This window comes from Aotus nancymaae, unplaced genomic scaffold (genome assembly GCF_030222135.1).
Source record: "Aotus nancymaae isolate 86718 unplaced genomic scaffold, 86718_ANA_hifiasm-v0.15.2.pri h1tg000011l, whole genome shotgun sequence".
Classification (NCBI taxonomy): Eukaryota; Metazoa; Chordata; class Mammalia; order Primates; family Aotidae; genus Aotus; species Aotus nancymaae.
Genome location: NW_026988422.1, coordinates 66,578,714 through 66,722,892, shown reverse-complemented (window position 1 = coordinate 66,722,892; position 144,179 = coordinate 66,578,714). Strand labels below are relative to the sequence as shown.

The following is a 144,179-nucleotide window of genomic DNA, read 5'->3' as shown; positions in this document are numbered from 1 at the left end:
CATGTATCCATTATCATAGGAACAATTCAATTAGCAGTTCTTGGGGACCAGAATATAGCCCTATAATCTTCACCTTAATAGCATCTATTTATCATTGCAATCTAATCTCCAGGTTGAACTGAGGGGAAATGGCAGTTACCCATAAATTAAAAAAAAAAGTTTAAATAATACTATTTTAGTTCCATTCCCATTAGGCTCTCCTAGTATACATTTTAAATGTTTTCCTTTAATTCACACTCTGAGTTCTGTAAATTTAATATTACTACTTTGATTTGACTTAGTCTTTTTAATTTTCAGATAAATCAGTAGGATGAAAGAGAATTGTTTGCTAGTTGGAGCCTATTTACATTATCTTCATAAATTCTTCAACAGTATTGTCCCCTCTAGTGTTCAGAATATCAGCCATGCTTTTCTCCCTCTCCATCTGGTCTTTCCCCTTCCTTACTGCTGCAGCTGAGTGGAGCACAGAATGCTGAGACCCTGCAGAGGAAGGGGTCTATTTTTTGGAGGATAGGATTATAGGAAGGGAGGGCCTATGTTTATGAGTGCATTAAAAAAATACAGTCTTTACAACTACATTGATCTGCTCTCTCCTGACTTGATGTTTGGAGCACAGAGGGAATGAAAGGGAGGAAGAGTTCCCACTGCCAGAGGAAGTTAACATGAAATGATCTTTCCTATTACTGCTTCCTTACCATTGCAACATTGGGCAAGTTGCTCCTCCTAGTCTGATTTATTTCATTCACCAAAAACACAAAATCTGGTATATGTCTGAGATGGAAAAAGTAACTGCAAATAGGACGATGCTCATGTGTGAAATAATTGCCAACCATGTGATATCCGTCCTGGCTTGGTGCTCACAAAGCTGAAAGAAAGAACTTGGTTTAATGAAGGAGCTGAAGAACAGGAAGTTATACTATCTATATAAGGGCATTCCTTATGGCCACTGCATGATTGCATGATCTTATTTCCCCTGACATCACCCTTACTGTAGCCCTTACCATTTTGGATTTGAACAAATGACTTGTTCCCAGCCACTGACCTATTCGTGCATATTCCTCCAAGACATCCCACTCTGCTAGATTAATCTTTCTGCAGGAGAGCTTTGCAGATGTCTTCCCTCTACTTTATGCTTGCAGTGGAACCCTCTGTTGCTCCCTGGATGATAAAGTTCACACTATTTAATCATAGTATTGAAGACACCATGATCTTTTCTTTTCTTACTATGCTAAGTAAGGCCTCCGTTCAAATCTTGCTTACTCGGCCACTTGTTTTTCCTCCAGAAATCTTATTCTTATACTGTGTGGGAAAACCTGTATGTCTTTTCTTGATGTTATACCTCCTTCAAAGCTCAGCTTATGCTCTTCCTAGCCCTTCAAGACATGCGCCCTTGGAAAAGTAACCTTTTCCACCTTATTTTTCCACCGCTTTCTTTTTCCACACAGTCTGATATGATGACCACATGGCTTCTTTAAGATTTGACTATGCTAGGCTTACCTGTGTCTTGGGCGATGCTGTGACAACTACTTGTTACATTGCAGATAACAATATCACCTTCCCTTTTCCTATTATTCTTTGTCCCTTTTCAGTCTATTGAACTCTTACATATCAGCTCAACCCATTTATTTACTTTTTAATCAGATTTTTCTGGCAAAAAACTTAGGATGAATTTGCTGCTCTCTCATCTGCATTCCCATTGATTTTTATCTATACACTTTTCTATCACATGCATATTTTTTGAGTTAGTGTTTACATGCTTATCTCTTCTACTTCTTAACCTAACCTGTAATTCTTTGAGGATAATAGAGGAGATCTATTTATTTGCACTCCCTCAAACCTTAGCAAAGTAATTTTGAAACATATTTAGTACTCTGTAAAGGTTTATTATTAATAACAATTTACCACAGCTTCCTTTGTTATATAATTGAAGTAAAAGAATATTTCTCTCTTCAAGTTATCATGATCTTTTAATCAATTTCACCAAAGACAATAGTCTTGATAAATGCTGTTCTTAAGGCAATGAGCATCTTTTTTCCTTAGGATCTTTACACACTGGATAGCTGGTAATTAAAGAGGTTACCCCACCAAGAAGAACTGAAAAATGTGCAGAGCTCTCTTAAAGCAATTCAATAGACAGAAAGAAAAATCTCTTTCTGATTTTTAATAAAGAACAAGTTGAGGTTACTGAACAGTGACAGATTGTGATATTGACCTCTCAACAATCATCCCAGAAAATCAACACATTGTCGTAAAAAAACTAGCATTTAAAAAAATTCAAAATAAGTTTGATAACAATAGCTGTAACTATGGGAACCCTTTACTCCTCTAGGTTTGAATTTTTAAAAAAATCTCAGAGGGAATTGGTTTATCATTCCTAACTAAAGGTACTACTTAGAAAGAAGAAATGACAGCTCGTCAATTATGAGACATGCATCCGATGCGGGCTTGACAGTTAGTTGTCCCCTCCATCAAGAAGACAAATGAGTAATAAAATTCTGGGTCCAGTGAGTAAATTCAGGAAATGGAAACTCAAACAGCCCTTTCTGTGGCTCTGCTCTTTTGACCTGATCTGCTTAAAGTCCACTTCATCCCAAACACTGGAAAAAAGTTAACAAATATTGATGACACATATTCCTATTTCTGCAGTTCAGAAGTGGAAAAGTTGGCATATCGTTAAAGATGCTGTTCTGCAATAATTTGCATTCTAAATGGGAGCAGAAAGTTATGGGGAATTATATCCCTTTAGGCATGTTTTCAAGCTAAATTTGGGAGACCAGAAAAATCTAAATAAATTATCAAGTCTATGCCAAACATCTTAGAAAGTGATTTAAACTAAACCCAACTTATAAGAATGTTTCTATTTGACACTTTCACTTTTGCGTGTTAAAAGCAGTCAGTACTGTTCTTTTTAATTACCAAATTTATGTACCTCAAAGTTAGATAATAAATACTTTTTCAATAAAAAAGAAATAAACCAAAAGATTGAGTCAAAACAGGGAATCTCAAAATCCATCAGTTATGGAGCAATTTTGAACAATTCGACTTTAGGACAGCTCATCATTCTCTTGTTCTCTCTCTTTCTCACTTTCTCTTCTTTTCCTGAAAACAGGGACTTGAAAGTATTTATATTCTTAATATTCCAGAAATAGTGACTGAAATCTTTACTTTTTATTCTCAATTTTCTGAACATCTTTTTATACAAACTACTTTGAGTGAAAGAGTAAAGAAGAAGTAAAAGAAAAATGAAGAGGCAGAGAAAGAGAAGGAGGAAATAGAGGGGAAGGAAAAATAGCGCAAGCTGGGCATTCTGGTAGATCCAGGAATAATGACAGAGAGCAAGATGAGTAAATCCTGTGCTACTGTGGAGCATAGTTAAGTATTTAAAATATGCTCAAAGTGGCTTGCTTATTCAGTAAAATTATTACTCCAGGGCAATGAGCCTGATTTATCCTGGGGTTTCAAATTCCTCATGACAATCTCACCCCTCTTCAGTTTGAAAAGCAATTTCACATGGAAGATTTGTAGCCTAGGCCTGGATCTCAACCACTCCTCTGTCACCCCTCTCTCCTCCTTTTCCCTCCATGTTGATCAACTGCTTTGCATCTTAATTTTAAAGCAAGAATGGTAGGTGTGAATTGTGAACTCCCACATAGCAAAAGGAACTTGTGTGTACATTGTGTTAGGAGACGTAGCTACTTTAGCCTGGCTTCTGCCTGCACTAGACCCTACCACTAAAGGTGACCACAGCCCCAAGTATTAAAATGTTTGTTTAAAATATTGCAATACTGCCAAAAAACGAAATGTACCTTGTCCCAACCCACATGTTCTACCCAACCACTGTCTGTAATTTTCTACTCACTTCTACTCGCTATGATTTTTTATTTCCCTATAGATTCCTTTTTGTTTCTCCATTGCTCTCCCTGCTTCTTTTTGTGCCAGCTTTTTTACTTCCTCATGGCCCCTTTTTATTTCCTCTCTATTGTTCTTTTAAAACCTCAGTCACCTTTGCCTTGGTTGGAGTTGAGCTTGGTTTACAGTGGGATCTTTTTCTCTTATTGCAGTAGTTGGAATAAAATCTGTCTTGCCAAGTTTAACAAGTGTCTAGTGCTATTTCTCTTTGACATAGGTCATAGTGGCTATGTAGGGAGCAGTCAATTAATAAAGCTTATAAAGAAAGCGAATGTTATTCCATACAGAGTGTAATTGGCAAATGGGAGAGAAGGTACTCCCCTGAAGAGACAGCAGCAACTCAGCTTCTGCTTGCTATCTTTATACTCAATCCATTGTTCTCAAATATTTTATTTTTTTTCCAGCAAAATCACAGAGCAGTATTTTTAAGTAAAATTTTCATACTCTTAAAATGATTACTTAAATTACCAAACACTGTAATTACTAAGTGAATAAACACTGTTGACGCACACACACACACACACACACACATACACCAATAATTTGCTTACTTATTTTGGCATGTTGTGAATGAGAATGTGTGTGTATATGGTGTATATGTGTATTTCAGAGTCTTTTTAGATTATAAAAGCCACAATAAAAAAAACTATTTTCTTTCATTTAATGTAAATTGCTAAACTCACTGTTGCATCCTCTGTTTGAGACAATATTATAGTCAGGATAACACATATGAGATACTGGTCCTGTTAACTAATGAAGGGATTCTCTCTATGGGACTGTCAATTACCTTCAGTCCTGCTAAATTTATGTGAAAACCAGTCTATTTCCCAGGCATAAATTATTTGTCTAAATGAATGAAAACATTATGCTCAACAGACATGGTTCTGATTGTGGATGTCACCTTGTAGTCACTGCTATACAATGAAGCCACAGATTTTGAGTTAGTTTTGTTACATTTGACAATATCTAGTTTCCTCTGTGTTAAATATTTTACATCACATTTCATCACCAAATAAAGGAAAAAGCATTCAAGTAGATATCACAAGAAAATTGTAACCAAAGTAAGATTTGTCATATTTTTTCATCTTCTGCAGAGATTTGCGTCTCCTTTCTTGTTGTCCCCCTCACCACCTATGGTACTTCTCATTCCTATCTTCTTCCTCTTCCTGTTATTTTCTTTTTTTTAAAAAAAAAGTCCATGCTTGTAGCCTTCCTTCCATTTGTATTGGCTATTACTACACTGTAAAAATAATTATTAACACAATAATGTTTATGGAACAAGTCTTGTCCATTTTATATTCTGTCATCATTATACATATGACTTCCAGGAAATACATTTAATAGCACATACAAAATATTGCGAATGAACTATACTCCACGTTAAACACTGTAGCTGGCTGTACAGTATGAATCCTGCATGTCCTCACTGGTTTGTGTAAATGAGGATTCCATCACTAGATATTAGTCCATTCTTAAATTGCTAATAAAGAAAGGCCCAAGACTGGGTAATTTATAAGGAAAGAGGTTAAATTGATTCACAGTTTGTGTGACTGTCAAGGCCTCAGGAAACTTATAACCATGGTAAAAGGGGGAGCAAATATGTCTTTCTTCACATGATGTCAGAAAAGAAGTTCAGAGCAAAATCGGGGAAAGCCCATTATAAAACCATCAGATCTCATGGGAATTCACTCACTAGCATGGAGATAACCATTCCCATAATTAAATTACTTCTCACCAGGCCCTTCCCATGTGGGGATTATGGGAACTAAAAGTCAAGATGAGATTTGTTTGGGGACAGAACTAAACCAAATTGACCAGTTTGATAGGAAAGTCTTGAGTACTTTTAATCAATTTGGACATTGGTTCTCAAGCATTGTCTTAAGATAGAGCTGAGAGTGTAGAGGTGTGCATCTTTTGACATAAGAAAAGCCAGCTGGATAAAAAGTAGACATATAGAGTAAGAGTTAAAGGAATCACAGAGAAATAAAGCTATATCCCTGAAGATACCATAATCCTCAGGAATAGACTCTTACCTGGAACTTGCCCTACCCCTATACTGTATTTTTTATATAAGACAATAAATAGCTTTTATTATGTTAGCCAAAGGAATTGAGTTGGGTATAATTTGCAGGGGAAAAAAAAGTATTAACTTGATAGACACTTAATGGAAAATCATTTAAAAATGTCTCCCAGGCCTGCAAAGCCTGACTATGGCCTGATTGAATATTATCAATTCTGGCATTTGGTAACCAGAATTAGCTGAATTAATCAGAGGCTTTAATTAAGGCTTTCATTGTAAGTTTTAACCAAGTTACTTATAATCTCTTTTTTCCTTCTGTAAAATGGGTTTTATAATAGCTATTTTACCAATGTTCCAGGACTATTTGAAAAAAATATGTAAATACTTAAAAGACTATATGAAATACTTGGTAAGAGATGGCAGCAATAAAGAATGAATGTGGCTCTGCTAGTCATGAAAAGCAAAATAATACAAACATTGCCAAATCTCCTCCAAATTCTGGCCAATAGACAGGAATCTTTGCCAATTGACCACTAGCAATTCTATTCCATTAGCAAGGGCATCTGGAAGTCATTCATTCAACAAGTCTATTGCACATTTACTATATGCTGCCCATCATCCTAGATGTTAGAGCAGTGAATGCAATAGACAATGTTTTCTGATTTCATGACTCGTGTCTTCTAATGGTAATAGAAATTAAACAAAATGCACATAAAGTGTACCATCTGCTACATGGTAGTGAATACTATGGAGAAAAAATAAAGCAGGAAAAATGAATGAATGGGTAATTTCAAAGAAGAGAAAGTTTTATCCTAACCAGAGAAAAGTTTGCTGAAAATGGGCACTATGTCCAAGGTCTCAAGTGGGTGAGAGAGTGAGCCCTGCAAATAACTGAATGAAGAGCATTCAAGCTAAGAGTGCGATGTTCAGAAAGCACCTGGGGCTGGAGCATTCACCGTAAGCTCAAGAAATTAAAGGAGATAGTGGATGAGCAGGCATGAGATGAAGTTCCAAAGGTAATAATGACAGTAGGCAAAATAGACATTAACACGTTGCTAATGTTGTTAAATGCATGACATAGCTAACTCTCTTCATTTTGGTTCGATTATCTTCCATTTTTCTTTGCTGTTAAAAATGTTCAATTTTTTCTGTTATTTTGAAAATTGTCAAATAAAATTTAAAAAACAGAATAGCTTTCCCTACTGTCATCCTCTCTAATCTCCATTCCCAGAAGACTCTCCCCTCAACTCTTAACTGTTTCTTCAGGCAATTATCACCATATTACTAAGTACTATTATTTTATTTTATTTCATTTTTTATTGTACTTTAGGTTCTGGGGTATGTGAGTAGAGCATTCAGGATTGTTGCATAGGTACATACATGGCAATGTGGTTTGCTGCCTCCATCCCCCCCATCACTTATATCTGGCATTTCTCTCCATGTTATCCCTCCCCAACCTCCTTCTCCCTGTTGTCCCTCCTCTAGTCCCCCCACCAACAGACTCCAGTCTGTGATGCTCCCCTCCCTGTGTCCATGTGTTCTCTTTGTTCAACATCCACCTGTGAGTGAGAACATGCAGTGTTTGATTTTCTGTTCTTGTGTCAATTTGCTGAGAATTATGGTTTTCAGATTCATCCATGTCCCTACAAAGGACACAAACTCATTGTTTGTTATGGCTGCATAATATTCCATGGTGTATATGTGCCACATTTCCCTTGTCCAGTCTATCGTCGATGGGCATTTGGGTTGGTTCCAGGTGTTTGCTATTGTAAACCGTGCTGCAATGAACATTCGTGTGCATGTGTCCTTATAGTAGAACGATTTATAATCCTTTGGATATATACCCAGTAATGGGATTGCTGAGTCAAATGGAATTTCTATTTCTAGGTCCTTGAGGAATCGCCACACTATCTTCCACAATGGTTGAACTAGTTAACACTCCCACAAACGTGTAAAAGTGTTCCTATTTCTCCACATCCTCTCCAGCATCTGTTGTCTCCAGATTTTTTAATGATCGCCATTCTAACTGGCATGAGATGGTATCTCAATGTGGTTTTGATTTGCATTTCTCTAATGACCAGTGATGATGAGCATTTTTTCATATGTTTGTTGGCCTCATATATGTCTTCTTTTGAAAAGTGTCTGTTCATATCCTTTGCCCACTTATGAGTGGGTTTGTTTCTTGTAAATCTGTTTTAGTTCTTTGTAGATTCTGGATATTAGCCCTTTGTCAAATGGGTAGATTGCAAAATTTTTTTCCCATTCTGTTGGTTGCCGGTTCACTCTAATGATTGTTTCTTTTGCTCTGCAGAAGTTCTGGAGTTGAATTAGATTCCATTTGTCTATTTGGCTTTTGTTGCCAATGCTTTTGGTGTTTTGGTCATGAAGTCCTTGCATACGCCTATGTCCTGAATGGTTTTGCCTAGATTTTCTTCTAGGGTTTTTATGGTGTTAGGTCTTATATTTAAGTCTTTAATCCATCTGGAGTTAATTTTAGTGTAAGGTGTCAGGAAGGAGTCCAGTTTCTGTTTTCTGCACATGGCTGACCAGTTATACCAACACCATTTATTAAACAGGGAATCCTTTCCCCATTGCTTGTTTTTGTCAGGTTTGTCAAAGATCAGATGGTTGTAGAGGTGTGGTGTTGCTTCCAAGGGCTCTGTTCTGTTCTATTGGTCTATATCTCTGTTTTGGTACCAGTACCATGCTGTTTTGATTACTGTAGCCTTGTAGTATTGTTTGAAGTCAGGTAGTGTGATGCCTCTAGCTTTGTTCTTTTTGCTTAGGATTGTCTTGGCTATGTGGGCTCTCTTTTGGTTCCATATGAAGTTTAAGGTGTTTTTTTCCAGTTCTGTGATGATGGTGATAGGTAGTTTGATGGGGATAGCATTGAATCTATAAATTACTTTGGGCAGTATGGCCATTTTCACAATATTAATTCTTCCTAATCATGAGCATGGAATGTTTTTTCCATCTGTTTGTGTCCTCTCTTATTTCCTTGAGCAGTGGTTTGTAGTTCTCCTTGCAGCATCTTTTACCTCCTTTGTTAGTTGTATTCCTAGGTATTTTATTCTCTTTGTAGCAATTGTAAATGGGAGTTTGCTCATGATTTGGCTCTCTGTTTGTCTGTTATGGGTCTATAGGAATGCTTGTGATTTTTGCACATTGATTTTGTATCCTGAGATTTTGCCAAAGTTGCTTATCAGCTTAAGAAGGTTTTGATTTGAGACAATGGAGTCTTCTAAATATACGATCATGTTGTCTGCAAATAGGGACAATTTGACTTCTTCTTTTCCTAATTGAATGCCCTTTATTTCTTTTTCTTGCCTAATTGGTCTGGCTATAACTTCCAATACTGTATTGAATAGGAGTGGTGAGAGAGGGCCTCCTTGTCTAGTGCCAGTTTTTTTTTTGTTTTTTTTTTTTTTTGAGATGGAGTTTCACTCTTGTTACCTAGGCTGGAGTGCAATGGTGCAATCTCGGCTCACCGCAACCCCCGCCTCCTGGGTTCAGGCAATTCTCCTGCCTCAGCCTCCTGAATAGCTGGGATTACAGGCACGCACCACCATGCCCAGCTAAGTGCCAGTTTTTAAAATTAATGCTTCTAATTTTTGCCCATTCAGTATGATATTGGCTGTGGGTTTGTCATAAATAGCTTTTATTGTTTTGAGATATGCTCCATCGATACCTAGTTTATTGAGAGTTTTTAGCATAAAGGGCTGTTGAATTTTATTGAAGGCCTTCTCTGCATCTATTGAGATAATCATATGGTTTTTGTCTTTGGTTCTGTTTATGTGGTAAATTATGTTTACAGATTTGCATATGTTGAACCAGCCTTGCATCCCCGGGATGAAGCCTACTTGTTCATGGTGGATAAGCTTTTTGATGTGCGGTTGGATTTAGTTTGCTAGTATTTTATTGAATATTTTTGCATCAATGTTCATTATGGGTATGGGCCTGTAGTTTTCTTTTGCAGTTGTATCTCTGCTAGATTTTGGTATCGGGATGATGTTGGTCTCATAGCAAAAGTTAGGGAGGATTCTCTCTTTTTGTATTGTTTGGAATAGTTTCAACAGGAATGGTATCAGCTCCTCTTTGTATGTCTGGTAGAATTCAGCAGTGAACCAGTCTGGACCTGGACTTTTTTTTGTCAATAGGCTGTTAATTGCTGCCTCAACTGTTATTCGTCTATTCAGGGTTTCAACTTCTTCCTGGCTTAGTCTTGAGAGTGTGCAAGTATCCAGGAATTTTTCCATTTCTTCCTGTTTTACTGGTTTATGTGCATAGAGTTGTTTATAGTAATGTCTGATGGTAGTTTGTATCTCTGAGGATTCAGTGGTGATCTCCTGTTTATTGTTTTTTAATTGCATCTATTAAATTCTCCTCTCTTTTCTTTTTTATTAGTCTAGCTAACAGTCTGTCCATTTGTTGATCTTTTCAAAAAACCAGCTCCTGGATTTATTGATTTTTTTTGAAGGGTTTCTTGTGTCTCTGTCTCCTTCAGTTCTGCTCTGATCTTAGTTATTTTTTGTCTTCTGCTTTCTTTTGAGTTTTTTTTATCTTGCTACTCTAACTCTTTCAATTTTGATGATAGGGTGTCTATTTTAGATCTTTCCTTGTTTCTCATGTGGGCCTTTATTGCTATAAAATTCCCTCTAGATACTGCTTTAACTGTGTCCCATAGGATCTGGTACGTTGTATCTTCATTCTCATTGTTTTCAAAGAACATTTTTATTTCTGCCTTCATTTCATTGTTTATCCATTCATCATTCAGGAGCAAGTTGTTCAGTTTCCATGTGATTGTGCTGTTTTGAGTGCTTTTCTTAATGCTGAGTTCTAATTTGATTGCACTGTGGCCTGAGAGACTATTTGTTATGATTTCCCTTCTTTTGCATTTGCTGAGGAGTGATTTACTTCCAATTATGTGGTCAATTTTGGAGTAAGTGCAATGTGGTGCTGAGAAGAATGTGTATTCTATGGATTTGGGGTGGAGTGTCCTGTAAAGGGCTATTAGGTCTGCTTGGTCCAAATCTGCATTCAAGTCCTGGATATCCTTGTTGACTTTCTGTCTCATTGATCTGTCCAATATTGTCAGTGGAGTGTTAAAGTCTCCCACCATTATTGTGAGGGAGTCTAAGTCTCTTTGTAGGTCTTTAAGAACTTGCTTTATGTATCTGGGTGCTCCTGCATTGGGTGCATAAAATTTAGGATAGTTAGCTCTTCTTGTTGCATTGATCCTTTTACTATTATATAATGCCCTTCTTTGTCTCTTTTGATCTTTGTTGATTTAAAGTCCATTTTATCAGAGACTAGGATTGCTACCCCTGCTTTTTTTTTTTTTTTGCTCTCCATTTGCATGATAAGTCTTCTTCCATCCCTTTATTTTGAGTCTATGTGAGTCTTTGCATGTGAGATGGGTCACCTGAATACAGCACACCAATGGGTCTTGACTTTTTATCAAGCTTGCCAGTCTGTGTCTTTGATTGGGGCGTTTAGGCCATTTACATTCAATGTTAATATTGTTATGTTTGAATTTGATCCTGCCATTTTGTTACTGACTGGTTGTTTTGCCGTTAATTGATGTGGCTCCTTCATTAGGTCGTTATTCTTTACCATTTGGTAAGTTTTTGCAGTACTTCCTTCAGTAGCTCCTGTAAGGCAGCTCTTGTAGCAATGAAATCTCTCAGCAGTTGCTTGTCCGTAAAGGATTTTATTTTTCCTTCCCTTATGAAGTTTAGTTTGGTCAGATATGAAATTCTGGGTTGAAAGTTCTTTTCTTTAAGGAAGTTGAATACTGGCCCCCACGCCCTTCTAGCTTGCAGGGTTTCTGCTGAGAGATCTGCTGTGAGTCTGATGTTTTTTCCTTTGTGGGTGACTTGACCTTTCTCTCTGGCTGCCCTTAGGATTTTTTCCTTCATTTCAACCCTGGTGAATCTGACAACTGTGTGCCTTGGGGTTGCTCTTCTTGAGGAATATCTTTGTGGTGCTCTCTGTATTTCCTGGATTTGAATGTTGGCCTGCCTTGTAAGGTTGGGAAAGTTCTCTTGGGTAATATCTTGAAGAGTGTTTTCCAACTTGGATTCATTCTCCCCATCACATTCAGGTATGACGATCAAGCATAGATTAGGTTTTTTTCACATAATCCCATAGTTCTTGTAGGCTTTATTCATTTTTTTCACTCTTTTTTCTCTAATCTTGCCTTCTCATTTTGTTTCATTGATTTGATCTTCTATCTCTGATATCCTTTCTTCTGCTTGATCAATTTGGCTGTTGAAACTTGTGCATGCCTTGCGAAGTTCTCGTGCTGTGTTTTTCAGCTCCGTCAAGTTGTTTATGTTCTTCTCTAAGCTGGTTATTCTAGTTAGCATTTCGTCTAACCTTTTTTCAAGATTCTTAGTTCCTTTGCATTGGGTTAGAACATGGTCTTTTAACTCAGAGAAGTTATTATTACCCACCTTCTGAAGCCTGCTTCTGTCAATTTGTCAGATTCATTTTCTGTCCTTTTTTGTTCCCTTGATGGTGAGGAGTTCTGATCCCTGGGATGAGAAGAGGTGTTCTCTTCTTTGACAGTTTAATCCTTTTTGCACTGTTTTTTTCCCATCTTCATGGATTTGTCTCCCTTTAACCTTTGAAGTTGGTGATTTCAGGAGGAGTGGACTTTTTTTCTGTTGAGGTTGGAACTGTATCTTTTTTGGGCTGTAGAGGGCATTGCTGGGCTCTCTTGGGTTCAGTCAGGTTGCTGGGTGGGTGGTCCTTCCCTGGAGTTTATTTACAGGTGAGATTGGCCCCACCTTCCCAATGGTGTCTCTCCTTCCCCAGCTGGATCTTCCTGGTTGGGTCAAGCTGGTGTATTTGATGCCAAGCTCTCTAGCAAGGGTTTCAGTTTGAATTCTGTGGAGGTGGGACCTGCCAGGTCATATGGTCTGTTTCCCTGCTTTCAACTCTGCTTCCCTCTGTGTGAGGGTCTGTCCTGCTGACGTTAGTCCTGCCCAGGTCCCTGTGACAACTTGGCCAGCTGGATGCTATGCACTGCTCAGATTTGCATAGACTACCCACTGCGCCCCACCGTCTGGCAGGGCTCTTGTGGACCGTGGGTTGCAGGAGGAATGAGGTAAGCACAGGATCCAAAACAGAGCACCAAGGGACTTAAGTCCCCTGACACTCTGAGCTGGCTGCATGTTTCAGGTGTGCCCCTGCCCCCACGCACTTGATTTCCTCCCCTGGGCAGCTCTCGCCCTGAGGCTCCTTCATTGGGCATAATTTCAGTGCCCTGTCAGTCCCACAGACACAAACCCAGCACCTCGTTTGGAATTATGGAGTCCTCTAGCCCTCTGCATCTCATTATCTGGGAGTTGCATTCCGGTGCTGGCTTTACTTGGCCATCGTGGTCAGCAGTCTCTGGAATAACTTTTAAAAAGTTTTTTAAACGTTAATTTTCCATGAATTAAAAAAATTGTTCTATTACAATCATGCAATGTATAAAGATATTTTGGTCGATGACAGAATGCATATATGTTGGTGGCCTCAAAGACCATATTTTTATTGTACCTTTTCTATGTTTATATATGTTTCAATATACAGATACTTAATTTTGTTCTAGTTGTCCAATGTATTCCATACAGTAACATTTTGCACAGATTTGTAGCCTAAGAGCAATAGGCTCTTAGGCTACAAATAGCCTAGGTGTGTAGTAGACTATTCCTTCCAGGTATTTGTAAGTACACTCCTATATCCACACAACAAATGACAAAATTGCCTAGAAACATTTCTTAGAACTGATTTAATGTCATGACAATGCACTAAGAATATTTAATCTGATGGCGGGTGTGGTGGCTCACACCTGTAATCCCAGCACTTTGGGAGGCCAAAGTGGGTAGATCATCTAAGGTCAGGAGTTCGAGACCAGCCTGGCCAACATGATAAAACTCCATCTCTACTAAAAATACAAAAATTAGCCAGGCATGGTGATTCATGCCTGTAGTCCCAGTTACTTGGGAGGCTGAGGTGGGAAAATCACTTGAAACTGGGAGGCAGAGGTTGCATTGAGCCAAGATTGAGCCATTGCAGTCCAACTTGGGCAAAAGAAGTGAAACTCTGTCTCAAAAAAACAAAACAATATTTAGTCTGAGTGTATTATATTTTACAAATCAGATGATAAAAATAAAAATGATGTTTAGATATTAGTTATTTGTTATTTATTTGTCTTTTTAGTCTTATAAATGTTTCAAAAATATACTTATTAGAAAATATTGGCCAGGCGCGGTGGCTCACACCTGTAATCCCAGCACTTTGGGAGGCTGAGGCGGGCCAATCATGAAGTCAGGAGATCAAGACCATCCCGGCCATGGTGAAACCCCGTCTCTACTAAAATACAAAAAATTAGCTGGTGGCATGTGCCTGTATTCCCAGCTACTCAGGAGGCTGAGGCAGGGGAATTGCTTAGACAGAGGTTGCAGTGAGCCAAGATCGTGCCACTGCCCTCCAGCCTGGCAAAAGAACAAGACTCCATCTCAAAAAAAAAAAGAAAGAAAATATTGTATGTAATTTACGTTAGCTTAGAGCATCTTTTCACTCTAAAGTATTCAGATTTGAATAGTAAATTATATGGTCACTTCATTTGTAAGTGAATTCCTTGAGTTTATGTTAGAGGCGGGGTTGGCAAACTAAGGCCCACCTTTTGTTTCTTTCGGGGGTTTTGTACACAAACTAAGAATCATTGTTACCTTTTGAAATAATTGGAAAAAAGAACCCCCACAATTATTGCATTCTGTAACACATGAAAATCATACAAAATTCAAATTTTTTTCATAAATAAAGTTTATTTGGAACATAGCCTTGATCATTGGTTTATGTATTATAAATGGCTGTGTTCCTATTTACAAAAGCAGAGTTGACTAGGTGCAACAGATGATGTAGCCTGCAAAGCCTAAAATGTTTATTATCTATGTGACCTTTTACAGAAAAGTTTGCCAGCCTCTGAACTAGAGTATTCTGATTCCAGTAACAATGATTTATCTACACATTAATGAAATTACCATATTGTTCCTGTGATATTGGTTAATAGGATATTTCTCTGTCTGACAAACATGGATCCTAAAATATAAATTACTGAGATAGCAAATATGAGGGCAGGTATCTAATTCTTGGAAGATTTACTAATGTAATGACTATCATATGCTAAGGCTTCTTGGAATATTGGATGGTAGACTTTTCCTGCGACATCCAATAATGTCTCATTTTTAAATTTTTTAAAAATTTTTTCCATTGCACTACTTATAAAGATATTCCAATACTCGTTATCTATTTGAAAACTCAGAGATATGAAATTACTTATGACAATAGGCATGCTATATTACTAAGTCTGTGAACAGGTGTTGTGTATTGTGCTGCAAGCTTGCCTAAACCCCATTGTTCATGCACTATTTAAAATGTAGGTAGATCAACAAGGTCTGCTAGGCATTTCATGGAGAAATTTATATATTAATTTTCAGGAGTAGAGGGAAAAAAAGGATAGACTTTTTGTTTAATGGCCTTCAACATTTGGGACAGTGTGAGTTTAATATTATAAATTTTCCATCTGTTCGGTTGCCAACCCAGTCACTTTATGTTTAGCTAATTAAAATTGAGTGTGAAGTTGTGCTGCTATTGTGTAGCTGTCGTGCCATTCAAACAATTGATTTAGATAATTAAGGAAACCAAATTTAGTGTAGAAACTCATTCTGAGACTAAATGCATACAGGAAAACGGAAATATACCCACTTTAATCACCCATTCTAACATAAGTTCAGCTGTCAACATATTCTATTGTTAATAGTAGTTGTAGGGTAAACGGAAGCCTATGGTAGAGTTTTCTAGTATATTTAACCATAATGTACAAGAATAAAAGAGGTTACATTGATTGCAGTATTTCAGGCCATTAGATCACATTGAATAATCTGCCCATGATAATTTTAAACACATCTTAAATAGGTTTGGTACTTTCTTACAATATTCATAGCTTCTATTTATTCAGTGTCTATTACATATGCAGTAATTATAAATATAAGCTCTGATCTGAATTGCTTGGATTTGTTCTCCTTTTTTTTTTTTTTCTGTTTTTGAGATAGTCTCACTCTGTTTCGCAGGCTGGAGTGCAGTGGCATGATCTTGGCTCACTGTAATCCCTGCCTCCTGGTTTCAAGTGATTCTCCTGCCTCAGCCTCTTGAGTAGCTGGGGCTACAGGTGTGTGTCACCATGCCCAACTAATTTTTGTATTTTTAGAAGAGACGGGGTTTCCCATGTTGGCCAGGCTAGTCTTGAACTCCTGACTTCAAGTAATCTGTCCGCCTGGGCCTCCCAAAGTGCTGGCATTACAGGCATGAGCCACTGTGCCCAGTCAAATTTGTTCTTTATCCTAATTCTTAACATCTGTGAAGACTAGAGTCAAATTATTTATTTTTTCTGTAATGCTATTTCTTGTACACAGTAATAGTTTATGACAATAAAATTAGATAATACAGGCTAAAGCTCAGAAAATAAAATGTAGCAGTCATTATCATTACTTTACTTTTAATTTGCATAACCACCCTTCAAGGTAGGAATATCATTCTTTTCTCAGTAAAGGAACGTTGGTATTAGAAAAGTGAAGAATCTGTAGAAATACAGTTGATAAGAGGCACATTGAGAATCAAAGACCGGACTCACTCTTGGGAAAACTCCCATTGGTTCTTCCTGTTTCAGCCCATTGACTCTTACAGATTCATCTGTTTATTGAAGCAGCAATGTCTGTGGCCCACACATCTAAGATTTACAATACCTAACCTAGTTTCCAACTCCCCACAAAGTTGATTCATTTAAATTGTGATTTTTAACAGCTTACCTGATAAATTTGATATTAACAGGAAGTTTTGAATTTTAAACTTGTATTTTTTAATTCTCAAAGGAATGAGATACTATCGAATTGTATACAAATGGAGTTATTTTTGGTCAGGGAAGATCCCAACACACTGCAAGCCAAAAAAAAATATCATATATATATATATCTCTCTGTTAGAGGAAGAAACAAAACGAACATTAAAATAAGTTCTTAGGAATATCTCAACTGAAGACTTACTTGGAATTCAAGAAGCAAGTGAAAAGCATTTGGACGCATTTTAAGAGATAATTGCTACCAAATAATTTATAGGTGCAGAGCAATACCCAAAGAGAAAATACCACTAGTTATAAACTAGTAAATTAAAACCAAACAGTCTCCATGCCTGGTATTGTGTTTAAGATTAATTGGATCATAGCAGAAAGTGCATATTATGATGATCAAATACTAGGAGAAAAGTCATAAAGTTTGAAAACATATCAGCTATTTTCATCCCTGCAGATGCCTTTTATTTATTGCCAATGTAAACAGATGTTAATGACATTGTAAGAGCTTTTAAGAGAGAGAGAGGGAGAGAGAGAGGGGATGAAAAAGAAGAGAGAGAATATTTCCCAGCAGATAAAGGAGGAGAAAAATGAATAATAAGAAACATCTTATAGCCTTATAGATTGGATTGGCAAAAAACATACTTTCCAGTCTAAAATAGAAATTATTTTCTCTGCATTAGGTCTAAAAACTAATTCCACATTCTGAGAACAAAGGCATGGAATGGCATGGGGAGGGGAGAGGTGGAGAGGTAGGGAAGGGAGGGGAGGTGGTTTGGATTATTGCAACTATTTATTAGCTAACAATGTTATATTTAGTTGGCCAAAGAGTATAATTTTCTTTGAATTATGCTATTTTGAATAAAGCACCATTGTGTTAATGAGATTTTACTATAAATATTGATGCAAATAGTGAATAAAATACTGTTTAACTCTTATTTAGGACTCTTGAATATTTCTTCCTTTATTTTTTTAATAGGTATTGTATCCTACTTCCATTGCAGCTTTCATCATTCTTAATCCCACTGAATTATTGAGAGGGTCGATCTCCTCCCCCACAATAAGCTCTGTGAGAGTGAGAACCATGCATACATCTTCCTATGTGCGGTATATCATTAACATTCCATTTATATTTGAGGAATATAAACTTGCAGGATGTGTGAGAATGTCCATGGTTGGCCTAGAGCAGGGTTGCTCAATCTTGATACCATTGATATTTTGAGTGAAATAAGCCTTTGTAGTGGGGACTGTTCTGTGCTTCATAATGTTTAGCAACATTCTTTATTTCTACTCACCAGAAGCCAGTAGCACCCTTCCAGTCATGAATGTAAAAAGCATCTCCAAATATTGCTCAAAATCCTCTAGGGGTAAAATCATCCTCAGCTGAGAACTTGTAATTTAAAAATAATATTTTATTTTAATATACTAGATTTGGTCGTATGTTCAACTTATTTCTGCTGCTGCTATCCATTTCTCATCAACTCTTTTTTTCTCTCTGTCTGTCTCTCTCTCTCTCTCTCTCTCTCTCTCTCTCACACACACACACACACACACACACACATACACACACACTCTTCACTGAATTTCATATAGCATAACATGATTCCCTGGCAGGGTAGGAGATGAAGTCAGATATACTTGGCAGTTTGAGTTAAGTAACCTCTTTCTTTTCCTCAGGGGACTTTCAGTGATACACAAACACTAATATGGCCATGCAGACACCTTAGAAAGATCTTGCACAGCATACATACTTGGTACAAAAATAGGAGTCTGTTTGATAAATAGGAAGATGTATGCACAAAAGAAGATGTATGCATGGTTTCCACTCTCACAGAGCTTATTGTCTGGGATAAGATAGACTGTCTCAATAACTGCATGGGTGGAATTGAGTGACAGAAACAAATCACAAATAGACCGAGCAAAGGGAGCTCTCCATGAATCAGACTACATGATAGCATCTGATAGTTCAAGGAAACAACTTGTCCCACTCATTACCCAGAAAGCCTAGAGAGTTTTATATGTAAGGAAGAATGTATATAAGCACTAAAAGACCTTTAATTCTTAAGCACACAATATTTTATTAATATTTTTATTTTTGGTGAAATTTTATCAAAAGACTAAAATACAGAGAAGGAGAAGCTGCTTCTCTACCACCAGAAAAACTGACACCTTCTTTCAGAGGGCTAGTATCATCATTTGGAGGCTGGGCGCATTTTAACTGGCCCAGAAGGAGCATAAGGACAGTAGTGAACATGAGGAACTTCATGTTGAAAGGAGCCTTGAGGGGTCTGGGATCAAGGAATAGAGGGATAGGAAGCCATGAGCATAAAGGCAGCAGGACAATAGGAAGCTAAAGTAGTACTTACAGTCTACAAATGCTGAATGGGTCAGAAATCTCACAAAAGATTTCAGTGGTGGGGGCCAGGCGCAGTGGCTCACACCTATAATCCCAGCACTTTGGGAGGCTGAGGTGTGCGGGACACCAGGTCAAGAGATGGAAACCATCCTGGCCAATGTGGTGAAACTCAATCTCTACTAAAAATACAAAAACTAAGCTGGGTATGGTGGTGTGTGCCTGTAGTCCCAGCTACTTGGGAAGCTGAGGCAGGAGGATCCGTTGAACCTGGGAGGCGGAGGTTGCAGTGAGCTGAGATCGCGCCACTGCACTCCAACCTGGGTGACAGAGCGAGACTCCATGTCAAAAAAACAACACAAAACAAAACATAACAAAAAAAATAAAAAAATAATAATTTCAGTTATGGGATTTGCACCAGAAAAGAAGCCATGATGCAGATGCAGGTAAAGGCTCTGGAGACTCCACAGAAATTCTTAGACACCTCTTGAAGCTCTTCCAAAAGGACAGAAGGGGGAAAGAAAACTTGAAAAGGGGTGGTGCTAATTGTTAATTCCCAGTGATTTATAACAGGTTGAGATAAAGCAGAATATGGCTGAATTTCACATAAAATTTATCCCAATAATGCAAAGTCTGTTTACTGTTAGGTTATATATTAATGTATTTAATGGTATTAACACATTAAAGAAGAAAGTTCTGCCATCTGAAGAGCTATAGATTTTTGTTTTGTGATTTAACAATCATTCAGGATTGAAACAATTCTTTTTTATTTTTAAGTTATTACAAAAAGGCAATTTTAAAAACATGGGCAAGGTCTATCTTTCTTTTTCTCGTTCTTGTTCTGTTATCCAGGCTCACTGCAGTTTTGACCTCTAAGTCTCAAGCAATCCTCCTTTGGCTTCCTGAGTAGCTGGGACTACACGGATATACCACCACTTCTGGCTGTTTTTTGTATCTTTGTTTTGATCGGTTTTGTTTATTTGTTTTTTTTGTTTTGTTTTGTTTTGTTTTGTTATTATGCTTTAAGTTCTGGGGTACATGTGCAGGTTTGTCACATAGGTATATACGTGCCACGGTGGTTTGCTGCACTTATCAACCCATCATCTACATTAGGTATGTCTCCTAATGCTATCCTTCCCGTCTCCCCCAACCCCTGACAGGCCCCAGTGTGTGATGCTCCCCTCCCTGTGTCCATGGGTTCTCATTGTTCAACTCCCTCTTATGAGTGAGAACATACGTTTGGTTTTCTATTCTTGTGTTAGTTTGCTGAGAATGATGGTTTTCAACTTTATCCATGTCCCTGCAAAGGACATGAACACATCCCTTTTTTATGGCTGCATAGTATTCCATGGCATATATGTGCCAAATGGTGTACATATGCTACATTTTCTTTATCCAGTCTATCATTGGTAACATTTGGGATAGTTGCAAATCTTTCTGCATATGGTTAACCAGTTTTCCTCATTCCATTTATTAAATAGGGAATCCTTTCCTTATTGCTTGTTTTTATCAGGTTTGTCAAAGAGCAGACGGTTTTAGATGTGTGGTGTTATTTCTGAGGCCTCTGTTCTGTTCCATTGGTCTATATATCTGTTTTGGGACCAGTACCATGCTGCTTTTGTTACTGTAGCCTTGAAGTATAGTTTGAAATCAGGTAGCATGATGCTTCCAGCTTTGTTCTTTTTGGTTAGAATTATATGATTATGTGGGCTCTTTTTTGGTTCCATATGAAATTTAAAGTAGTTTTTTCCAATTCTGTGAAGGAAGTCATTGGTAGCTTGATGGGGATAGCATTGAATCTAAAAATTACTTTGGGCAGTATGGCCATTTTCATGATATTGATTCTTCCTAACCATAAGCATGGAATGTTTTTCCATTTATTTGTGTCCTCTCTTATTTCCTTGAGCAGTGGTTTATAGTTATCCCTGAAGAGGTCATTCACATCCCTTGTAAGTTGTATTCCTTGATATTTTATTCTTTTTGTAGCAATTGTGAATGGAAATTCACTCATGATATGGCTCTCTGTCTATTATTGGTGTATAGGAATGGCTGTGATTATTGGTGATTATTGTATATTGATTCTTTTTTTGTTTGTTTGCGATGGGGTCTCACTCTTGTTGCCCAGGCTGGAGTGCAATGGCATGATCTCAGCTCACTGCAACCTCCACCTCGAGGGTTTAAGCAATTCTCCTGCCTCAGCCTCCTGAGTAGCTGGGATTATAGGCATGTGTCACCATGACCAGCTAATTTTTTGTATTTTTAGTAGAGATGGGGTTTCACTATATTGGCCAGGCTGGTCTCTAACTCCTGACTTCAGGTGATCCACCCACCTTGGTCCCCTAAAGTGCTGGGATTACAGAAGTGAGCCACCACACCTGGCCTGTATATTGATTTTTTTATCCTGAGACTTTGCTGAAGTTGCCTATCAGCTTAAGGAGATTTTGGGCTGAGATGATGGGGTTTTCTAAATATAAAATCATGTTATCTGCATAGACAATGTTACTTTCTCTTTTCCTAATTGAATACCCATTATTTCTTTCTCTTGCTTGATTGCCCTGGCCAGAACTTCCAATATTATGTAGAATAGGAGTGTGAGAGAGAACATTCTTGTCTTGTGCTGTTTTTTTTTTAATTGCATTTTAGGTTTTGGGGTACATGTGAAGAACATGCAAGATTGTTGTATAGGTACACACAGGGCAGTGTGATTTGCTGCCTTCCTTCCCATCACCTATATCTGGCATTTCTCTCCAAGCTATCTCTCCCCAACTCCCCACCCCCCCGCTGTCCCTCACCTATTTCTCCCTGACAGACCCCAGTGTGTGATGCTCCCCCCTCTGTGTCCATGTGTTCCCATTGTTCAACATCCACCTATGAGTGAGAACATGCGGTGTTTGATTTTCTGTTCTTGTGTCCGATTGCTGAGAATGATGGTTTCCAGGTTCATCCATGTCCCTACAAAGGACACAAACTCATCGTTTTTGATGGCTGCATAATATTCCATGGTGTATATGTGCCACATTTTCCCTGTCCAGTCTATCATCGATGGGCATTTGGGTTGGTTCCAGATCTTTGCTATTGTAAACAGTGCTGCAATGAACATTTGTGTGCATGTGTCCTTATAGTAGAACGATTTATAATCCTTTGGATATATATCCAGTAATGGGATTGCTGGGTCAAATGGAATTTCTATTTCTAGGTCCTTGAGGAATCGCCACACTGTCTTCCACAATGGTTGAACTAATTTACACTCCCACCAACAGTGTAAACGTGTTCCTATTTCTCCACATCCTCTCCAGCATCTGTTGTCTCCAGATTTTTTAATGATTGCCATTCTAACTAGCGTGAGATGGTATCTCAATGTGGTTTTGATTTGCATTTCTCTAATGACCAGTGATGATGAGCATTTTTTCATATGTTTGTTGGCCTCATATATGTCTTCTTTTGAAAAGTGTCTGTTCATATCCTTTGCCCACTTTTGAATGGGCTTCTTTGTTTTTTTCTTGTAAATCTGTTTTTGTTCTTTGTAGATTCTGGATATCAGCCCTTTGTCAGATGGGTAAACTGCAAATATTTTTTCACATTCTGTTGGTTGCTGATTCACTCTAATGACTGTTTCTTTTGCTGTGCAGAAGCTGTGGAGTTTGATTAGGTCCCATTTGTCTATTTTGGCTTTTGTTGCCAATGCTTTTGGTGTTTTGGTCATGAAGTCCTTGCATACGCCTATGTCCTGAATGGTTTTGCCTAGATTTTCTTCTAGGGTTTTTATGGTGTTAGGTCTTATATTTAAGTCTTTAATCCATCTGGAGTTAATTTTAGTGTAAGGTGTCAGGAAGGAGCCCAGTTTCTGCTTTCTGCACATGGCTAGCCAGTTTTCCCAACACCACTTATTAAACAGGGAATCCTTTCCCCATTGCTTGTTTCTGTCAGGTTTGTCAAAGATCAGATGGTTGTAGATGTGTTGTGTTGCCTCTGAAGTCTCTGTTCTGTTCCATTGGTCTATATCTCTGTTTTGGTACCAGTACCATGTTGTTTTGATTACTGTAGCCTTGTAGTATAGTTTGAAGTCTGATAGTGTGATACCTCCCACTTTGTTCTTTTTGCTTAGAATTGACTTGGCTATGCAGGCTCTCTTTTGCTTCCATATGAAGTTTAAGGTGGTTTTTTTCTAGTTCTGTGAAGAAGATCATTGGTAGTTTGATGGGAATAGCATTGAATCTATAAATTACTTTGGGTAGTATGGCCATTTTCACGATATTGATTCTTCCTAACCATGAGCATGAAATGTTTCTCCATCTGTTTGTGTCCTCTCTTATTTCATTGAGCAGTGGTTTGTAGTTCTCCTTGAAGAGGTCCTTTACATTCCTTATTAGTTGTATTCCTAGGTATTTTATTCTCTTTGTAGCAATTGTGAATGGCAGTTCATTCTTTTTTTTTTTTTTTTTTTTGAGACGGAGTCTCGCTCTTGTTACCCAGGCTGGAGTGCAATGGCGCGATCTCGGCTCACCGCAACCTCCGCCTCCTGGGTTCAGGCAATTCTCCTGCCTCAGCCTCCTGAGTAGCTGGGATTACAGGCACGCGCCACCGTGCCCAGCTAATTTTTTTGTATTAATAGAGACGGGGTTTCACAATGTTGACCAGGATGGTCTCGATCTCTCGACCTCGTGATCCACCCGCCTCGGCCTCCCAAAGTGCTGGGATTACAGGCTTGAGCCACCGCGCCCGGCCTTGGCAGTTCATTCTTGATTTGGCTTTCTTTAAGTCTGTTATTCGTGTATAGGAATGCTTGTGATTTTTGCACATTGATTTTGTATCCTGAGACTTTGCTGAAGTTGCTTATCAGTTTCAGGAGATTTTGTGCTGAGACGATGGGGTCTTCTAGATATACAATCATGTCATCTGCAAATAGAGACAATTTGACTTCCGCCTTTCCTAATTGAATACCCTTTATTTCTTTTTCTTGCCTGATTTATCTGACTAGAACTTCCAATACTATATTGAATAGGAGTGGTGAGAGAGGGCATCCTTGTCTAGTGCCAGATTTCAAAGGGAATGCTTCCAGTTTTTGCCCATCCAGTATGATGTTGGCTATTGGTTTGTCATAAATAGCTTGTATTATTTTGAGATACTTTCCATCAATACCTAGTTTATTGAGGGTTTTTAGCATAAAGGGCTGTTGAATTCTGTCAAAGGCCTTCTCTGCATCAATTGAGATAATCATGTGATTTTTGTCTTTGGTTCTGTTTATGTAGTGAATTACGTTTATAGACTTGCATATGTTGAACCAGCCTTGCAACCCCGGGATGAATCCTACTTGATCGTGATGGATAAGCTTTTTGATGTGCTGTTACAATCACTTTGCCAGTATTTTATTGAAGATTTTTGCATCTATGTTCATCATGGATATTGGCCTGAAGTTTTCTTTTCTTGCTGATTCTCTGCCGGGTTTTGGTATCAGGATGATGTTGGTCTCATAAAATGATCTGGGAAGCATTCCCTCTTTTTGGATTGTTTGGAATAGTTTCAGAAGGAATGGTACCAATTCCTCTTCATATGTGTGGTAGAATTCGGCTGTGAACCCATCTGGACCTGGGCTTTTTTTGGGTGGTAGGCTATTAATTGCTGCCTCAACTTCAGACCTTGTTATTGGTCTATTCAGGGTTTCGACTTCTTCCTGGTTTAGGCTTGGGAGGAGGCAACTGTCCAGGAATTTATCCATTTCTTCCAGGTTTTCTAGTTTATGTGCATAGAGTTGTTTGTAATAATCTCTGATGATGGTTTGAATTTCTGTGGAATCTGTGGTGATATCCCCTTTATTGTTTTTTATTGCATCTATTTGGTTATTCTCTCTTTTCTTTTTTATTAATCTGGCTAGTGGTCTGTCTATTTTGTTGATCTTTTCAAAAAACCAGCTCCTCGTTTTATTGATTTTTTGAAGAGTTTTTCATGTCTCTATCTCCTTCAGTTCTGCTCTGATCTTAATTATTTCTTGTCTTCTGCTAGGTTTTCAGTTTTTTTGATCTTGCTCCTCTAGCTCTTTCAATTTTGATGATAGGGTGTCAATTTTAGATCTATCCTTGCTTCTCATGTGGGCACTTATTGCTATATATTTTCCTCTAGAGACTACTTTAAATGTGTCCCTGAGATTCTGGTATGTGGTGTCTTCGTTCTCGTTGGTTTTGAAGAACATCTTTATTTCTGCCTTCATTTCATTGTTTATCCAGTCAACATTCAAGAGAAAGTTGTTCAGTTTCCATGCAGCTGTGTGGTTCTGAGTTAGTTTCTGAATTCTGAGTTCTAACTTGATTGCACTGTGGTCTGAGTCACTGTTTGTTATGATTTCCGTTCTTTTGCATTTGCTGAGGAGTGATTTACTTCCATTTATGTGGTCAACCTTATAGTAGGTGTGATGTGGTGCTGAGAAGAATGTATATTCTGTGGATTTGGGGTGGATAGTTCTGTAAATATCTATTAGGTTTGCTTGGTCCAGGTCTGAGTTCAAGTCCTGGATATCCTTGTTAATTTTCTGTCTCGTTGATCTGTCTAATATTGACAAAGGGGTGTTAACGTCTCCCACTATTATTGTGTGGGAGTCTAAGTCTCTTTGTAAGTCATTAAGAACTTGCCTTATGTATCTGGGTTCTCCTGTATTGGGTGCATATATATTTAGGATCACTAGCTCTTCTTGTTGCATTGATCCTTTTACCATTATGTAATGTCCTTCTTTGTCTCCTTTGATCTTTGTTGCTTTAAAGTCTATTTTATCAGAGATGAGAATTGCAACTCCTGCTTTTTTTTGCTTTCCATTTGCTTGGTAAATCTTCCTCCATCCCTTTACTTTGAGCCTTTGTGTATCCTTGCATGTGAGATGGGTTTCCTGGATACAGAACACTGATGGGTTTTGGCTTTTTATCCAGTTTGCCAGTCTGTGTCTTTTGATTGGGGCATTTAGCCCATTTACATTTAGGGTTAATATTGTTATGTGTGAATTTGATTCTGCCATTTTGATGCTACCTGGCTGTTTTGCCTGTTATTTGATGCAGTTTCTTCATTGTGTTGATGCTCTTTACCATTTGGTATGTTTTTGGAGTGGCTGGTACTGGTTGTTCCTTTCTATGTTTAATGCCTCTTTCAGAAGCTCTTATAAAGCAGGCTTGGTGATGAAATCTCTGAGTACTTGCTTGTTCGCAAAGGATTTTATTTTTCCTTTACTTACGAAGCTTAGTTTGGCTGGATATGAAATTCTGGGTTGAAAGTTCTTTTCTTTAAGGATGTTGAATATCGGCCCCCACTCTCTTCTGGCTTGTAGGGTTTCTGCTGAGAGATCTGCTATGAGTCTGATGGGCTTCCCTTTGTGGGTAACCCAACCTTTCTCTCTGGCTGCCCTTAGCATTTTCTCCTTCATTTCAACCCTGGTGAATCTGACGATTATGTGCCTTGGGGTTGCTCTTGTTCAGGAATGTCTTTGTGGTGTTCTCTGTATTTCCTGGACTTGAATATTGGCCTGCCTTGCTAGGTTTGTTGAAGTTTTCCTGGATAATATCTTGTAGAGCATTTTCCAGCTTGGTTTCATTCTCTCCGTCACATTGAGGTACACCCATCAAACGTAGATTAGGTCTTTTCACATAGTCCCATATTTCTTGGAGACTTTGTTCATTCCTTTTTACCCTTTTTTCTCTAATCTTGCCTTATCGTTTTATTTCATTGAGTTGATCTTCGACCTCTGATATCCTTTCTTCTGCTTGGTCAATTCAGCTGTTGAAACTTGTGTATGCTTCGTGAAGTTCTCGTGTTGTGTTTTTCAGCTCTATCAGTTCACTTATATTCCTCTCTAAGTTGTTTATTCTCATTTGCATTTCGTCAAATCTTTTTTCAAGGTTCTTAGTTTCTTTGCATTGGGTTAGAACATGTTCTTTTAGCTCACAGAAGTTTCTTATTACCCACCTTTTGAAGCCTGATTCTGTCAATTCATCACATTCATTCTCCATCCAGCCCTGTTCCCTTGCTGGTGAGGAGTTATGATCCCTTGTAGGAGGAAAGGCATTCTGGTTTCAGGTGTTTTCATCATTTTTGCACTGGTTTCTTCCCATCTTTGTGGATTTATCCACCTGTTGTCTCTGTAGTTGTTGGCTTTCAGATTGAGTCTCTGAGTGGATGTCCAGTTTGTTGATGATGAAGTTATTTCTTTCTGTTTCTTAGTTTTCCTTCTAATAGTCTGGCCTCTCTGCTGTAGGACTGCTGAGGTCTACACCAGACCCTGCTTGCCTGAGGATCACCTGCAGTGGCTCCAGAACAGTAAGGGTTGCTGCCAGTTTCTTCTTCTGCTATCTTTGTCCCAGAAGGATACCCGCCAGATGTCAGTCTGAGCTCTCCTTTATGAGGTGACTCTTTGGATATACGGGGGTCAGGGAGCTGCTTGAGGAGACAGTCTGACCTTTATAGGAGCTTAAGTGCTGAGTTGTGAGCTCTGTTGTTCATTCAGAGCTGCTCGGCAGGTACGTTTAAGTCTGCTGTAGCAGAACTCATAAACTGCCCCCCCTTTTTTTTTCCTTATGTGCTCTGTCTCAGTGAGTTAGGGCTTTATTCATGATTTTCTGTTGTGCTGCTGCCTTTTTACAGGGCTGCCCTGCCCAGCGAGGAGGCAGCCTAGTCACTGTCTGCAGAGGCTTTGCTGAGCCACTGTGGGCTCCGCCCAGCTGTCATGTGAACTTCCCTGCAGTCCTGTTTATATGAGTGTAGTTAGAACTGCCTTAGCAATGGTGGCCCACCTCCCTAATAGTGGACTCTCTCTGTAATGGTGGGCTGCCTCGGCAATGGCAGGCGGTCTCAGCAATGGCAAACTACCTCCGTAGTGGTGGACTGCCTTGGTAATGGCAGATGCCACTGCCCCACAGAGCTGGACCTTCCTGGGTTCAGCTGTGCTTGCTGTCAAACTCTCAATCCAGAGCGTTTCTGATTAATGCTTTTTGTGGGGGTGGGAGCAGTCGAGCCCGATCACCTGGCTCACTGCCTCAAAGCCTTTTTTTTTTTTTTAGTTGAATGATTGACTGTCTCCCAGATGTTCCAGTCTCCTGTTGAAAAGGTGCTGGGATCTGTGTGATTTCCTGTGTGGCAACCCACTGCACCAGCTGAAACAGCTGCACTGAGATTCATGGTGCTTTTTTGCCTGGGAATCTCCTGGCCTGGCTCCCTGTTTCAGTTCCCTTTTTAGTCAGATGAATGGGTGACTCTGCCTTCCAGGAGCTCCAATTGCCAGCTGAAAGAGCTCCCAGACCCATGTATTTTGTTTGGGGAACTGCTGCACCATGGCACCGGCAAAACAGCCATGCCGGCCAAAACAGCCATGCCGCTGAAAACAGCCACACCCAAACCAGCCGCGCTGGCCAAACCAGCCGTGCTGGCGACCCGTGGGGCTCCTCCGCCTGGGAATCTCCTGGTCCATGGGCAATAAAAATCTGTCTGGAAATGCGGCATCCATTCACCCTCTGCGCTTTCACTGGGAGCTGCAATCCTGAGCTGCTCCTAATCGGCCATCTTGGATCCCTCTATTGTACTGGCTTAAAGGGAATGCTTCCAGTATTTCCCCATTGAATATGGTATTGGCTGTGAGTCTGTCATAAATAGCTCTTATTTTTTTGAGATACATTCCATCAGAACCTAGTGTATTGAGAGTTTTTAGCATGAAGGGCTGTTGAGTTTTTTTAAAGGCCTTGTCTTCATCTATAGATATAATCCTGTGGTTATTGTCTTTGGTTTTGTTTATGTGATGGATTACATTTATTGATTTCCATATGTTGAAGCAGCCTTGAATCCCAAGGATGAAGCTGGCTTGATCATGGTGGATAAGCTTTTTGATGTGCTGCTGGATTCTGTTTGCCAGTATTTTATTGAGGATTTTCTCATTGATGTTCATCAGGGATATTGGCCTGAAATTTTCTTTTTTTGTTGTGTCTCTGCCAGGTTTTGGTATTGGGATTATGCTGGCCTCATAAAATGAGTTAGGAAGGAATCCTTCCTTTTCTATTGTTTGGACTAGTTTCAGAAGGAATGGTACCAGCTCCTCTTTATACCTCTGGTAGAATTCAGCTGTGAACCCATCTGCTCCTGGACTTTTTTTGGTTGGTATGTTATTAATTACTGCCTCAATTTCAGAACTTGTTATTGGTCTATTCAGGGATTTGACTTCTTCCTGGTTCAATCTTGGGAGGGTGTTTGTGTCCAGAAATTTATGCATTTCTTCTAAATTTTCTAGTTTATTTGCGTAGAGGTGTTTATACTATTCTCTGATGGTAATTTGTATTTCTGTGGGATTGGTGGTGATATCCCCTTTATCATTTTTTTATTGCATCTATTTGATTCTTCTCCTATTTTTCTTTATTAGTTTGGCTAGCGGTCTATCTATTTTGTTGACCTTTTCAAAAAAACAGCATTTAGATTCATTGATTTTTTTGAAGGGTTTTTCATGTCTCCATTTCTTTCATTTCTGCTCTGATCTTAGTTATTTCTTGTCTTCTTCTAGTTTTTGAATTTGTTTGCTCTTGCTTCTCTAGTTTGTTAAATTGTGAAGTTAGGGTGTCAATTTTAGATCTTTCCTCATTTCTCTTATGGGCATTTAGTGCTATAAATTTCCTTCTACATACTGCTTTAAATGTGTCCCAGAGATTCTGGTACATTGTGCCTTTGTTCTCATTGGTTTCAAAGAATATCTTTATTTCTGCCTTCATTTCATTGTTTACCCAGTAGTCATTTAGGAGCAGGTTGCTCAGTTTCCAAGTAGTTGTGTGGTTTTGAGTGAGTTTCTTAATCCTGAGTTCTAATTTGATTGCACTGTGGTCTGAGAGACTGGTTGTTATTGTTTCTGTTCTTTTGCATTTGTTGAGGAGTTTTTTACTTCCAATTATGTGGTCAATTTTAGAATAAGTGCATTGTGGTTCTGAGAAGATTGTATATTCTGTTGATTTGGGGTGGAGAATTCTGTAGATGTCTATTATGTCCTCTTGGTCCAGATCTGAGTTCAAGTCCTGGATATCCTTGTTAATTTTCTGTCTCATTGGTTTGTCTAATATTGACAGTGGGGTGTTAAAGTCTCCCACTATTATTGCGTGGGAGTCTAAGTCTCTTTATATGTCTCTAAAAACTTGCTTAATGAATCTGGGTGCTTCTGTATTAGGTGCATATATATTTAGGACACTTAGCTCTTCTTGTTGTATTGATCCCTTTACTGTTATGTAATGCTTTTCTTTGTGTCTTTTGATCTTTGTTGGTTTAATGTCTGTTTTATCAGAAACTATGATTGCAATCCCTGTTTTATTTTTGCTTTCCATTTGCTTTGTGAATATTCCTCCATCCCTTTATTTTGAGACTATGTGTGTCTTTGCAGGTGAGATGGGTCTCCTGAATACAGCACACTCATGGGTCTTGACTATCCAATTTGTCAATCTATGTCTTTTAATTGGGGCATTTAGCCCATTTAAATTTAAGGTTAATATTCTTATGTGTGAATTTGGTCCTGTCATTATGATATTAGCTGGTTATTTTCCCTGTTAGTTGATGCAGTTTCTTCGTAGTGCTGATGGTCTTTACAATTTGGTATGTTTTTGCAGTGGCTGGTACCAGCTGTTCCTTTCCATGTTCAGTGCTTCCTTCAGGAGCTCTTGTAAGGCAGATCTGGTGGTGACAGAATCTCTCAGAATTTGCTTGTCTGTAAAGGATTTTATTTCTCCTTCACTTATGAAGCGTAGTTTGGCTGGATATGAAATTCTGGATTGAAAATTCTTTTCTTTAAGCATGTTGAATACTGGACCTGACTCTCCTCTGGCTTGTAGGGTTTCTGCTGAGAGATCCACTGTTAGTCTGATGGGCTTCCCTTTGTGGGTAACCCAAGCTTTTTCTCTGGCTACTCTTAACATTTTTTCCCTCATTTCAAACTTGGTGAATCTGACAATTATGTGTCTTGGGGTTCTTCCTGAGGAATATCTTCATGGTATTCTCTGTATTTCCTGAATTTGAATGTTGGTATGCTGGGGAAGTTCTTCTGGATAATATCCTGAAGTGTGTTTTCCAACTTGGTTCCATTCTCCCCAGCAATTTCAGGTACACCAATCAAACATAAGTTTGGTCTTTTGACGTAATCCCATATTTCTTGGAGGCTTTGTTTGTTTTTACTCTTTTTTCTCTAATCTTGTCTTCTTGCTTTATTTAATTGAGTTGATCTTCAATCTCTAATATTCTTTATTCTGCTTGACTGATTCAGCTGTTGATACTTCTGTATACTTCATGAACTATTTATGCTGTGTTTTTTACCTCCATCAAGTCATTTATATTATTCTCTAAACTGATTATTCTAGTTAGTAATTCATCTAACCTTTTTTTCAAGGTTCTTAGCTTCCTTGCATTGGGTTAGAACATGCACCTTTAGCTCAGAGGAGTTTGTTATTACCCACCTTCTGAAGCTTACTTCTGTCAATTCATCAAAATCATTCTCCATCCAGTTTTGTTCCCTTGCTGGCAAGGAGTTGTGATCCTTTGGAGGAGGAGAGACATTCTGGTTTTTGGAATTTTCAGCCTTTTTGTTCTGGTTTCTCCCCATCTTCATGGAATTATCTACCTTTGGTCTTTGATGTTGGTGACCTTTGGATGGGGTCTCTGAGTGTATGTCCTTTTCGTTGATGTTGATATTATTTATTTCTGTTTGTTAGTTTTCCTTCTAACAGTCAGGGCCCTCTGCTGCATGTCTGCTGGAGTTTGCTGGAGGTCCATTACAGAACCTGTTTGCCTGGGTATCACCAGAGGAGGCTGCACAATAGCGAAGATTGATGCCTGTTCCTTCCTCTGGAAGCTTGGTCCCAGAGGGGCACTTGCTAGATGCCAGCCAGAGCTCTCATGTATGAGGTGTCTGTTGATCCCTGCTAGGAGGTGTCTCCCAGTCAGGATATACAAGGACTAAGGTCATATAACTTTGACAATCTTTAGATGCTGAATATACAATTACAAAGGTAAACAAGCACTGTCCTCTAAGATTCCATATGGTACAGAGGTTAAGGGGTTCAGTAATTAAAACCTGGAGTCAGAAAGAGTTGCAAATTTTGTTTTGCCACCTTAGTAACTGTGATCTAGGTTTAAGTTAAATAACTTTTTCGAGCCTCAATTTCCTGGGGTTAAAATTGGAATGATGGTGTTTCATGAACATATCTGTTGTCATCTTGATCATTTAAGATTGGCTAATTCAAATCTCTAACCTCTATTATAGTCATATTTTTTCTTTTATATTTATTATCTTATTTCCATCATAAATTTTAGAACCAAATTATATTGGACAACCTCATGTTCATTTCCATTAAAAGTTGTCTTTTTAAGTTATTTAACATAATTTACTACAAATTTGTCCCTACTTGATATTACTATTTTGACATCTGAATCTGTTTTTAGTGTGTTTGTTTTTTCAACACTTTGTAGGTTTTCATATGATGAAAACAATTGTCAGACTACAAGGATTGTCAAAATTTATCATTGTATTCTGATAACCCCTGCATTCTTTCCTTGGGATTTCCCAAGACAGTACAGAAAAAAAGGATATATTTTCTTTTTAGAAATTGTGGATGAATTTATGAATGGTTTGATTTCCTGTAGGTTCATGATAGTAGTTTCTTCATAAATATAATGTTTGAGGCTATCACTGAAATACTTATTTTAACAAAATATAAAATTATGTACAATGTTTTACAAATGTGAAAAATTTATAATAGTATTAAAACTAAACAAAGCAAAACTATTTTTCTATTTCTTAATTACTATAATTTTACAATTATAAAAATAAAATAAAATTGATTGTAATTGATATGATATTGGTCATTTACTTCTAAATCCTAAGAGTTTAAATCTTCCAAAATAATTTTAAATATTAAAGATATTTTCTTTCTGCCATTTAGTGAGTAGTAAAGATACGTCTAGAGGAATAAGTGAAAAGAGAACATTACCTTTCAAAGATGGAACCAAGATACTCTAGAGTGGAATAGTTCTTTTCTTTGGTAATATATAATTTTGTCTCAAGAAACCTTAGAGAACTGGAGAAAAAAAGCAGAGAAATATTTAAAACGTTGTTTATATTTTTCTCCTATTGCCATTTATAAAAAGAATGGAAGAAGAAACAGAAAATACAGACAAGCAGGTGGACCAGAGGCATGCTCTCAGACTCTTGCCCCATTTGCTTTTGGTAGAAATGGATCTTCTCCTAAAAAGTCAGCAGGTGTGCATGGCCTGTCTGTACTTGTAGGCGGATGGGCAGAGGAAGGGGTGCTTAGCACAGAATTCTCAGATGTAAGCAGTCTGTAAAGCTGTTTTACCTTAAACATGCTCTATTAAATGTGCATATTCCTAGATAACTCTACAAAGTACTTGCCCAAAGCCTAATCTCAGTTCCAGCCATGGCAGCTCCCATCCATGGGTAAGCCTGGTCATATGTCCACAGCAGATGGCAATCATTTTATGGTAGTTGGTTTACTCCTGTTTTATACAGGGTTACAGTGTTTCAGCATTCATTCGGTTCTGATGAGGGATGACACAGTGACCCCAGGATAGACGAAAGGTAGAAGAATTCTTTCTAACTTACAGCTCTGAAGGAGAGAAGGTTGTTACACAGGGATTTCTACCCAGGGAAAAGGTAACAGCTGGTTGGAACTGTAGGAGGTGACTTTTCTATATATGGCAAGCAGGAAGGGGTTGCTAGGTTTTGTAGCCTTTTTATATATGGATGTTTTGCATAATTCCATGGACTCCAAGAAAAAGGGGCTGTGCCAAGATATTTAGCATCTGGAGATCTCTGGCAATTTGGTGTGTATATTATAACCTGGAATTGTTAAAGCCCAATAAGGAAAGTGGTTAAGACGTATGCTTAGCAAACTGTCCATGAAGGGTAATTAGGAATTCTTAGCCATAATCCCAAACCTGGGTCAGGACAACATTTGTGAAATATTATACTACACACATGTAGTTTATCATTAGAACTAGATACAAACTGTCTATAGACACTAAATGCCCAGAATTTGGCTTAATATTTTAAATCATGATCATCTCTGCCCTAACTGCCTTTGACCAGGGATTGGCAAATTGTGGTGCACAGTAAAGAATTTTCTATATATTCCCCTTTCCCTGCACATGCATAACCTCCCCATTTCTACCTTCCCCACTGGAGTGGCATCTTTGTTAATAACTGATGAGGCTACATTGACACTTCATTATCACCCAGATTCCATAGATTACATTAAGGTTCACTCTTGGTGTTATATATTCTATAGGTGTAGACAAATGTATAAATGTATAATGTAATGCAACCACCATTATAGTATCATACAAGGTAGTTTTACTGCCCTAAAAATTTTGCTGTGCTCCATCTATTCGTCTGTCCTTCCCTCTTACCCTTTGGAAGCCCATGATCTTTTTACTATCTCTATAGTTTTGCCTTTTCCAGAATGTCATGTACTTAGAGCCATACAGTGTAGCTTCTTTTAGATAGTAATATGCATTCAGTTATCCCCCTTGTCTTTTTGTGGCTTGATAGCTCATTTCTTTTTAGCACTGAATAATATTCTATTGCCTGGATTTACCAGTTTATTAATCCATTCACTTATTAACAGGTTGCTTCCAGGTTTGGATAATTATGAATAAAACTGCTATAAACATCCCTGTGCCAGTGTTTGTGTGGATATAGTTTTCAATTCTTTTTATTTATTATTTTTATTTTTTGAGATGGAGTCTCACTGTGTTACCCAGGCTGGAGTGCAGTGGTGCAATCTCGGCTCACTGCAACCTCCACCTCCCATGTTCAAGTGATTCTCCTGCCTCAGCCTCCTGAGTAACTGCAACTACAGGCACTTGCCACTAGGACCAGATAATTTTTGTATTATTAGTAGAGATGAGGTTTTGCCATGTTAGCTAGGCTGTTCTCAAACTCCTTACCTCAGGTGATTTACCTGCTTCAGCCTCCCAAAGTGCTGGGATTACAGGCGTGAACCACTGTGCCCAGGCCTAAACACTTTTGAGTAAATACCAAGAGTGCCTGAATGCTGAATCATCAGGTAAGGGTATGATTGCTTATGTAAGAAACTGCCCATGTGTATGCCATAGTGACTGTACCATTTTGCATTCACACCAGCAGCAAATAAGGGTTCCTGTTGCTCCACATCCTGGCCAGCATTTGATGTTGTCAGTGTTCAGGATTTTGGCCATTTTATACTTGTATGGTAATATCTCAGTGCTTTAATCTACATTTCTCTGATGACATATGATGTGGAATATCTTTTCATATGCTTATTTACAATTTTTGGTTTTATAATTTTTTACACACAAATATGTGACTTATTGAACAGATGTTCACATGAGTTCTTACCAACAATGGGGTTATTATGATGTGGGTCACATGGTTTTGTGTGTCTTTGTGCATGCATGTACATATATATATGTCCATGTGTACAAGTTATATCCAGAGGCCTATTCTTCAGAACTTTCTACTTTAGTGGGTCAGTTGAATCCAGCATCTGTTTGTATGCTTGAGGTTTAAAACATATTAGGTATTTAACATTCTCTGATTATTTATTCAGTTTATTTTGCATTTAATATTGTATATATGTCCCTTCAATTCTATCACATTATTCTGGCAATAGGATAACGTAGACTCCCTGAAGTGCTGTTCATGATGCACTAAATTTTTGGAAAATGGTTGCTCATTATTCACTTGCTCACAGTTTTAAACACATGATATTAATTTTTTCATTACAAGTTTTAGACTTCAACTGTTTTTCTCTACTAGAATACCTACTTGGGATGATCTTAGAGCCCGGCAGTTGATAAAATATTATTTTTAAAATAAAATATATGCTTTGTAGTTAGATTTTTTTAAAAAATCAATCATGCTTGATGCTGTCAAGAAAGATTTAATTACATAAAAATTAAATCTAAATTGATATGAAGTAGATAGTCTTTATATTTGACAATGTGTTTTCTAACAAAATTTTCAGAAAATAAAAGTGTAGATGTCCCTCCAAGACCATTTTTATGTCTAATTCTGTAGAAAATATGCAGATATGGAGAGACATCTTGTCATATTGAGCATCATGGAGTTGGCATGACACTCAACACGCTCTGTTGAGACTAAGTATGTGAGTGCTACTGGAGAAAGTGTGGGAGATCCTTTAATGTGCAGATAATTCTGGTTTTACTATTGCCCACTAACTTCTTAAGTGGGGGTAGAATACTAGAATGAAAGAGAAAAACAATTTTCAAAAACCTTGGAAGAGAGAAAACCACAGACAATCCCGAATACCTTGAAACAGACATGTCAGCAAGCTGTAGGGTGTCCAAGACCCAGACACATGGTTATTTTCACTAAAATACTAATCCCAGCAGAACACTAAGTGTGAATCTAGTTACTCATTATTCAGAGGCATTAATAAATCAAATTATCCAATGACAACTATGAAAAATTATATTTTCTTTTATAAAAATGTTCACAGAAAAATTTGAACAGTTGGCAAATTTAAAAAATAAAAGTTGCAAATCAAATTCTAGCAGATTGTGTGAACTTGACCTTTCTTTCTTCATTCTCCTGCCATGGTAAACTGGTAAAACACACATAACATTTATAGAAAAGCCTGACAAGACCACATGAAAGAAAAATAATTTCCCTCACCTCTAAGTCCTCTCAAAAATGTCACTTATTTTGATCTCACATTCTATGAAGTACCAGTTTTTCCAGCTACTCAATTTTCCTTATATATATTTCATTCCCAAACTAAACATTTGACATTATTTTGGTTAAAAAGGTTACCTTCACCATCTTTCATTTCTAAGCACTATTGCTATGAAAAGAAAATAGATTATAAATTACTACGTCTAGAGTATATGAGTTAATGCAGTGCTGTGCTATACAGGGTGTCAAGTATTTCTTTTATAATTGTGCCATTCTATAGGGAACTTCAGTAAATGAATCATTTGTGAGAAAGACAAACTCAATTTGTCTCTTCAACAATACATTTAAATTTAGAGAATTAAGCATTTATTCATTTAAAAAAAACTTCTAATGAGTACTTACTACATTCTGGAGACAATACTAGAGGACAAAGATAAATAAAACAAAGATCCTGCCCTTTGGGAACACATTGCAGAATAAAGGAGAGAGAAATATGACTAATCTGAATACATGCTGCCTTGTTCATGAATAATTCCCAGTAGGTGCACAGCATTTGGTAGGAGTTCACCCATATTTTTTAAAATAAAACAAAACAAAATCTCTTGTATGAACAAGATCACAAAGAGTTATACATAGGAGTTTTCTGGAGGTGATAGGGATAAGGAATAAGGATTTGTCTAAAATGAATGTGCTTAGATTTGCTAAATGAACAGATCATTATTTTCGAGGAGGGTACACAATTGAAAGAAGATGATGAGGAGGAAGTTTAAATTATAGAGACAAAATCGGTTAATACACAGGAAATAGCCCAAATAATGTGTTAATAAGAGACTAACAATGTTACAAACAAACAAAGTAGTGGGTCTTCATACTGAGATACTAAGCTCTGAGAGGTAGGGACTGTGTCCACTCTGTTCACTAGTGTATTCCCTGGGGCTATGGAAGTGCCTGTGGCACAGAGGGTACTCATTAAATATTGTCAGGTGAATGAATGAAAACAATAATTGACATTTACAACGGCTTTTCTTTGTTCTGTCTATTATCTATGTTTATCCTCAGTAGTTCTATGGGGCATTTTCTATATATACTCCCAGGAAACTCAAGCGAAGAAAGGAAAAATAACATGCACAAAGTTTTGCAGCAAAGTAAGATTGGAGCTGGAATGTAGGGGTTGCAGATGCCAAAACTTGGGCTGTATATCCTGCTAATTCAAATAGAGATGTCCGTACATTTTTATATCTTAATTTTCTTACTATTACCTAAAGCTGAATAAGCTTCTACATGACTCCCTTATATTTTTGCAAGTACTTTCTAATTCATGGTGTATTTGCATTCCCTACTATTCCAGTTACTAAGACTGTGTGACAAATTATCACAAAATGTGTGGCTTACAATAATGACAACATTCATTTTATTCATTAATATGCAATTTGGTCAGGTTTTGGCAAGAATAGGTCCTCTCAGCTCTGCTTGGCATCAGCTGTGATGCTTTAAAGGCTGGGATTATCTGGAACCTTGGTCCTTGATAACTCTCATGTCAGGATGGCAGCCAGGCCTTAACTGGGACTGTCAGCTAGAACAACTATGCTCTCTCCATGTGACTTAGGCTTCCTCAGAGCATGGGGACTGGGTTCCAAAGGTAAACATCCAGGAACACAGGGAGAAAAGGGACAGATTGAAAGAGAGACATAGAGCAAGAACAGAAGAGGAAGAGAGAGGAAGCAACTCTGCTGTCTAGCGTAACTTAGCCTTGGAGTCATACATCTCTGTTGCCACGGTCTATCCTTTAGGATGAATCCTTAATGCCATCCAGTGCTCACAAGGAGAATTAAACTCCATTCCTTTTATTGAGAAGTTGCAAATTTTAGAAGACTACATGAGACAATAAATACTACTATGAGCATTTTTGAAAAATACAACCTGTCCATCAACTATAAAACAAATAGGAAATTCCTTTAGAAAATGGAACATAGATTCCTCAAATTCATGGAAAAGAGTAATTCATAATATCTTGATATCAATATCTTATGTTAATTAATAATTTACTCAGTGTTAGTATTCACTTAATCCTCATAGATCCAGTTATTATATCTACTTTAAAGTTACAGAAATGGAGGCCCAGAGAAACAAAGCAACTTGTGCATGTAGCAGGCAATCAAGCCAAGACAATTTACCTTTGCTATTCGTTGTCACTTTATTGCCTTTCTAAGAGGAGTCATAGAAAAAATAGTTATTGGCCAGTCGCGATAGCTCACACCTGTAATCCCAGCACTTTGGGGGGCCGAGGTGGTAGATCATTTGAGACCAGGAGTTTGAGACTAGCCTGACCAACATAGTGAAACCCTCTCTCTACTAAAAATTCAAAATTAGCCAGTCATGTTAGTGCATGCCTGTAGTCCCAGCTACTCGGGAGGCTAAGGCAGGAGAATTTCTTGCACCTGGGAGACAGAGGTTGCAGTGAGCTGAGATTGCGCCATTGTACTCCAGCCTAGGTAACAGTGAGACTCCGTCATACACACACACACACACACAAAGGAAATAGAGTTCTGACTCTACAGACAATTTTGACATTTTGATCTTTCCTCGATATAATATCCTTCTGTTCACATGTTCTAAACTAACACAAGCTAGTTTGGTTATACTGGCAATATGTCCACTTAAAATACCTACAGAAAGAAACTCAATTAAGCAATTGAATTTCATGTTTTTTGGAGGCAAAGAAACTCTCATTTTATAAGAAGTTTCAGTAAATAATTGTGTATGTAGTTCATTAATACTCAAAATGTTAACAAATATTAGAATGTAAGATATAAAGAAGTGCAAGACAGATTTGAACCTTTTCTATAAACAAATATTGGATATTATAAATTTTAAACTCTTTACTTCATAAACTGATCAGCAACAATATGAAAATAACAATATATGTTAAGGAAGCAGTTGGGGAATGTTTGAATAAGATATAGATATATCCTATTGTTGTTTGAAACTGTTAAAAATCTTCTTGAGATATCTACTTATGGTTTTCTGATTGTACACTGTGTGTCCTCCAACCAAACAGTTTTTATTATTTTAATTACATATGACTATTCTTTTTTTTTTCTTTTTTTTCTTTTTTTGAGATGGAGTTTCGCTCTTGTTACCCAGGCTGTAGTGCAATGGCGCGATCTCGGCTCACCGCAACCTCGGCCTCCTGGGTTCAGGCAATTCTCCTGCCTCAGTCTCCTGAGTAGCTGGGATTACAGGTACATGCCACCATGCCCAGCTAATTTTTGTATTTTTAGTAGAGACGGGGTTTCAGCATGTTGACCGGGATGGTCTCTATCTCTTGACCTCGTGATCCACCCGCCTCGGCCTCCCAAAGTGCTGGGATTACAGGCGTGAGCCACCGTGCCCAGCCCAGGACTATTCTTTATCAAAGTACTACTGCAATTTTAAAAAAAATGATACATTATCAAAACTATTAAAATCTGGATAATTGGCATTACTGCAAAGTAATGTTAAAATCCTAGTTTCTCAGCACAGTATTCATGATTATTATTAACATAAAAAATCATTTAATTACTTTCTTTTTGCATTTCACACCTATATAAATTTAAAAAGCAATAGATTTCCTTGTAAATTCTCATCATGCAAATTAGACATTTCTGCTTATTTGTAGAAATTTTGGAAATATTAATCTGGAAACCATCATTCTCAGCAAACTGACACAAGAACAGAAAATCAAACACCACATGTTCTCACTCATAGGGGGGTGTTGAACAATGAGAACACATAGACACAGGGAGGGGAGCATCACACACTAGGGTCTGTTGGGGGGAAATAGGGGAGGGACAGCATGGGGTGGGGAGGTTGGGGAGGGATAACATGGAGAGAAATGCTAGATATAGGTGTCAGGGGGATGGAGGCAGCAAACCACATTGCCATGTAGGTACCTATGCAACAATCCTGCATGTTCTGCACTTGTACCCCAGAACCTAAAGTGCAATAAAATATATATATATATAAAAATTTCAAAAATAAAAAAAAAAATATTCATGGCATTCATGGGCTTAGTAATTTAAAAAAATAAACACTTTTGTGTACCTGGCTAATAATAATAAAAAAAGAAAACTAAACTTTTGGCATATTGTTAGTAAACAGCTTGATGATTTTATCTACAATTGATCATCTACCCAGTGTGAAAATTTATCATCTGTTATTTGAGATTTAAATACTGATGTAAAATACAGTGTTTTAGCTTGACATAAATATGTTATGTTAAATGGGTTAACATTCTTTAACATATGATGGTTGTATATCAGAATGATTTCTTCCCCTTTAAAATGTCAAATTGTTGAATCACTTTTAGAATATTCCAGTAATTCACTCAGACAACCTGGGTTTTAGGTGAGATGGATAATAAGAAACAGCTGGATCAGTTATTCTCCCATCAAGAGACATCATCATAAAAGAAGGAGGTTTATAGACTCAAGTTTATAAAATTTTAGAATGACCCCCGTGTATAGTGCTCCCCTCCCTGTGTCCATGTGTTCTCCTTGTTCAACACCCTCCTATGAGTGAGAACATGTGGTGTTTGGTTTTGTGTTCTTGTGTCAGTTTGCTGAGAATGATGGTTTCCAGGTTCATCCATGTCCCTACAAAGGACGCGAACTCCTCTTTTTTAATGGCTGCATAATATTCCACGGTGTATATGTGCCACATTTTTCCTGTCCAGTCTATCATCGATGGGCATTTGGGTTGGTTCCAGGTCTTTGCTATTGTAAACTGTGCTGCAATGAACATTCGTGTGCATGTGTCCTTATAGTAGAAAGATTTATGGGGGGGGAGTTGGGGAGGGATAGCATGGGGAGAAATGCCAGATATGGATGAGGGGGAGGGAGGCAGCAAATCACACTGCCATGAATGCACCTATGCAACAACTTTGCATGTTTTTCACATGTACCCCAAAACCTAAAATGCAATAAAAAATAAAAAAATAAAAAAATAAAAAATTTTAGAATGACAAAGTACCACAGAGATTATATAAGCAAACTGACACATTTTATAGTTGAGAAAAATGAGGTCAAGAGAATGACTTACCCAAAGTCACATAGCAAGTTAAGTGTTAGAGTCAGCTCAGAATCAAAGCCTCTGTTTTCCAACACAAGGCCTCATCTTCTACGTCCTACCATCTGCAATATGGATTGCAGGAAATCTCAGAAAGTGTGATATTTCCAGTACCATTTTACTTGCTCTGGGGAAAAACAAACAACAGCAACTAAACATGCACAGAGTGTCCTTGAGATGATATTAACTCTCAAAAAACATCAGAAAAGAATCTAATGAAATTAACTCCAAAGCTGTAGTTGTTCCAGACAAAAGTATGTTTTTGGATTAGCTACAATGCTTAACCTTAAACTATTTGACAGTATGTACAGGCTTTTAATGCTTATAAGTTGTAATACATCAAATAATAACCACCCCAAAAATCAAGACCTTATCCGTGGAATTTGTAAATATTGCCTTATTTAGAAAAAGCCTTGCAGATGTGATTAATAATTTTGAGATGAGGAGATTATTCTGTAATATCTAGGTGGACCCTAAAAGCTATCACAGGTATCCTTACAAGAGAGAAGCAGAGGAAGACCACACACAGAGGAGAAGACAATTTGAAGAAGGAGGTGGAGATTAGAGGGATGTGGCCACAAGCCCAGTGTATAATCAGAGTTCTCCAAAGAAGCAGAATGCATAGATGTATATATAAATGTTTAGAGAGAAAGAGACTTATTTTAAGGGATTGGCTTGTATGATTGTGAAGACTTGGTGTATTAGTTTGCTTTCATCCTGCTAATAAAGACATACCCAAGACTGGGCAATTTACACAAGAAAGAGGCTTAGTGGACTTGCAGTTCCATGTGGCTACGGAAGCCTCTAATGGTGGAAGGAAAGGAGGAGCAAGTCACATCTTACATGGATGGCAGCAGGCAAACAGAGAGAGATTGTGCAGGGAAATTCCCCCTTAAAGAACCATCAGTCTCATGAGACTTATTCACTATCATGAGAACAGCACAGGAAAGACCTGCCCCCATGATTCAATTACCTCCCACTAAGTCCCTCCCACAACACATGGGAATTCAAGATGAGATTTGGGTGGGGACACAGCCAAACCATATCACTTAGTGAGTTCAAAATCAGATGGGTGAGGTCATCAGGCTAGATACTCAAGAAACAGTTCAAAGTCAAAGGCAGTCAGGATGAAGAGCACAGAAGAAAAACAGTATTGCAGATGAAGTTCGAAGGCCAATAATCACATACCAATTATTATTTACTATGTAAATAATCATTTATATTCAATACAAATGAGTATAAATCTATTTCCTCAATAAAATGCTTTTAATCATTAAAAACTATGTTTTGTTGATGCATGTTGTTATTCAATAAACTGTTATAGTTGATTTGAAATGGTAAACCCATGCCAGTAAGTAAATTGAAGTTGAGTCAAACTAAAAGCCATAGGTAAAATAAAAGCTACTGGTAGAATTTCCTCTTGTGAGAGAGGTCAGACTTTTTTTTTTTTTCAGGCCTTTCACTGATTGAATAAGGCCCCCACACACTAAGGAGAGAAATCTGCTTTACTCAAAAGCTATGTATATAAATGCAAATCCTAGACAAAATCATTCTCACAGATACATCCAGAATAATGTTTGCTGGAAGCTGTGGCTCCATCAAGTAGATATATAGAATTAGACATCACACCCAGGATTAGCCACTGGAAGCTAAAAGAGATAAGGAACACATTCACTCCTAGAGCACCTGGAAAGATTATTTTTTATGTTTTACTTTTCTATTTTTTTGTTTTTCTAAAGAAACTATATTTTAAAAATCAAAGTCAACTGTATGAATCTCTAAACATATGATGTGAAACATCCTGGATTACTTAGCATTCCAGTTCCCACAATTTTTGCCTCATTTTATCAATCACTGCCATATTAATAAGGATTTTTAATAGTAGTTGAATAAAAGTCAAAGTGTCTGAGTAAAAATGAGTATAAATACACTTCTTCAAGAAAACGCCTTTAATCATTAAAAACAATTTTTTTGTTGATGCATGTTGTTATTAAGTAAACTGGTATAATTGATTTAAAATGGTAAACCAGTGCCAGTGAGTAAATTGAAGTTGATTCAAACTAAAAGCCACAGATGAGAAGTCATACCAGACACACACACACACACACACACACACACACACACACACACACACACATTTATATCTTGGTTTGTCATTTAGAATAGTGCCAGAGTAAGTGCTACCTCTAAATTTATAAAATATGTAAATATATCATTTAAAAAGCCATTTAGAATAAATAAAAATTACAAATACAGCTAGAAATAAATCCCACCAAAGGCACAAAATAACCATTTAAAAACTTTTAAAACTTTATATAATTGAAGAATAATTAAACCATTGAGAGATGCAGCATCTTTTTTTTAAGTTTATTTGAAGTTCAGGGGTACAAGTACAGGTTTGTTACATAGCTAAACTTGTGTCATGGGGGTTTGTTGTAAAGATAATTTCATCACCCAGGTGTTAAGCCTAGTACCCATTATTTATTTATTTATTTTTGATCATCTCCCTCCTTCCACCCTCCACCTTCCCAAAGGCTCCAATGTGTGTTTTTCCTCTCTGTGGGTTCATGTGATCTTATCATTTAGTTTCCACATGTAAGTGAGAACATGGGGTAATCAGTTTTCTGTTCCTCTGTCAGTTTGCTAAGGGTAATGGCCTCCAGCTCCCTCTGTGTTCCTACAAAGGACATGATCTCCTTCTTTTTTTATGGCTGCATAGTATTCCAGGGTGTATATGTACCACATTTTTTAATCTAGTTTATAATTGATGGGCATTTAAGTTGATTCTATTTCTTTGCTATTGTGAATAGTGGAGATGCAGCATATTTATGGATTTGAAAATATAATTTGATAATGATGTTACTCTTTACCAAAATCATCTACAATCCAATTCTAGTCAAAATCCCCATGGGAATTCATGTAGAACCTGTAAAGCAAATTCTAAAATTTAGATTGAACAGAAAAAAATCAAGACACTCTAGAAAAGAATCATTTTAGAGGACTCACTGCCAGATAACAAGCATATTTTAAACAAGCATAATAATTAGAAAAATTTTAACCCTCATATATTACTTTTGGAAATGTAAAATTGTACAGCCACTTTGTTAAAAAGTGTGGTAGTTCTTTACAAAAGTTAAACATAGAATGACCATATGATTCAGGAATTCCCCTCCTACGAATATATCCAAGAGAAATGTAAACATATGCCCACACAAAAACCTGTACATTAATGTTCATAGCGGGATTATTTATAACATTGGGAACAACCCAATGTTCATCAACTGATAGATAGATAAATATAAGGCAGTATATTCATATAATGGAATTTTATTCAGTAATAAAAATGAATGAAATACTGCTACATGCATGGATCAATCTTGAATACATTATCCCAAATGAAAGAAGCCTGTCACTTAAGACCACATACTGTGATTGTAGGATTAAATTTTTATTAAATGCAGAGGCCAAGGAAATCAATAAAGAAAGTAGATTAGTGCTTTCCTAGGCCTGGAGTAAGGTATATTGTGGGTAGAAATGGTTGAGGGTAGATGCTAATGAATATGTGACTGTTTTAAGAGGCATAAATATCTTCTAAAAGTAGATTGTGATGATAGTTACACAAGCCTGTGAATAAACTAAAAATCATTGGATTGTATAATTTAAACGGATGACTTGTATGATATGAGAATTATATCCCAATAAGTAATGAATAATACTTGTGCACAGGTAAACTAAAAGAACAATTAAACAGAATAGAGAGTTCAGAAACAAAAGCACTCATATACTTAAACTTGATTTATTATCCCACTGGGTTTTCAAATCATGGGTAAAAATAGATAATAACCAGTACATGGTTTGAGAAGAATTTGTTATTCACATGAAAAAAATGTGAAATTGAATTCTTATCTTATAATCTACAAAATATTTTATTCCACAGAGATTAAATAAGTAAATGCAATAGACAAAACTGAAACATTTTGAAAAAAATATAGAGCATCTGTATTTCTTTGGAGTATTTAAAAAAGAGCAAGGCATGGTAGTTCATGCCTGTAATCCCAGCACTTTGGAGGCTGAGGCTGGCAGATTGATTGTTCTTGGGATTTTGAGACCAGCTTGGGCAACATTATGAAACCTCATCTCTACAAAAAATACAAAACAAATTAGCCAGGCTTGGTGGCACACACCTATAGTTCCAGCTACTTTGGAGACTGAGGCAGGAGGATCACTTGAACCTGGAAGGTTGAGGCTGCAGTGAGCTGAGATCACATCACTGAGTTCAAACCACGTGGACAAACTGAGACCCTGCCTCAAAAAAAAAAAAAAAAAGAAAGAAAGAAATTAAAAAAGAAAAAAATCACTAAATAACTAAATATAAAAGGAAAAAGTTGACAAATTTTTCTGTATTAAAATTAAGAACTTCTGATTACCTTAAGATACCACCATAAAGATGAGGATAAGACACAGATTAGAATATTTACAGCATACAGTTAAGTAACCAGAGAGAATCAGTACTTAAATGAATGGTATGTGAATATACCATTATACTTCAAATTATTATTAATATTAGTATCTAAATGAATCATAGTATAATTAGTATCCAAATAAAACAAGTTAAAGAAAATGAATAAGCAAAAGACTAACACCTTGATAAAAAATATAAAAAGATATGAACTGGCAATTCACAGAATTAGAAGCTGAAATGGCTGATAGAAGGATGACAATTCTTAGACCTCATTACCAATTTTGAAAACTCTTAAAACTGCAAGGAGTACATCCATTAGTCTGGTGAATATTATGAGACCAGGTCTTGCCAAATACTGGTGCCAATATGGAAAATGTGTATCTTCATGCACTGTGGAGAGTATATAATATATATTGTTATAAACACTTTGGAGAAGGATTTTGAATTATCCAGCACATTTGAAAATGCTCATAACTCTTGCCCTAGAAATTTCTCTCTTATATGTATTCTTTAAATTAGCTCTTGTACACCAGAAGATATGAAAACATGCATGCCGCTCTTCTTTATAACACTGAAAAAAATGTAAAAAATCAATAGACTCACAGTAGAGTACTACAATGTAGTAGTATGGGTTTTTAGCTCAAGAATAATATTGAAATACAAGAGGAGGCCTTAGAATAACACAAAAGGCAAAATCATGCAAAACTAAACATTATAATGTTTAGGGACACAAAAAATGTGGAATGTCCGGAAAGATATGGGACCAAGGTCAGGCATATTCAACACCTTGGAATTGCTGGTAAAGCTATGTTGTGGGTATTTGCTATTTTTATTGTTTTTAAAAAGCAATTAATGGTTTGTATACTCATGCATATATCATTATTATAAAAAAATAAAACTTTTATTCTTATAGAGATTTCTCAGTGGAGAGTAAGCAGGTAAGTTTTTTTGTTGTTATTTTTTGTTTCTTTGTTTTAGAGACAGGATCTTTTTCTGGCTCTGTCTCCCAGGCTGGAGTGCAATAGCACGATCATAGACTGTAGCTCACTCCAGCCTTGAACTCCTGGGTTTAAGAAATCCTCCCTCCTCAGCCTCTAAAAGTGTGAAATTACAGATGTAAGCCACCATACCTCACATTTTTTAGAAAAATTCATTTTAGAAACTCAAGAATTTTAGTCTATTTACTTCACTCATCTTTGTAATTGGTAAAGCTATCTAAACAAATATTAAATGACACGTAGAATTTAATCTAATATAAGAAGTCTATTAAAATTATTTGATGTTTACCATTTTGGGCTAATTTTTCAATGAAAACTTTTAAACGCTACTTTACAAGGCTGGATAAAACACTTTTGTTCATTAAGATAAATTGCTAAACTGTATTTTATCTGTTCCTCTATATTACAGAGTTTTGTTTTGTTTTTACTTAGACAGGTCTTGTTTTATTGCCCAGGATGGGGGTGCAGTGGCATGATCATGCAACCTCCATCTCCCAGACTCAAACAATCCTCCCTCTTCAGCCTCCTGAGTAGCTGTGACCATAAGCATGCTGTTTTATTTCTTAATACTACCTATTTATGGAGGTTTCTTAATAGGACCTATAAGGTGAAAACCTTCTGCTGCCTTCCTGGTGAATCAGAATGTACAAACAGCCTTGGGACTGGGTATCTTGCAGACCCCAACTTTCTTCTTAATTTATATATTCCTATAGATGACATTTATCATGTTTTTAGGTTAAATATTTCCATTTTAAAAATTCCGACAGAGAAAAGTAAATCTACATAAATTAACTCCAGTCCATCTTTTTAATAGTCACTCTTTATAATTCTCAATAGAATGTTTCCATAAAACTAGTTTTACTAGAAGGTGTGATAAGAAAGTAAATTTTAGTTTTGATTGCTTTAGAATATAAAGTCCATTCAACATTTCATTCATTAATTTTAATTGCACCATTTGTAAGTAGTTTATGGTGGACTGGCCCTGAGCCAAATTCCTGTGTGCACAGGCAATGGACTTCAGTGATGATGTTTCTCCCTTCCATATGTCACATCAGGAAAGGAGACTACTCTACTCATATTATCTATTTTGCTTGAACAATATCAGGTGTATTACCAGGCTATACCAGTTTTTCAAGCATTCATTTTCTACTTTACTGAATATAAAAATCCCGTCCCTATGTAGGGTCTGTTTTTATAGAAGGGCCAATAAGTGTCTGAGTTCAAATGAGTTTACAAAGAGAAGGGTTGACAGTCATCAGCACATTAAGAAGGGAGATAAAAAATGAAAAAGGAATATAAGCAAGAGAGAGAAAGAGAATGAGAAAGATTAGTTTTGTTTTTGTTCTGTTATGAAGAGCTATTTCCTTTTCATAGTTTCCTAAAGCTGAACTCATTCATTTGTTTATTCACTTATTTAATAAATACATTTTGAGAAATTATGAGTCAGGGAATTAGGTACTACCACAAAATTTTTTTTAAGTCTTCCAAAATATTTCTCTCTAATATTACTTGATATAAAGGTTTAAAGGCTATGTCACTTTAATGAAGGGATTAATGAAGGTTAAACAAGTTTTTAACTACAGAAATTGCACAAGTGGTTGAAAGGACTTAGAATGTAAACAAAGGGGTTGAAGAATGTTAAACAAGTTTATTTATTGCAGACTTTCTCATGACCTTTTAATTTATAAGTATGCATTATGAATCTCCAAAAGAAGCATATTCTATGCAGACTTTTCTAAGAATATTTCATTGAATAATCATTTTTATGTTTGTTTTCATTTTAGGTTCATTTTAAGCAATAAAAATAAACATAAAAATGATTATTCAATCAAATATTTTAAGCACTTAAGCCTGAATATGAATTTAAGATAGGAAGCTGCGCTTTGTACATTCACAATTCTAAATATGAGCCACAGGTGGGAGGGAGGATAGTACTTGGTTTTGTTCTTTTGTTTTTGTGTTCATAGTTTTATTTTTGGAAAATACCATATTTGCATTCAATATTTAATATCCTCTTATTAAAGTGGTCATTTTGTTTTCTGTTTCTTTTTTTCTAGCTTTATTGGGTATGATTGACAAAAATTTAAGATGTAAGATACGTATATGTTGTGAAATGATTACCAAAATAGGACTAATTAGTATAACCATCACTTTACATAATTACCTTTTTTGTGAGTGATATTTAATACTAACAATTTTAGCTTTTGTATGTAATGGTTCTTCATACATACTAATTTATGCAGCAATTATTTATTGGGTGTTATTATATACCAGACACTAAAAATAGGAAATATGTTTTTGTAATAATTTTGAATTTTTTTTTAACTTAAATTGTATCTTTAACCTACATAGCATTGTGCTTCTTTAGGAGCTTAAATGGCTTTAATAGCATTTGTGGATAAATTGAATCATTTCTGTGACACTTACGAATCATAAGAATTCAAGTAAAATTGGGTTTAATTGAAAAATCAATTATCAGTAAATACCCATTTTCTCTTTAGCAAAAAATAAAATGCTTTAAAAGCATTTGATTACGAATTCTATGACTATATCTGAAAATTTGGAAAACAACACTTAACTAAAAATATTCTTTATGTTTCTGCTATAGAAAAAGGGAGAGATTGAAGAAGAAGCAACTAATATTTAAAAATGTGTATCTAAGCTGTATTTAAGCTAATGGACCATAATGAGGGGAGAAATGTTCTTATAATTAAGAAGGAGGTACCAAAGTCATATGATCTCGTTAATCACCTTTTGCCAAGATCTCAAGCCATTTTAAAAACAGTCTGTGCCCAACATGAATATGCCTATAATAGTTGAACTCTTAACTTTCTGATAAATTGCCTAAAAGCAGTCAAGAACCCTGCAGTTAAAAGGTTATACAAGTGAGCCTATTAAAAATAATAAACTAGGATCTATTTAATTATATGGCTTCTTAGTAACTGCCATTGAAAAACAAAATTGAGCAGGGTAATATCTGAATAAGCATTAGATTTAAAAGGCGAGCTGTGCTAATGAAAAATTACCTCATTAGCAATGAGTAATAACACAATTTGCAAACATTTATACATGACCCAAGAAAAACAAATGTGGAAGGTTAGTTTTCTAATCTGGTAAGAGTTGGTAAAACCTTGTTTAGACTAGAGCAAAATGTGATTCCTTTCCAAGCTTTGTAGCTGAGTCAACACAGACAGAATGAAGTGTAGATTTATTTTGGACAATTCTCTATAATTTGGATTACTATGGAACCTTTTTTAAAGTTCACTGCATAACTTGGAGTTCTTTTTTACTCCCTCTGTAGAGTTTGAATATCTAGAACTAAAGGCAGTGTAAATGGTACCAGAAGGGTTATGGGGTATTCAAAAGTCAATCACATTTTTTTAAAAAACAAGAAATTCAAAGAAACTATATATTGAAAAATGAATAAATTGGCACATACACTAATTTTATTTCTCAAAAAGTAATCTCTATTTTAAGATTGGCATGGTGAAATTAGCTATTAAACAAAAACTGGGACATATAGTTTGACAATTATTCCATGTGAAATACTTGTGAGAACAGTTTTGCAATGTTTTAAAATTGAACCATTTTAGTTATACAATTAGCAAATAACCTTTATTACAAATTTGTCCTCTTTCAACCAGAACATAAGCCTATCACGTACAAGAAAAATGTGGTATTCAACTTGTTATCAGATTGTAGAGCCTTGCATATCGATTTTGCACAATTCATCTTTTCAATGGTTGAAGAAAATCATACAGGTAATTAGAAATTTGCTTGAAAACCCAAACTGTTTGGTCATTTTACGTTTAGGCAGTAGAATCAGGTTTCAAATAATCCCTTCTGTATTACCATAGTGTTTCTTGAGAAGATCTTTCCTTGTATATTGCGTGAAGAATTACTACAATTATCCATTTTACATAGCTCATGTCTAAATGCAGCAAGGTAATGGACCAGGGCACAGTTAAATTGGACTGTACACAGTGTTGTAGTAGTTTTTCCAGATGGGCATGTGTTATTGCTTGATCTATAGAGCTTCAGCTTTCCCTATTTTCTTGAAACTAGAGGAGAAAAATCCTGGAACTTAGTTCCATCAGTCTGTCAGGATTTCAAGACCATAGACAATTTTTATACCTCTCCCTGCTCCTCTTCTGACTTTTTGGGCACTGGGCATGAGAATTTTGTGACTCTTTAATAGGAGAAACTATTCCCAACTATATCTTTGGCATCAACTGTCTCTATTTTGATGTTACTTGCTCTGAGTTAAGATAATAGCACTTTTTTATGAAAACAGACTTGACCACTCTGCATTCTGTTTTTCCTTTGATTTTTAGTGTCTTTAGAGTAGTTCAAACTAAAAGAAACTTCTGGGTAAAGGGAAGTCTGCTATGAAGCATGCTCATTTAGCTTTTCATCAATATTACAACCATGTCTCCACAGAAAAAGAGATCTCTATTGATAACATGCTCCTGGAGATGAATTTTAAAACATTTAACATAATGGCAATGATCTAGCTTAGAACAGAGAATATCTAATGCCAGTTTTCCTTCATTCTCTCATTTTCCACTTTCTCCTCATCCATCGCCCACCTTCTTACTCATGACTTATGATCTAATATTAGTTTTATATACTTGCTGCTATGAAGCACTTATTTCCAGGGCATAAGGAAATGTGTGAAGAAGCCTCAACTTATGTTTGAAGACCCTCCCTTCTCCCAATATCTTCTATTCAGGCTTATGCACTCAGACAGCCTGTAACAAATTCCCACAAAACATACTCATATATGTATCTTTTTCATATTGATTTAAGAAGACATAACTTCTTAAATACAATCAACAAATGTTCTCTTTGTGTAAGATCTCTATATTCTAAACAACGGTAGAAAAGCAGTACAAGTAACTATACCTCTTTATGAGTGCTAGACTCATCTGCATGAACACAGTAAATGCAAGACAAACAAAACACAGAAAAACAATTAAGCCGCACTAATGTTTCTCTAAGAATAAAATTAGTACATGAAATATGAAATATATGCATTTGAAAATATTTAGTTTTGAAATTTAATGCCTATCCTAAGGTTTTTCATTAAGGTTAATTATTACTTTTATTTACTCATGTTATCTGTTTTACTTAGCGCAAATTTTTGTATGAATTTGAAAAATGTAGAGGAGTTAACAAGCTTCTGAAACAATTATCTTCTAGTGAGAAAAATTTTACATGCAGGCTCATAAGTCTCAGTTCATGGTCATATTTTGATTGTTAACAAAGAACTAAGATAACGCATTCGCTTACAGAATTAATACTGACCTTTTATCAAAGGATTTCTGTTGCAACAAATCGTATCACTCAGTCACTCACTCACAGTAATGTTGTAGTTGAAAGGGCCAACCGAGGCTGCAGCAGAAAAATAAACAAGCTTTAAACAGCAATACTTATGAAATCCATGAAGCATGGCTAAAATAAGTAGTTTCAGGTAGTTTAAAACTACTTAAAATCTTATCTTTAGCATAAGATTAAGTATAAAGTTCATGATAGATCCTGGTAATCTGAAGAATGCCCCCTTCCAAAACAACACACACTAATCTTCAGAACTTGTAATTTGTTATCTTATGTGGCAAAAGAGATTTTGAGGATATGACTGAATTCAGGATCTTGAGATCCTGAGATTATCCTGGATAATTAAAGTAAACCAAATATGAGTGCAAGGTCCGCATAAGAGAGGCAAGGGGCTCAGAAGGGTAGTAGAAGATGTGATGAAGGGAAGGAGAACAAGAGGTTAGTGTGGTACAGAAAAGGGGACTCCAAACTGAGACATGTGGGTGCCCTCTATCAGCTGGAAAGACAAGGAATGGATTTTCCCTTAAAATCATCAGCAGGAACTAGCACTGCCAGTGCCCCTGAGAATGAATTTGGACCTCTGGCCTACAGAACTATAAGAGAATACATTTTGTTAACTCAGCAATAGGAAATTAATATATAGATATAAATCATTTTTGAGGGGCGTGGGGGAGAATCCAAAAGAGCCTCAGATCCCCTTAATAATGTTCTTCTTATTTTTTTCAGGAGATATATTAGAAAAAAATATGATGATGAAAATTACCTATTTCCACAAAGTTTAATATTTATACTATGCTGAAAATACTTGATTTTAATGCTGTTTTACATTTTTCCAACATTTCCACTTCATGTCTATGTAATTATCAAGGATTAATATAATTAACCTATTTGCAGGTCAAAAATTCTAAACATTTTATCATTTTTATGTCTTCTGTTTAAGACAATAGAGTCTCATAAAATCAGTGTTATTTAAAATTTAGTATATAAATATGGCAATTTATAAAATGAACTTGTATTATTGAATTTTGATTATTAAGCTCTGAGAGAAAGGAAATAGAATTTGATTGTTGCCTGGAGATCAGAAGATGTAGTTTCTGCATTGACTTACTCTATTCAAGCTTCTATAACTAGCATACCCTAGCAATATCTGGGTTTTTAAACCCCAGAAATTTATTTCTCAGTTTCAGAGGCTGGAAGTTAAAAATCAAGGTACCAGCATATTGGATATTTGATGAAGGACAGTTTCCTGATTCATAAACAGTCTTCTCATTGAAACCTCACATGGCAGAAGGAGTGAGAGACGCACCTACAGCTTTTTTAAAAGCACAAATCCCACTCATGAAAGCTCTGCCTTAATAACCTTTTCATTTCTCAAAGACCTGATCTTCTAATACCATCACTTGGTGACTAGGTTTCAACATATTAATTTTAGGGAAGACATAAACATTCAGAACATATTATTGTTCCTAAACCCCCAAATTTATAATCTTCTCAGATGCAGTACTCTTCTCATTTCATTCAATTATTCCCAAATTATTAACTTTGGCTTTTTTTAACCTACACTTCAAAAGTCTTTAAGCCTCTATCCATTACTAGTTCTGAAACCACGTCCACATTTTAATACATTTGTTACATTAGCTCTCCACTTCTTGGTATCAATTTTCTGTGTTAGTTTATTTGGGCTGCTATAACAAAATGCTAAAGACTGGATATAGTATTTTGTAATAATTCTGGTGGCTAGAAGTCTGAGATTACTGTGCCAGCCTAGCTGAGTTCTAGTGACAGCTCTTGTCTGCATTGAAATTTAACTTATTTAGGTAGGATTATCTTGTTTTTCTTACTGAAGTTGGCAGAATGGCAGAGGAATCTCCCTGCAATCTCTTTTATAAAGGCACTAATTCTATTCATGAAGGCTTCACCCTCATAGTCCAACAACCCCCAAAGGCCCTCACCTCCTAACACCATCAACTTGGGGGATAAGATCTAACATATACATTTATAGGAAACACATTTATTCAGACCATAGTATAGTTAAATTATTTGCAAGTAAGTCAACAAATTCTGTTATGTCCTAGTTTCCTCAATTCTTAAAACCAAATGATGAAAGTAGATTGTTATTAAGGCATCTTTCCTCTTGAAAGTATATTGTTACATGAAATGTAGAATGTAATAAGTGAGTTCCCTTGATATAGTGAGTCTATCTTAGGAAAATGCTCCATCTTACATTTCAAAAGGCATCAGACCAATAGGGTTCAGATGTTTGCCTAGTCAGTAGAGATAACACTAAACAAGATAAGGGTGTAACCCTTTACTATCAATTTTCACCAGAGAACTCAAGGGCCATAAAATGAACAGAAATTCAGCAGCTACACAGGCCTTCCTGACAGCCCCTGTTTTGTCATCATTCATTATCAGCACCTCACATCTGCTGCTGAAGACTCTGCCTAAATGAAGGATTCTTCCTTGCCAGTCATTGACGACTGTCTGGGTCAGGAGAGGACACTCTCCTTGTTCATGTCACCCTCCTTGCACTTGCTCATTAATACTTTTGTGATAATCTTTTTCTCTTGATGTTAAATGTTACTCTGTGTGAAATTTTGATCTCTAACATTTATATATTGATTAAATACATTATTACCAGTATGGTTTGCAATATTGACTGAGCTGTGGAATGGCTTGAGCCTATGTGCCCATGGGTCTTAGTGCTGAGTGATGGGCAGTACCAAGAAGAATTGCCTCCTTGAGAAAGAACTCCATGTGGCCCATAGTTTCTATTACTGAAATCACAGTAAAATTCTTGCTGTGAAAATACACAAACGTGCATGGACCTGGTTATGTCTGATCTTGTGTCACTCGTGACAAAGTGAGTATTTTTGCTGTTGTTGTTAGTTTTTAATTCCAGAAACAGTACTAAATTGAGGCTCAAGGAATATAGCAAGTAGGCCCTCTAAGAATTTCAGAAGAATTCATAACAAAGAACTTAACCTCAGGATAATTCTTCAATTGGATATCTTGTAGAGTTGTTGGATCCCAACTGTCTTATATGTATTGTGGTAAATAAACATTTTCCTGTCATCATAACATTTTGAGAAATTAGGTAGTGGAAAACAGGAAGAAAGCATAGAATAAAGCTTATGGTTATTAAATTAAATGTTTAATGGAGCAATGTTGATCAAGCCCAGCTCAATATTATAACATTTACAAACATTTGGAAACAACAAAATCAATTACCATGTGAAATTTAACTTATTTAGGTAGGATTATCTTGTTTTTCCTGCTTAGTTACTTTAATCATTTTAAGCTAATGTTCCATGATTGTTCTTTCTGGATAAAGTAAATTTTTCAGCTACCTTGTAATAACCTTTCAAAACTTGTTTCTAATATGCTTTTAAAAAGTAAAAAAAAAAAAAAACAATGAGTTTTTATAAAAAAGACATTTTGATTCAAAATAGCAAAATTTAAAAATGTGAATTAGAAAACCATGGGTGATGTCTTTTTTACTCAAGTTCATGGTAATATTTTAACTAAATTTTATATTCTCTTTGTGAGTAGGTGGAAGGACAAGACAGCCTGACATTAATAATTGTCCTTCTTCTTACTCTAGTGAAAAGTTGACTGTTTTCTATATAATTGCATAATGAAATTGAAGGTGATTAAGAACCATATATTGGCGTAGTATGTATCTACATTTTATAATAAGAATAAGGCTTTCAGTCTAGGTGTGAGTATCAATATACCTTTTTGTTAGCTGAAACTATGGACAAGTTTACCGAGCCTCTGTAGGAATTAATGAAGGCAACCTTCAAGACAGGCTGTTGTAAGGCTTAAGTATGGTAATTCTGTGCTGAGGTACTTACTACAGTCAGCCTCATCAAGTCCTTAAATGACAGCTATTGTCATTTTATTGACATTGTTTTATGCCAACTTTTACAAATTCACATTAATTGCTTAGGTATGAGGATACATAAAGTCAACAAAGATATAACTACAACCACAGAAAAAAGCATTCAGGTTTAAAATCAAAGACAATAATCTAAAAACATTTGTAGTACAAATAATGATTTTATTTTGACTTTTACTTTTGAAATTTATAAATAAGTTTTAAAATGCAAACATCTAAACATCTACCATTTAGGAATACAACTATAAATAATGTTAGTAAATTTCATATGTTATTAGCAAAGAGCTTGCATTTGCAGATTATTGAATGCCAAAACAAGAAATTAAGTTTATTTATCATCAAAATGCTTAATGTTATAACTGTCTTTCTCTGATGCATGTTTCATTAAAACTAAATCACTCAGTCTCTGTATAGTTTCTACCTGTGGAAGAGGAACTTCCTCTTGCTCAGCTGTATAACAAGTCAGCCAAAGATAGCTATATTGACAGCTGAGAATCAAGTCCATTTCTCTGCCTTTATACTCTGATTTTAGGAAGTGGCCTCTTCAATTATTTCTTATGGATAGAATTTCCTTTGTGGACCAAGGCGATACTTGACTCAGTTTCCCGATCACATATGTCTTATTTTACTAGGTCCCGTTAAATGCTGGAATCATGTTCTGTAATTTTAGTACTAATCCCAGCTTGTCCTTGGGTATGCCCCCATGAACTTCCTTAATGATTTGCTTTTGCCAAATTTTGAAAATTAGGAGACAGTCCTCATAATTTTTATTTGACTTTTTTGTTGTTATTCTTTTCTCTTGCCTACTGAAAATCATGTTTCTGATAACATGCCATGCTCTGAAATACTTTTGTCATCTGAACTCCTTTTTCTCCAATGCCTTTTCTTTCTCAACACCAGCACATACCAAGTTCTATCCCTGTGTTTTAGTCAGACATAGTGGAGACAAATAAACATTATACTCAATTCCAGGCCTGAAAGCAAATTGTTTGCTCTATCAAAGTGGTGCAAGAAGAAAAAGATCCCAGTGTGTGCTGAGTCAACAGTAGTCACACTAGGCCAATCGGTGACTTTACATGTGAGGTAAATTTGTGTGCTCTAGGGGGCAAAGTAAAAGAAGACATTTGACATCTATGACATTTGAAATGATTAGAAAGTCAAGCTGTTTCAAAGGGCATGGCACAGATGTAGTCAAAAGAAGGAATAGTACATCTGCAGCACTGTCTTTAGAACAGGACTATCCTGGGTTTATGTAAAACCACCATTAGTTACCTGCTGTGTGATCTCCCTTCACTACCATGAGTGACAGATTATTCATCTGTAAAAATGAGGGTAAGAAGCTATCTCACTGGGGGTAAGGTTTAAAAATGAAATAACTTATGTTAAAGACCTGCAACAACATAGGAGGAACATAAAATATCAGTGATAATGATGATAATAATAATAATCGCTACTGTGTTTTAATTTAGGATCTTTAAGATGGAGAGCACTCTTTCAATAATTAGGAGAGACACAACATGAAAATAGTTTATTATTTACAGACCTTGAGGGGTATAGACATGTCTGGAGGCCACACACATGAAGGTTAGAGAGCAGGTGGAGAGACAGAGAGAAAGAGACCATGGATGAATGTCTTTATTGGGGTCTGAGACATCATTCAAACAGATTTCTTGTGGGAAGTTTTAGTTGGTAGGTTTAAAGCAAGCAGACACAAAGTCCCAGAGGTAAGATCGTGACTGGAAAGTGGTCAAAGTTGCATATCTGCACAGTCCATATGGGATGTGGGGATCAGCAGGGCCAGTCAAGTAGGCTGTATCTAGCTGTCACATAGGGACGTGGTCACCATTGGGAAGTTGTTTAAGGCAGATATCTGGATTGATCACATTGGGGAACTGAGAGGTGGTTTAGGACTAGAAAGTATTTCAAAGGTGACTAAGCTTTAGCTGGTATGAAAAATGTAAACATATTCAAAATGGATGCCAGGCAACATAAAATTATAAGAATTCACTATATATTGGCATAATCATTGGATTAGTATCAGCTGAAAATCTCTTACCCAGACAGTCTCACTCCTTCCACATTTCCTTCCATATTTATCCCTAGAGACATAGGATTGTCATTTTATGAATTTTTATTCTCTAAGTTTGCCTTTGAATTTCAACCAGATTCCTTTTACAGACAGTTGTTGGTGTAACTGTAAGTGGTACCTTTTTTCCAGGACCCTTACCCTCTAGTAACCTACTTCCCATTACTTATCTTCTTTAATAATTTCTCTAAACAGAACAAGTAACCAGTCACCACAGCAGCCTCAAGTCCCAAGTTTCAAAATTTTCCCTAGAAAATGAAGGTTGCTGTTTAAAACAAAGAAATGAAGCTAAACAAAGTAAATAACAAAAGTGAATATGCTCTGGATATGAAAAGTTTCAAGCAATGTATCTGGCTATGAAAAGTTTCAAGCAATGTAACTAAAGTTGTAATAATGGTCCATAGAGGAAATATGTCTAAACGCACTCTAAAATGTTGTGTAATTTATTTAATATTTATATGGCAATTTATATTTGTTACAATCTTACAAGACTTTTATTACTTTGTGATTTATACTTGCCCAGTGTGCAAACTACTTCCTACATATTAAGGGACAGCTTTTGAAATTGATCACTTTTTCAGCCTCAATAAGTTGTCATGTAATAAATTGCAATAAGATTAAACACTCATTAGTTCAGTAACATGTTCAAGTCCAGTGTAAGCTAGCTGTAGCCTAAAGGAAATAGACTGGCATTCGTAGATATGGCATTGATCTCTGTGCTTTCTTTAGTTGATGCTCCTTCCAATGATAGCATTTTATTATATAACTGAGACTTCCAATTAGGGTGAATAAAAATTTAAGAAGACTTAGCTACTTAAATATTCAATAAATTCAAATATCCTAATAAACGTACATTGTTCAAAGCAGAATCAATGATCAAAATCAATGATTTTGAATTATCAGAAATTCATCTAAGTTTCAAGAATATGCATTGAATTTGATTGGTTCAATTCAGAGTTATTAAACTAGTGTTCAAGAGTAGGTCCAAAGTGGTATACAGCAAACAATGATAAGGGATAGGGCATCTGTGAAATGTAAATGACATTTCCTGTATCCCTTTTTCTATTTACAGTGTAATTAAGATACCAGATACATCTGGGTTTTAAATAAATAAGGCAGGTATAAACTAACCAAGAGTATCCTGAAGCTGACATTTGCTTGCAGTGTGTCAGTAGAACTAAACTGTGACTCATGTTTCATACTGCTTGACCATTTAGTATGAAATTACAGAGCAAGGCAATAAGTAGGGCTGAATAATTGAAATGCATTATGTTACTTGGTTGCATACCCTAACTCAAAGTTTTAAGTTAAAGACAATCTTTAGGCCAGGTGTGGTGGCTTATGCCTGTAATCCCAGAGCTTTGGGAGGCTGAGGCAGGCAGATCATCTGAGGTCAGGAGTTGGAGACCATCCTGGCCAACATGGCGAAACCCTATCTCTACTCAAAATACAAAAATTAGCCAGCCGTGGTGGTTCATGCCTGTAATCCCAGCTATTCGGGAGGCTGAGACAGGAGAAACAATTGAATCAGGAGGCGGAGGTTGCAGTGAGTCGAGATCACATCACTGCAGTCCAGCCTGAGCAACAGAGCAAGACTCTTGTCTCCAAAAAAAAAAAAAAAGAGAGACAATCTTATGTGTGATTTCTGAGACTTGATCATAAACTACTTTATCCTGTTCTTTCTCTTAGACTGTTAGCTCTAGGGAAAATCTGCTGTCATGTCATGTGGGCCCTTAGGCAGCCCTAAATAAAGGTTCACATGGCAAAGAACTGAGCTCTTCCGCCACCAGTCAGCAAGGAAATGAAACCCTGTGAAAACAGCCATATAAGCATGCAATCTTGAGTGAACCTTTCAGTCCCAATACAGCCTTTAGGTGATGACATCTCAGTCCAACAGCTTGATAGCAACATTATGAAAGAATCTGAACCAGAATCACCTGACTAATCGATGTTGAAATTAATGACTCACAGAAAAATGTGAGATAATCAATGTTTAGTGTTATAGTCCACAAAGTGTTAGGGTAATTTGTTTTGAAGCAATAGATAAATAACACACTACTGCTCTAAAGAGCGCACAAAGAAATATGTCACCTAAGACCTCTGCCTTTTTTTGTTGTCATTTATTTGTTTGTTTGTTTGTTTTGACAGGGAGTCTTGCTCTATCACCCAGGCTGGAGTGCAGTGGTGCAATCTCAGCTCGCTGCAACCTTCGCCTCTCGGGTTCAAGCGATTCTTCTGGCTCAGCCTCCCGAGTAGCCCGGACTATAGGAGCCAGCCACCAGGCTCAACTAATTTTTTGTATTTTTAGTAGAGACAGAGTTTCACTGTGTTAGCCAGGATGGTCTCAATCTCCTAACCTGGTGATCTGCCCGCCTTGGCCTCCCAAAGTGCTGGGAGAGCCAAAGGAAATTCCATTAAGTGGCCTTTTTTTTTTTTTTTTTTTTTTTTGGAGATATTTGTTATAAAACAAATCAATTTTCGTGAATCTAGTAGGTGAGTTCAGTTGGAATAAAGGAGTATAATTTATCTAAGAAACAGATTTGAAGTTTGTGTGCCATGATATTCCTTTGAGTATGAGATTATCATATAAGGTAAAGCACTGTAGCACTTTTTAGGCAAAATGGAAGAAACATGAGCATTTGTAAATTTTAAAAATGCTTCTAGTATCCCAAGGGAATTATGTTCTCCAGGTGACAGTAGATCTAAAATAAGACTCATAATCATGATTTGAACTTTGATGCGGATCACGAAATCACAGAAAGGAAACTTTTATCAGAACTCAGTCAAAATAATGCTATACTTAAGCAGACTTCAAGTGCTTGGGGAGTGAAATTCAGCTTTGCAGATGCACATACAGCTCCCACAAACATCAGAATCCTCTCATAGAGGGCAAGTTGCTGATGCATTACAGAATGCTTTTGGCAGGCACTCTGTTTAAACACCCTCAAGTGATTCATAGCAGTGGGTGCTCTCTCTAAGCTGGAATCTATTCTTTTAAACTTAAATTTCCAGCTTCATTTATGGAAGAAATAGAATAGTTCTCTCTGTAATTCACTTATTTAACATTTTGTCTTAGTCTATGAATCTTTTCAAGAGGAAGAAATCATAGAATAAAATAGCTATTTAAAATAATAGGCATTAATATTAGTATTATTAATAATACAAAGCATTTTATGATAATGGTAGAACTTTAAAACCCTTTGTTCTCAGCATATTTTACCTAACTTGGGTCTATTCACCTGTCACTGAAAACACACCTACGTAGTCCTATCACATATTCTGGGCATATTGTAGGCACAGATAGGACTTATTGAAAGAAAAAATATATATAACTTCCAATAGATGATATACTAAGTGGTGTGTTGTACTTCTTTGGTGAAAGGCATTCTCCTCTTTGATCTACTGTATAATGAGATTTATTTGGAACATCAAAGCTTTCCATAAAAACTGAAAAAATGTTTTGAACAGTAACATAAGCATCAAATTACTGTGACTTCTTAGGGAAGTGCAGAAAGATGGAGTGGCATCACACTTTTTGAAATAAGGAGATCATCATCTTAAATAAAAGGCTACTGCTTTGAGGACAACGTATTTTGGAATAGGTCATTTCAATGATTGATTTTTGATGTATTATTAAGACCTGGACTCTTCTTTTTAATGTTAAGAAATGATTTCTCTTTTAAATCTATGTTCACACTAGCCTGTTCAATGCTTTTCTAACATTGATATTAATGGAACGGTATAACTACAGTAATTTCTCATTTTCATTTTTTAAAAGAAAAAACCCTCAGAATATCTTTTATGGTTTGTGCTTTAATAACGATGTCAGTTATAACACTACAAGGGAACCATCATTTCAATATGAACAGGAAAATTAGAGCTAAAGAACCAAGACTGGACTAATGGCCTAAAGGAAAAATGCCAAGACTGCCTTTAGTACAGGATGAATATCTACCTATAACCAAATAAGAAGACCTCTCATGTTACTAAATAGTCTAATTTAGTCCAGTAGAAAACCAAGCTGAATTTTGTACACAAAGCCCACTAAACTAATAAAGATTATATGTATTATTCTGACCTTCCCTCTTGCATTTCTTTCTTGGGACATTGCATAATGGTTGGTAGTTACTGAGGACTAAGTCTTCTAAATAATAAATGATAACTAACTAAACAATCTAATTTTGATGGCTTTCTTTGGGAATGGTTCACAGTGAATTCTAGTCACTTGCAGTCGTAGCTCCATCCTCTGTAACTCTTTCTTGATACAGTGAACTGCAAAGGAGAATAAGAGCTGAAAGTTTGTGTTATGTACATACAAATACTTATAGGTTTCATGCAGCCATGCAGGCACACACACACATACTGTGTTAGAAATAGTTTTTCCTGAGGGATCATAATGAAAGCTGCAAACTCTTATCCTGTGAAACGGTTGACATTTCAATTTATTGACAGAGGGACAGAAAAGGCATGAAGGGGCACTGCTCTGTCACCTTGGGTAGGTTTGAATTAAAATCAATAGGACTTCAACAGGTGCTGAATGTACCAGGAGAGATGTAGGCAGGTCTCATCACTGTTTTACATCACACTGTAGAACAATAAGCATTTTTCCTTAGTGCTGCCTCAAGGCAGTGGATAATTTTTTAAAATACATGTTTGGTGCTGTGAAAGAAAAATAGAATCTTGGGATCTTCACAAATTAAGCAGAGGCACTTCAATGTCAGGACAGAGTCCCAAGCAAAGGACTAAATAGTGCACCTAAGACTCTGGTAGCCTCCAACCTTCAAAATATAGATGTGTAGCCATGGTGCTACTATACTCTGTGTGCCATCAGAGATGGCACTGCATGTATGCTACAGAGGTTTACCATCTGTGCCCTCTGGAAGGGCAGCCACCATAGTCCTCTCCACACCTGGACCCACTGGAGCCACACTTGGTGTGGCTGAGGAGTGCTACCCTGGAATGTCAGGAACAAAGAATTGAAATTATTCTATCTCCTAGGACCTTGTACTTTGGGCCTGTGATGGAAAGGTCAGCTCTCCAAAATGCCTTTGGGCTCATTCTTCTGTTGCATTTGTGAATACCACCTGGCTTCTGTTGACATGAAAAATTCATAGAAATCACCTTATTAAATAGTAGCATTGGCACATCCTTGTTCTCTTTTGATGAGGATTTCTCATATTTTTCTTATATGGATAAACTGAGAGTTTTCCAAAATGCTAAGCTCTGCTTTCCTTTGGATTAAAAATGTAATATTTAAGAATTATACTCTTTTAGAATTTTACTATAAGCACTCAAGAGAAGTCAAGCTGCACCTTCACAACTTTACTAAGAAATAGTTTCAGCTAAATATCTAATTTCATTACTCACAAGTTCTACCTTCCACAGAACACTAGGATACAAACACAATTTAGCTAAATTCTTTGCCATATTATAATAATAATTTCCTTTTCTTATTTGTGTTTCCAATAATGCATTTCTCATTTCTGTCTGAGACCTCATCATAATGGCCTTTATCCTTCATATCTATAATAGCATTCTGTCCAAGATTACTTAGGTATTCTCTGAAGATTGAGGCTTTCTATCTGAGCCCTCACTAGCATCACCTTTAACAGTCTGTTCATAGCAACATGAGCTTTTTCTAGCCTGCACTTCAAAACTCAGCCAGTCTCTACCCATTGCTCAGTTCCAAAGACATTTCACATTTTAGGTATTTGTTATAGCAGCACCTTCCTTTTTCAATACTGATTTTTTTTTTTTTTGGTCATAGTGTGTTCAGGCTGTTATAACAAAATGTCATGGACTGGATAGCTTATAAGCAATTCTTATTTTTCACAGTTCCAGAATTTGGAAAGCCCAAGATCAAGGCACTGGCAGATTGAGTACCTAGTAAGGGCCCATCTCCTGAATAGATGATTCCTTGTGGGATATCTTGTACAAGGGTGCTAATTCCATTTATGAGAGCTCTGGCCTCATGACTTAAATACCTCCCAAAGGTCCTGCTTCCTAGTACCATTACATTAGTGATTGGGTTTCCATCAAATTCAGGGGTGGGGGGCACAAATATTCAGACCATATTATTTACTATGCCAGTGCCAAGCTAGTAAAACAAATGATGCTATGTTAACTATCTAAAAATGAGGAAATGTCTGCCTTTCATAATTGTTTTTATAGCTACATTTATAATATATAATAAAATAATATGAAGCAACAAATGTGATTATAAAACAACATGAAAATCAATTAGAATAAAATATTTTAGTGCATAAAATATTTTATTAATATTTTGGCTATATAAAATATATTTTTATATTTATAGCATGAAGAAATATGAAAAATAATAAAAATTATTTTATTACATAAAAGGCATCCAAATTGAAAAAGAGGAAATCAATTTACCTCTGTTCACTGATGACATAATTGCATACCTAGAAAACACTAAAGTCTCCTCCACAGACTTCTAGACTTAATAAATTATGTCAGTAAAATTTCAGGATACAAAATCAACATACAAAAATCAGAAGCATTTCTAAACACCAGTTACATTTAAGCTGATAATCAAATTAAGAACTCAATCCCATTTATAGCAGCCACTAAATAAATAAAATACTTAGATATACATTTAATGAAGGAAGAGAAAGATCTCTACAAGGAGAACTACCAAACACTTATAAAAGAAATTGTAGATGACAAAAACAAATACAAAACCACACCATGCTCACAGATTGTAAGAATCAAGGTTGTTAAAGTGACCATAAAGCACAAAGAAATCCAGATTCAATGCAATTTCTATAAAATTACCAATGTAATTTTCATAGAATTAGAAAAAACTACATTACAGTTTATAGCCAAAATAATCCTAAGCAAATAGAACAAATCCAGAGGCATCTCATTACCTGACCTCAAATTGTAATACAAGGTTATAGTAAATAAAACAGCATCATTCTAATATAAAACTAGACACACAGATCAATGGAACAGAATAAAAGACCCAGAAATAAAGCTACATACCCTAAACCAACTGATCTTTGAAAAGAATCAACAAAAATAGACAATGGGTATAGGACACCCTATTCAGTAAATGGTGCTAGGAAAATTGACTAGCCATATGCAGAAGACTGAAACTGGACCCCCCTTTCACATCTCTCATCATACATCAAGGCATTTCCTCATGAAAAATTAACTCAGGATGGATAAAGTCTTAATCATAAGACCCTGAAACTATAAAAGTTCTAGAAGGAAACCTAGGGAAGACTCTTCTGGATTGACGTTAGCAAAGAATTTATGATGAAGACCCCAAAAGTAAATGCAACAAAACAAAATAAAAGGCCTTTAAATTAAAAAATTCTGCAGAAAAACAACAACAAAAAAATCAATAGTATAAGCAAATGACCTACAGTATGGAAGAAAATATTTGCTAATTATACCTTTAGCAAAAGTCCAGTATTAAGAATCTATGAGGAACTCAAACAACTCAACATAAAACAAATAACTCCATTAAAAACTAGGCAAATGATATGAACAGACATTTTTCAAAAGAAGACATACTATGGGCAACAGACACATGAAAAAAATGCTCAACATAAATAATCATCAGAGAAATGCAAATTAAAACCACAGTGAGATATATTCTAACACTACTAAGAATGACCATTATTAGAAAGTCAAAAACAACAGATGTTGGCATGAACTTGGATAGAATAGAACATTGGAACAATCCCACACTATTGGTAGGATTGCAAATTGCAGCACTTATGAAAAATAGCATGGAGATTCTCAAATAAACTAAAAATAGAACTACCGCTCAACCCAGCATCCCATTACTGGATATGTATCCAAACAAATGAAATAATTATGTAAAAAGATAAATGTACTTTTATGTTTATCACAGCACTATTCACAATAGCAATGTCAGGAAACCAATCTAAGTGTCAATTAACAGTTGATTGGATAAAGAATATGTGGTACATATATACCATGAAATACTATGCAGTCATAAAAAAGAATAAAATCGTGTCCTCTGCAGCAAAATTAATGCAGCAGGAGACCATTATTCTGAGTAAAATAATTCCCAAACAGAAAATCAAATGCCACATGTTATTACTTACGTATTAGAGCTAAACAAAGGATAACTATGAACATAAAGTTGGAAATAATATACATTGGAAACTCGAAAAGGGAAAGGGTAGGAGGGGGTTAAGAATTGAAAAATTACCTGACAGATACTATTTTCCCTATTTGGATGTTGGGACACTAGAGGCCTACCCACCATGATGCACCATACCCATATAACAAACATGTACCCATACTGTCTGAATATAAAATTTAAAAACAATAATTTTATTAAAAAATATTATAGATGATTTCATTTGTATTTTCTAAAATTGTTTTCAATATAGTTGATACACCATTTTTCTAAAAAAATGTCTAATATACCAGAAAAAATGATGGCAAGGAGTATTTGTGATGAGCTGATTAAGTTTCAGAGATGAACTTACAACAAGCCAGCTTTCCACAGCAAATGGTTCTTGGATAAGTGTCATGCCCTTGTCTCTTTCCTTTGGACTTTTGCCACACTAAGACTCAATAGAAGCTACAAGTTTTGAACCTGGACAATTGCTCAGTTCCTTTTAACTTTGCTTACTTAAACAGAAAATACATTCCATGATGAATATATTTTTGCTAAGTTCTTCCTTTAGGGAACTTGCTGGACAAACAACATTTAACAGCTTTGGAGTTTTGTTTTGAGTACTTCGTTTTGCCTAATATATTCCTATAAATTATCGCTGTTTGACATTAGGTTTCTCTATTTCCCTAATTTTGGAAGGATTGACAGCATTCAAAGCCAGTCTTCAGAGTTAAGATAGTCATACACTCTATGTGTTCAGGAACTTTTTTCTTTCTATGTATTTGTTGCTTTTGGGAAAGTTCAATATAATTATAGTTCTCAGAGGGAATGCATAAGGTTTTAGTCTATTTCTCAGATCTCAGGGGATTTTTGAAGAAGTAAATTAGTCACAGCTGCATGTTCCTTCAGAAACATTGTTCTTATACATGTATTCAGATTTACAATTGAATATTTGAAAAATAAAGAAGTGTTTTACTAACCCAATACCGTTGATGTTTTCTAAAAGCCAACATGAAGGAGAAAAAATTTAGTTTTGTCAGTTTCCAATAAACCTAATGAGGAATTGTGGTGCCATAAAAAATAATGTCAAGTACTAGGTATCTAGACGTAATGATGGTTTAACACTATATTCCTGAAATAAAGATATTTGCAGTGTGATCATCACAACAGTATTTTATATTATTTTTATGCTACTGCACTTTGATTTTTCTTTTTCATATTAATTTTATTGATACATATTAAATATACATAGTTTTGGGGTATATGTGATAATTTAATACATTCATATAATTTATAAAAATTAAATTAGCATACTTAGGATATCTATCACCATAAATATTTGTTTTTTTCTTTATGTAAGAACCCTCTAAATTCTTCTCTTCTAGCTATTTTGAAGTACACAATAGATTAATGTAAACTATAGTCACCCTAGTGATTAATCAAACACTGCCTCTATCAAACTATATTTGTACCCATTAAGAAACCTCTCTTCGTTTCCCTCTCTCTTTCTTCGTATCTGGTAGCCACATATTTACTCTCCATATTCATGAAATCCACTTTTTTTTTTTTTTTTTTAGTTCAAATATGAGTGAGGCAATGCAAAATTTGTCTTTCTGTGCTTGACTTATTTCCCTTAATGTAATGGTTTCCAGTTTCATTCATGTTTCTGCTAATGAAAAGATTGCTTTCTTATTTGTGACTGAGTAATATTTCAGTATGTGTATGTATATCACATTTTCTTTATGCATTAATTTATTGATGGGCACTTAGGTTGACTCCTCATTTTGGCTGTTATGAATAGTACTGCAGTAAACATGGGAGTACAGATATCTCTTCAATACATTTATTTTCTTTCCTTAGGTTATACTAGTAGTGGAATTGTTGGATCATATAGTAGTTCTATTTGTAGTTTCTGAGGGACCTCAATACCATTCTTTATAGTGGCTGTACTAATTTACATTCTTACCAACAATGTATGTAGGTTCTCTTTTCTCTGTATCCTCATCAGCTTCTGTTACTGTGTATCTTATTATAAAACCCATTTTAACTGGGGTTAGATGATATCTTATTGTAGATTCGATTTTCATTTCTATGATGACTAGTGATGTTGAGCAATTTTTAATATACCTATTAGTCATTTGTATGTCTTCTTTTGAGAAATATCTATTCAGATGTTTTGACCATTTTAAAATCAGATCATTATTACCAGATTTTGCTATTGAGTTATTTCATCTTCTAATGTAATATGGTTGTTAATCACTTGTCAGGTAGGTAGTTTGCAAATATTTACTCCCATTCTCTAGGTTGTCTCTTCACTTTCCTAAATGTTTCCTTTGCTGTGCAGAAGGTTTTTAGCTTGGTATAATCCCATTTGTCTATTTTTCTTTGGTTTTGTGTGCTTTTGAGGTCTCACTGTCCTCCCAACCAAAAAAAAAGAAAAAAAATTTACCATAACCAGTGTCCTACAGCATTTCTTCAATATCTGTGATTTATTTAGAAACTCAATATACACCTTGTTTAAACCCTTTCTCAGTCACTAGGACTTCTTTTATTTTATTGGATATAGGTAATAACAATTCAATGATAATTGATTAGATTGATTGCATTATACACCAAATTCAAGTAAAACAGATATATTAATTACTTGTTGAATAATCGTTTCCAATTTGAGCTGACAGATATTCACCGAAGGTGAGATATGTTTCAAGGTGCCATGAACTCTGATTTTTGACCTTTTACTGGTCTACACTTTGATTCAATGACTTGCATGATTGCATTCAAATTAATTCGAAATATTACATACATGAATAATATAATTATGACTATAATAGATGGCAAAATGAAAAACAAAACTGTATTTGCTGGTGAAAGTGAAGAGATTAACATAATAAATTAAATTTGATGAAGACAAACAATATGAATGAAAGAGACAGCATTCATTAAATATTATTAAATGTGAAACACAATACTGAGAATTTTTACATAGGTTATCTCATTTAATTCTCACTACAACCCTGGAATATGGAATGTGTATTACTATTATTGATGTTTGCTAAATTTGGAGGTCAAAGAATGAAGTACCTTTTGCAAAGTCACAAGTTTGGGTTTTGAATGTGGTATAATTTCAGAATATCTCATCTGCTTTGTACAGTAGTGCCCTCCTACTAGTATGGCCTAAGTAACTAATCAGATTATATTAATAAGATGAAAGATAATGATTAGGTAATAGTACACATGAAAGTGACTTAAAACCTTAGAGAATACTGAATAAAATATTAGTAAATGGTGATAATTATAAAATCAAAAATTAAAGTGATCTTAGGTAGTAACTAACTAGAACTAAAATTCAATTGGGGCCACAGTGAGCACATTGGAACACTTCTGTGAGAATTTGGAAAAGAATAAAAGTGCTGTTCTAGGGAGGTTGAGTCACAAAAGATACCTCTACTTGATAGACTGATAAGGATAAAGTCCCCCCTCCAGCAGACCAACTAGAAAGACACACTTACTCTAGCTTGAGAACCAGAGACAAAGTTTGAAGAGATAATCAATGATCATTTGCTCTATTTTAAACCTCACTATGAAATGCTAAATAGTTCTTACCATATTTGTATTGATTGAATTTAATGTTTAGTGTGATTGGACATCTAATTTAACTTTTTATTTAAGAATATCGATTTTTTTGTGTCAGTAACATTTGTTAACTAGTTTGTCCTTTCCCTAAAGATCCACAACAGATGATATATTTACAATCCAAACTGACAGTTTTGAGAGTACTAATCTAATTGTTAAAGTAAGTCAAGGCAACTGATCTAAACTAGGTGAAAAAGAAAACTAGGATAAATGGTTACTCTACTTTTGGATCAGAGACTATGTGTATTACTCCTTTAGTTTATTTGTGCTTGCAATGTTTTCACCGAACATCTCAATATTCCACAAGAGGGAACTAAAAGGGTGAAGTATTACATTCATAGGAGGAACTGAAAGAAAGAACTTCAAAAGGCCTAAGGAACTCACTGGTGAAGATGTTCTCTCCCAAAGCCATTCAATAAAGACTGCAGGAGATGGGTCCTTCTTAATGTGTAACAACAGTACAAGACTTCAAAGAACATAAGAAAACTAAGAAAATATGATACTACCAAAGAAACATGATAATTATCCAGTAACAAACCAAAAGGAAATGGAGATCTATGAAATTCCTGACAAAGAATTTTAAATAATTTTTTGAAGGAAGCTTAGTGAGCTACATAAAAACACAGAAAATTCATTGAAATCAAGAAAATAACATGTGAACAAAGTCAGAAGTTCAAGTTAAGTTGTGTTTCTATACATTAAATACAAACTGCCAGGAAAAGAATTTAAGAAAACAATACTATTTACAGTAACAAACATTATTTAGGGAGATATTTAATCAAGGAAGTAAAAGTTCTATACACTGAAAATTATGAGATTGTTAAAATATATTGAGTAAGAAAAAATTATTAAATGGAAAGATATCTCCTGTTTATGAATTGAAAAAATTAATATTGTTAAAATATCTATAGCACTAAAGCAATCTACAGACTTAATGCAAATCCTATCAAAATTTCACTGGCATTTTTCATACAAAGAGAAAAAAATTATAAAATTTTTGTATGAAAACACAAAAAACACAAAGTAGATAATATAATCTTTAGAAAGAAGAAAAATACGGAAGCATCACACTTATATTATAAATATTATTAATCAAAACAGTATATTAACATAAAATAGACACACATGCATACATATATACATATAAATGTGTGTATATACATATATATATATATATATGTACTTGTATATTCTATTCTAGAAAGAGAGCCCAGAAAAAACCCACACATATGCAGTCAACTAATCTCCAACGAAGGTGCCAAGAATACACAAAAGGAAAGGAGTGTCTCTTCAACAAACTGTGATGGAAAAACCAGATATTCATATACAAAGGAACGTAATTGGACCTTTACCTTACACCATACGCAAAAATCAACTCAATATGAATTAAATACTTAAATGTAAGACTTGCATTGATAAAACTCCTAGAAAAAAACATAAGGAAAATGTTCATAATCTTTACAATGATTTTGATTTATAACATCAAAAGCATAGAAAACACAAGCAAAATGAGAACATGAGACTATATTACATTAAATCTTTCACACAACAAGAAAAAAAATCAACAAATAAAAAAGTCACTTCCAGAATGAAGGAAAATATTTGCAAATCATATATATATATATATATATATATATGATTTGCAAATATATATTACTATATATAGAGAGAGAGAGAGAGAGTAAAGGATTAACATTAATATCTAAAATACGTAAGAAATTCATATACTCAATAGCAAAATATATATATATATTTGCATATATATATATATGATTTGCAAATATATATTACTATATATATATATATATATAGTAAAGGATTAACATTAATATCTAAAATACGTAAGAAATTCATATACTCAATAGCAAAATACCAAATATCCTGATAAAAAATAGGCAAAGGACCTGAATAGACATTTTTCCAAAGAAGACGTACAAATGGCCAATAGATACATGAAAAGGTGTTCAACATCAACAATCATGATGGAAATGTACATCTAAACTTCAGTGAGCTATTACCTCACACCTATTAGGGTGGCTGTTATCAAAAAGACAATACATAAATAAAGTTGATGAGGATGTTGAGAAAAGGAAACCCTTACATATTTTTGGTCAAAATATAAGTTATTAAAACCAGTATAGAAAAACATATGATGGTTCCTCACAAAACTGAAAATAGAACTATTATATGATCCAGTGGTCTTGCTACTAGGTACATATACAAAGGAAATAAAATCACCATCTTGAAGAGATATCGGCACTCTCATCTTTATTGCAGCATTAATTACTGTACAAGTCAAGTTATGAATACAGCCTAAGTGTTCATACATGATGGGACTTAGCTTTGTCATGATATAATTTAACAATGTATATGTATATGAAATATCACATTGTACACTTTAAATGCACACCACCTTTGTCAGTCATACCTTAATAAAGCTGAAAAAGTATACCAATAGTTATTAAAATGTAATAGTTTTTCTCATTTATCAAACTTTTTTTATAGAAGCAAAGAGTATGTGATCTTTTAACATGTCATTTGAAAAATAAAGTTAAAATAAGAAGCATCCAATGTTTATTTGGTTGCCTACAATGAACATTACATTACGTAACGTTACATTACATAACGCAATGTAACATTACATAATGAAATTAAAAGCATCCAAAAATAACAACAAAAACAAAGAAAAACTGACAGACTGGAATTAATTTTTTATGCATCTAATGTTCTACCAACTTCAACCCAAAGCTGGTAGACAACTGTTGGAATCTGTTAACCAGTTTTTATGGTTTCAGTCTTAAGTGGCTAGGCACCATTCAATTCATTATGTTACCGTTAAATAATCCAAAAACCATTGAGATGAAAAATCACTGCATAAAATGTTCTCCATCTCATATTTGCCATTTCATAGATAAGACTTTTTTTCCTTTGCCTATGGAGGTGAGCTGATTTAATTTAAGCAGAGCCCTACAATAGCCAATTTTTTTAAATGACTGACATTATTAATTCTGCTTTGGTAAGTCAGCTACAATGATTTCTGTTTACAAGTAAATGGATTACAGTTGATTTCTTTGACTGTGGCATACAGTATGTATCATTATTTACAACAGAAATTGTAAAATGGAAGTGCCACTTTATTATTTTTATGACAATTTTATTAAAATTCAGACACATTTTATGTGCTATACTTTATTGGACTTTGCAAATACTGCATATTTTTACAAATTAAAGATTTGTGGCAACCCCGCATAGAGCAAGTATATCAGCACTATTTTTCCAACAGCATGCACTTACGTCAGAACTCTGTTTCGCATTTTGATAATTCTCATAGTATATTCCAATTTTTCATTATTATTGTGTCTGTAACAGTAATATGTGATCAGTGATCTTTGATGATAATATTGTAATAATTTGAGGGCATCACAAACAATACCCATATAAGATGGAGAACCAGCTGATGAATATTGTGTGTGTTCTGACTCTTCCACTGACTAGCCCTTACACCATTTCTCCGTTATCTTCAAGCCTTGCTATTTTCTGAGACACACAATATTGAAAGTATGTCAATTAATTATGCCACAGTGTTCTCTAAGTGTTTAAGTGAAGAGTCATACATATTTCTTTAAATCAAAAGCTAGAAATGATTAAGCTCAGTGAGGAAAATATTGTCAAAAAACAAGATAGGCAGACAGCTAGGCCTTTTGCATCAAACAGTTAGGCATGCTGTGAATGCAAAGAAAACTTTCACAAAGAAAATGCTAATTTAGTGAACATCCAAATGATAAGAAAGTGAAATAGCCTTATTGCTGATAAGGAGAACGTTTGAGTGGTTTGGATAGAGGATCAAACCAGCCACAACCTTCTGTTAAACCAAAGCCTAATCTAGAGCATATCCCTAACTCCCTTTAATTCTATGAAGGCTGAGAGAAGTGAAAAGCTGCAGAAGAAAAAATTGAAGCAAGAGCAGATGCTGGTTCATGAGGTTTAAGTAAAGAGACCACGATATCCATAACATAAAAGTGCAAGATGAAGCAGCGAGTGTTGGGGTGGAAGCTGAAGCAAATTATCCAGAAGATCTAGGTAAGATAACTGATGAAGGTGACTACGCCAAACAACAGGTTTCCTATGTAGATGAAATAGCCTTACGATGGCAGAAGATTCCATCTAGGTCAACAGGGAGAGAGGAGAAACCAATGCCTGGCTTCAAAACTTCAAAGGACAGGCTGGCATTCTTGTCAGGGACTCAGCCAGCTGGTGAATTTAAGCTAAATCCGATGTTTATTTACCATTTCAAAAAGCCTAGGGCTATTAAGAATTATATAAAATCTAATCGGTCTGTGCTCTATAAATTGGACAACAAAGCCTGGATGACAGCACAACAGTTTACAACATGGTTTACTCTACATTTTAAGCCCACTCTCAAAACCTAATCCTCAAAAAGAAAACAAAATAGATCCCTTTCAAAATATTACTGCTCAGTGACAATGTACCTAATTACCCAAAAGCTCTGACGCAGATGTAAAAGGAGATGAATGTTGTTTCCATGCATGCTAACACAGTATCTGTTCTGTAGCACACACATCAAGAAGTAATTCTGACTTTAAAATCTTTTAATTTAATTAATACATTTTGCAAAGCTGGATAGATGATCAAAGCAGCCAGAACAACCAGCTGCCATAGATAGTGATTATTCTGATAGATCTGAACAAGGTGAACAGAAAAGCATCTGAGAAGGACTCACTACTTAAAAACATTTGGGATTAATGGGAAGAGATCAAAATAGCAACTTTTACAGGAGTTTGGAAGAAATTGACTCTAGCCCTCATGGATGACTTTGGGGGTTCAAGACTTCAGTGGAGGAAGCAACTTCAGATGTAAAAATAGCAAGAAAACTATAATTTGAAGTGAAGCCTGAAAACATGACTGGATTGCAGCAATCTTATGATAAAACTTGAGTGATATGAGTTTCTTATAATAAATGCATGAATTTACTCTTGGTGAAGATGCTGTGAACATTGTTAAAATTATAAAATTGCAACCAAAGATTTAAATATTACATAAACTTAGTTGATAATGCAGTGGCAGGGTTGAAGAGAATTGACTCCAATTTTGAAAGATGTACTGTGGGTAAAATGCTATGAAATAGTATTGCATGCTACTTAGAAATTTTTCATGAAAGAGTCAATTAAGTAGCAAATTTTTTTGTCATCTCAAGAACTTGTCACAGTGACCACAGCCTCAGAACCCACTACCTGAATCAGTCAGCAGCCATCATTGTTAAGGAAAGATCCTTCATGAGTGAAAGGATTATGACTTGCCCATGGTTCAGTCCACTGTTAGCATTTTTTAGCTAGTTTTTAAATTAAGTCATGTATTTTTTTTGACAGATGCTATTGCTCACTTAATTAACTGTAGTATATATAGTGTAAACATAACTGTTATGCACTGAAAAAACAAAAAAATTCACGTGACATGCTTTACTGTTACATTTGCTTTATTGTGGTGGTCTGGAACAGAACCCCCAATATCTCTGAAGTATGCCTGTAATTAATTAAGTTAATTGTTGTTAGCATTTTTCTCATCTACAGTAGAAATAGAAAGTATAAAGCCACATATGTTTTATTCATTTTCATGTGCCCAGAAACAAACATGCTGCATTTCACATTGAACATTTTAATACATTATTTTTGAAGGAAATTAAACTGGTGCAAGGTTTTAGATTACTACAAACCAATCTAAAATGCTATCAGGTAAACAATGGAAAATACAGATATTATTGGCAGAACATGTTAATCTATGAGGATACAGGTGTTAAGAATCACCCATAAAAACATCTATTGAAGTGCATTACATATGAAATGGGGATAAAATGATGAATGTAGGGTTAACAACCGCAGAAAAGATCTAAAATGGATTTAAAATCCACTTCTTGGGGCGTCTCTTTCATTCAGAGAAGAACATTTAATATCAGAGATTTCCAAAAGTTTCCCTTTGGCACCAGTCAATTCAGTTCTAAAATAGCAAAGACTTCCAAAAGTAGCTAGAAAAAACAAATTAGTGTAATCAGCCAGTAAAAGCTTCCTGGTTATGCAATGTAAACTCTGTATTATACTAAGAAAGGAGTTTCCACAACTAAAAGGCAAAATAAACAATCCATTAAATAAAAATGTCTTATATCCAAGTACATTTATAATTGCATATTACAGTTAGAAGAAATATTTTATTTTTAAAAGCACTTAAAATTAAATATTGGCGTATAGTTTATCAACCACTACTGATAAATGGCATATAGTATAAAAAGCATAAACATACTCTTGTATACTCTATGGTTTCAACCTAGTTTACTCCTGAGGTCCACATTAACATCTAGATGCAGGGATTTTGTTTGTTTGTATGACTGTGACCTGAGAATTTCATTATTAACTCTGTACAAACTTTATATTTCTTCAAGACAGTGGTGTATTTTATGAGTTATCATTTTATCAATTGAGCATTTAAATATCATGCCTAATTTATCTCCTAGTATATGTAACTAAATTAAAGATAGACTTTATTTAGTTTTCAAATATTTAAGAAAAATGAAGCATATGTGAAGGAAAACAATTTTCAGGAGAGTTACTCAGGAAAATTGCTATGGTCACACATGGTTTCTGGCATGCCAAAATCATCTTGATGAGCTGATTTACTTAAGATTTTTGTCTTTGTGAATATCATAAGTTTGCAATTAGGCAAAAAGAAAGATAGATGGTAATATAGATAGCCTCAGATGCACATGTATGTTTTAAAACATGTTCTGTCTTTCTACATGTTAATATAGGTAACCAAGGTATCAAGTTGCACAATAACTTTTTCAGTTATGATATGATCTGTGGACCCAATGGCTAGCAACAGATGAAAACGTGAAGTCCAGAGTTTCAAATCATATCAGATGAATCTATAGTGCAAGCTTTTGTGGAATGGATGATAATTTTCAGATATTCTTCCTTAAAAATTATAGTAAAACAAAACCTGATTATCATTGGATATTCAAGTAAGGTTGTATGAGAAATCTTTGTGTTTATTTCTGCTTGATGAAACTTAAAACACCAGGGATTTCATTATAATTTGCCTAATTTCTCATTCTAATAATACCCAGAAACAACCTTTGTTAATATTTCTGTCAATTATGCAGACAGTGGTAACCACATATTATCACATTTCTTCAGTTAATTCACCTTATGAGAGAGATAACATCCACTAGATGTTTAATTATCAGAGGTTCTTCCCAGTTAATATTGAAGGTTCTGGCTGGGCGCGGTGGCTTACGCCTGTAATCCCAGCACTTTGGGAGGCCGAGGCGGGTGGATCACGAGGTTAAGAGATCAAGACCATCCTGGTCAACATGGTGAAACCCTGTCTCTACTAAAAATACAAAAAATTAGCTGGGCATGGTGGCGCGTGCCTGTAATCCCAGCTACTCAGGAGGCTGAGGCAGGAGAATTGCCTGAACCCAGGAGGCGGAGGTTGCAGTGAGCCGAGATCGCGCCATTGCACTCTAGCCTGGGTAACAAGAGCGAAACTCTGTCTCAAAAAAAAAAAAAAAATCGAAGGTTCTTATACTTATCAGATGGTAAACATATTCTATGGCAGTTCTTTTATGCCAAAGGCATGAAAATTCTTAAAAGTTATCAGGATGTTAAAACTGTTTCTATTTTCCAATCCTTTATTTTGTAGATCAGGACAAGCCACCACCTTTAGCACGTGTTATTTAGTACATAAAAAATGTCCCTCAGTACTCTGGGAAAATAATAACTAAATATTTTTTAAAATCTTAAAACTTCCCTCAAAATCTTCTTTTGACCCACCTGTTTAATTTTTTAATAAGATTACTATACTATCCTAAAGTGAAACATTTTCTAGTAATCTTTTTTTGCTAAAGTGGATACTGTCTAAAGAGTTATTCTAAAAACATAGCAAGCAAATTGTTTTTTCTATAGCAGTAATAGTACTAGTACAAATCACATGAAAACTAAATGTGTTTTAAATGATAGGGCACAGCTTTCCTTTAAGTTGCTTGACTCTCAGGGTGTATGAGGAGACTCATTAAGGCTAGGCTTTGAAAGGTACAGTTATGCAAAGGAAACTGGTTAGATGAAGATAATATTCAAAAAAGGTCAGCATTATGTATTCATTCATTCATTCAATTAGGCCTTCAGTTATTCTTCTAAGAGTGAGTGGGCTCTTTTTTTTCTTGGCACTTATATTCTAGTAAGGAAGACAGAAAAAATAAAAAGTCAAAGAAACAAATTCATAAATATATAATGCCAAGTAACAATAAATAGGAGGTAGAAAAAGTGTCTATGTGAATAGAGATTAAATATGAGTGACTATTTGTGACCAAATGGAAAAGGAAAGAAGTTGCTATTTGAACATAGCCATACATGAGGTAAGAAGGTGAGATATGTTTTTCTAAGAAAAAAGAAGTTGAAAATATGTTTAACATGTTTGAGAAGCAGAAAAGAGGCTAATGTGGTTAAAATATGTCAAGAAAAAAGAGAACAATAAGGGATAAAGATTGAAGGGAGCAAAAACCAGATCATTTAGAAGACAGTAGTTCATGGAAAGGAGTTTGAATAATTTAAGAGATTTAGAAACAAGACTTTTATATTAAAATAATCACACTGACTATTATATGGAAGAATATACTATGGATAGAAACAGATGTGGGACAAATTAGGAGACGATTACACAATCAAGGCAAGAGATGAGGGATGGTGGCTTGAACAGAGGTAGTAGTAGCGATAGTAAAGAAAATATATTTGGGATGTATTTTCAATGCGGTGTCATTTCCTAAAATTGAAAACACCTGGAAAATAACAGAGATGAGTGCAAAGGTCAAACTTTCGGTAAAAGGCATATTAAGGTTATAATAGTTAAGATAGGTGCGTATTAGACATTTGAGTAAGAATGTAAAATAGTTAGATATGGAAGTATAGAAGAGAAGTCCATGCAATAAATTAAAAGTTAGAAGTCTTGAATACTTTTAAAGCCATGTATCTCAGGGAAATGAATGAAAAGAGACAGAAAGATGTCTAAGTTCTGAACCCTGGAGCACCACAGCATTCAAAGGCTGCAAAGAAAAGGAGTGCTATTCAAAGGAGACTGATACGGAGAAGTCGGTGAGATTGGAGGAAAGCTATGAGAATGTGGTAAACCTAAAATCCATGTTTAAAAAGTGAATGTTTAAAGGATAGCCTGATTAGCTGCTGCAGAAATCTCAAGTAACATGTCCTCTGAATTGGTCACTGGGTCACTAGGCTTGGCAGCATGGATGAACCATGAATGTTAATAAGGTGATTTTTCATGGCGTTTAGTGAGAAGAAAAATTAGACTGAAGCAGACATAAAAAAAGCTGAAGAGTGAAACATTCAACTTTGGATTTTGAAACATTAGACTGTTCAAAGTACGACTAAAACACAGCAATTGCAAATAGGATGCTATCATTAAAAATATGGGCCTTCAATATTGTGTAAAACAGTTTATGTTTTATAAGTTTTCAGTAGTCTACCAGAAAATTGATTATAATATGAAATACATTATTATGAAATCTGATCAAGAAAAATAAGCTCATCTGAAAGTGTAATTGATTTTAGGAATGTCAAATTCAGTTTTTCAGTCATGAAATAAGGTAACACAGAGATGAAAGTTTAATTTAAGAATATTTTGAGTAACTTTTATACATTATACATGATTAGATCATTTAGGGAATGAATTATGTGAACAGTCACTTTCCTATTTCAATAATGTTTTTACTGTCTTCAGAAGTTCAGTTTGTATGTTTCTTATGGTTGAAATATAAGGACTTTTAAATTTAAAATTACTTAGGCTTAGAATTTGGCTTTTTTCATGGCCTAACCCAATAAAAGTTTTAACATATTTTTCTCAAAATATATCTACTTCTTGATCAAACTAGCCCTTCTTTCTGGGCTAGTGTGAATATCTTTCCTACCAAAATATTCATGAGGACATAGATTTTGTCAACAGAATTCAAACTCAGATTACTTCTTCCTGAAAGTTTCCCTAACATTCATAGCCAGGAGCTTTTGCCTTAGTTCTATTGAGCTTTGCTGTATGGTTCTTCATATTATCCTGCCACACTGCTCTGATTACATCCCAGCATGCCTTGCTTCCCTCTATTGTGCCAGTCCTTCAGTATATAAGTTTTAAGTCTACGTTCTGCTCAACCTTCTAACTTGGTATTACTAGCTGACCTAACAGCCTACTTAGTACATAGGTACCTAAAAGTGTTGTAAGAAGTATTTAATCATTTATCTTGTGAATTCCTCAAGTGGCAGAGAAAGCAATTTACCTATTCATAATTTATTTGTTTCAATGGTCATAATAAATTTAGTAGTTTACTTTCAATTTAATACTATTGTTATTAATATAATTTTTGGAGTGTTTCTATAATAGCCTAGAACAATATTGATAAAGTTTATTAAATGGAGGAATTGTGGAGTCTCTGCTTTTGCTGATTTTCTTAGTATTTAAATATTTGTTGTTTCTTAACCTATATTTTCATGTGTATTTTTCTTATTTTCTCAGATAGATATTAAATTGCTTAAGATATTTGTTTATTCACTAGCAATAGTAGTGATTAAAAACAGATTATTTCCAACTTAATATCTATTAAATTATGTAAGGAAATAGCTGAAGTCACAATTAAACTACTATACTATAGGTCTGTACAAATTCAGTTCCAAAAAGATGTATTCCTGTCCTCACAAAGCATACATTTTTGTTGGAAAATTAAAATTTATACTGTAGTTAGATAGCAAATTTGCTCCTAAAACTCAGATAAACAATTAAAATACAACATTTTTATCTTCAGTAATTTAATCTTCCTAATAGCTGGGAGGGACTAAGCTAGAATGATATTTTAAGAATCAATTAATGATATCTCAGTTTTTCCTGATTTGTATAGCATCATTTGAATAAATATCCTGTCTCTTCAAAGGCAAATTTCATGATGATGCTGAAGCTTTCCCCTGCTTCCTCTTTTCTTATTGAAGACAGATTCTGGACCCAAGAGAAAGTATGGTTCTCAGGGATTTAAAGAGCAGAGTTCAGGGGATGAGGAAGAGGCCTCTTTCTGATACTAGTCCTTATGTGAGCCAGTCAGCTCTTCAGTGAAACTCTTTTGATTCTCCTATGTGTGTGTGAGATGACTCCCAGAGTCTGTCGCTGGCCTTCTTGATGGCTGATGTGCTGACATTCACTTTCGGTGACATGCAACCCATGATCTCCATGGTGAGAGAACAGCCCAGTGCACGGGCCACCTCCCCTTGCTGACTGATTCATCTCAGCTCTCGCTGGCACCATATCACTTCAAGGTCTGACCGTGGTTCCTATTAAATCTTAAACCATGATGGCTCACCCTATAGCTTTAGGACAAAAGCTTGCTTTGTCTCTCTGCAAACATATCCCTTCCGGACCCCCACACCACTCAACTACCCATTAATCAGTTACTTTACACTTGAGGATATTGTGGTTTCCTTCCATGCACATAGAAACCATCATTGGGCAAGAAATAGTACCTCAGTCTATCTCATAACTCAAATACGCCTGCACTCTTTATGCTCCTAGGTTGCCACACAGCTCCCCATTGAGTGCGATTGTCTTTGGAATTCAAAATATAACTCAGGGCAAAATCTCCCATGTTTTTCAACCAACATATAGAATACATTTCTTCCTCAGAAATTTGAAACCAAAGAAGTGAAATCAAACGTGCCTCACGGTTGCTTCCTCAACCTCTATTCTATTTTTTTCTCACAGTTTGCTGGGGCTGGAGGGCAGGCTTTCCATATTTTTCCTGATCTGGAAGGAAATTCCGATACATCATACTCATTCACTCCTTCCTAGGTGGCTTTCACTTTCTTCTCCTGCAGGAATGCTCGTCAGGGTGCTGAGGAAATTATAAGCTCCCCAAATGAAGAAAAAGGAAAAACACTGTTTCTCTATATAACAAGACTATGATTAGAATGAATTCAAGTATACAACTATCTTCAGTGTATGGCTCTGAATTTAATATATTTATAATCACTTATTATGCTTAAATTTTTTATGATATTTTATTGGTTTAGATTTGCTGCTGCTTGCCATACATCTGGATTTTATCTTTTTTTTCTTTTAATCTCTGATTGCTAGGATATTTTTCTGAGAATAAAAAATGGAGTCAAACCAAAAGACTTGAAGCGTTCCTTTATAGACCTGTTAATCTAAATCTACACTGTGAATAATTTTATGTCTAGATTATTATTTTTCTAGGTGTGGCCCATGAACTTATGTTATAAAGTATTTAATTTGTGATTAATTATAGCCACCTGTGACAAGGCCATGGTGTTTAAGTTTTTCACTAGGAATTATTGAGATTTATGTATAGAGTAACAATTACTAATATTTTAGCTTGTTTTATAAATTAGCCTAATTAGAAGGTAGAAGCCACATAATTTTAAAATGGAATATTTGCAAGTTAATATTTTTATTCTGTTACTAAATACTTATGCTATATATATTTAAAAATACTGAATAGAGCTGCTGAACTGTGCATCATCCAGAAAAGAAAAATCTGCTAGTTTTTCTTCTAAATTCAAGGTAATTATGTCTTTACTAATCATTCAGCTATAAAGCTAAATGTCAAGCTTCCAAAAGACAAAAACAGCTAATGCATTCTGCACTTAAAGTTTTGGATTTCTCTGAAATATGAAAAAAGAGTATTAATTATTAGAACTACTACTAAAGGTGAAGGAATTGAATTCTTTCCAGTTTTATGATTTTATGAGATTGTAAAATCATTTGATTGATTGTGGTTTCTTTAAGAGCTTGTAATATCCAAAATGATTCATATCCATACAGTATCTTCTGTTTAGGAGGAGGGCATTATTTTTCCTATCATTATTACCATCTGTAATACTAAGCTACCATTTTTTTCCGTTCTCTGCTAGGCATTGTATTAAGATTATTATATCAAGTTCTAGCAACATCTTTATCAAATTTTTAAAAATGTATCTTCAAATTTTATAGATTAGAAAAGTGAATCTCAGAGAAATTAAATTATGTAAGATTCTTCAGTTAGTCAACAAAAGCTAGTTAGGATTTCAATCTACTTTACATGCCTAACTTGAAAACCTATGTTTTCCTAGATATATATTGCCATATGGATAGAATAATCCATGAAAAATTTTTTCAAGAGTATATGATAATATTTTAGACATTCTATATTAAACCAGTTAATAGGCCTAGTCTATAAAAATGAACTTCTTAGTTGAAACACTTGGGGAATGTGTGTATATTTCAAAGACATCAAACCAAGAGGACTCTTGGTAGGTTGAGGGTTTAAATAAAGTCAAACAGAGAGTGATGAAATCAGCAGGTCTTATTGGGCATTTGCTCTTGCTCTAGGAAGCCTTCCCTGAACACTACCTCCTCCCTTACCCCCATGAACAGCTGATCCCCCTTTTGTGTGTGCCAATTATTTGCTTTACTTTTTGCATGTTTTTTAGCTCTTCTCTCTCTCCATCGCAATTCTTTGTGTTGTAATAATATAACTAAATTATTAGCCAATTGCTATTTATTTCCATTTCCTGGCCCTGCCCTTTATCCTTCAACCCTAATTAAAAACTAGTTTTTGGCCAGGCGCGGTGGCTTATGCCTGTAATCCCAGCACTTTGGGAGGCCGAGGCAGGCAGATCATGAGGTCAAGAGATCCAGACCATCCTGGCCAACATGGTGAAACTCTATCTCTACTAAAAATACCAAAAAAAAAAAAAAATTAGCTGGGTGTGGTGGTGCATGCCTATAGTCCCAGCTACTTGGAAGGCTGAGGCAGGAGAATTGCTTGAAACCGGAAAGCAGAAGTTGCAGTGAGCTGGGCTCATACCACTGCACTCCAGCCTGGTGATAGAGCAAGACTCCATCTCAAAAAAAAGAAAAAGAAAAACAAACTAATTTCTTTCTTGATCTTGAGTATCATAAACCAAATCCTAAATGTGCCCAAGAGTAACACATAAGAGCAGAGAAAGCCACTGTATCAAATTTTGGCCATTGAAAACAGGAAAGTTGGGCAATTTAATAAAATCTGTGTTGATGAATTATTATACTGGGTAGGAATAAATATTTCCTCCATGCTCTGTGAGGATAGATGAACAACAGAGTAACTAATTGATCTGCTACCTCCAACCTGTTAGCACTGTTTAAGTTTCCCAAAGCAAGATAGTCACAACTCCAGGTAAAGGTATGATTTGGCAGAGCTAGGTAAATAAGCACTATCGATACAGAGCAGGTTCTTGGCTTCACTTAGGAAGGAATTCAAGAGTGATCCAGTGGTGGATGAAAGCAGTTTTATTAAAGTGGCAGTGTTACAGTTCTGTGACTGCTTCTTGCAGAGTAGGGCTAGCCCATAGTCAGTGCACTAAGGGTACAGCCTATGGGTTGTTGAGTAGCTAGATTGATATCCATTTGTAATTACATGCAAATTAAGAGGCAGGTTATTCAGAAATCTCTAGAAAATGAGAAGTAACTTCCACATGTTGTCATGGTATTTATAAACTGTCCTGGTGCTAGTGGGAATGTCGTGGTGATGGGTAGTGAGAGCAAATAGAGGTTGCTTTCAGTACCACTTGCCAGTTCTGTCTGATTTACAATCTGGTAGGGAGCTGAGTCCTGCCAGTCTCAGACTTCATTCCCTACTCAGAAATTGGATACACCTCCTTAATTTTAAAGGGATTGGTAAAGAGTGGAGGTCCATCTTCTATAACTGCTTCCTACTGATTTTATGTGTGTAGGCTCTGCCTAGCATTAGATGAGTAAAAATCTCTGGACATCTGATCCAAGCGACCCAAAAGCAGGATGCTTTTTATTCTCCAGATCAGAATATAGGATGGGTTGGAAGTCTCCTGCAAGCATTGTCTTTGCATGGAATTATATGGAAGACACAAACTTTACTAACAGGTTAAACAAGCAAGGGTCAAAAATTAATAGTAATAAGATATCTATTAAAGGTACTAGGAAAGTTAAAAACCAGATGAGACTTGCGAGGGTGTTTATAATAGGAGATCAGATATAGGTGGGATCAGTGACCTGGTTATATCTATGTAACCAGGTAGCTCGTTTATATATTTTTTGGATATTAATCTCAACTTACCCAGGATTATTAATAAACCTGCATCAAGGTTTATTAATAACTGCACAGACTCCACCTTATTCAGCTAGTAATTAATCCAATACTTGTCTGTTTTCAAGGATTACATTTGCTAGAGGGTATAGGTACTCTTGATTTCTTTTGAATGCCTGATCTGTGTTGGTAGCCAATGATTCTAGGATTGGAGTCAAGTTCTTTAATGTTGACTCGTGGGTAGCAAATCCACTGCAAGGAGGTCGCTAGACCTATTGCCACCCAGATTCCTCTTAGAATTAATTCTGACATAATTTAGTGTGCTCAGGGTGGTATGGCCATAGACCTGCCAGAATGAATTATATTGCTTATTTTTTTCTGATACTCCTGGGTCTTATGGTGTAATAGAGGGTGAAGTCTAATGGGGCAAAAGTGGCCAATGTACATTCACTCCTGTTCTGATTTTGATATGCAAGGGAAAGCTATCCCTAAAAGAATAGGTGACTCCTCAGGAAATTTACAAGTAGTTATAAACTGGGACTTTTTCCCACTCATGGCCACAAACAAAAATGAACCCTATTAGGGCACAAATTGATGCCCTACAGAAATGTGACGTCCATCCTTTGCTGCCAAGTTGGGTCTATAGCATTAATTTTTCCTTGCTCCAATGAGGTGGTTGAACAGTCTTTGTTTTCCAGAAGGGGGCAGTATTCTCACCTTGCCAGATGAGGTGGTTGTTTTATTCTTGCATGTTCTGATCCAGCAGAAGGCATCACACATATAAGTTTTCTCTCTTACAAATGGAATCCCATTTACCTCACTGTGGCTTGGGAACTTGGTGACGAGAGTTAGATCAGAGCATCACAGTGAAACTTTCCTTTTTGTATGATCAGCACAATAATGGTTGCAAAAAATAGTATCATTAGCACACTGGAGATATAGATACCCAACTTCTCAGATCCGGGTACTGTTGGTGGGTGTAGCCAGGTGGAATCCATTAAGTTGGAGAGAACTCCACATAACAAGTAGCGGGATCTAGATACTTTGAGATCACTATGGTTTGTTAAGCAGTCTGGGCACATGACCATAGACTTATTCCGGATGTGCCAGATGGTAGATCTCTCTATCCTGGGGATATTGATGACAAATACAGCAACCATTAACAATAACCACTATAATTTTAGAAATATTTACTATCAAGTTTTGTTTTCACCTACACTGGATTATGTCAATCAGGGGAGCAAACAGTAATCAGTGGCAATATGGCGTCTTCTTGGGTATTAGAGTGGTTTCTACACCCAACAAAGACAAAGGAGGTTTTTCCAAGGAGGAGGCAATTGGCCAAAGCAATAGAAAAGAAGTATTAGGAAGAAGAGAAAATTGACATTTCACAGCATCGTGTTACCACTTCTAGCTGAGTGTTGATTCTTTTAAATGAGTAGCGGTGGTCCTCCAAAGGTTCACAGGTATAGGTTGTAGGTCCTGCAGATACTCAGAAAGAACAGTTTTATTCCTGGAGAGGTGTATCCAGCTAGTAATTCCCTGGATTTAACAGCAGCGGGTGTGCTCAACAACATTCAATAAGGGCCCTTCCATTTTGGTTGTAATTGATCCTCAGGGAATACATTTTTCCAGGTTTTAGTAAGACCAAGTCTCCTGCTTGAACAGGGGAGCTAGTCTTTTCCTTTGAATGAGAAAGTAACACTTCATTTCCATATGCCTGAAGGGCCTCTTGAACCTAGCCTAAATGGATAATATTAGTGAGTATTCTATGAGTGTCTTCACCAAGTAGCAGGTCTAAAGTTAAAAAAAGGTCTTCAGTAAGTCATATCAATGGATTAAGCTTTAAGTTTCCCTTTGAAGCCATCATCTTCCTCAAAAGTGCTATGAGTAAGAAGAAACATCAGGCCTCTGACATCTTTTGACGGAGTTTTGCTAATGTCCTTTTTAGAACATGAGTGGCTTTTTCTACCTTACCCAAGGATTGAGACCTCCAGAAGGAGCAAAGATGATAGGTAATGCCTAAGGCTGAGGAAACCTGCTGGATCACCTCAAGTATGAAGGAAGGTTCCTTATCACTTTGCAAACTTTGTGGTAATCCCAAACTTTGGATAATTTTTTTAAAGTAAGAATTTGAACACTGACAATGCTTTTTCTGTCCCTATGGGGAAAGCTTTTATCCATCCAGTGACAGTGTCTATAAACAGTAGCAAACATTTTAATCCACTGTAAGGTGACATTTGGCTGAAATCTGTTTGTCAGTCTTTTCCAGGATATGTTCCTTGGTGTGTAAGTTTAAATAGTAGGTGGGGTGGGGTGTGGCTTCCTGGCTTGTTATAGGCACAGGGTTCATAGGCCTTGGTGAACCTTCTTATAGTCTGGAAAAGTTGCTTCTCCAAGAATATTTGAGAATCCCATACCAAATGTGAGGACTCATGAAAATGGTTAATCATTTCCCACTGCTCAGCTTTGGGGAGAGTTTGTTTTTTTTCTAGCAACTACTTTGAAGGATCATTTTGTAAGCCTTTCTGTTCTGCCCATTTAATTTTCTCAAGTATATAGCATGATGTCACTGGCATGGTTGGAGTTCCTGGTGTTAGTGCAATAGCCTGGAATACCAGTGTTTCTTTAGCTATGACCTTGGCTGCTCTGTCTGCCAGGACAATTCCTCTAATAATAGAGGGGTCTCCCTTTTGGTGTTCCCTGCAGTGAATAACTGCTACCTCCTTTGGGAGTTGGAAGTGTATAAAAGTCCCAAGATCTCAGAGTGATGTTGTATGAGGGATCTGTTGCTGTTAATAATCCCCTTTTCTTCCATATCACTGCTTGAACATGGAGCACCAGGAACCCATATTTGGAGTCAGTAAATACACTGACTCTTAAATATTTTCCCAGTTGGAGGGCCCTAATTAGAGCAATTTTTAATTCTACTTTTTGAGCAGAAGTCTGGGTAGGTAAAGTGTTGGCCTCATTGACTTCTTGCTGGCTAACCACTGCATAAACTGCCTTTCTTACTCCGTCATGAATAAAGCTACTTCTGTCTGTAAACCACTCAGCATCAGGGTTAGGCAGGGGTTAATCTTTGAGGTCAGGCCTGCTAGAGTAGGAGATCCGTTCTATGATTTCCACACAAGAGTGAATGAATTGTGGATCTATTTCTTGGGATGTGAAATCTGGCATCAGGGTAGCAGAGTACACATACTTTAAGAATAACATCTAGGGTGTCAAGCAGAATGGCTTGATATTTGAGTAACTACCCCCCTGTTAGCCATTGATGTCATCTTGCTTTTAGGATATCCTGTACTTTGTTTTCCAGGCTATCGCACAGTTTAAATTGTTGTCTTAAGATAAACTTACTGGCTTCTTCTGCCAATAAAGCAATGGTGGCCACAGCTCCCAAGCATCTTGGCCATCCAGCCACCATATGGTCTAGCTGTTTAGAAAAGTAAGCCACTTGTCTGGAATTATACCTGAGTCTTTGAGTTATAATACCCAAAGCTCTCCCTTGTTTTTCAGCCATGTAGAGGCTGAAAGGCTTTTCTAAGTATGGAAGTCCCAAAGGAGGGGCTCTTCCAAGCTTTGCTTTTAGGGTTAAAAATGCCTGGTGGCAGGTATTGTCCCAATTCAGAGGCTCATGATCACTGCTTTATAGAACTTCATAGAGTGGTTTTGTTATGAACCCAAACCTAGGAATTCAAATCCAACTAAGAAAGTCATTTCCAAAAAGGCTCTTAACTGTTTTTTCGTCTGAAGGGGCTAGAGTTCCAGGATAGTCTGTTTTCATGTTTGGCAAGGTCCTTGTCCCAGGAATGAGCATAAACCTCAAATATTTAACCTTTTATATAGAAATTTGAGCCTTCTCTGGGGATAATTAATACCCTTATTTTCCAAGAACATTAAGGACCTGCATTGTGTTCCTGTTACGGTCTTCCCTAGTAGTGTTGGAAATTAATAAGTCATCCACATATTGCAACAGGGATCCTTTAGTTAACAGTAGTTCCCTTAAGCCTTTTGCCAAAGCATTGCGAAAGAGATGGAAACTGTCCCTAAAACCCTGGGGAAGGACTGTCATGGTATGCTGAGATGCAGCATGAATGTCTTGATCAGTGAATTCAAAAATAAAAATATACTGGGATTCTGGAGGTCAAGGTAGGCAAAAGAAGGTATCCTTCAAGTTTAATACTGAGAACCAGTTAGCATATTCAAGAACTTGGGTCAGTATAGCGTAAGGATTAGAAACTATTGAGCAGACTACCTCTGCTGCCTCCTTAACTTTTCTCAGATCCTGAACAGTTCTATAATCCCCATTTGGTTTATTTACAGACAAAATGGGAGTGCTGCATGGGGACTGACAGGACTGTAGTAATCTGTACTTTAGAAAATTTATTATCAGGGGCTGGATGCCTTCTTAGCCTCAGGTCTCAAAGGACTTTTTTTTTTTTTTTTTTTACCATGGATAATTAACACTGAGTTTTAAAATCATCTGGACTAGGGGTACATTAACAGTTCTACCAGGAACTCTCATATCTCAAACAGAGCTGTTTACTTGAGAAGCAATATGCCGTGGAAGCATCTTTGTGTGTGTGTGTGTTAAGGCAAGGCCTTAGAGCTAGAAGTGTCCCTTCCTGCCATGGTTTTCTTCTCATGAGGCTCTTTAAATTGAACTATGACCTGTAATTGGGAAAATAAGTCTGTTTTCAGTAAGGAGATAGGGCAATCAGGCATAAGCAGAAAACTATGAGAAAATGCATGGTTCTTCCTGGTGCAATGAAGGGGATAAGTGAATGTCCTAAATTTTGGCTAGCCATCAATCCCTATTGTGGTACAGGAGTGGGAAGGCAGTGGCCCTAAGTAATGGGTTTGAACTGTGAAGGCTGCTCCCATACTCAATAACTCTGTATTTTTACCTGCCACATCAAGGGTCATTCAAGGCTCCTCTGTGGAGATGGTAATTTGTACGGTGAGAGGGGAAGAGAACTCAGACTCTGTCAGTCCTCTGATTTCTTGGTTATTATGGGTCTGGGTGGATCTGACTCCATTTTAAGCCAGGGGTAGCCTTTCCTCCAGTGGCATTCTAACTCACAGAAGGCACACTGATTTTGCCCCAGGGCTGGTGAAGCAGGGGCTCTCGTCTGGGCATTCCAGATGCCGATCTTGAGACTGATCCTAGGATGAGTAAATTTGAGGTAGCAGAATGCTTAAAGCAACTGCTAACAATTGCACTTTTTGGTTATTTATTTTGGTTTTTATCTCTTCCTCTGCCCTACCCCTTTTGTTGTAAACTCTAAATGCCATGTTTAAGAATTGGCTTATGGGATTTGAGGATTCACTGCTGCCTTTTGTAATTTCCTCCTAATGTCAGGGGCAGATTGAGTATTAAAATGCATGTGAGGAGAGCTCATCTCTCTGGGGAGTCAGGGTCTACATTAGAATACTTCCTGAGTGCCTTAAGCAAGTGACCTGGAAACAGAGCAAGATTTTCATCTCTCCTCTGACTTATTTCTCTAACTTTGTCATGATTAATCGCTTATCCACACACTTTTTCATACATTATACTAAACAAGTTAGCATGTGATTTCTGTGTTTGAGATCTTGGGAACCCCTCTGGTAATCCCATTGAAGATCCAGATCTGGAACTACATCTTCCTGATATGATAAATGTCATGGCCTTGGTTGTGAGTGGCCACTCCATCTGCACTTTTATGGACAGTACCTAGAATGTTTTTGTTTCTCTTCTTCAGCAAGTGGATAATAATATTTGCAACCCATGCCAAGGTAAATCAAAGGACATGGTCAACTTAATAAACTCCTCTGTAAATTTCAGTAGATCCTCTGAAAAACAGCCAAATTTCTCCCTGCATAAAGCCAAATTGGACATGGAAAAAATGCATACACTCTGTGTTCCCCCATCTCCATTGGCTACCTCCCATGATGAACACAGCTTCGATTTTAGGGGCTGATATGGGACCCACTCCGGTAGTACTGGTTGGGCTGACTTCCTCAGGCAGTGGAAGCTATAGACTAGGACTAGTTGGATAAGAGAGATGGGTGCCTGATCACCTTGAGGTGGAATCCTCTGCAAAAGAACGGTGGGTCCCCTTTCAGAACTGGGGGACAGAGGAAGCTTTGAAGGGAGGGTAGACCTTCTGGGGGGGCAGCTAGAAGAGTCATCTAGGTTATCTGAGACAACTTCTTGTTGCCTGGGAGAATCATGAGACAGACACATCATACAGCTATCCTGTAAGTCAGAATCCTGGTAGAGGGCCATTAAAGTACACATAAAGAACTTCTCCCAATTTTCCTTCTTTTTACAGAATAAGTCTAATTGTAAAATAGCATTATAACTTTAAAAACCTTGTTTAGGACAAACCTCTTGGTGCTCCAATTTGTATTGGACCCAAACAGTGTACTGATAGAAAATGATTTTTTTTTCCTCTTTAGGCCATCTAATTTGAATTTGCTCCAATTTCCTAAAAGACACTAGTGGCAAATCCTCTAAGATGCTCGCTGTTGTATCCATGTGAAATACAGTTCTCTACAAAAATTTTTTTTAGTTTCCCTAAGTCTAGTGAAAGCCTGGTTACTTTTCATTTTAAATTCCCACCATCTGCAAAGAAGGTGTAAGTATATGTAACAAAGCTTTACAAAAATGGATTATGTGGTATGAGTGGGCAGTAGAATGATGAGTCTAAACGCTACAGAGATCAAAGCAAAAATCTTAGTTTTGGCAAAGAGGGTCCAAAAGAAACAGAAGGTGATTGTGGAAGGGAGAAAGAAGGGGTGAACAGCATTATTCAAGAGGAGACCTTGAAGACCCTGACTTGCAGTGGAATCCTCCCAATTGCAGAGAAACTAAAAAGAAAACCAAAGACCCTGGCCCCTTTAACCAAGATGGGCTTGAACGAGGAAGTTTATTGGACAACAGAAAGGAAGACAGCACAAGGGAGGGACCCACAACTGGCTATTAAAGAAAATAATAACTTCTAGCTGCAGGCCAGTAAAGGTAAGACCAAGATTCCTCCAGGGGAATGGGAGAACTCCCCTCAATTCTAGAGGAAATGTCAGTGCTGAAAATCCTGGAACATCCAAGGGAGTGGACAACAATGCTATTGCCAAAAAACCCAGAGCACCCAGGGAAGGGCCGATGAGGGTCTCCTCACCAAATGTTGAAAACTCCAGAACATCTGACGGTGGCTAGAAGTGAGCTCCAAATGCCGAGTTGGGGTCACAAAGCAACATAACTCCAGTGTCCTGGAGTCAATTCACTGGGGTACCTCTCACAACTAAAGGTCCTGCCTTAAACATTTACCAAAATATAGCTTGCAGGGGTGAAAGCAAGATTACTGCAAATGAAACACACATTCGAGGGTGGAAAATAAAATGCCTGGTGGAATAATAAAATGTCATTAGAGGATAAAGGATTGAGGGATGGCGATAGAATGTGCCTCTATCCAGGGCACCCACAACGATGGGGGACTTAAAATTGACCACCTAGACAGAGGTCCTGTTTCCTGGTTCAGCTGATATTCAAGGGGGTGGCAGAGAGGACAATCACTTGCAAGAGCCAAAATGGTGCCAACCAGTCTCCAGCATGAGAACTGGGTGATGGTTTCCTCAGGTACTCCCAGCTTGGATAGGCTCAGCTCCCACAGGTAGACCAATGTGCAGACCTGTCACCCACCAGCCAGAACATTGGGTCCTCCACAAGGCAGCAATACTGTGGCCACTTGCCCATTTTCTTGGCTCCACCAACTGCCAGTAAAGATGATGGCCCTGAAAAGAGCCTTTGGTTAGTGTTACAGCACTTCAGTATTAGCAGCTTCTTGATGTTACAGACTCAGTGCTACAGCTCTAGGAGCTTGGGTTGCCAGTTGCCTTGCTGTCCAGCTGACCATCTCCTGTTGCCAACATCTCATCATTTGTCCACTCTCACTACCTTGCTTCCACTTGCCATCTCTTTTCAAGCTACTGGCTGACTTGACAGTGATGTAGGGCAGCTTCTTGGCTTCATTTAGGAGTGAATTCAAGAGCAAGCTAGTGGTAGAAGTAAGCAGCTTTATTGAAGTGGCGGTGTTACAGCTCTGTGACTGCTCATTGTGAAACAAGGCTAGCCCATAGGTGCTGCACTGAGAAAAGCAGCCTAGGGATACTTCTGTGGGTGTTAAGTAGCTGTATTTATACTCACTTTCATTTACATGCAAATTAAGACATGTATTATTCAAAAATCTCTAGAAAATGACCGGTAATTTCTGGGTGTTGACATAGAATTTGTCAACTGTCATGGTGCTGGTGGGAATGTCTTATGCTGATGGGGAGCAACAGCCAGGGGTTGCTTTCAGGACCACTTGTCAGTTTTAGCTAGTTTTCAATCTGGTCTGGGAGATGAGTCCTACTGGTGTCCTGCCTCACTATGGCATCACCATCACCACAGAGGAAATAAAGGTTAAATTACATTTTAATTAAAATCAGAAATATATTTTATGGTGTATGACTGGCCAGAGAATGTCATAACTGAATTTGTTTACATCTCTATCCCATTCTATAGCCTGAGATCTACTCTGAAACAGACACTGAACCATTCCCAGCACTTCCTATTTGGCCTACATCAGGGCAATGGGCCATTAAAAATTTTATAATACATTTGTACCCAACCTACTGTTTTATCCACACATTTACTAAAGAATCATGGTTTTCTGCTTTTATTTAAAAATTTTCAAATGAAGTCTCACTCAGAATGATAAAAGGTGAGAAGAGTGAGTTATTTGTTTTGGGGATAAGCACACCATTTCTTTTTTTTAAATAATTTTTTGGGGGGACTTTCTGGTAAAAATCAGAAGACCTTCTAGACAAATTCTAAAAGAGCTGTAACACTCAAAATTTCTTCCAAATTTTTATTTACTTGTAAAAGCAAATGGATATATACCTTTTTCTTAAAATCACATGCATCTTTGTTTTAATAGAATAATTTTCAATAATTTTTTACAATGAAATCCTGAAATGAGTTTCCAATATGTATAGGTGATGAAAGCAATTAGAAACTCAACAGAAAATTCTGTTCACTGGTTGAAAAGACTTCTTTATTTGCAGAAGGCTTGGAACAAATATTTAAAAGTACAAGAGTTTTAGTGAGCATTGTTTGAAAATCAATGTTTTTATCTGAGAAAACTATCTGATAATATTTATTGTAGAAAATGTAATGCCTCAGGATAATAACATTTTCCTATCATGCCTCAGTCTCTCCTTTGGCCCACTTTACCATGAGGGTAGAAAGAAATAGAGAATGTTTTACCTACATCCCAGTTTGAAGAGCAAGAAAAGCTAATGGTCTGTTTAGTCTAAATCATCAGTTCATCAGTACCATGAGTGATGCATAGTGTGCTTGATTTTCAATGAATGTGTTGCCAGAAATAATAAATCAATTACTCAGTGTAGTAAACATACTCATTTTTGGAAGAAACAATAATAAGTTTTAATAATATTCTATTAGGTGGTATATTTATACTATATATACTATAAAAATATTCTGGTATATACTATAGTATATATACTATATAATATACTAGTTATAGTATAAGTTTCTCTCAATACTATTTTTACCCCATGATCTTAATGAGCATATATATAAGCTATTGCCCATTTCTTTATCACTGGGGTAAAGCAAATATGGCAACTCTAGCAACAAGACCCAGTAAGAGAAAGCACTTGCTTTTCGCAACAATTGTGTAGCTCTGTCTAGATTAAACACTCAACAATTTCCCATTCAATCTCTTCAAAGCAACTTGCTCTCTTGTTTCCTCAGGTTAAGTGTGATGAGAACCAGACCTGTGGGTTGTGACCTTTTCTGGGATGAAAGATGCTATGTGACTAAAATATTCTGTGATTAATGTACATTCATTTTGCTTTTGATAGTATTCAGTGTTGATTCAAGTTTTTGAGATAATTAAAAAACCTGACTTGGTGAGTTACTGCTATGTGTACCTTGAACTGCTGTGATCTCTGGAATATTTTGTGCCCATATGATTTAAGGAGTTGGCTTGAAGTACATGACTTCAGCTCTTTTTTCTGTCTCTTATTCCAAAGTTCAGCTAATAAAGAACACCCTGTTTGAGCTTAAGCATTAGACTTTTCTATTCAGAGACTTCTTAAAAATGCATAAAGCAAGAACAGATGGAGACCAGCTACTGCCTGGGAGAGGGAGTAGGTCCAATGGTCATCACATGGGTGCAAGGACTTATCTGAGCCCTTACTGTGGGTACACATCTGAGCCCATGTCTGTGTGGACATAAGTTTCCTCATACCTGTCTTTAAAACCCTTGCCTCTATTCTCCATTCTGAACCCTCCTAGCACCTGTTCCATGACCCATAACTTACGGGAAAAATCCCTTCAACTTACGGATTTTTATGGAGACTTTATCACATAGGCATAATTCATTATTAACTAAATCTTCAACCTCACTCTTCTTCCCAGCGAAGAAAAGTGGGGCTGATTTCTAATTATGGCTTGGCCTTTCTGGTGACCAGCTCCCATTTAAGAGCCCATCAAGAGCCATTAGAACAAAATACACATCTATCAATCCAGAAATTTGAAAAAATTCAGTAACTCTGTAGCAGAAACCCAGGATCAAGATGAAACTTTTTACCAAAGATTATTCCATACCACTATCTAGAAGAGTTTTAAAAATTATGTTTCAGGAAGCAAGGGAAAATATCTATCTGTCTATTTAACTATCTATCATCTATTATCTCTATCTAAAGAACATATATACATATATTTTTTATTTTTATTAGTGTTAGATTGGTATATATTTTTAAATTTTTTTATCATTAACTTATTTTATCTTTATATTTAAAATGGATTTCTTTTAGGCAGCATATAGTTAGGTTTTGCTTTTGTATTCGATCTAAAATCATCTTCCTTTTAATCATGATACACTTTTTTTCACTTAATGTCAAGATTAATGTGGGTAAGCATAAAACTACTATCTTACTATTGTCCCACATAATCTTTTTAAAATGTTTAAAATTTTTAAACATAAAATCTATATTAAGGTGTACAACATGATGTCATGAGATACAGATAGATAGCGAAATGGTTACTATAATGAAGCAGATTAACATATCCATTATCTCACATAGCCTTCCTTTTTTGTGATAAGAGCAGCTAAAATCTACTTATTTAGCAGAAATCCTTAGTACAGTATAATTTTATTAACTATTGTCCTCTCATCATGCATTAGATCTCTAGACATTGTAACCCTATATGATTTTTGTTCCTTTGTTTTTCTCTACTCATGTCATCTTTGGGATTAATTAAAAATTTTTATGATTCAATATTTTCTTCTGCTATTTAGTAGTTGTACATTTTTGTCATGGTAATTTAGGGTTGTTTTATGGTTTATAGTATATCTCTTGAATGTATCACAATCTACTTTTATAGAATATTGCATCTTTTTATAAAGAGTATAAAAACTTACAATAAGACAAGATATAGTCCCCTTTATGACATTTTTGTCACAATTTTATTTCTACATATTTTACAAACATTACAATATATTACTATTTTCTCTTTCAACAGTTAATTATTACGTAGAAATTAAAATTTTATGTCTATGTTTATCATTTCTGGTGTTCTTCATTCTTTTGTGTAGATTCAGATTTCCATTTGATATATTTTTTCTTCTAAATAGATTTTCTTAATATTGCTTATAATTCATTGATACTATCAAATATTAATATTTAATATTAGTAATATTAAATTACTTCTGCTTTGATAATATGAAATTCTTTCCATTTTTAAAATGTTTTTTCTTTATATCTTTACTTTTGAAAGCTATTTTGACTTGATATAGGATCCTACATTGCCAGTTTTGCTTTTTCACTACTTTAAAGATATTTCTCCATTGTATTCTAGCTTATATTGTTTCTGACAAGAAGTAGGCTATCATTCTTCTTTTTTTGTTGTTGTTTTTTTCTGAGATGGAGTGTTGCTTTGTTTACCAGGCTGGAGTTCAGTGATGTGATCTTGGCTCACTGCAACCTCTGCCTCCCAGGTTCAACCGATTCTTCTGCCTCAGCCTCTCAAGTAATTGTGTTTACAAGTTTGTGCCACCATGTCCAGCTAAATTTTTGTGTTTTTAGTAGAGACAGGGTTTCACCATGTTGGCCAGGATGGTCTCAATCTCCTGACCTCATGATCTGCCCACCTCAGCCACTGGGATTACAGGTGTTGAGTCACCACGCCTGGCTGAAGTATACTATCATTCTTATCTTTGATACTCTACTTAATATATTTTTTTCCTTTTTTTTCAGTTTTTTTTTTTTTTTTAATTACTGGTTCAAGCAACTTCATTAGGATTGCCTTGTAGTTTTCATCTTATTTTACAGACTTGGTGATTATTGAGCTTGAATCTGTGGGTTTATGGTTGTCATCAAATTTGGGAAAATTTCAGTGATCATATCTTCATGTTTTTTTCTGTTCCTCTTCTCTCTTACCTTCTTTAGGGATTCCAATTAATTTATTAGCTTAATTCAAGTTGTCCTAGAATTTACTAATATTCAATTTATTTTTCTATTTTATTTTGCATAATATCTGGCATCTTTTCAATTTCAATAATCTTTTCTTATCCAATGCCTAATCAGCTGTGATCCTATTCAATATATTTTTCATCTCATATATTTTAGATTTCATCCTAGAAGCTTTATTTTTATATTTAATATCTTCCATTTCTCTGCTTAAACTTTTCTTTATATTCTTGAACATATCTTACATACTTCTAATAAATATTTTAGTGCCCTTGCCTATTAATTATATTGCCTATAAAATTTGTCTGTTTCTATTAATTGCTATATTTTTTCTCATAGTGAGATGTATGTATTTCCTGCTTCTTTGCACTCCTGGAAATTTTTGTATTTGATAACAGGCATTGGAATCGTACATCGTTAGCTGTTTGATATTTTTGCATTTCTATAAATGTTCTTGAACTTTGTTCTGGGATAGAGTTAAGTTATTTGAGAACACTTTGATACTTTAAAGCCTGCCTTAAGCTTTCTTAGGTAGACTCAGAGTAGCTCTTACTCTAAGACTATTTTTCTGCACTAATGAGGCTATACTCATCTGAGTATTCTTCCTAACATCCAGGGATTTAGAGGTGTTTTTACACCTATGACAGGTGAGAATACAGATTATTCTCAGTCCAGTGTTCTCTCTGTGGAATTGTCCCTCTCATCCTTTTAGTTGTTTCTTTTTCTGATCTCAGTCTCCATATATGCGTCTATTAATCAGTACTCAGTCAAAGGCTAATGAGGATCACTCCAAAGAATTCTAGAACATTCTCTTTGTGGAGTGTTTTCTTCAATACTCTATCTTATGAATTCTAGCTACTTTGTCCTCTGACTTAAAACTCTATCTTATTAACTTTGGGTAACTACTAGGACCTGTGTGTGTGTGTGTGTGTGTGTGTGTGTGTGTGTATGTGTGTTTTCCCCCTCTCTGTACTGTGAATTGAAAACACTTTCTAGTCATTAGCCTAGGATAAATTTTCCACTACCTTGATTTCCCTTCTTTTGGGAATTATTGTCTTACAGCAGCTATTTTCACGTGTATAAAAACCATTGTTTTATAATTTCTTCTGTATTTTTCTATTTTTTTAGTTTTTTTATCAGGCAAAGAGGCAAATTTGTTCTCTGTTACTCCAGCTTGGTTGGATGTGTAAGTCTGATTAGTTTTTAAGATCAGAAACATATTTTTGGAAAATAATTCAATAAGAAATTATATTAAAGTTTTATTCTTTATCTATTTGTTATAATACTAGATCTTTATTCTAATATAGAATACAGTGTGTTTCATAAATTCCTACTTTTTATCTTGTGCAGTGTGGGTTGTCATGGAAACAATAATGAACAATTGTAAAACATGATTACTCATCCCAAGCTGCTTGCAGATTTTATATAGATACATGGGGAATAATTAGTTACTATAAAGTTATTATAAAGTCTTCACAAATTAGTCATTAATTTAAAAATCTTAACCCATCTATAGGTCAGCAGTAAAACTTGATATTATTTCTTCCTCTAAAGCTAAAAATCTGTTATAAAGTATTGCTCAAATTATAGGAATTATAACTATTAAAAATCATTGCTATGGACTGCATCTTTGTGTCCCCACAAAATTCTTACATTGAAATCATAACTCCCATTGTGATGTATTAGAAAATGGGGCCTTTGAGAGGTGACTAGTTCACAGGGACAGAGCCCTCAAGAATGTTTAGTGCCCTTATGAAAAGAAACATGAGAGAGATGATAATTTTCTAGACAAAATGGGAATACAAGGTGAAGGTAGCCATCTGCAAACTCTGATGTGGGTCTTACCAGGCACTGAATCTTCCTGTGCCTCAATTTTGGACTTCCCAGCCCCTAGAATTGTGAGAAACAATTTTATGTCATTTAAGTCTCTGTTCTATTGTTAATCTATGGTATTCTGTCGTAGCAGCCCAGGCTAAAATATATTATTGTTTAATTGTAAAGGCGGTTGTTGACTTCCAAATGGAAACAAATAGCTTGTGATTAGAACAGTGTAGAAAAGAAGAAGAAGAAGACATCTTTTTTAAACTGAAGTTCTGATGATACTTAATCCTTACTCTCAGTTTTTTTTTTTTTTTTTTTTGAAATTAGATATATCTCTTCGGGTATCCAATAATAAATACATGAGTTACATAGCATTAAAAAATTAAACTGTGAATGTTTTTTGCTCTCTGTGCCAGTACATCAGAGTTTCAATTTTTTCTGGTGTTCCTGATTTCCTAAGGTTCAATGATTACTGAACTTCTCATGCTTTTTCTTTGATCTGGTTTTATTTCTCCACTCCTTTCTTTTTGTAATATACAGGAAAGACTCAGTCTTTTGAAATTATTAGTTCTTTTTCACAGAATATCAGAATGGAGCAATTTCAGTAATGGCTTAGTATCAAAGATTATGGATTTTCTTCAAAAAAAGTGTTAATTTTAAAAAATTTTTCTCTTACTTAGTTCAAATCTTTTATCCACTGAACTTTACAGAGCTAATGCTCTTCAGTAACTTATTCTCTCTTATCTCTCCCTTTCTCTCTCTTTCTCTTCCTGTTTCACTCTCTTTCTCTCTGTCTCTCTCTCTCACACACACACACACAGACTCTTTCTTACTCTCATTCTCTCCTCTATTTCTTAGTTTAAATTAGGATTATATACAAAATAAGTTATCTTTTCTTAAATTTCTGCCTATTTTGTGCATCTAACACAAATCTGTCACACATTATTTATACTACCAAAATGGATCATTTGCAAAGGGACTAATTTAACCCCAATTCTATTTCATTTTAATTGCTTTACTTACAGACTCTGGCGTGTTTGAGTTATAGGTCAGAAATAGAAACAAAAGAATTGGATAATAGATTATTGAATGCTATGTGGAGAAGAATTTGTTTCCTGACTTGGAGAAGGGCTGTCTAGCGCATATGCCTGATGTGAACCGGTGTTATTTATAAGTGCAGAGCAATCTGAAAATGTTATTATGGTAGGAATACACTCCTGCTTTAAGGGAGGCAAAGCCTAATTTTCTCTTTCACCTTGAAGTCAGTCAGTCCAATGCCTGCTATTCCCCAACTACAGGAAGACATTATAAATGCGATTAAAAAATGATTTTGTTGGATGTCTGACAGAACAGTTCCTACTGAGAAGGCAGGCACAGTAAAAAGAAAAGTAGTTTAAGACACATCATATTAATGGAAAGTATACTTACAAAGAAGTCTCTTGAATCATTTTGAGTATCATGAACAAACTGGAAACCTGAGTTACTGTGAACTGAAAACATTCTTTAAACTGCATGGTGATGGCAATTGGGGTTAACAGCTAAGAAGGTTACATGGCAATCAGATTCTCATGATTTTTCTCACCACTACTGAATTACTGAGTATTGGTAATCTCCCAGAGGAGGGTGTTCTTGGTTCATTTCCAAAATAAAGAAATTAGAATAAGCATACAAGATCTTGCATACTTATGCTAAGCTTTGGAACCCATTGTGGTTCATCCATTCTAAGTTATTATTACTAAATTTTGCTCATGCAGAGAAGCTCCCTAGCACTAAGAGTCTCACACTTTATTTTAAACCTCCAAGCTTTAAATCAAATACATGATTTAGTATATTCCTGGCCACTCAGAAAAAGAAACTCAGATATTCAAGCCCCAGACAACCCCTGGGGAATGTAAAAGTTCAAAGTGCCTGAAATTTTGTTCACATCGGTGAATAACAAAATTGTCAAAAGATGTTGGATTAAAGTGTTTTTTTGAACATACAAAATTTTAAAAATATAAAAATGATTTATAGCATCACATCATAACTCCTGTAAAATCATAGTACTGTGGGTAAATGTTTGTGTGTGGAGCTTTCAGTCTTTTAAGCTATGTACTTTATATTGGAATCACATGATCATAAGAGAGACATTAACCCAAATATTTAATAGTTCTAGTGAACCATTAGACTTGTACAGCAGCAAAATTTTAACTATTCCTAAATGTTATCAATTCTTTCCTTCCTAAGGAATTTACTTTTCGGTACAATATAGTAAAATAACTAGTTTTAGGTGGAGTCATGCCAACAACACTTGTAAAGAGGAAGCATTTAGTCTAAATTCTCAATTGCAGGGAAGGACCATTTTATTAATATATTTTGTTCCATTTCTTTCTTTTTTAAAAGAAATTTCCCAACTTTGGCTTCTGTTGTTCTCAGGATTATTTTTACATGCTATTTAATAGCTATCTATAATTTTAATTATTCTACTCCATCAAGGCTAAAAAGGAAACCAAAGATAGCCATACCTTATTTTGTTTCTACCCAACATTGAACCAACTACTTAACTACTGTTTTAAAATTAATCTTTAGCTATTGCTTCTTGAGGAAAAAAATGAATTCCTGAATAACAGTTTACCATATATTTCAAGAGTGATCTTATCTCTTGACGATTTGTTATATTTTTATAATAAAACATCAAGATAACTATTAGTATTTACAATATACTAATATGATATAGTATATTATATATTATAATAGATGTTCAATGCATAATTGTTGAGTGAATAATTAAAGTGGTACTATATGTAGTGTATATAGGTGTGAGTAAGTAAGTCTGACCAATCTTTAAGACTTGGTCTACCTTCCAGGTTTTAGTTTGGATGGAGTAGCTTGGTGAACACATGCCATGTATTATAGTTTGGATATGTATCCCCCCTCTCAATCTCGTGTCAAATAGTAATCTCCAATGTTGGAGGTGGGGGCTGGTGGGATGTGATTGGGTCATGAGGGTGATTTCTCATGAATGGTTTAGTTTCATCCTTTGGGTATTGTTCTCACAATAATGAGTGAATTTTCATTAGATATGATCATTTAAAAATTAGTGGCATCTCCCTTTTTGCTCTCTTGTTCCTGCTCTGGCCAGGTGACTGCGCCTTCAACCCTTTTGCCCTATATCACAATTGTAAATTTCCTGAGGCCTCTCCAGAAGCTGAGCAGATGTCAGCATCATGCTTTCTGTTTTATGGCTGCAATGCTTAGTTTTATGTTATTATTACTAAGTTATTATTATTAAATTTTGCTCATGCAGAGAAACTCCCTAGCACTAAGAGTCTCACACTTTATTTTAAACCTCCGAGCTTTAAATCAAATACATGATTTAGTATATTCCTGGCCACTCAGAAAAAGAAGCTCAGATATTCAAGCCCCAGACAATCCCTGGGGAATGTAAAAGTTCAAAGTGCCTGAAATTTTGTTCACAGCAGTGAATAACAAATGCTTAGTTTTGTGTGTCAACTTGGCTAGACAATAAGACCCAAATATTTGGTCAAACAATTATTTTTATATTTCTGTGAAGGTATTTTTTTTTTCTAGATGTGATTAACATTTAATTCGGTATACTTTGAGTAAAGCAGATTACCCTCCATAAAGTGAGTGAGACCCATCCAATCAGCTGAAGGCCATAGAGCAAAAAAATAAACTGCCCTCTCCTAAAGCAAAAGAAATTTTTCTAGCTGCTTGCCTTTATGCTACCGGAGCTGCAGTAGCAGTTCTTCCCTGAGAACTCAGCTTGTCAGTCTATTCTGCAGATTTTGGACTTGCTAGCCTCCACAATATTATATGATTCCATTTTTAAAATAAATCTCTCTCTCTCTCCCTCCACACAAACACAAACACACACACACACACACACAGAGAGAGAGAGAGAGAGAGAAAACCTATTACTTCTATTTTGGTGAATATTCTATGTGCTCTTCAAAAGAGTGTGAACTTTCCTTGTGTATTAATGTGTCTATAAATGTAAATTGTTTAGCTAGTTGTTAGTTTTTTTTCAGGCCAGCTTGTTCTATTAAAAAATAAAAGAGAGGTGTGAAAGTCCTCAAATATAATTAGTGGATGTGTCTATTTCTATTTGCAGTTTTTCAGTTCTCGCTACAGGTTTCTGAAGCCCTGTTACTAGATTCATATACTTTTAAGGTTATCTCTGTCTTCTTGATGAATTAACCATTTTATTTTTAGGAAATGTTCCTTTTAACTACTGGTAATAGTCATTCTTTTAAATTCTACTTTTTCTAATGATAATTTGATAACTCCAGCCTTCTTATTATCAGTGTATGCATTGCATACTTTTCCTCTTCTTTGAGTCTTAATGTTTCATATTTAATCGAATTCTTTATGGATAGCATATAATTTGGCCTTGGGTTTTTATTCCATCTGAAAATATTTGCCATTTATGTGAAATGGTTAGACAATTTGAATCTAATGCAATTATGAATATATTTGCTTTTAAATCTATAATTTTGCTATTAGTATCTATTCACTTACCATTTTGTTCTTTTTTTCTGCCTTTGGGTCGAGACTTTTGAAGATTCAATTTTATTTTCGCTAATTTTTATTTGCTGTTAGGATTTAATTCTAAACTGCCTTGGGTTTTGTTTTGTTTTGTTTTTAGTTATTTTGCTTGTTTGTTTTTGTCTACTTGGGCTACTTTGAGTTTCTTAGGTTTGTGGGTCTAGTGTTTCCATCAGATTTCAATATAAATAAATTTCAGAATATATATTTAAAATACACAAATTCCAAAATATGTATGTGTGTATATATACAAATATATATGTGTGTGTATATATATGTATACCAAATAAATAAAGTATATATTTGTGTGTGTATATACAAATATATATAAATTATGGTGGGTATATATTAACTTGCTTTATATTGGCTCACAACTACCTGTTGATTGTTTGGGGTTTTTCTTTGCTTTTGAATCTTTTTATTTCTCTTATGCTTTCCTTTGGCTACTTTTCACTGCTATGTCTTCAAGTTTTCTGATCTGCACTTCTTAATCAGCTACTAATTCCATCCAGTTAAGTTTTAAATGATAATGCATTTTACATCTCTAGAGTTTCTTTTGTTGTTTCAAGTCTTTCATTAGTGTCTTAAGGTTTAAGCATTTCGTGCCATTGTTAATGCAGGCTGCATTTCTATTGTTGTTTACCTCACTAAAAGTGAAGTTCCTATTAATTGGTGTGGCTCACCTTTTCAACAATGTGTAAAGTTGACAAACAATTTTTAAAAATAAACAGTACCTAATAAGCTAAACATCTCAATTTGCGAAACTGCGAGATTGCATGATTTCCTTTTAAAAGTGGCTTACAGCATGTTATTTTGACCCAGTAAAATCGTTTTTATCTTTAAAAATACTTTTATTCTTCAACTTGAACAGCTTTAGATTAAAATAAACTATAAGATAAAGATTAGCCTGCTATCATTTTTTCCTTTTATATTTATACCTATTTAATTATGCTGTCTATGCCATCTGTGAAAATGTTTTCATTAGAACCACACAGGGATAATTTTATGTGTGACAAGTGAAACATATTTTCAAAGGCTGTGGATTGAATGTTTTCTCTTGTTCCAGAACAGCAATAATAAATTATTTGTTGCTAATAAAGTATATAGAGAAGACAGATACGATTATAAAACACAACAATGAAAGGGTGAACTTTATTTAAATCCTAATATGTAGAGTTCTTACTGCAGAAAATATTGTTTAAATATATTAAAACTCTTAAGATTATTAGAGGAAAGTGATTAAAATTCTTTAGATTGATTACTAGAGGACTGATTAAAACTCTTCAGATTGATTACTAGAGGAAAGTATTACTATCCTTGAAATCTACAACATCAACATGCCTATTGCTAAGAAGTGGCACAACATATTGTGTGAGTTATGTAAAATATAGTTGGATACAGTCTTAGAGAACATCCAGTCGAAAACAATCAAGTTAAGGGGATACACAGACTGTAACTTAGTATGTGTCTTTCTTTTGTAATGTTTATGCCACTGCTAGTCTAGTGTGCAAATGACTGTAAAACTATAACTGTGAGAACTGATGATCCCTTAAGGAACACTTGTGCAGCTAATAACAATTATTGTGCATTTACATCTGCTATACATACATTACATACCTCTAGGAAAAATCCCAGGGTTTTGTCTGTGCCTTATACTGAACCACTAATACATTATACTATTATTTGGACATAGTGTCAGATTTTACTGCATAATTAACATAATAATTCCAAATATACCCATAATGTCCTTCTTAGCATTGATAGCATCACACAGATAAAATAAACATTTCCTGTGGCAAACTTATGAATGTTATGTTTAAAGTTATTTGTTGAGTCATCTGAAGTTCAGTTGATTAATAATTTTAATGAAAAATAAATGATTATCAATTATTTATACATTTTTGTTAATATTGTTTCAAAAAGCAATTCAGTTCCCTGTAATGTAAGAAATAAATGCCATTTAAATAAAAACTTCAATAAGAAATATCCTTTTCTGCTCTTTATAAAATAAAATTTAATAAAATGCAATATTCAACAGTTACATAATTTGCTATTGATAATTAAGTTGAATTAATATGCTTCAGTAAAAGCATTCCTCTGTAATAGTGATCTAAGTATTACTTTTCCATGTGTTCTATTATTGGTCACAATTTTGGCATTATTGATCATTTTCTCTCTGCTTAAATAAAGTATGCCACCTATTCCCTTACCATTGATAAGGCTAGGATAAAATTAATGTTTCAAGTCAATTTGACTCCAGTACATGTATCATTTAACCTCATTAAAATAAGCATGTTTTTCAATAATCATTAATAATATTACCATTTAGTTGCTCTGTGGTTCTTTGTAGAAACAATAGTTTAATTTACTAATAGAAACATCTTTTGGTTTCTTAGCTTAGGATCCAGTCCAAATACATTCTTATTTTTTTTTGAGACGGAGTTTCGCTCTTGTTACCCAGGCTGGAGTGCAATGGCGCGATCTCGGCTCACCGCAACCTCCGCCTCCTGGGTTCAGGCAATTCTCCTGCCTCAGTCTCCTGAGTAGCTGGGATTACAGGCATGCACCACTATGCCCAGCTAATTTTTTGTATTTTTAGTAGAGACGGGGTTTCACCATGTTGACCAGGATGATCTCGATTTGTTGACCTCGTGATCCACCCTCCTTGGCCTCCCAAAGTGCTAGGATTACAGGCTTAAGCCACCAAATACATTCTTATATCAGTCATGAATTCTTAAAATGTCTATGAATTCTTAAAATTAGGAAGTGACTGAGGCTCAGGGAAAGAAACTCGATTGCTTTTTGAAATTGTCTCAATAAGGATACATTTTCATCAAACACATTCATCCAGAAGCCATTCTTTCTTGATGGTTTAAATAAATCATCCCAACCTCCAATTCTTATTCCTATAATTTTTTCTGCACAAATTATGCTATTTAAATGTCCATTATTTATCTTTAGCTGGATAATATTGTTTTTCCTTCTTAAGCACAATTCTTCAAATTCATCAGTAGGTAAGATTTGTCACTAAATCTGAGTTGTGACATTATTCTTTATTTAATTGACTTTTTTTTCACAGTCCATTAACAGTGGCTGAGTCATATACACACAAAATCATTGGCACATATCTGTAAGTCAGATTTTCAGGGTGACTACTCAACCCCCAAACATACTATATAATTTTCCTATGCAAGGCACGTAGTCATGTGGTAGCTTCAATATAAATATTTCCTGTGATTACAAAATCTTTTAATGTTGAAGCTAAGAAAGATAACCTAAATTGCCTACTTATTAAAACAAAAACTAATTAAATTTATGAGATTATTATATGCAAAAACACCTGAGATCTAGAAGTAAGTATTTTGGAAAGCAGAGACTCCAGCAGTGGTATGGAAAGTGGTCATGGTGATAGGGGTTGAAGGTGTTAGCAACAACAGATGCACTCTGAGTACCCACCACCCACAAGTGAACTCGGTCGAGATGATACATAGCAACAAGGTTAAACATGCAATTTATTAGTTAACTCTTTTATCATTTAAGGAAATTACTGTTTTGAAAATTAATCATTGGGCAAAAATAGAATTATAGCTAAACAATTACAAAGTTTATCCCAAAACAATAGTTTGATTTAAACACAATTCTTGTGTTTTTTTTTCTCATTCTATTCCCCTTTATTCTTATTTCATTGGGCCAATTTATGAACCAAGATACTAGTTCAAGATTAGAATATTATCTCTGAATACATTTTATAAGAAAGTTAACTCATATACATAGGCAGAAAATATGTCCCCTTGTTGTAGTAGCTCATAAAATAGACATAATTAAACGAAAACCTGAGTCATTCTCACAAGTAAGCAATGAAAATTAATGCTAAGAAATCATAAGAGAAATGGTTTCTCTTTTTTTCCTAATCAAATCCAGCTTTCCCTTTACACCATTTACAACACACTGGGGCCTAACATGTAGGCACAGATAGAGTACTCCAAAGAAAATGGGCCACAGAAGATTTAAAAACATAATCAGCAATAAGTCCCCAGGCTGTAGAGTCACATATTTTGAGTATTCCTGTCTAATCCCAGAAGATTACAGTTATTAAAGATAATATTTTTGGACCTGACACATTTGCTTTCTGCTTAAAACATCACATTGTGGGTGAATGCCAGTATTATTGTTGTTATTACTAGCACTGTGACTACTAGGATGGCTGCTGCTGTTACAAAGTATAGATCATGTGTCTTATTTTCAGGTCTAAAGAACTGTTCACCACTCACTGATTTTAAGAGATTAATTGCCTTTGGCTATGACTTAGTTACAATGACTGACATCTGGAATCCACTTAGGAGAGATTTGTTATTAGTAGCTCAAACTCTTGATCTTATTTTTGCAGCCATTATTACTTTGAACAAAATTGCCTTCTTTTTCCAGGTTTCAATCAGTAAGCTATCTGGGTATAGATATAATTTTTTTGGCTGCTGAATGAGTTATTATTATTATTTGAGCATTCTGAGTAGTGTGTATATAAGTTATGAATCTGTATACAGCTTTTAGGACTTTCTGTTGTTCTTTTATTTACCTTGTAGACCTTCTCCATACCAACTTTACTTTTAAGGATCTCAATAAACAGCATAGCTTAAATTAGATGATAATTTTAATGAAGGAGAAGCTAAGTATTTTGCAGTCAGATTCCTTTTAGTGATATTTGACCCATTACCAAAGTACAGATTTTGAAAACAGAATACCAATTAATATTCATAGAGACAATGGGAAAGAAAATCCATTGCCTCCATTTTTTTTTTTTTTTTCTATTTCTAATTGTCCAAGAAAATTGTGCTTTAACCATGTCCATCTGGGAATTGTCTTTATTGATGATGCTTCTGGAAAATTCCCATAATATTGGGAATATTACATTCTTTTACCAGGATTTCACTCAGAATTTTTCTGTGTTACTTTTGGCCAATGATTGCTATGGTATTTGCAGAGCAAGACTCCTTATAAAACATTGTCAAAATCAATTGTAAAGAAGAAAGCTGAGACAAGAAGAGAATTTCCATTTAAGATTATGTTAAATTGCCATTTTTCTCACTGAGCCATCACACATTTCCATCACCACAGTTTTCTAGCAGTGTCTATCATTTTGCCTCTGATTGCTACAATGGTCAGTGAAAATACTTTCTTTGAGTCACCTAATTATTTAAATAGAACATAGGGTAGCTTGCCTTTGCTGCTGTTGCATCAGAGACTAAAACAGGATGCAGAATAGCAAGTTTGGGCTTAGCATCAGAAAGACATGGGTTCTAATTCCTACTTTGAGCCACAACAGCTATGCTGTCTTGGGAACATGCTCACCTCTTTTATTCCTTCTGTGAACTGAAACAATTGTATATACCTGGTAAATGTATAAGGATGCAATAAGTTAAGAAGTGAAATACAGTTAGAATAGTGCTCAATAAATTGTAGCCACTATTGTTATTATAATTCCCACTTAAGTTGTGGAATTATTGCAGTATCATAATGTGAGGCAGGTTATGAAATAATGTGGCTTTTCTTCTAGGCCAGTAACCCTATATATTTCTGTTGTTATTTGCTAATGAATATTTTGAGAGCAGACTTTCATAAAGATATAGTAAACTTAGCAAAAGAATTATGGAAAAACAGTTTTATCAAAAGTCTGCCAAAATATCAAAGTCTATCAAAAATGTTTGATAAAAAAAGGATACTTTAAATAGTATAGATGATTGGTCATTTTATTTTGTATAATATCTGCATATATATTGTTTATGTTCACATTGTAGTCATGTAAAAAATTACCATATATTTTACATTCTTGGAAGTTGTTTTAGCTTTTGCTTAACCTGGTGTGTTTTCCTTTTAAGACAGGAGAAACAAAGACAAAAATGGTGTAGCTAACTTCCAGTGGCCTTCTAACAGTGATGAAGGATGTGCTGCAGGTGGATGATTCTACTGTCTGTGATTGTCTATTGATTGTCCAAGAACACTCATATTCTATAATCTTAACATTCACAATTGTATAAGAAAAGAAAGCATTTCTGACCCTATGTGTCTTTTGCTGTTTTGCTTTGTTTTGCCTTGCTTTGCTTCTTGGCCTCTCAACTATTTTCTCAAAGTTCGTCCTGGAAAAATGCTGTGTTTGGTGAACACCTCTGCCTTGATTGCTTTCAATAGATGCATGCTCAAAAAAGAAATTGTATTCACTTGTGTGTGACCCACTCCATATTAACACTCTTCTCTGACTGTTTGTTCTATACTTTTACTTTACCTGAAACAGCTATATCCTAACATGGCTATTTCCCCAGGTGGTGACTGCTTTTTTTTCCCCCTCATACTCTGTGTATTTCATAATTGAGAAAAGGGTACTTTCCCAGGTACTGATTTCTTACTAAAAGCATTTATCCTCCCTATTCAACACGAAAAGCTTCCTCTTCTAATGCTATTATCTGTTCTGACACCAGGTCAGTATCTTCAAGGAAGTTGAAAGGATCTGTCTACACATGTGCATGTGTCAAGTTTTTTTACCCTAATCTTTCTTTTATAATGAGTTATTTTCAAATATACAATAAAAGTAGAGCATAGATTATATATTAAAATAAACAGAACTTCACGTACCTAAATATCTAGTTTTAACCACTCAACATTTTTCACTTTTTCTTTCTTCCTCTCTCCCTCTTTCTTGTTCCTTTCCTTCCTTCCTTCTTCCTTCCTTCCTTTCTTTTCTTTTCTTTCTTCTTTCTTTCATTCATTCGTTCTTTTTTTGTTGTTTTGGTTTTTATTAATCCCAGTAGTACAGTGATTTAAAAAGTCAAAGACCACAGTTTTTATTATTTTAGGGAAATTATATAATCCATTTACAATGATCATGTACATTTTAACTAAAATTTGATAAGAAAAAACCCACATTTTTTATATCTTAGAGACACACATATGTGATTTTCACATAAATATTTTATATGCAATATAAGTTCCTTAGAGGGCTATATGATCTAACAAGGATCCTTTTCCTTGCTTTTGTTCTTAGCTTCAGTCAAAAGCTTTCAAATGGTTTACGACTTGACAAGCTACATAGCTCCTGGGTACTTCTGAGAAGTTAGGAGTACTCATCTACTTTACCTGAGATTAGTTGAAGAATTGATAAAAATGAGGCGTATAAAGTGATCTGAACTCCCTAGGAAAGGTTACTAAATGATACTAATTGTTAGTGACTTCTGTAGAAAGTTTGTGTCAAAAAGCATGAACTTTGTCTACTTTATGTACTGAGGGTACAGAATAGTGCCTGATACATGGCAAATACTATAAAGTCAATTTGTATTTGTTGAACATATTAATTAATTGAGAAGCAGAAAAAATTGGGAAGTAGAACATATTAATAAATTGGGAAGTAGAAAAACTTTCTGTAAAATTTTTATTCTACTAAGGGTTCAAATGAAATTTAAGGTGTGTTATTCTTTATCCAGTATCATTCAATGATAGATAGATGATCTGGTTAACACTTAAACTATGCAGAGATGAATGGGTAGGTTAATATGATCAAAATACAGGCATTTTTCTGAGAACGGGTGGGCAAAAGAGAATGTAGAAAAATCTTGTACCTCTTCATTTGGATTTGGATGTAAGTGTTGAGACTTCCCTGGGTTGATCTCACAGGATTCATTTTAATGCTGTCTTGGTGCATCTGTAGGTTGTTTTTCAAACTCCTCTGCCCCACAATTCATATGATTTCTGAATCAATAGCATTAGCAGTACTTGTCACAGAAAGCATTATTTTAAGTGGTATATGAGTTCCTAAAATACAGCAATTTAAATGTCATCACTTTGACTTCAATCAAATTAGGTCTATGGTCCTGTGTAAGTACAGATTGTTACCAAAAAATGTTACACTTTAAGCCATGTTTTTTTTTTTTTTCAAATACAAGAGCTATTTCCCCACACTACTCTCATATAGTAGGTGTTCAATAAATGTCTATGGTATTATTAAGCTAAATGTTCCTAGCATGCTGTTCAAAGGGGGATTTTTGGTCAAAGGTAGAATCTAAAATCTAGGGGCTTCTAAAATTGGGAGATTTCTTAGTTTTGGCAGTTATAAAAAAATACTGTAGAATTGAACAACAAACATTTATTCACTACAGTTCTTAAGGCTGGGAGGTAGAAAATCAAGGTGCCAGATAATTCAGTTTCTGGGAGGGCCCTCTTTCTGGTTTACAGAGGAAAACTTTGTATCCTAACATGGTGGCAAAATTATCTTTCTTGACGTCTTTTTTTAAAGGATGCTAATCCCATTCATAAGGGTCTACCATCATGACCTAATTACTTTCTTAAAGACCCACCTCAAAATACTATCACATTGGGGATTAGTACTTATGAATTTGGGGGAGCACAAACTTTCAGTCTACTGCAGGGAATAACGGTGAACTGCCAGAGGTGGTGAAGAAAGGAGTTTCTAAATGCTAGATAATTTGGTAGTCATGCCCACATCAGAATAACCTAGAAAGTTTTTATACAGGAAAATCTCAAATGATTGTATTGATATTTAATGTGTCAGTTTTACCTGGTTTGTAAAAATACTTTGTAAAAGAAACAACTGTTAACATCAGAAACCCTGCTGAAACTAGGATTATGTTTTTTCCCACAGAATTATAAAAAATAAATCTGTCAATCAAAGCTACCTCCCAGATTCAGGGTTCTGATCACTTAGACATAACAAACTCCTCCTTATATTCACAAGCCCCAGAGAGATCCACTTGTGAGCTCTCAAAGCATCTAAAATGAATCTCCATAATCTGGTCTTTAATAACAGCAGACCACCCAAAGTTGGCAGACAGGATAGTAATTTATTTTCAGAACAAACTGCCTTTATTTTTGACAGGAAGAATCTTCCTCCACAAAGTCTCAGGGAGAGGATTACTACTTTTTGCACACTCAGTGAACATTTATTATTTAGTCACCGGAAATGAACAAATTATAAAAACCTTAGAACAAATTTAACAAAACAGCCTTGAGATTTAAGGAGGAAATGTTAAAGAAATGTGTATGAGAAACAGTCTACAGAAAATGATGAGTTAGTTAAACCTTTGCAAGTGTCAAACATTCTCTAGACACATCTATTCACCTAAAATGTGCAATCATGTAAAGACTTATTATGAATTGGTGTCTCACTTGACGATCCTAAACTCTTTCTTTAAGACAGATATTGATCTTTAATAATTTTCTCCTACCTAGCTCCTAGTTATGTCTAGCTCTTAAGAAAGAAACTTGTGTATTCCTATAAGCACATCAAAAGAATGGCATTAGAGAAGTGTGTCATGAAAGCCACTGTCTTTAAGTGAAATTCGTCTCCTAAATTACATGGTGTATGAGACTGCAACCATCATGTTCTGAAAACCTTCATTAATATCTTACAGAGCACACTAATCAGTATAGAGACGAAATATGCAAGATATCTACCTCTAGACTAACAACATGCAGAGTAAAAAACAAAAAAAATTGAAATATCTGAGAGATCAGCAGTCAGCTAAAAAATATTCTGATGGATCAGAATATTTTTGTTTGCTTATTATTATTTTTTAGCTGACTGCTGGGAAGTATTAGATTTACAAGTGGTGATAAAAGGTGTATAAGTAAGTTGATATTCTACGTGTGAGATGTTGAAATAAGGAGGCTGGCAAATTCCTTGCCTGGAATAGGCAAAGATAATTAAAATCTTTTGTATTGCCACCATTGATCTAAACTAGCCAGAAAGAAAATCCCAAAGTTATGGACCAATTAAAAATGACAGATGAATTCTATAGGTTTGAGAAAACATCATTCTTACAGCAACATAAAAATAATTTCTATAGAAATTTCAGATCCAAGAATCAAAACAGTAGGATCCCATTTTCATTGAAATTAGTTTAAAAATCTTGTCCCTAAGAAGAGGTTTTTTTGTTTTTTTGTTTTTTTTTTCTTAATTTCAATTTTTGTTTTACATTCAGCAGGGGGTACTTGGGCAGGTTGGTCACCTAAGTGCATTGCAAAATGCTGAGGTTTGGGGTATGACTGGTCCTGTTACTGAGGTACTGAGCATAGCACTCAATAGTTTTTTTTAACCATTTCCTCCCTCCCTCTCGTCCCCTTCTAGAAGTCCTCAGTGTCTATTGTTGCCATTATTATGTCCATAAATACCCAATGTTTAGCTTCCATTTATAAGTAAGAACATGTTGTATTTGTTTTCTGCTCCTGCATTAACTTGCTTAGGATAATGGCCTCTAGCTGTATCCATGTTGCTGCAAAGGATGTGATTTCACTCTTTTTTATTGCTGTGTTGTATTTCATGGTGTATATGTACTACATTTTTTTTATCCAATCCACCATAGATGGCCACCTAGATTGATTCTATGACTTTATTATTGCGAATTGAGTAGTGTTGAGCATATGAATTCATGTGTCTTTTTAGTAGCATGATTTATTTTCTTTTGATATACCCCCAGGAATGGGATTGCTGGGTTGAAAGGTGGATCTGTTTTATGTTCTTTGAGAAATATCCAAAATGCTCTCTATAGTATCTTAATTAATTTACATTTTCACCAACAGTGTATAAGCATTCATTTTCTCCACAGCCTTGCCAGCATCTATTGCTTTTTTACTTTTTAGTAGTAGCCATTCTGACTGGTGTGTGATGTTATCATGTTGTGATTTGGATTTGCATTTCTCTGATGGTTAATGATGTTGAGGATTGATTTTCATATGTTTGTTGGCTGCTTGTATGTCTTGAGAAATGTCTTTGCTTGTTGAATTAAGTTACTTAAAGATTTTGGATATTAGACCTCTGTTGCATACATAGTTTGAATATATTTCCTGTCATTCTGTAGGTTGCATGCTCACTCTGCTCAGAGTTTCTTTTGCTGTGCAGAAGCTCTTTAGTTTGAGTCCCAGTTGTCAATTTTTGTTTTTGTTGCAATTGCTTTTAAAGACTTAGTCATAAATTTTTTCCCAAGGCAGATATCTAGAATAGTGTTTTCTATGTTTTGTTCAAGGACTTTTATGATTTGATTAAATCTCTAATCCCTTTTCAGTTACTTTTTGTATGTGGCGAAAGGTAGAGGTACAATTTCATTGTTTTGCATATGGTTAGTCAGCTATCCCACCATAATTTATTGATTAGGGATTCCTTTCTCCATCATTTATTTTTGTTGACTTTGTCAAAGATCAAATGGCTGTAGGTATACAGCTTTATTTCTATGTTCTGTAACCTGCTTCATTGGTCTATTTGTTTGTTTTTGTATCAGTACCATCCCGTTTTGGTTATTGTAGCCATATGGTAAATTTTGAAGTCAGGTAACATGATGCCTCTGGCTTTGCTTTTGCTTAGAATTATTTTGCTATTCAGGCTCTTCATTGATTCAATGTGAATTTTAGAATAGTTTTTCTAATCCTGTGGAAAAATGACATTGGTAGTTTCATAGAAATTGTATGAGTCTATGGATTGCTTTGAGTAGCATGGTCATTTTAATGATATTGATTCCTCCAGTCCATGAGAATGTAATGTTTTTTTCATCTGTTTGTGTCATTTATTATTTTTTTCAGCAGTGTTTTGTAGTTTTTCTTGGAGAGATCTTTCACCTCCTTCGTGAGCTGTATTCCTGTGTGTGTGTGTGTGTGTGTGTGTGTGTATTGTAAATAGGATTGCATTCTTGATTTGACTCTCAGCTTGAATGTTATTGGAGCATAGACTGATTTTTGTACATTGATTTTGTGTCTTGACACTTTACTGAAGTCGTTTATCAGTTCCAGGAGCCTTTTGGTGGTCTGTAGGATTTTCTAGGTCTAGACTCAGATAGTGAAGAAAGTGACTTCCTTTTTTTCCCATTTGAATGCCTTTTATTTATTTCTCTTGCTGATTGCTGTGGCGAAGCCTTCCAGTACTATGCTGAATAGGAGTAGTGAGAATGGACATCCTTGTTTTGTTCCAGTTCTCAAGGGGAATGATTCTAGTTTTTGCCATTCAGTATGTAGTTGGCTGTCGGTTTGTAGAGATGGCTCTTATTATTTTGATGTATGTCCGTTTGATGTCTAATGTCTTGAGAGTTTTTATCATGAATAAATTTGATTGAAAGCTCTTTCTTTGTGTGTTGAGATGACCATGTGGTGTTTGTTTTTAAATCTGTTTATGTGATGAATCATATATATTGATTTGTGTATGTTGAACCAAACTTGCATTCCAGGAGTGAAGCCTATTTGATTGTGGTGAATTAACTTCTTGATGTACTGCTTGATTTGGTTTGCTAGTATTTTGTTAAAATTTTTTGCAACTATGTTCTTCAGGAATGTTGGCCTGTAGTTTTCTTTTTTTGTTGTGACTTTGCTAGGTGTTGTGGGGGTTTTTTTAATATATAGGCAAAAAGGAAGCAGTCGAAAAAACATGGGACACACTGGCTGAATAAAGAATGAATGTGTGTGCTCTATTTAGGAGGGTTAAAGCGAGTGTGGGAAACAAACAGGAGTGTAGAAAAGGGTAAGGAGCCCCAAAGGGTGGAGAAATAGAAAAGGGAAGTTACATGTAGACTTCATCTATTTCACTAATATACACTGTGCTCTTTTGTGGCTAATACAGAGGAAAATAAAACATTAAATTAATATGCATAACATGTAGTAACTACTTTTATAATTAAATGAGAGTTGAATACATATTTATTTAATAATATAAGAAGAGAAAAATTTTAAGCAAATACTTGGTAAGGGAGACCCTCAGGGCAAGGGTTGGGTGGAGACAGCAAATAGCTCTAGTATTAGGGTTGTTCTACTTAAAAGATAAAATTAGAGGATTCTCAATTATAATTTTAAGTAAATAAATATTATTCACACAAGTATGTTCCATGTAATAACTTCGACACACTTTAACTACAAAGTTATCCATTATTTGAATTCACATTTTACCCAAAACCCTTTAATTATCTGGTAACTTCATCTGCATTAAAATGTGAGTAGGAGAAAGCATAGATGAGTTAGAGAAAAAGAAAATACTTGGTAGTAGGCCATGCAGGACATAAAAACTAAAAAGCACACAAACAAACAAAGCAATGAGGTTTACTGTACAGTTTTAATATGAATGGTATATGGTACCATAATATATCCCTTCTCAGCTAGAGACTCACACTCCATTAAAAAGCCACTACATAAAGCTTGTATAAGTGGTTTGATGAGGAAAAGGTTAACATAAAATTATTTTATAGGAGGGAGGGCAGTGAAGTCTGGCATAAAGTGATAATTAAAAAATCATGTGTAGTTCTGACCTTAACATGACTAAAATCAGAATCTTATTTCTCTCTTTCCATTTCTTCAGAACTTGCTCTATTCTCAAAGTTGCAAATGTCTGGGCATAGGCTGTTTTGCATTTCTCATGTACAATTTGAGCAGAGAAGCTTATCCATTCTTTTGCAAAATGTCCAGAGAAGTTTCACTAAAGTGCTTTGGTTTTTATTGAATTGCATGCTTATTATCTCTGGACAAGAAGATGTGTACATGAAAAGGGTGTTTTGATAGGTCTGACCTGAGCTGTATGCTCACAATGACAGCTAGAGACACAGTCATTTGCCATTGAAACAACTGATAAAAGATGATGATCTTGAGAAGAAATTGGGGTACCATATACAAAAGAGGGATTATAAATGCTTTATGGCAAAAAAAAAAAAAGAAACAAACAAAAGCAAGAAAATAAGCAAAAATAACTGGTAATGTTCCACTATAAAGTTTAAACAGATCCCACCTTGGTTCAGACTTTAGAAATAGATTAACACGGCTTGACATCTGGGTTATGTATATTTCACTTCTCCACTTTCTGTATGGTAATCTTCTAAACTTTAGCAACTTATCTTGTAATTCCTTTAGACTTGCTATGAAGTATGTCCCAGGTAAATGCCTCATAAAAGAAGAATAAACAAATGAATGAATAAAAGCAAATGCTATGCTATAGACTTTTGAATAAAAAGATTTTCTCTACAATGTGTTAAAAGAATGGAACCAGCAGAACAAACTTCAAACTTAAAAACAATTTTGTTTATGTTAGTCATGTCTGAGATAATAAATAAATCAGGAAAAAACGTGAACTTCAAAACATGTATCTCTAGGAGGATTTGAATTGGAAAACCACTGACACGTAATTGCCAAAGTGACCTTTGACTAGTTTTTCATCTATGGAACAGGAAGAAAACTTACCTGATAGTGTCATCATGATGATTAAATATGACTATGTACCTGCAAGTGCTGAGCACTAGTCTATAACCTCTATGAGCACTGGGATCATCATGGTCTATCCAGGGCCTAGCTCGATTTCTAGAACATTGGACTCTCTTGATAAATGTTTCCTTAATTTGAAATCTGAGTACAGGACATTAAGGTAGTTTTTCCCGTTTTCTTGTTTTTTTCTCCCCCGTTCACCTCTAGAGAAAGAGAGAGAGAGAGAGTTTAAGAGGGAGTGTGAGAGAGAGAGAAGAGGTAGGGCTGCGGTTTTATTTAGAGTAATAATACAAAGTAGTAACAATTCATTGTCCTTTCAAATCAAACATTATTCAAAATTCATTCTGATTTATAAATAAGCACATTTCACATATGTCAGGAATCCATCTCATTTTACTGAGTATCTAAAATTTCATTTGTTTTCACTCCTAGCTCTTTCTCATTAGATCCAGCAGTTGAGATACATTTTGCTTGTGCTGCAGTTTTCTATTACACATATGTAATGTGTCTAACAAAGAAATGATAAACCAAAATTGTTGCTTTTTCCTCCTACCCCTCATTTCTTTTTCTTGTGCTCTAAGAAGGTCTTCTGTTTATTATATAATTCCTCAAAGGAAAAAGTTATCCATATATACATTATGCAGTAACATAAGAGTGATTTTACATTGACTTCTTTTCCTCTGGGTAGACACAAGATAGTAGAATTGCTGGATCAAATGATAGTTCTACTTTTAGTTCTTTAAGGAATCTCCACATTGTTTTCCATAGCGGTTGTACTAGTTTACATTCTAACCAGCAGTGTAAAAGTGTTCTCTTTTCACTGCATTCAGAAAACTTTGTTGAGTCTAATGTGATATGACTGCATATCTACAGGTTTTATTTAATTTTAAATGTTCTGTGTCAGTTAATATTTATATCGTCATCTATAGTAAATTCCACATAGGTACATAAAACTATGAAATAAACCTCACTGAAATTTTAAATATATTTACATTTGTAATGAGTTTTAAGATAGTGTGAACTTAACTGATTTAAGTTAAAATTTAAGTTTAAAACTTAGGTTAGAAATTATAAAGGAATGCTTTTGTAGTTAATATTATGAATGAAAAACATTTCTACGATTTACTTAGAGTGACTGGAATTTGTATGGCTTATCAACATTAACTTATTAACTTTTACTCTGTGCATATCACTGAACTTTATAATAACTGAGAAATATAAATAATAATAATGTCATATTATATATCTAATTACTGCTGATTCATATGTAAACAATATCTTTGAAACATTTGTTGTATGTTCCAATATTGTTTAAACTTTAAAACAAAATGAGCTTTAACTGATGATAAATGTAATTTATACTTATAACACATAGCAGACCTGTGGGAACATTGGAACTCCAATTATAAATTGTCAACACACCTACCATACACATAATCTCTAATATTTTTGAACATATTATTCTAAACCACTTTCTCTGTATAAAGATCAGATACATATCTCTCAGCACTATTGACTGTGCTCTGTGGAGTTTGGAGATGAGGAAGATTGAACAGTAGGGAGGTATTAGCAAATACTGTCTCATGGAATTAATATTTGAGAGGCTAAGAGCCAGCAGATGCCCTGAGAAAGCTGGCATGTGCGTCAAGTACACATAAAAAGTGGGAAATATTACGTGAAATGAGGCTGGAGAGATGGACAAAGACAGATCACAAAGGAGGCAAGGACTTTGGTCTTCATCATGAGAACAATGTTGTAAATGAATCCTAGGAATGACACCCAATGACCCTCTCTCTTGTTAATTCCCTCTCACTTGAGTATCTATGGAAACTCTAAACATAATGAGATACCATTTCCCCAGATTATGTTACTTAACTTGGCAAAAATGTAAACATAATTTAATCATATTAGGTCTTTTAGAGTTTTTCCTAGCTGGTAGCAGAAAAGAAAGTCAGAGAGATTTTTAGCATGAGAGTGACTGAATGCATCATTCTTTCTTTCAAAGATGAAAGGGTTCTCATCCAAGAGTCTAGGTGGTCTCTAGAAGCTAAGAGCAACCCCTGGCTGACCTCCAGCAAAGCAACAGGGACTTTAGTCCTAAATCTGATGAAATGAAATTCTGCCCAAAGCAGAAATGAGCCTGGAAATGAATTCTTTCACAGAGTCTCCAGATAAGATCCTAGCTGGAAGACTCCTTTGTTTTGACCCCCTGAGATACTAAGCAGAAAACTCAGTTGAGTCTACCTGGACTACTGACCTATAAAACTGTAAGATAATAAATTGGTTTCGTTTTAAGTCATAAAGTTTTTGGTAATTGCCTGTGGTAATAGAAAACTAAAACAAATGGAAAAATATTAAGACAGAGAGGTATGAAAATTTGACTTGCGTTTTGCAGTTTCACTCTCTGGGAAAGAGGAGAGAGAGAGAGAGAGAGAAAGAGAGAGAGAGAGAGGAGACAGAGAGCAAAAAGAAAGAATTCCTGAGTACATGCAGAAACAGCAGAAAGATCTGTTAGGAAGCATTTGAAATAATCTAGGACAAAGAAGACAGTATCTTGAACAAAGAGTAAAAGATGTAGCAATGGAGATTTCAAAAAAGAAAATCAGTGTCCATAAGGAATGTGCTACTTCTTTTACCTCATTCAACTGAAGATGTTTTAGGAAGTGTGCTGAGTAGTAGGGACAATAAAGATTGTGCTAAAAACCTATACTCTTTTCTATATCAATTTCCATCCTTCTCTTTCTCTTCCTGCTCCCCTGGAGGTTGGTCTATAGAGACTACAGAAGTAAGTTCTCCTTTCTTATTGTTTTGATTTGAATTTAACCAATGAGAAGCCCTGGTAGGAGACTGGAGGGAGGGAAGAAAGTGAGGCCAGAGCATTCATTTTTTTTCTTTTATAATTCATTTTCATTATATTCATTATATTTTATTTATATTCATTATTCTCATTTGCATCTTACTCAGTTTTCTCCCCATGGATCATTGTGAACTGACTGCATCACTTAATGAAACATTATATAACTCCTACTGGTGGCCTCTCCCCTTCCCTTCTTCTGGCTCTGGCACAAGCTTTTTTCCATTCTCCCCTTTAGACCTAGGGGTGATGCCGTAGGTCTGAGAATTGCCTTATCCCATTCTATGGCCGATTCATTGTAAATAGTTCCACTCTTGAATTCTCTTCAATTTACTCTCTCTGAGGATGCCATCAATTCTATGTATAGATTTCAAACATAATCCAAGTGCTTAGCCCCTTTTTTGCTATTGTATATAGCAAATTCAAGTATCTCTCAAACAAATGATGATCATATTCACAGTGATAGACCAATCTAGAAGAGAATCATATATGGAAAGGGCTGGCTCAGGGAAGAGAGTAGATTGTGTTCAGATAGATATGTAGCCTTCAAAGTATCACACCAACAAGGAAGTGGAATCATTAAGTAGGAGGTTGGCTATGTGAGTGCATTAATCTCTTTTCATGCTGCCAATAAAGACATACCCAGGACTAGATGATTTACAAAGAGAAGTTTAATAGGCTTACAGTTCCATGTGGCTGGGGAGGCCTCACAATCATGGTGGAAGGCAAGGAGGAGCAAGTCCTGTTTTACATGGATGGCAGCAGGCAAAGAAAGAGCTAATGCAGGGAAACTCCCCCTTATAAAACCATAAGGTCTCCTGAGACTTATTCTCTGTCATGGAAACAGCACGGGAAAGGTCTGCCCCTATGCCTCAATTACCTCCCTTCAAGTCCCTTTCACAACTTGTGGGAATTCAAGATGAGGTTTGGGTGGGGATACAGCCAAATCATGTCAATGAATTTAAAGTTTTACAGAGAGATGAAGCCCAGAGATAGAAATATTTCAAGTATGCAAAACCTGAATCCATAAATATTATGAGATTTTACAGGGGGTAAAGTACACAAAGAGAAAAAGGTCTTAAATTGTCTTGGAAAGTTCTGACACCTTAATATTTAAAATACTGATAATATAGCTTATATTTATGAAGCTAGGCACTGTTTCACACTTTTTGGCAATGTAGAAATTGTGCCTCAGAGGGGCATGAGTGTTTTGCTGAAGGTCATATGTCTAGAGCGTTGCAGAGCAGGTAGTCTGGCTCCAGAGCCTCTCAACTAGATAAAGATTACCCACAAAGGAGACAGAAAGAGTAGCCAAAGAGGATGGTGGGATAACACACAATTAGAGTAACAATTTTGATGACTACAGAGTCAAACACCTCTGAGGAATCAAGTATGATGAGCACATAATGATATTCATTGGATTTAGTAACATGTAGATTATTTTTTTCTTTCTTTTGTTTTGCAGTCACAAAAACTGATGCAGTAAATTTCTCTCATGTACCCATTATGCTTTTATCTCTTTTTAGAATTGGAATAGCTAGACCAATGAGTATGTCCATTTTAACACTGATAAATAATTTCGGATTACTATTCAGAAAAGGTAGACATTTATACTCCTACCAGTAGTATATGAAAATGTATGTTCCATCAAGTCTTTCCAACACTGCTGTCAACTTGATGCCTGTCAGCCTAAAAAAAATTTCCGATGTTGTTTAATTTGTGTACATTTGAATATTAGAGAGAGAGAAACACCTTGCATATAACTGTCGAGAATTTATTATGTTTAGGGGTATGAATCTTACAAAAGAAAATGATCAGAAAAAGTCTGTAAATTATGACTTTCTAATGTCTGTTCAAGCCTAAGTCCACAATGTCCATTAGCATATATTATTTTGGATTCATATCAGCTAAAAATTAATTCAAGAGAAATGCGTCTGTACTTCATTTTTCTTGCTACATTTTTATTGCCATACAGCAACCTTAAGCATCTGGCATTTATCATGTAGCCAAATACATATTTATTGAGGAAGATGACCGAGGATGATTGATCATGATGATGACAGCAATGATGATAATGATGGTGATAGTGAGGATGACAATGAAACTCATGCCTTGATGAACTCTCAAGAGTTAGGTGTTTTCCTTTTAATATTTCTCAGAATTTTTTAACACAATTGCAGTTAGGAATTGGAATATCATTTGTATTTCATTATTTTTTATCAGTGTGCAAAATGAGCAGGAATAAAGGGAGTTAAAATAGGAAACAAAATGAAATGTGATTTTGCTCACTTGTGGCTGTGTGGGCCTGTGTATCTCTTTGCTATCACCTGCAGCTCTGCCTAGCTTTCTTTAGTTCTCTCAATGATATTCTATTTAATTTATATTCTGCTTCTTTAAGACTTTCTTTAAATTATTGGTGTAGTATAAGCAATATATCTTTTAAATTATAACCTCTTCCCACAATTATCACATAACTTCTTGTCTCCAACCAAAACACTTCTCTGGCATTTTATGAGTTATCCACCTAGATCTATTATGTGGTCCACATCTTCTTTATAATCAGAATTTCCCATAGAAAACTGACAACATATATTTATAATACTGGTGGCTCATGCATACAAGGAGTATAAGGAAGTTTAAATCTAATATTTGGCTCACAATTGAAGCAGATTGCTTTGCACACTTGAGTGACAGTATTTTCCTTCAAAAGACAACAGTAAATTGTCTTTTGAAGGAAATGAAGTACAGTAAATTAACTTTCTCTGTAGCAGAATTTTTTTTTTTTTTTTGAGCTGGAATTTTTCTCTTATTTCCCAGGCTGGTGTTCAATGGCACGATCTCAGCTCACTGCAACCTCTGCCTCTTGAGTTCAAGTGATTCTCCTGCCTCAGCTTCCTGAGTAGCTGGGATTACAGGTGCTGGCCACCATGTCCAGCTAATATTTTGTATTTTTAGTAGAGATGGGGTTTCACTATGTTGGTCTGGCTGCTCTCAAAAGCCTGACCTCAAGCAATCCCCCTGCCTTGGCCTCCCAAAGTTCTGAGACTGCAGGCATGAGCCACTGAGCCTGGCCTGGAGCAGAATATTTTTAATGACTGTAGAGTCATGTGATAGGTATCAAAAGGAGATTTATAGTAAGTTTGATGATAATTTATCTTTTTTTAATTATACTTTAAGTTCTGGGGTACATGTACAGAATGTGACCGTTTGTTTCATAGGTATACATGTGCCATGGTGGTTTGCTGCATCCATCAACCCATCATCTACATTATGTATTTCTCCTAATGCTATCCCTCCCCTATTCTCCCATCCCCCAACAGGCCCCAATGTGTGATGTTCCACTCCCTGTGTCCATGTATTCCCATTGTTCAACTTCAACTTATGAGTGAGAACATGCAGTGTTTATTTTTCTGTTCTTATGTTAGTTTGCTGAGAATGATGGCTTCCAGCTTCCTTCATGTCCCTGCAAAGCACATGAATGTGCCCTTTTTTATGGCTGCATAGTATTCCATGGTGTATATGTGCCACATTTTCTTTATCCAGTCTATCATTGGTGGGCATTTGGGTTGGTTCCAAGTCTTTGCTATTGTGAACAGTGCCACAGTAAACATACATGTGCATGTATCTTTACAGTAGAATGATTTATAATCCTTTGGGTATATACCCAGTAATGGAATTGCTGGTTCAAATAGTATTTGAAGTTCTAGATCCTTGAGGAATTGCCACAGTGTTTTCCACAATGGTTGAACTAATTTACACTACCAACAGTGTAAAAGTGTTTCCATTTCTCCACATTCTCTCCAGCATCTGTTGTTTCCTGACTTTATTTAATGATTGACATTCTAACTGGTGTAAGATGGTATCTCAACGTGGTTTTGATTTGCATTTTTCTAATGACCAGTGATGATGAGCATCTTTTCATATGTTTGTTTGCTGCATAAATGTCTCCTTTTAGAAGTGTCTGTTCATATCTTTGCCCACTTTTTGAAGCAGTTGTTTTCTTCTTGTAAATTTGTTTATGTTCTTTGTAGATTCTGGATATTAGCCCTTTGTCAGATGAATAGATTGCAAAATTCTTCTCCCGTTCTGTAGGATGCCTCTTCACTCTGATGATAGTTTATTTTGTTGTGCATAAGCAATTTAGTTTAATTAGATCCCATTTGTCAATTTTGGCTTTTGTTGTCATTGCTTTTGGTGTTTTAGTCATGAAGTCTTTGCCATGCCTATGTCCTGAATGGTATTGCCTAGGTTCTCTTCCAGGGTTTTTATGGTTTTCTGTTGTCTTGGAAATTAACATTCAGTTCCTTATTACTTATGAAAATTTCTGGAGCCTGCTTGAATTTCTCCTCAGAAAATAGGATTTTCTTTTCTATCACACTGTCAGGCTGCAAATTGTTTGAACTTTTATGCTCTGCTTACCTTGTGAAACTGAATGCCTTTTTTTTTTTAATTGTACTTTAGGTTCTGGGGTACATGTGCAGATTGTGCAGGATTGTTGCATAGGTACACACATGGCAATGTGATTTGCTGCCTCCATCCCCCTGTCACCGACATCTTGCATTTCTCCTCATGTTATCCCTCCCCGACCTCCCCACCACCCTGCTGTCTCTCTCTTGGCCCCCCACAACAGATCCCAGTGTGTGATGCTCCCCTCCCTGTGTCCCTGTGTTCTTATTGTTCAACACCCACCTATGAGTGAGAACATGTGGTATTTAGCACCCAAGTCACCTCCTGAATACTTTGCTGCTTAGAGATTTTTTCCTCCAGATATCCTAAATTATCTCTCTTAAGTTCAAAGTTCCACAAATTCCTACGGCAGGGGCAAAATGCTACCAGTCTCTTTGTTAAAACATAATAAGAGTCACCTTTGCTCCAGTTCCCAACAACTTTCTCATTTCCATCTGAGACCACCTCAGCCTGAATTTCATTGTCCATATCATTTATCAGCATTTTGTTCAAAGCCATTCAACAAGTCTCTAGGGAGTTCCAAACTTTCTCACATTCTCCTGTTTTCTTCTGAGCCTTCCAAACTGTTCCAATCTCTGCCTGTTACCCAGTTCCAAAGTTGCTTCCACATTTGTGGGTCTCTATACAGCATTACCCCCACTCTACTGGTACCAATTTACTGTATTAATCTGTTTCACATTCCTGATAAAGATATACCCAAAACTGGGTAATTTACAGAAGAAAGAGAGTTTTAATGGACTTACAGTTCCATGTGGCTGGGAAGGCCTCACAATCATGGTGGAAGGCAAGGAGGAGCAAGTCATGTTTTACATGGATGGTAGTAGGCAAAAAGAGAGCTTGTGCAGTGAGACTCCTCCTTATAAAATCATTAGATCTTGTGAGACTTATTCACTATCCAGGGAACAAGAAGGGAAAAAACCTGCCCCCCATGATTCACTTATCTCCCACAGGTTCCTCCCATAACACATGGGAATTCAAGATGAGATTTGGGTCTGGACACAACAAAACCGTATCAGCTTCCATCATATTTAACATTCCAGTAAATACTAGCGTAATTGGGAGGGTATGGTGTTCTGTTTTGACAGTCTGTGTTACATGCCCAAGTGGCTACCCCATCTAAACCAAATGGACTTCAATTAAGAGAGAGAAAAAACTTGCATCCTGAAATATCTTAAAAATGAGTACATTTCAGCTATTTCTATCTGATTCATAAATAAGAAGTGCTGAAACTGCTGAAAATTCTTTCATAAAACCAACAGTATTTGCTTTTTCTTCCCTTGAAACACAAGTAGCTCATTCATTTCAGAAAAGCATTTAATATTTAGCTGTATTTTAATGTGAACCTTTCCTGGTTAACCATTGCTAAAGCTGAAGTGATTAAATAGTGAAGAACTAATTGCCTCCAACTCTTCTTTATCTCAGAGTTAGATACAAGTGAGATATGGATAGCAAAAAAGTAGCTAAAAAGAGACAATTTAAGTGTGTGGCATGTAAAGTGGCACCTGTTCTGAGTTAGGATGCTCATCTGGAAAAGCAGTGATGAGACTGAATATTACTATAATCCATAGAACCAATGGAGACAACTTAATGAGTGTGTGGTGCTGTGATTTGAATGTTTGCCCCCTTCAAATCTCATATGAAACTTAATCCCCAGTGTCGCAGTACTATAAGGTGGGGCCCTTTAAAGGGTGACTGGGCCATGAGGGCTCTGGTCATAAGGATTACTGTATTAATGGATTAATGAATTAATAGACTGATGAGTTAATGAATTAATGTGTTTTCGTGGAGTGGAACTGGTAGGTTTATAAGAAGAAGAGAGAACTGAGATAACAAGCTCAGCCTCTTTGTCGTGTGATGCTCTGTGCTGCCTTGAGATTTGCAAAGAGTCCCCACCATCAAGGAGTCTCTCACCAAATGCAATCACTAGACCTTGGTATTCTGAGCCTCCATAACTATGAGAAATAAATTACTTTCATTTATAAATTACCAGTTACAAGTAGGCCATTATAAACAGAAAACAGACTTAAGACATGTACCGAAATAAAATCATAATGAGCACAGGATGGCAAAAGACAAATAAAAAATAACCTATAGACTATGTAAAGTTAATTTTCACAAGAGTGACTAGAGAACAGAGCATATTAATCAATATGAAACAGAACCTTAAGACTGTATATTCCTAACTGGATTCCTTAGAACCAGAGTTTCACAGCATATTGATAGAAAATTCAAAAAGAATTAATTAGTGAGACAAGATTTGAAAAACTGGAGTAAAATGAAGTTAAAAGGTTTCTTTCTTTCAAGGCATCTCTAACCAGGTGCTAAGCATTAGCTATCCCTGGCTTCTTGGTTCCTGGCCCAAAGGCACAGAGAATAGCCAGTGTCAACACTTGCTTGGGCTGGGACCAGGTAGAAGTAGGTATTAGAAAGCAGGTATTGGGATTATCTGAGGTCAGCCCACACTAAAGCTAAACTAGATGCTGTGTTATCAGGTGCATTATATTTCTGACAGATCAGGCCTTGAGCAGTCAGGAGTGGCAGATTAGATAGACATAAGCCAGGCTTTGACTTAATAGGTCAGGAAAAGGTTTAGGCAGAGGGCTGGATAGATTCAAAATTCTCACTAAGATCATTATTCCCTATCACTCTGGGTTTACTCCTCTTTGCCTTTTCTCTAGTCCTATCTGATGCCTTGATTCATTTTAAGAGGGTTTAATAATTTTTATCAAGGAAACAATAGAGTAATGACTTAATTTATGGAGTACTGACTAGAGAGAAAACACCACTCTAAATTTCCCATGCTTATTTAAGTGCCAAACCACCTGATAAAATAGGAAAATTTATTAGTATATTGGAGGAAAGTCAGTGCCAGAGAAAGTAACTAAATTGCATGAGAAACAACTGGATGTTGAAATCTCCAAAGGGCATACCCAACCAACCACCTTGCATTCTCACCTGATTGACATTGGGGTTTTCAATATCTGCTTCACATTTTTTTAAAAAGGCAACTTCTAACTGGACTCAGGAGTCTACCATCTTCATATTGCTCACAGGGATGTTAGAAGAAGCTTTCCTTTCTTTTCTTTTTTTTTTTTTTAAGATGGAGTCTCCCTCTGTTGCCAGGCTGGAGTGCAGTGGTGCGATCTCGGCTCACTGCAACCTATGTCCCCCAGGTTTAAGGAATTCTCCTGCCTCATCCTCCTGAGTAGCTGGGACTATAGGTGCATGCCACCACACCCAGGCAGTTTTTGTATTTTTTTTAGTAGAAGTGGGGTTTCACTATATTGGCCAGTCTGGTCTCAATCTCCTGATCTTGTGATCTGCCCGCCTTGGCCTCCCAAAGTGCTGGGATTACAGGCGTGAGCCACCACACCCTGCCAGAAGCTTGTCTTTCTTAAAATCCACATTCAGGAATATGAAACCAACAATTTCCTCAGGACCACATATGGCCTCTGGAATCACAGATATCTGCTCCTCCTTCAAAGTTACCAGTTATACATACTATGTTCTTTGTATTTTTTCCTCATTTTTACTCAAAAGCAATGATTATGCCCCTTATAATTTATTGCTCCAAAGATCTTCAGCACTTTACTTTTAGCTGCCCTGATACCTAATTTCTAAACCTATACTTACTTTCAAGATTAGGCAAGCAAAGTGTATAGGAGGAGTTAGGAGAAGATGGTCAGGTCTTTGAGAGATGGATGAAGAGAAAAAGAATTTTGTGGGTGAGAAGGTTCGCAGTTTACTCGACTAATAGGTTCCTTGTCTACTCTATGGCAGAGACCTCGGAAGGTGCAGTGCTCACAGGGTAATAGCTGCCAAGCCCAGCTATGGCAAGGCTTGCTGTGTCCACAGCATGGCCTAAAAGCAGTCATTTAAGGGGGTCCATTCAAATCTCTTAGATATAACCACCTAAGACTATAGATATCTTTCCAAATGGTTTACTCTCTTAAGTTTTGGTGACCTTTCCATAACACTGCAGGAGATGCAAGGGAAATCAGATAACGATAGGGACCTGACATTTCCATCAGCCTTGCACAGTTTTCCTCAATTCAAAATGATTTTGTTGCCAACAGACATTTGGCAATCCCTAAAGATTTTTTTTTGTTGTTGTTATTGTAGCAAATGGGGATGGGGTGTTGTTACAAGTATCTAGTTGTAGAGACCAAGCATGTTGTGAAATGTCATACAGCACACAAGACAGCCACCACCACACACACACAAATGCTGGTCATATGTCAGTCATGTTGAGATATGTCAACAATATATCAATCATTCATGAAGACTGAGGTTGGTGATATGGTTTGGCTCTGTGTTCCTACCCAAGTCTCAGCTCGAATTGTAATCCCCACGTGTCAAGGGAGGGAGGTGATTGGATTATAGGGATGGTTTCCCCCATGCTGTTCTCCTGCTAGTGAGTGAATTCTCATGAGATCTGATTATTTGATACATGGTAGTCACTTCTCTCTCACCTGCTGTCACTTCTCTCTCACCTACTGCCATGTAATATATGCTGCTTCCCCTTCCACCGTGATTGTAAGTCTCCTGAGGCCTCCCAAGCCATGTGGAACTATGAGTCAATTAATCCTCCTTTTTTAAAAAAATAAATAAATTACCCAGTCTTGGGTAGTATCTTTATGACAGTGTTAGAACAGACTAATACAACTGGTAACCTAATGACAAAGCATTCTAAGGTTGATTTAATTTAATGGGGGATAAAAAATAAAAGAAACATCTCATTTATTCCTTACCCAATATTGTAGCTGTAAGGAGATTCCTGCAAAATGGTTTATAGGCATTCACATTGAATTGTTTTATATTTGAACTAAGAGAGTTAGGAATTAAAATAAATCATTTTTCTTAAATTCATATAATTATTGTAGTGAACTTCTTATTTTGTTCATAGAATAAATGCAAAAAAAACTTATGAGCAAAAAAGACCATTTATAGTCAAACATTTAATTTTATTCATTTTATATCAAAGAAAGAGAACTACCTTAATATATCAATTTAGGTAGCTAGATGCCATAATCACAGGTGGGCACCCCACATATGCTCCAGACAGTTAGGTGATTGATTACCTATGCACAAGTCCAAATATCACTAGCTAATACTCAGAGACTTTTGAACAATATATCGATCATTCATAAAGATTGAGGTTGAAAAATTGTTCCTTTTCTAAAATGGGACAGTACAAACTCTCTTCTCAACTTTATTTTCCATAGTCTTAACTGTTCTGTATTGGGCAGCTTGCACAGCAGTAAGATCTGCCATTTATCGTTCAGTGTTGAGCCTCTTGAGGATTTTTTTAAATAACAAAAGCATATCAGTATTTTTGTAAATCTAAAAATGGACAATGGAATTAATTGCAGTGTCAAGGATAGAAAGAGTTGACAGGATAAAATATTGAATCATGTTTGAAGGACATTTATGTTTTATCTTTCATCATTTTATAAAGGAAGGAGATTTTATGAAACAGATCACCTAGATATATAACAAGAATATGAGATAGTATTAAGCTAAAATCTTATACTGATACGGCAATTCTCTGCACAAATATAAAAATGTGATCTATTGCTCTGTAGAGATACTTGGGTGAGAAATTAAATAAGCCATGATAGCAATGTTTAAAATTAACATCCTCAGGTTTTAAGAGATTTTAAGAGTTTGATAAGAACTGCTTTCTTAAAATCTTAACTCTATGGGAATTTACACTGCTAAAGTACATCTTTAAAATAATATTTCCTATTTAACATATAAATGCAGGTGCTGTAGACAGGGCTGACAATGTGTGTACTCAGAATTATAAATCACTCTTTTGAGGTGAGCCTATAATATTGCCAAAATATATAAGATTCAAAAAAAAATTTAAGCAATCTCTACAATAAATGGCCCCAAGGGAAGGGGGAAGGGAATTTAATCTATATAATTCTATGCATGTAGCCATTTTGGTACATTCTAAGAAACTAAACTTGGTTTATATTCAGATATTTGCAATTGTACATTACAGTTTTCTTGACTATGTTAAAAATATTATTTATAGACCATTAATTCATTTTGGACATTCTAACCCCAGGTCTTTAAAATAAAAGGGTGATCCAAGGTTGAGGTAAATGGACAGGTTTGGGGCAGTTATCAATCAATCAGTCATTCACCAGGGTTTAGCTTCTTGTGCTCTGCTATTGCTAAAACTATTTAAAAATCTAAGAAACCCATTGTGATTCTATATGTCATGCCATGGGGAAGCACAGTCCCTCTCCTCATAACATGCAAATCAGTGGTATGAGAAGCATCTTTGTCTTGCAATAACAGTAACTAGGTCACGTGCTTTGGATTTAGGTGTTCTAATTATCCAGGCTGTATAAAATCCTCACCCATTTGTCTCTACTTTTCTGAAGAAAAACAAACAGAAAAACAGCTACAACTTGAAACCAGCCAAACAATTCTTTAGGTATTTTTGTGGTTGATAATTCAGAATCTAGCATACAAAGACAGAATTTTTCCTTTTATTATAGTTATAGTATTCTTTTTTTTTTTTTTTTTCATATCACTCTTCCCTCTAAAATGTAAACTCACTCAGGTGCCCGTTGCTGCCTCATTCAACTCTTCATTTCTATATTCTTATGGCCCGCCACATAGTAGGAATTCAAAAACTGTCAACTGTGTGAAAGAATGATAGTTCTCATTTTATGTAATTTTAACTAATATGCAAAAGGCCACAGTAATGAAAGAATGATAAAGCATTCTGCCTCATCCTTTACCCATGGAAATCTCTCTGACAAAACCACCATTTCTAGGGGAAAATAATATCATGATGATAGAGGAGAAACAGGCAACCCAAGCTGTAGAGCAAAGGAAAGGGCAAGGACTTTAATAAATTACTTCTCATGTGAAAGATGGTTAGAGGTGGAATTAAGTGTGTTTCTCATAGCCTGGCAGCGGATGTTTAAGCCAACATAGTGTTATATATTTTATGTACTGAGAGGCAGGCTTGGCCCCTAGGAACCATCAACTACTGAATTAAATTTAATCACCTATGTTCATTTATTATAGATCCCCAAAAGGCTTTTCTCCATGCTTCTAGGCAGCTGTGTTGGTTTCCCTTCAGGTTTTTTTCTAACTTTTTAACCTTGTGACTATTTTTCTTCTTTCCAGTTTTATACATTTCTACCTAAGTGTTCTTTCCTTTTCCCTAAAAAGTGACCACAAGCATTTTGAAAATTAAAAAATACGAGTACCGAGGATACATGTATTTTTTAATTCAGCGCCTTCCTTTTTTAATTGACTATTTATTTGGGTAAAAATATCTAGTATTTTCATAGGCTCTTTTGTCTCTAATGAACATTGTTTCTGGTTGAAAATGCAATTCACTAAAGCCTGGAGAATTGGGATGTTTAGATACATTCAAGTAGTAGCTGAACTATGACCACTTAACTGTAGGTCATGATTTCTCATTAACCTCTTGAAAACCAGCACATTCACCATTGCCTTGTTTCTGCCCCTTATACAAGAGAGTCACTGTATTGTAGCTCTCTTAGAAACCCAAATGCATGTATTAAATCACATTCACATTGTTCAAATAATTGTCCTTTATTCTTCTTTAACTCAATCTAGTGTGGGTTTTTTCTTAAAAATCATTTCTCCATCTAGAGATAAAAAGTTTTTGTTCTGTGTCTTAAACATATATTGATCACATTAACTTATTTACTCATTCAGTAAAAATCCTATGTCCTATTGCAAAGCTTGATGCACAGTAAATAAGGCAAGGGGTTCTTATCCCACAAAAGCACAAATTATGAAGTGGCTAAACCTGTGGTTATTAATATCATATGAACATATCTCCAAAGAAAAAACTACTTACCTGGGGCAGTTGTGCAGGATAGCCATCCCTGAGAAAGTAGTGCAGTTTGAATTCCAGTGAATGATTTAGCACATTCCACTAAATAGGAAAATAATTTTGTATATGAGTGTATGTATGTGTATGTGCATGGGAAAAGGAAAGTTTGGGAAGAGTACAGGTCAAGGATATTTGTGATAAAACACTTTGAATTTGAGGAATATATAGCAATATGAAAATACATTGCACATTTAGAAAATCTTAAGTAGTCTCATACCACTGAAAGTTAAAGGGCATTGTTCTTTTTCTCTGAAAAAACATCTAACAGGCAAGAAGGAACCACCAAATAAAATTTGAGCAGTGAAACCACTTATTAAACAACATAATATATGGATTCTCTAATTTACAAAGAACATGAGGCATATTCTTTGTTACATCGGGTCTGTGTTTCAGAATATGTATATTATGTATATATATGCATTTACATATATTATAATGGTTACTGTATAGAAGATGGAGAAAGCAATTAAAAAAATAGTCTCAGTAAATACAAGCATACCTCTTTTTACCACACTTTGCTGTATTATGCTTCGGGGATGTTTTGTTTTTTGCAAATTGAAAGTTTGTGGCAATCCTGCATTAAGCAAGTTATCGGCACCATTATTCCAACAGCATGTGCTATGTGTCTCTCTGTCACATTTTGGTAGTTCTTACAAGATTTTAAACTTTTAATAAATATTATATCTATTACGGAGATCTGTGATCAGGGACCTTTGCTGTTAATAAGGAAATTGCTTTGGGGCATCACAAACTGCATCCAATAAGATGGTGAACTTAATCAATAAATGCTGTGTGTGTTCTGACCCCACAAAAGCATCATATAAACATATCTCCAAAGAAGATTGCTCCACCTACTGGCCACTCCCCTGTCTCTCTCTTCCTTGACCCTCTCTATTCCCTGAGATGCCATTGAAATTAAGCCAGTAACAACCCTGCAATGGCTTCCAAGAGTTCAAGTGAAAGGAAGAGTCACCCCATCTCTGATGTTAAATCAAAAGCTAGAAATAATTAAGCTTAGTGAGGAAAGCATGCCAAAAGCCCAAATAGACTGAAAGCTAGGACTCTTGTGCCAAACAGCCAAGTTGTGAGGACAAAGGGAGAAGTTCTTGAAGGAAATTAAAAGTGCCACTTCAATGAACACATGAATGATAAGAAAGCAAAAAAGCCTTATTGCTGATGTGAAAAATGTTTTAAGTGATCTGTATAGAAGATCAAACCAGCCACAACATTCCCTTAAGCCAAAGCCTAACTTAGAGCAAGGCCCTAACTCTCTTCAAGTCTATGAAATTGAAGAGAAGTGACGAAGCTACAAAAGAAAACTTGGAAGCCAGCAGAGTTTGGTTCATGAGGTTTCAGAAAATAAGCCTTTTTTTCTTGAGACTGAGTCTTGCTCTGTCACCCATGCTGGAGTGCAGTGGTGTGATCTCAGCTCACTGCAAACTCTGCCTCTCAGATTCAAGCAGTTCTCTTCCCTCAGCTTCCCGAGTAGTTGGGACTATAGGCTCACACCACCATGACCAGCTAATTTTTGTATTTTTAATAGAGATGGTTTTGTCATGTTGGCCAGGTTGGTCTTGAACTCCTGACCTAAAGTGATCTGCCCACCTCAGCCTCCCAAAGTGCTGGGATTACAGGTGTTAGCCACTGCACCCTGTGGCTAAGACATTTTTATAACATAAAAGTTCAAGGTAATGTAGCAAGTTCTGATGTAGAAGCTGCAGCAGGTTATCTAGAAGATCCAGCTGACATAATTGATGAAAGGTGGCTACACTACACAACAGATTTTCAATGTAGGCAAAACAATTTTATATTGAAAGAAGGTGCCATCTAGAATTTTTATAGCTAGAGAGAATTCAATGTCTACCTTCAAAACATCCAAGGACAGGCTGACACTCTTGTTAGGGGTTAATTGTAGCTGGTGATATTTAGTTGAAGCCAATACTCATTTACCAATTCAAAAATTCTAAGTCCTTAAGAACTATGCTAAATCTAGTCTACCTGTACAATACAAAGGAAAATGCAAGGCCTAGATGATAGCACTCCTGTTTATAGCATGGTTTACTGAATATTTCAAGCATAGTTTCAAGACCTACTGCTCAGAAAAAAATTATTTTAAAATATTACTGCTCTTTGACAATGTACCTGATCACTCAACAGCTATGATGAAAATATATGGGGAAATTAATGTATTTATGCTTGCTAACACAACATCTATTCTGTGACCCATGGATCAAAAATAAATTTGACTTTCATATCTTATTATTTAAAAAATACATTTTGTAAGACTATGTGATTCCTCTGACAGATCTAGGCAAAGTCAATTGAAAACCTCCTGGAAAATATTCATCATTCTAGATGCTATTAAGAATATTTGTTCCCAACACAAAGAAATGATAAATGCCTCAGATGATGAATATGTTAATTACCCAAATCTGATCACTATACATTATATGTATTAAAACATCACTATTTACCCCATGAATATGTACAATTATAACTTGTCAATTTTTAAAAAGAATATTCATGATTCATGGGAGAAGGTCAAAATATCAACCTTAACATGATTTTAGAAAAAGTTGATCCCAACCTTCACAGATGACTTTGAAGAGCTCAAGACTTCAGTAGGAGAAGTAACTGTAGATGTGATGGAAATAGCAAGAGAACTAGAATTAGAAATGGAGTCTAAAGATGTGACTGAATTGATGTTATCTCATGACAAAAATTAGATAAAGAGTTGCTTGTTATGCATGAACAAACAAAGTAGTTTCTTGAGAAAAATCTACTCCTGGTGACAAAGCTGTGAACATTGCTGAAATGACAACAAAGCATTTATAATATCACATAAACTTCATTGATAAAGCAGTTGCAGGGCTAGAGAGGACTGACTCCGATTTTGAGAGAAGTTCTACTGTGAGTAAAGTGCCAAATAACAAACAGCATTGCATGCTATGGAGAAATTTTTCATGAAAAGAAGAGTCAATGTGGCAAACTTTATTATTGTCACAGCCATGTGGCAATAATAGTAATTGTCACAGCCATGCCAATCTTCAGCAACCACCATCCTGATCAGTTACTAGCCATTAATATGGAGGCAAGACCTACTGTCAGCAAAATGATTACAACCCACTAAAGGCTCACATGATTGTTAGCATTTTTTAGTAATACAGTATTTTGTAATTAAGGTATATATGCTGTTTTTTAGACATAATGCTATTGAACACTTCACAGACCACAGTATAAACACAACGTTTATATGCACTGGAAAACAAAAAAAATTGCGTGACTTGCTTTATTGTAGTATTTGCTTTGCGGCAGTGGTCTGGAAATGAACTTGCAATATTTCCAAGGTATGCCTGTAGAGTAGCAACAGGTGTAATATATCCTCCACCTGAATTAATTTAAATTTTATATTTGATTTAGTCATAGTTCAAGATTATCACTCTTACAAGTAAGTTAAATTCACGTTTGTGAAAAAAATGTGCAGCATTAGTATGTACATTGATGTAAGTGATATATTTTATAAACTTCATCTTGACTCAAAACAAGGCAAAATACTGTGATCACAACTTGAAACATTAGTAAATAAACATTGTTTTTAGAACTAAGAAAATGAGTAAACTTTAAAAAATAATTTTTAGGTATGTAATCTAAAATACATATAAGTAAACAAAAATGTCATGTAATCTGTATATACTATGATCTTAACTTATTTTTTTATATTTCTGTATTCAACAAGCATTTAAAATATGGAGAACAATTTGAAAGTAACTATTTAGAATATTATATTATTGTCTCTGAGAAATGAGGCTATAGCTATTAATTTAATTCTTGTAAGCTTTCAATAATTATGCAATTATTTTACAATTATAAAAATCAGAAGAAAGGGAAGGTAGGAAGAAGAAAAGAAAGAAGGTATGGATATAGAAAGGAAAGAAGTTAAAAAAAAAAAAGAGCAAAAGGCAGTAAAAGGATGCATTGTTTTATGACTTGCCTGAGTAGGAAAGGAGACTTGAGAAAGAAAAACAGTAAGCCACAAGAAAAACCTACACAAGTGTTTGAAACACAATAATTGCTTGCTGAACGTGAAAACTAACCTTCTGTGAATATTTTGACCACTTTACAAGACCTTAGACTTCCAGTATGAATTGTTGATCTGTTACAATTGTGTGCTGCAGTTTGTCTTTTTCTCGCTCTTGCCAGTTAATTCCTTTCATGTCAATGGAAACGAGATTTAGTGATAGAAAATGCGTTTTTGTCAGCAAGTCATGCTTAGGATCCACAGGCAGTCAGGGATGTAGATAACACACACTGCTCTTAATATTCCAGCAATTCAACTTCCATTTCTGGCCTTTCCCACTTATGGGATATTGAAATATAAAAGTCCCAGTGTATGCAAACTTAAAATAATGAAATTTAAACAGTTGTCCCAGGAAGGATGTAATTCAGTTTAACAACTATGCTCACTAATTCTGAGTGTTAAATCCTAGCAGAGGGACTGGGTGGGGTTTACATAATGCTATTAAATTCAATAAAGAGAAGAAAGGGTCTATTCATTCACCCATTCAAACTTCTTTTTTCAGTGTACTTTTTATTGTTTGTTATCCCTAAAAGGATGAAATTCAATATCTAAAACATATTTTTTTTTAAGAGATGAATCAGCTCTAATGCCAAATTCAATAAACTCAACTGTTAAATTCACATTTCATTATTATAAGAGGGGGAAAATAAATGATACCCCAAATTTTAACTATTTTTCTCAGAAGCTCCAATCTTGAAATTAAGAGTAAGTTACTGGAGTACTTAGAAACCAAATTGATATTTGGAAAATAAAACACATAATGATTTTTCCATCTGGTGTATTTCTTCTGAATCCAATAGCCATTAATACACTTTAAACTCCAGGGAACCACAGGAACCAATGTGAGTTACTTTATTATCTCATTTATAGGGACTATATGACTTTAGAAAAAACTGTGATTACAGAAAAGTGGCTTCACCCCTTCATTGCCTGATACTTCATGTATTTATTCTGGAGATCCTATATTCTCTAGCATAGAAATACAACACAGATCTCATGCAATTAAATGAAATGTTCTCTTTCAATGCCTTTGAAATTTCCAAAGAAGAAAGTCATCATCCAAACAGTCAGTAGTAAAACCTTCTGACAATAAGACCTAATAAGAGATGATGGGGCTATGTAAGTGATTAACAACTTTAATATTTATGTTGCCGTATGGCTAATTTGTGGTTTAAGCAAGGGAGGGCTGCAATGATTTTAGCCTTCGAGTTTGTGTTAAGATCACAGCTTGCTAGATACAAACCCCTCTGAGTTAGATCTTCATTTCAAGAAAAGCAACTTATTGATGGATCTCTTTGGTTTGGCTCTTTGAACATTTGTCTTGTTATTCCCATCTGAGAGAGGGTATACTAGAGCAACATGGAGCAATGAACAGAGCAAGGAATCTGGATTCAGCAGACCTGGGTTCTAGGTCTATGTCTATCCTATATACAAAGTGACTCAAAGAAAGTTCTAAGCATCTCTGGACCACAGTTGTCTCCTGGGCAACATGAGGCTTGACCACTGTATTATAATGTCTACTGCCCTTGCAATCTTAAAAACCCATCTTCTACGAACAAAGATGCGAACCTGAAGTAAAGGGACCTTATCATTTAACAAAGTATAACTCATTCTGAAAAAGAATTGAAGTGCTAGAGATGAATTACATTACTACAAAAGAGTCATTGTTTTGCTTTGCTCTTCAAATGTAGGTACTAATATAGCCAAAGAGGTTGACCAAAACTAGATTCATAGGGTATAGTTTAATTAATTATCAGGACATTAAAAACTGCTCTACATAAGCATTCTTTTGTGCTGTTGGTTGGTCCTAGTTCAAAAATGCTTGTATGTTTAGAGAAAATACTAAACAATACAGATGATACTCTGGGTATAAAAAATGTGTGTGGGGGCTGGGCGCGGTGGCTCATGTTTGTAATCCCAGCACTTTGGGAGACAGAGGCGGGCGGATCACCTGAGGTGGGGAGTTTGTGACCAGCCAGACCTACATGGAGAAACCCCATCTTTACTAAAAATACAAACTTGACTGAGTGTGGTGGTGCATGCATGTAATCCCAGCTACCCAGGAGGCGGAGGTTGTGGTGAGCTGAGATCTCTCCATTGCACCCCAGCCTGGGTGACAGAGTGAGACTCTGTCTCAAAAAAAAAAAAAGTGTGTGTGTGTGTGTTCTTAAAAACAATCTTACAGGACTTTTTTTTAACTGTGTTTTGCAAAATCTGAAATAATTTTTGAATTATGTCTCACAACACATTTAGAAGGAAATCTGAAATGCATAGGAGAAAGTAAGAAAAAGTACCATCGTTTTTAATTAAAATGGACCTTTAAATTTCGTAATGGACAAAACTCAACTGAGTACCTACAATGTTAATATAGGTAAAAATAATAATGATGATAATAATAACAAGAATATTTAGCATATATGAGTGCTACAATACATGGCAAACACTATGATAAGCACTTGCATTGGATTATATCATCAAATTTCCGTAATAATCCTATAAAGTAGATATTATTATGTGACTTTGAAGAGCAGGAAACTTGCTGATGTTCAATGTGAATGTTGAACATTGAGTACACATAGGTACTAAGAAAGGAACAGTAGGCATTAGGGCCTATTGAGGGTGGAGGGTGGGTGGAAGGTGAGGATCAAAAAACTACCAATCAGTTACTATGTTCATTACTTGGATGATGATGAAATATTCTGTACACCAAACCCCCATGTCATGCAATTTATCCATGTAACACACTTGTACATATACCCTTTGAACCTAAAATTATTAAAGGTGGAAAGGGGGGAAAAAAAAAGTAAAATGGGAGAATGAACAAGGATAAATATGTTTTTCTCAAAGTGGTTTCTTCAAATTATAGCTAGTCAGTGTTGCTTTAGTCGCTTTTAATCTGGCTCTGCCCATACAGCAATTATAAAACTGAGAAAAATAGTTTCCCTTGGGAACTTCCTATCCTCCTTGCTAGATGTTGTCTTTATTTGTCTAGTGTTTAATTTTTTTAACTTTGTTTTATGGAAGTGTAACATAAAGTACACCGATATCACTTGAACGGTTTAATTAACATTTACAAAGTGTGTACACTTAGATAACTTTCACCCAGATTAACATGCAGAACATTCCCAGCAGCCCAGCAGTCTGCCTCATAGCCTCTCATGGTCGTTACCCACCCATAGAAATGTAAGTGCCACTGTGGCTTTTACTATTGTGGATTAGTTTACTGGTTTTATATATATACACACACACACACACACACATATATATATATATGTATGTACATTAAACTTTTATTTTAAGCTCAAAGGTACATGTACAGGATGTGCAGGTTTATTACATAGGTAAACGTGTGCCATGGTGGTTTGCTGCACAGAACATCCCATCACATAGGTATTAAGCCCAGCATGTATTAGCTATTCTTTCTGATGTTCTCACTTCCCTTTTCCTGACAAGCCTCAGTATGTGTTGCTCCCCACATGTGTCCATGTGTTGCCATCAGCCCCACTTCTAAGTGTGAACATGTAGTGTTTGGTTCTTTGTTCCTGCATTAGTTTGATGAGAATAATGGCTTCCAGCTCCATCCATGTTCCTGTAAAGGACATGACCCTGCTTTTTTATGGCTGCGCAGTATTCCATGATGTGTATGTACCACATTTTCCTTATCCTGTCAAGATCTATCATTATTGGGCATTTACGTTGATTCCATGTCTTTGTTATTGTGAATAGTGTTGCAATGAACATGCACATTTTTATAATAGAATGATGTATATTCCTTTGGGTATATACACAGTAAAGGGATTGCTGGTTCAAATGGTATTTTCTCCTCTAGGTCTTTGAGGAATTGCCACATTGTTCAAAAGAATACATGCATGCAGCCAATAAACATATGAAAAGTAGTTTGACATCACTGATTATTAGAAAACTGCAAATCAAAACCACAATGGGATACCTTCTCACTCCCGTAATATATATTAATAGCAGCCATACGTACTCTTTTGTCAGTGACTTCTTTCACTCAGACTCAAAATCATGTGTATGGTTTATCTCTGTTTTCACAAATAGGAGTATTTTGTTGTTTTTATTAATGTACAGTACTTTACTGTATGACTATACAACAATTTATTTAGCCAATTAACTGCTGATGGGTATTGGAAAATTTAACCAATTGGGACCAATATAAATGATGTTGCTGTTGACATTCTTCTTTGTAACTTTCAATGCATATATGTGAATATACCAATTGACTGATATACACACAGGCTGATTGTAATTTAGAATTTATTGTGTGTGTGTGTGTGTGTCTGTGTGTGTACAAAATATTAGATTATGTGTTATGTTAATAGATATTGCAAAAAACTTTGATAAGTATTTGTAACATTTAATTTACCCTTCATTATTAAAACTTATAATTGTTTAATGTGCTAGTCAGCATACCTAATACTGTCAATTTGTTTTCTCTTGTTTTTTTTTGTTTGTTTATTTAAGCAATTCCTTCTTTTTAATTTAACAGGTCTTATTACATTTAAGCCTCACACAAAACTTGGTAGATACTAATGTCAAGTCAGTTTACAGATGAGAAAAAAATGAGTCTCAGATAAGCTTTCCTGGTGCAGATCAGGAGATGGCAGAATCTTGGATAGACATGGCAGACAATGCCTGGTTGATCATTACTATGGGAGAGTTTGGTGTCCAAGCCTGGTGTCAGTGGAGAGCACCACTATGAGGACACCTCTGTGACCCAAACAGCGCAGAGTGCCAGAAAGACAATGAAAAACTCACACTTGACAGCATCATGTCTGGCCTCCGGGGCCCTATGGTCAGATAGAGAGGCATGATGATGATACAGGACTCAGGAGACTATGAGTTGGCAATTCTGATGAGCGTCTAGTGGTATATCTTTGGTATCATTGCATTTTAATTGGCATTTCTCTAATGATGGACCATTTTGTGAAATTTTATCATATGGTTTGGCTGTGTTACCACCCAAATCTTATTTTGAACTGTATTTCACATAATCCCCGTGTGTCATGGGAGGGACCTGGTGGGAGGTGATTTAATAATGGAGACAGTTACCCTCATGCTGCCCTGGTGATAGTGAGTGAGTTTTCATAAGATCTCATGGTTTTATAAGTGGCTTTTCCCCCTTGGTCGGCACTTCTCCTTGTTGCCACCATGTGAAGAAGGATGTATTTGCTTCCCCTTCCACCATGATTGTAAATTTCTTGAGCCCTCTCCAGCCATACAGAGCTGTGACTAAATTAAACCTTTTTCTTTTACAAAATACCCAGTCTTGTGTAGGTCTTTATTAGCAGCTTGAGAAAGGACTAATACACTTTACATATGTGTGATGATCTTTTAGATATGTTCTTTTGTGAATTGCCTGTGCTATTTTTGTGTTTTCTTTTTCTATGAAGTGTTGTCTTTTTCGTATTGCTTTGAAGATATTCTTTATATATTCAAGATATAAGACCTTTGTCAGATGTGTGCATAACAAATATTTTCTTTCTCTGCTTTGTATTTTATTTCTCTTAATAGTTTATATTGATGAAATAGAATTCTTAATTTTAATTACACCCAGCTTATCAAACCTTTCTTTTTTGAATTATGCTCCATTCAATAAATATTTGTTCACCCCAAGCCATAAGAATATTCTGGTATATTGTCTTCTACATGCTTTATGGTTTCACTATTAAATTTTAAGTGGCAGTGGAAGTCAACCTGTTTATAATATGCCTAAAAGTCTGCATGAAAGATCATTTTGTTCTATTTTGATTCACAAATCCTTTTAAAATTCTGATGAAAACTATAAACGTTCCTCTTGTGCTATATAAAAAGTGTGGGGGATGGTTTTACCAGTTACCTTCACTATTACGACAAATTCATCCACCGGACTTTATCCCCTTCCTCTATGTTGTATGCCTATAAATGTAGGAAGACTGGAGTCTAGGAATGTGTCATCATAGCAACCTAAGAAATACTAGAGTGATTGAATCATTTAATGGGCACAGAGAATGACTTTTTAAAGAGAAAGGTGGTGGTCTTAGACCAAATAAAATTCTTAAAATCCTTTCACATAATCAGCAATAGGGTCTTGCAGTAAATAAAAGCTTC

At 35.6% G+C, this 144,179-nt stretch overlaps 1 non-coding gene across 1 annotated transcript; it reads right to left on the bottom strand.

Moving 5' to 3' along the window:
* Positions 1-94,469: 94,469 nt before the first annotated feature.
* Positions 94,470-94,531, bottom strand: LOC135274387 (U7 small nuclear RNA). Its single transcript, XR_010342226.1, has one exon. It is a non-coding gene; the product is annotated as a U7 small nuclear RNA (small nuclear RNA).
* Between the last annotated feature and the right edge of the window lie 49,648 nt (positions 94,532-144,179).